Source organism: Lissotriton vulgaris, chromosome 11, assembly GCF_964263255.1.
Source record: "Lissotriton vulgaris chromosome 11, aLisVul1.2, whole genome shotgun sequence".
Taxonomy (NCBI): domain Eukaryota; kingdom Metazoa; phylum Chordata; class Amphibia; order Caudata; family Salamandridae; genus Lissotriton; species Lissotriton vulgaris.
This window is the reverse complement of record NC_141699.1, coordinates 103,742,198-103,886,376: the sequence shown is the minus strand read 5'-3', so window position 1 is coordinate 103,886,376 and position 144,179 is coordinate 103,742,198. Positions and strand designations below refer to the sequence as shown.

Genomic DNA, 144,179 nt, shown 5'->3' with positions numbered 1-144,179 from the left:
GCAGCTGTTAGGCGGTAAGGAGTTTGGGTTGAGTTTCTTCATGTCTCTTTTCCAAACTTTGGGCTTAGAGGGTTGAACTGGGTTAAATTTAACCTTTTCATTGATAAGGAAGGCGACAATATGATGATCTGACCAGTCACAAGGTTGGATTGACTCAAGTTGAATATCGTCCTCTTTGGAGATGATAAGGTCGAGGATAGAGCCTTTCTCATGGGTCGGGCTATTGCATATTTGGGTGAGATCAAGGGCGTTGAGGAAGTTTTTGAGGCTATTTACCACTGTGTCACTGCTGTCATTCCAATGGAGAAGTAGTCGCCAAGGAAAATTTGGGTGTTTTGCCGTCCTGAGTTGGTTGAGATTGTGTCCATGAGTTGTTGGGAGAAGGAGAGCTTGTCCCCAGGTGGGTGGTATATGATGTGTAGTGAGCATACCGGTTTGCTTTCGCTGATGACATCCAGACAGAGGTATTCACAGGAAGTAAAGGAGGGGGCGGACGCTTTAGTAACTGAAAGGTTGCTTCTGTAAATACAGGCAATTCCACCGCCTGTCTTTTTGGACCTGTCAAGTCTAATGATACAGTAGTCTGGGGGGACTAGGATATCCATGATAGGTGTAGAAGAATCAGACAACCATGTTTCAGTCAGAATGGCTAGATCCGGTTCCAGAGAAATGATGAGATCGGCGACCCCCGCGGAATGTCTTTGGGCTGATCTGCAATTGAGAAGTATGCATTTGAGTCTAGGGGTGCAGAGGGTGGAGGAAGGTTCTATAGTGAGGGGTACATTTGTGAGATTGTTGGGGATGGAGCCTCTGTTGTTATGCGTGTGGTGCCTGAGGGGGTTGGAGATAATCGTTGGGATGGACAGATGGTTGGTGGCTAGGCGATTTTGGGGAGCCGGGACGTACGAGTGGAGAAGGCTGTGTATGTCATGGTCTGAGACCGTATTGGTAGTGCGTCTGGGGCGATTGGTGGTATTGCGAGAGGGGATAGAGGTCCAGTGTGGGGAGTGTTGTGTGATGAGGCGAGTAGGAGGTGAGGAGGAAGTGTTGTTAGGTGTAAAGGTGGTATTTCGATTGGTGGTATTGCGATTGCGATTGGTATTGCTATTGGTGGTATTGCGAGAGGGGATAGAGGTCCAGTGTGGGGAGTGTTGTGTGGTAAGGCGAGTAGGAGGTGAGGCGGGTGTGTTGTTAGGTGTACAGGTGGTGGTGGGAGGGGGGTGTCTGGGGTGTGTGGGGTTTGTGATGAGCAACTCTTTGATGGCGTGTAGTTCTTCTTTCATTTGGAGGAGAGTGGACATAATCATGTCCAGCGCGGTGTTGAGTGCGGAGTTGGGGAAGGGTACTGGCGGTGAACAGGCGTGTAGGTTACTGGAGAAGGGGGGAGTCGGGGTGGAGAGGTGGAGCTGGTGAAGGGGTTGGAAGTGTTAGAGAGAGGATTGATGTTAGGGTTGGTGTTGGCGTTATTGGCAGGGCATCAGTGCTAAGAGGGGAGGGGTAAATGGGGGAGGTGTGGAGACTGGGGGTTGTGGGGGTGGAGGTGGATAGTTGGGAGTGAGAGTGGGGGGTGAGAGGTTGAAGGAGGGGTGAAGGCTAGGCGTGACGGGAGTGCCAAGTGTGGGGGGGGAGATAGGCGGAGAGAGAGTCATGTTGTGTGGGGTGCAGTTGGGGGAGGAGGGGTGTACTGAGAAGATTGGTGTGAGGGACGGGACGGGAATGCATAGTGTGGGGGGGGATATGGGAAGAGAGAGAGTCATGTTGTGTTGGGTGCAGTTAGGTGAGGCGGGGTGTTTTGAGAAGCTAGTTGGAGGTGTGATTGTAGGGTTATGTGGGGGAGGGGATGAGGCGGTGGCGGTGTGGGGGACGCTAGAGGAGGTGGGTTCAGCGTCTAAGATTGAAGGGTGTGAGATGTCTGTAGATGGAGGGTGATAGAGTGGAGTAATGGGGGGAGTGAGGAGGTGCGTGTTAGTATTAGGAGGTGCTGTGGAGTCCAAGATGTTGGGAGTGAAGGCGGGAGGGTGTGAGCTCTGAGATTTAGAGAGGTATTCTTTGAAGGTGGGGAGCAGGATGTCTAGTAGGTCTAGGTTTCTATCTGTGGATTGAAATAGGATGGTGCCGTTGTTGTAGATGGTGATGGTTGCTCTAGCAGGATAGCGTTGTGATGGTGTGATTGAGAGTGTTACACCATAGGCAGTTTTCCTAGTGGTCGAAACGGTGAGTAGGGTAAGGAGTGCTTTTCTCCATTGTGCTCTGCGTGTAGTGTATAGGATGATATCAGTGCTCTTCGTTCCATTGTTGAGGGAGAAGTAGGTGTCTACAAAGGGGGTTTCAGGGTGGGACTTCAAGAAGTTGTGTTTAAACTTTTTTGCATTTTTTTTTGGTGACCCCGGGGGGGTAATTTATTTTATAAATGTGTTTGCCCATGGGTTCCATGTTGGAAGTAGGAGGAGAGGTGGGTAAGGGGGTATGCGTGGATGGGTGTGGGAAAGGCGCTAAGGTGTGAGCGAGGAAGGAGTGGGTGCAAAGTAAAGGAGTGTGAGCGGAGGAGTGGTGATTTAGACTAGTCTAGTATCAGTACAGTAACAGTACTTCTGTTCTTAATCTGATGTTCACGTTTGTCATACTTTCCTTCCTTGTTCCATACCACTACTTATGACGTCCACAGTACAAACATCCCCCAAAGTTCACTCTTAGATGATCCTGATACTTCGTTCATATATGGGGCAGTATGTTTAGTATTCCCAAACTATAATAACCAGTTGTCTAAGCTGGGCTACTTTGTACACAGTCATTTTACTTGAAACTCTGTTCATTTGTTCTCGCCCAGGCAGCGCTGTTTCTTCGAGACATGCTGTATCTATGATACAGACTTGAAAAAACGCCCATCTTTTTAATTGGTTCCTGTTGTCCTTTAGAAATGCTGGCATTTCATTGGTGAATAAGCTTAGTGGTCTGTTCTTTTGGAATTTTGTATCCTCCTTTGTGGACTGGCCCTCTTACGTGTGTTCATACTGTTCCGGTTATTTATTCTTGGAGAGAACACCTTTTTTAGGTCTCGCCTATCGTTACTGCGCATATGTGCAGCTCGCTCGGCGAGATTTATTGCAGAAGAGTACTTTAACCCCTTCCATGCTCATGACGAGCCCAGCTCGTCATGAGGCACAGTGGAGCTGTGCTTGTGACGAGCTGGGCTAGTCATAACTGCCGTGGTGCGCCCACGCGCAATTGATTCCCCGCCTGTGTGGGAGAATTAATCAGTGGGCGGGGCTGTGACGAGCCCAGCTCCGTGGGAGAATTACCCCCGCGGCAAAGGGGCTAACAAAAGGGCTTTAAGCCCTGCAGCTCATTTTCATTAGCTGGCGTTACCATATATGCTAAACGGTGGCCAGCCATTGGAAAAGAGCTGTGTGTGTGTTGCCTCCTTTTGGCTTTCTGTGCCGTCCCACTTGGACTGCCTCGCCTTCTTTCCGTTCGTCGTAAACTACTTCTTATCTTTATGGGGCCATGTGTTTCAACACATGGCCCCATAAAGACAAGAGATCGAGGCTGTTTTACTGTTGTTATAAAGCAGGCCTGCCGCACATCTGAAGGTGGAATCCGTTTTTTGCACCCCAAAAAGTCTTTGATGTACCAGGATTCTGGCTGTCTCCAAGCTTTCGCGACTCCCCAAATTTACCCCGAATGGCTCTGCTTCCGGGGTGAGGGAAAATGCAAAAACCACAGGTGAATGACAGAATGCAGAACAATGTCATACATTCACCCCAGTACAGAGATCTGGGCCTAAATCCATCGTTTTTTTGCACTCCACACCACTGTGCGGGTAAGATCGGCTAACTTACGTTATATTCACACCACTTCGACTTTGATTCACTTGTCCCTTTTAACAGCCGTTTGTTACGATCGTGGGTAAATCTGTATCACCAGACACACTACGCGTTTCTTTTCATGTGCTCCTATTCACCACTTGAATATCGCTTTAAACTCGGGTCCGCTAATTACGGAGGCACACTGTTTTCACCGTTTAAGCACCTAGCATGCTTGTATTCACGTCTTAGATCTCTTATTTTTACCACATCTGTGTGAAGATACGTTATCCCACATTATCCCTTACGTCATCACTGATCTTTCAGTGATTTTCAAGCATGATATTTCACTATACTTGCATTTGAATTCCAACTCTTTTGTGGAACAGCGAGAGAACATTGTTATTTCTGCATTTTTTCTACAGATTCCCCCTGATGAAGTGCTTTGCACGAAATGTATAGGGGATTGAACTGATAATTTCGTGTGAATTTTCTATCATCCTGTACTTTTGAAGATTGAATATGTATAACGACCACACTTGTGAAGGCATTCGATCATATGATGATACAATATGATGATGATTGCGAATGAAAATAAATCAATGACAAATGAATACCTAATTTGAGACTAACATTGCCTTACCTCATTTACGTGCTTGGACGCTCCTAGTGTGCTCACGGTCTGACCTTATACTGTATAAGGCTTGCTTTCTTTATTTAGTCACTGCACTTCATGTACTAGGAGGTGACCACCTTGAGCACCTAAAATTATTTATATATATCACAAAGAAATTTTCGGAACTAATTTTGAATTACAAGAGAGTGCCGCTGTATTTTCATTCTTTCTTATGTGCACGTGTTCAGATCCCCCTGGCCCGTTAGTTTATGTCATGCCTTCCAGTGTGTGTGTATTTACACCCCTTAACTGCCACGTGCGAGTCTGTGCACGTGTGTGTGTGCCTACAGCAATCCGATGGCGTTATACTCAGCATACCCCATGGCATACAGAAAGAGAGAGAGAGAGTGTGTTTGTGTGTGTGAGTGTGACAATGTGTGTAGCAAGGTGTGCACTACCGCGAAGTGTGCACGTACAGCTCTCCCAGGGCCTCGTATTGTATTGTTTGTCTGTGTTTACAGACAAGATTGGAGCATAATGTGTGTGTTTACAGCACTGAGTGCAGCATAAAGTGTCTGAGTGTTTACAGCCCTGACTGCAGTATAGTGTGTGCGTGTGTGTTTACAGCCCTGAGTGCAGCATAGTGCGTGTGTTTACAACCCTAACTGCAATATAGTGTGTGTTTGAGTTTACAGCCCTGACTGCAGTTTAGCGTATGTATTTACAACCATACGTGTGAGTGTGTGGTCAGAGTCTCCTCCTTGTACTTTCAGCTCCCCCACGACCCTCCCCAGGTACCAGCATAACCCCGGACCCTACAGGCTGTGTTAACTGTTTGTATACAGCCCACTTCCCCCTGACAGGCCTTTCCACACGTCGATTTGCAGTCGCAAACATATCATTGAAACCATCCCCAGCGAAGGCCCTTGCAGGTTAATATAGATTTTTGCTTTTTGGGGCGAATCGTACAGTACGGACTTAAGCCCACCAACTTTAATAAGTGTGGCGCCGTCGACACCACGCTATGCATTGCATTAGGTGTTGCTTTTGGCATTGTAAATAACAATGCCTTTTAATTTTTTTAAAGGCATTGCCATTTACAATGTCAATAGCTCAAAACAATGTCATAGCAAGACCTATTGCTTGTTTTTGGTTGGGCTGCGTCTTTGCTCTTTAAGTGTTCTGTTTACTTGTGCAGTGAAACTTTAGTCGCGTCATTAGCTTGAAGTCCCTTGATCTCCACGTGTCTCCTCCTCACCCCTCCCACAACTCCGCTCCCGGCCCCCACCACCCTTCCGAGGCCACTTCTGTTTTGCTCACGACACTGCTTGCCCACCCGAGCATTGAATTCTGTTATTTTACATTTCTAGCTTTTATGTATATAAGGCACCTATCCATGCGCTCAGTGTGGTGAGGCTAAATGCCAATAAGACGCTGCACTTTAATTGTTGATAAATGCTTATTTATTCATAAACCGTACTTTCCTAAAGAGCGCCGAGCCGGCGCTGATCTCCGTATGCGTTCGCGCCTCCTAATGAGTTGCGCGCGCATATTGCCCAAAATGGCCACCCGCACGTCACGTAATGACGTGACGTGCAACAACTAGTGCCCCACTACATATCTCCCTTTTTTCAAACAATGGATGAATCACTTACAGTTCGCTGTCCATATCGTAATCTCGAAACCTAGAGGGTCTTACCACAGTCCTTCCGCTCCGGGTTACCCTGGTCGGGGTCACCGGGGCCCCCCAGCTCCGTATCTCTGTGCTCCTTCCCTCTCTCAGCGCAGCCGCGCTCTCATCAGTGCTCCTCCTTTGCATGTCCATTTCAGGTCCTTGGTCACTGTCAGCACTTCTCTCCTCCGATTGTTCACTTCTTTCGCTTCTCTCTTCTTGCAGCTCTCCTGCCTGATGTTCCAAGTCCACATTGGGTTCCTCCATGTCTTCCCATTCGGTTCCTTCTTGCTGCCATCGCGTGACTTTGTTGCATCTGGCCATGCGATCTTGGGACCACACGTTCCCATCGCTCAGCAAGGCCGCTCGGTCGTACACTTCCTTGACTTGCATGGGTTTACTATATTTACTGTCTCCTTTCTTCTGTAGTGTGGCCAATTTTACTCGTACCCACTCGCCGTTTTCCAGCTCTGTCCCCTTCTCGTTCCTGAGTTTGTTGTAGTGGGTGGCATAGATGGACTGTGCCCTTTCCAAGTTGGCTTGTACTACCTACCATCGGATAAAATTCTCTTCAAACAGAAACTGACAGCATATAAAGCACAGATCAAGTGTGCTAAAGCGAAGTATTTGGAGGAAACTTTATTGTCAGCCTCAAACAAAGCACAAGCGTTGTTTAAAATTGTCAATGAGCTGTCACGACCGGCCTGCGCTACTACCGCTATCCCAGCCTCTCAGCTATTATGTGACTCATTGGCCAAGGCCTTTGAAGATAAGATCGCGACCATTTTGAGCAACCTAAATCCTAAGACACCTGAGGTTGCTTTTCCTCCTATATTGGAGTTAGAGGCTGGGAAAGCCAGGCTGGAAAGTTTCCCTCTCCCGTCTTTTGCAGAGTTTGGTGTACTGGCGGATAGTGTATCTTCTGGGTCCCCTCTTGATGTAATCCCGCACAAACTCTGGAAAGCTTTCCGAGAAGAGTTATACCCTCCTCTCCATGCAATTTGTTGCCAATCTCTTAGCTCTACCCAGGTCCCGGACAGCTGGAAACTAGCAGTTGTTTCTCCATTATTGAAGAAAGAATCATTGGACCCCCTTTGTCCCGCTAACTACAGACCTATATCGTTACTTCCCTTTCCGATTAAGATCCTGGAAAAACTGGTCACAAGACACCTGTCCAGTTTTTGGAAGTTAATGAGTGTCTGGATGCGGCGCAGTTTGGTTTCAGACCAGCGCATGGAACCGAAACAGCATTGGTGACTGTCCTGAGCGACCTTCGTTCGCGTGCCGACTATGGACGAGCAGCCTTCCTAGTGCTGCTCGACATGTCGGCAGCGTTTGATACGGTCAGCCAGGCCATCTTGACCAGGAGATTGGAGGAGGTTGGGGTGACGGGCATCGCCCGGGATTGGCTTGTTTCATACCTGGCCAATAGACATCAGGTGGTTGCCCTGCCCCCCTATAAATCCATCGTTAAAAGGGTTGGTCAGGGAGTACCCCAGGGCTCGGCCATCAGCCCCATTCTTTTCAATCTGTACCTCCACCCCCTGATCAAGTTAATAAAAACATTTGGCATTTCAGTCACCAATTACGCTGACGACACCCAGCTTATTTTCTCCTTTGAAGGGGAGAATGCGGTGTCCCTGGAGACCTTTCATCATTGCATGGTCACCACGGCAACATGGCTGAGCAACAACTCGCTGCAATTTAACAGCACTAAGACAGAGGTGTTACACTGCTCAGCGGACCGGGTTCCTCGACCTTTGCCACAGGATTTCTGGCCCCCCTCTTTTCAGGGCACGGCGGCAGTAGCCACCTCGGTTCGGAATTTGGGAGTAACAATGGAACCGAGTCTTCAACTGGACGGTTTCATTGATAAAACAGTATCCACTTGTAATGGCCTATTGCGTTCTCTCAGGAAGATTCTTCCTCTGCTCCCTGTCAACGCCAGACCAGAAGTAGTGCGCAGCATCATTTTAAGCAGACTGGATTACTGCAACGCACTACTTCTGGGGGCACCTGTTACGGCGATTGGTAAGCTGCAAAGAGTGCAGAATTTCGCGGCCAAGCTAGCACTCTCCCGCCGCCGCTCTGATTCCTCCTCTGTAGCTCTAAGAGATTTACATTGGCTCCCTATCCCTCAACGGATCAAATTTAAGGCGCTCTGTTTGGTCTTCCGGGCTCTGCATGGCTCTGGACCGTTGCCCCTACAGGAGATGTTCACCTGGTACACCCCCGCAAGAGCTCTCCGCTCTGCTTCCGCCTATTTGGCGGTTGTCCCTAAGTTTCGGAGAAAGCGAATGGGTGGCCGTTCGTTTGGTTTCACGGCATCTAAACTGTGGAACGATCTGCCACTGTCGCTCAGATGCTTGGGAGACCTTCTTTCTTTTAAAAAACTTTTAAAAACACATTTATTCCCCAGGTCAGGATAACTACTCTCTGATCCTTCTCTTGACCGTGTTTCAGGGCCTGTTAGATCTCAGCGCCAGGATGCCCGTCGGGTGACAGCATGCGCTTTACAAGTGTGGTATACATACATACATACATACTGCGGGAGACCATTCACTAGTAATGATTTTTTCTTTCCAAACACGGTTGTCGTGCGTGAACGGTTCACGGCCTCTCAATATCTGGAATGGGCTGTATCCGGTTCCGGTGGGGGTAATTCTGTACGCCCATACCATGTTCCATATTGCCCTTTCCCTGTCTTTGTTGCTAGAGATCGCCGCTTGTACAGCTCCCATCACAACCCTATTAAATCGCTCTACTAAGCCGTTACCAGCTGGATGGTAGACCGACGTATGTTTGACTGTGATACCGTTCCTCTGCATGAATCTGTTCCATCTTTCAGATGTAAATTGGGGTCCATTATCACTCAGGATGGACTTGGGGATGCCTTCTCTTACAAATGTGTCCGACAGAAATTTCAGTATGTTTTCAGCGTCCATGGCCTCATCTACGTTTACCTCCGGCCATTTGGAGTATCTATCTATAAGGACACATACGTACTTCTGGATACCTTGGCCATCAAGGATTGGCCCCAAAATGTCTATTGACAATTCTTCCCACGGGTTCTGCGGGGGGTCGAACTTTCCCAGAGCCGGGCGCAAGGGTTTGAGTGTCTTGTCGGCTCCTTGGCACTGTGGACAATCTCTGACATGTCTCTCTGCCCGTATATCCATACCTGGCCACCAGTAGTTTTGTTTTGTTCTTAGCTTCATTTTTCCTATAACCAGGTGGCCCTCATGTAGGATGTCTAGTAGCTTGGGGATGATGCTTCTTGGTGGCACAACTTTGTCTCCTCTGTATGTGAATACTCCCTTGTCACCTAACGATAATTCTTCCCTAACTTCATAGTAGGGCTTGAGGTTTTCACTCAGTTGTCTTTTGTCTGGCCAACCCTTGACAATGTGCATCTTCACTTCCTGCATGACGCTGTCCTCTTCGTATGCCTCTGTCCACTCTTGGTAGCTGATGGCTCTTTCTTGGTCCTCCATGAGGGCTACCATCTCCTCCTTACCCGTTGGGTCTTCCTCTCCTGGCTCCATGGCTGCCGCTCTGCTCAGGTAGTCTGCTACTCTGTTCCGATTTCCTGGACTGTACTCTATGTCGTACCTGAACTCGAGTAATTTCAGAGTCATTTTGGATATTCTGGGGGTGGCGTTGGCATGTCCACTGGACGTTAGCACCTTCACCAAGGGCTTGTGATCTGTCCTTAGTTGGAATCGGGTTCCCCACAGGAATTGTCGAAATCTGGTCATGGCCCACACTACAGCCAACATTTCCTTTTCGATGACACTGTATTTTCTTTCGGTGTCGTTCAATGCACGGGAGGCAAAACTGATAGTCTCCATCTTCCCTTGCCCCCGATCTTGCATGAGCACCGCACCTAGCCCCTTGTCGCTGGCGTCGGTCGTGAGCACCGTTATGCCCTGTGGGTCATATCCTTGGAGCGGTACCGCTCCTGCGACATCTTTCTTGATTGTCTCAAATTCACTTTGAGTCTCTGGTGTCCACTGGAAGGTGGTGCTCTCCCTGGTCAGCATCCTCATATGGTGTGTTTTTGAGGCAAAGTGTACCACAAATTTTTTGTAGTACTCCGCCATGCCCAAAAATGACCTGACCTCCTCCTTGTTGGTGGGGGGTGGAGCTTCGGATATTGCCTTCACATTTTCTGCCTTAGGTGTGATTCCTTGCACCCCTATCTCGTGGCATAGGTAAGTCACCGACTCCAGGCCCAGCCGGCACTTTGTCCATTCTGCTGTGAGGCCCTTGACCTCCAGGGTTTCCAGAACTTTGCCAAGCTTCAAGTCTTGGTCCATTTTGTCACGCCCCATTACCAGGATGTCGTCCTGGAAGTATTGGACACCTTCCATGTTCCTAAACAGCTGGTGCATTAGCTTCTGGAACACTGCGGCTGCCGAGGCCAGTCCAAACGGCATGCGGCAGAACTGATAGCATCCGAATGGGGTGATGAATGACGTGAGTTTTCTGCTGTCCGGGTGTAAGACTATTTGGTGGTAGGCGGAGGTTAAGTCGATGGTGGAGTACCACTTGACTCCCCGGGTTTTCGCCAACATTTCGTCAATCCTTGGGAGAGGGAATTTCTCCACCACTATGTTCTTATTTAGTTCTCTCAGGTCAACACAGAGCCTGACCTTCCCATTTAGCTTCATGACTACCACCAATGGCGCGAGCCACTCTGCACACGTGATGGGTTCAATTATCCCTTTTTTCTCCAAGTCTTGTAGTTCCATTTGAACCGCATCTTTCACCGCTATGGGCACGTTTCTTACTTTGTGGGCGATTGGAATTGCTCCCTCTTTAAGTATTATCTTGTGTAGGAATCTCTCCAGTTTACCCACTGTGCCTCCGAACACCTTCGGGTAGTCTTCTTTCCACTTGGCCAGATTTGGCCACACTTCTGGTTCCGTGAGCAGTATCTGTTCTTTTCCTCCTGGGTCCAATTTGATTCCCAGGTCGCCCTGGTCCAGCCATCCCAAGAATGACGGTCCCTTCTCTGAGATATATAGCTTGCAGAACGCTGACCGGCCTCTGAACTCAAACTTCAAGGGTCGGAATCCCGCCATTGGAATGCAGTTGGCGTTATATGTGACTGGTCGGATGTCCAGTTTCTCTAGTTCTGGCCCCAAGTGTGGTCTGAAAGTTTCGTCCCACACCGCTCTCTGGACAATGGGGTAGGGAGAGCCAGTATCCGCTACTACACTTATGGGTATTCCGCCAAACGTCATTTCCAGAACAGGTTTGGTTGTCCTTTTTCCATCCACACACAGCACCTGGTCGTATATGCACAGAACTGTGACTACCTCTTCTTCTGCGTTTTCTTCCTGGTCTTCCTCGCCCTGGTCGATGTATTTCACCACGCTCTTGGACGATTTCTTCCGGCACACTTTCTCATAGTGGCCGATGATACCACAGTAAATGCATTTGGCCAGGAACGCTGGGCATTTCCTGTCGTGTGCCTCATGGGACCAACTTCCACATCTGTAGCACGTTTTCTTGTTGTCGTTGCTTGCTTGTTTCCCTGGGGGTCCGGTGTTGCCTTGCCATTTGTTGGGTCCCTTTGGGGTGGAACCCTTGTACTTATGGTCTCTGCGCGGTTCCTCGTTGTATACCCTGTTTACCATGGTATTAGGCGTCGTTTCTTTCTTGGTTGCGTCTGCGCACCTGCGCGCCAGTTCCGCCCTTTTGACGATGACCATTACTTCCTTGAGTGTGGTGTCCCCACTTGCCCACAACTTGTCCTGAACGTTTGTGCTGGTAGTGTGCATCACTATCTGGTCTTTAATGAACTCCTCCTCCCATGCTCCGTACCTGCACGTGGTCGCCAGCTTCTTCAGGGCCGCCACATACTCTTCTACCGACTCTCCCGACCGTTGTCTCCTCTGCTGGAAGTTGAATCTGTCGACTGACACACATACCGTGGGCCGGTAGTGTTCGTTCAGGTCATCAATGGCATGGGCATATACATCATCGTCTGTGCTTCCTCTTTGTTTGGGTACCAGGCTTTTGTATATTCTGAGTCCTTCTGGTCCCAGATTGAGTAGTAGTATGCGCTTTTTCCTTTTAGGGTTAAATTGTTCCTCACTCTCGTCTTCCAGAACCCCTATGAAATTGTCTATATATTCTCTCCAGTCTTCCCACTTCATTAGTGGTTCCCCTGGCTTAGGCAGGAATTGGACTGGCGCAATTGGGTATCCTGCTGGTGTGCTCATTTTCTCCTCCTTAACTGTGGGTGTTGTGCTTCCTTTGTTACTGGGGCTACCTGGGGTGCTGTCCGTTTCTTCTTTCTCTGGTTGCAATTGGGGACTCTCAAGAGTCAGCCCCCTCCTTTGTGGTAGCCAGCGCTAATTCTCACTTTATTGTGGTCGACTTGTTTTGGCGCGCTTTTGTTTCCTGACTCCTCTTGGGTCTTTATGCTTACTAGCCTGCTGCTTTCCCTTCAGGGTGTCTATGGGCTCTGCCGCGCTCTTTAGGGTCCAGTACCTTAATTAGAGGCTTCTGTGCGAGCTCTGTCCGCCTTGTGCTCGTCCTGGCCGCTTGTCCGTGCTGAACAGACCTCTGTCAGGGTCTGGGCTCACTGGTGTGCTGCTGTCTCCCTCAGTGTTCCCTCGTGGTGGGTCCGTTTTTTTTTTTTCTTTGGGGTGCCTGGTGGTGGCTTCCCGACCTCGTCGCCACTGTGGTGAGGCTAAATGCCAATAAGACGCTGCACTTTAATTGTTGATAAACGCTTATTTATTCATAAACCGTACTTTCCTAAAGAGCGCCGAGCCGGCGCTGATCTCCGTATGCGTTCGCGCCTCCTAATGAGTTGCGGGCGCATACTGCCCAAAATGGCCGCCCGCACGTCACGTAATGACGTGACGTGCAACAACTAGTGCGCCACTACACTCAAGAGAAATTAAACAATCAGGCTGACACCACACCCGAAAACAGATCCCTTCTCCCCAGTCAGCAGCACTAACCGCTGCGCCATATCCTTTCCTTGGCCATGTTGAGGGTGCAGTACCAAATGTGTCCAAAAGAGGTCTCAAGGGTCACCAAGCAACATCCTGTGGTATTGCACCCTCACAACAATGCTTGTTGTTTACTGCTGGGATATTTTTTTACCCAAAAAACAAATCTAACAAAAAAAAATGTTAATGGTACTGGCAGGTTTGTCTTGTGCTTTGTGACAAGAGCGTCAGACATGCATCCTATTTCTATTAGAAATATATTACAATTTTTGTAAACAAACTGTCCACGTTTAGATGCCAAGACTTTCTCTAACCCCTTCTGTTATCCAGTTGGGGCACTCTTGACGTCACTACACTGTTTACTGTCCTCCAAACAAGAGGTTAATGTGCAAGCGATTAAAGTGTTAACTTCTTCATGCAGTTTCTGTAATTGTTGTTCTTCTGCAGCAACAGGTCCATCTTCGAGATGTTATTGTCCGGTTCATCTTGATCTTCTCGGAGTCTGAAAGGCAATTGGAGGTGTTTTGCCTCGATGCCCTTTTGTAAAATGAATCACACCACAAGGTTGTATGTTAGGGAATTGTTCGCACGGTTTTCTTTCTGGGGGCTTCGCCTGGCGCCAAGGGCAGCTGAGGTGTCCTTGTTTGTTCGAAGTGCAGATTTCAACACACTAACATGTAGAAGTAAGCTGCGAATTTGTCAGTTCTTTGTTCCACATTCAATGGTTTTCACAGTGGGTAAGAGTTGCATAAAGCGTTGTAATTAGTTTCTTTTATCACCACTTCAAGAGAACACTGGGTTGAATGCCTTGCATATCGTGCAGCACTTCATTTGATTCCGAGCTGAAAAATGGCACCAAAGAATCTTAGCATTAGCACACATACTTAAAGGAGAGTGGGTGATCTACAAGGGAAAGCATTTCTATCTGCCCTGAGGCGCTGTGCTGTTGTGGTGAGAAGAGAGGGAGGGCGTGGAGACCGGTTCAAACCAAGAAAGCAAGATATCTTGCTCCAAGGCAGGATAGTCCTACATCACCAGGAAATGCTCCACCAAACATTGCTCTGAGCCGCGGTGTGTGCCAGCAACAAACGCTGCAAGGCATTTAACTCAAAAACAAAAGGACCCCCTAACAATCATGTCTTTTCATTGTTACCTATTATTATCTCTAATATTGTACTGAAATGCACTTGCAAAAACCTAAATTACTTTTCATAATTATCTGTCTTTATTTTCAAATAAATACACATGTTCAGATTTAAAACTAAGCATTGCAAAAATTACTAAACAAGCATTTGCAATGCAATAGGTCTTGCGTTACTGAAAGTTTGAGCTATTAGCGTTGCAAATGATAATGTTTGTTACAGTTTTTTGGTCAAGAAATATCCCTGCAGTAGCATAAGTAATAAAATATAATCCATGAAGCAAGAAAAGATTGCAGTACCACAGGCTGTTACTAGGAGTCCCTGTGGAGTTGTAAAGGGACCACTATTAACCCAATAAGGTACTACATCCTTGCAATTATAAAGAGAAATATTGTAGCTGAGCATGTTTCCAATTGTTTTTATTGGAAGTAAAATGTTTGTTAGCTTGAGTTTAAAAAATGCACAATTGTTTATTTTAATAGTGCTTTTTTTAAACACTAGGTAAAAGAATTCTCACTTTCAATAAAAACAAATGGAAACGTGTGCTCAGCTGCCACCTTACTCTTTTTAATTGAATTATGGGTGCAATACCTTAAATGGCTAATAGAGATCCTTTTACGCCAGGAAGAATGGAAGAATTTCAACAATTTGAGAACAGAAACATACTGATCAATACCAACCCTTTCTCATTCTCTTCCAGTTACCACCTCTCTAGATAAATATTTGGGTAGATTAATCCCCTTAGGATGTAATCTGTTTTACAAGAGCCGGTTGCTTCTTGGATGTGAAGACATTCCCCTCCGCTACATCCAAGAACACCTCAAACTCGTCCTTCCGGTCTCAGCACACTGGCAGAGTTCCTTGTACAAATAAGAAAGGCACATTCTGCATAATGTCTATAGGTTTTGCTACTAAGTTCCAAAATGTGGGTCGCGTACACTACAGCATACTTATTGGTTCAGTGAGCTGTTGCCAAACACCAATATTAATCTCAGAGAATTGATTGGAAAAAATAGGTACAACAAAACAAAATCATTGACTATCTGTCCCCAAAATCCTTCAAGTGTCTTTGTAATAGCTTTAATTACAAGTGCCCTTCAGATCACTATGATAATTTATTCAAAATAGTGGTGATGCAGCCATTAAAAATGTTCCAGCAATTGGTAAAGTAAGAAGTCCACAGGAACCAATAACCTTGCTCACTTGATATAATTATTGACATTGGGCTGCTTTTAAGATGTACCATGGCAATCCAATTGATGGAGAATCTAAAGAATAGTCTGGACTATCTAAAATAAAATCTCATTTATTTTGAACGATAGTCAGTGCAGCGCTTGCTTCCACTATACCATGTGTCTTTATAGTGCGGAGGCATCCACCACTGCTTGGCCATACCAGTACTTATTAAAGTTTTGACAGATCACTGCCCAAATCACTTCACACATCTCCCCAATTTCATGGGGTCAGTGGCTATCTCATTAAACTCGTCCTGTCAGACCAGGATCAGTCCAACATTACCACTGCATTATCAGGTGTGTGATGAGACACATGCACCATCCACCACACGCACAAAATACTGTTGTGCACAACAAGATGTTGTGATGTCTAAAAGTCAAATGCCTATGTACAATATAAGCTGCACGGCACAGAGCAGTGTCTCTCGCCTCCACAATAAATTGGATGTAGAGATGGATACTTTATCGACTGCAAACTTGCATGACGGCACAAGTCCACGGCATCACTGCAAAAAACTGAAAAAATGCCCTAGTCACCAGAAAATTGAACTATGGGAACACCATCTACACCACTAGATAACTACAAACCACCCATAATTCTGCAGCCAGAGGCATCCTCAACCTCCTGCACAGAGCTCACACCACACTTGAGGAACCTACACTGGCTCCTGATATACAAACGCACTCAATTCAGACTCACACATTCAAGGCACTACACAACTAAGGTACCACCTCCCTGAACTGTCACATCTCCTTCCACCAACTACCCAGACACCTACTCGCACAAATCCCATGCATCCACAGAACCTAATCAGGATAGGTGTTCTCTTACATCGCTCCTAAAGTGTGGATGACCCCACACGCCGCAGCAGAGCCTCCTTCTCTCTTCTTGAATTCTGCAAGAAGCAGAAGACCTGGCATTTCAATTAACCAACCATAGGAAGGGCAAAGCACACACACCTGCTCTGTGCCAGGATACCCTTGCAGGTGATGGTATGCTTTACAAATACACATAACATAGCATGTTGTCGTGCACAGTCCCTTGAGATAGTGTTCGGTAAGTGGCTCTCGGTCCTCTTTCGTACCACACTCCTCCACTGCACCTCACCCAGCTTAGGGACCCAGTTGTCTTCCTTTCATGAGTTTCCTGCTGAAAGAGCGCAATGGATTGCTGGCGCTAGGAATCTTCAAGCTTCATCACGATGCCACTGAAAATAAACAATAGCTTCAACAAGAGGTACAAAGGGTAATATTTCATGGAGCCAAAACTAACCATTGTACCAATAACATCCAGCATGCAGGGCCGGCTTTAGGGCAGTGCAACTGGTGCGGCCGCATTGGGCGCTGACCTGTGGAAAAGGCACAGACCTCAGGAGGGCACTGTGTTTAGCAATAACTTATGATTGGAGTGATGTGGGGCACTTTTGCCCGGTGGTAGTGAGAGAATCCGAGAGGCAGTCATGGGGTGTGGAGGCACCAAAAATGATTGTTGCACCGGGTACCACCAGCGCTAAAGCCAGCCCTGTCAGCAAGAACCATTGCTTAGAAACCTCCGCTTACAGCGGGCCTGACCCAGTAAGATTTCACATTCCATTGTACAGAAGTTGTACAAACCAAACAAATTCTTTCCCCCAGAAACAATTGAAAGTTCAAAAAAAGGCAACTGGGCCCTATGGTTTGTTGTCATTGAACTCTATGCTGCAATGCAGTGTACTGAATATTTGCTTTAAGTGTGATATTTTTATCCTGGAGAAATCTGTACCATTCTCGTGGTGATATTGGTATGGGGCCCTATTTGATGGTCTCAGTGAGGCAGTAGCCAACACCATTGGTGAGTTCTATGGAGTTCCTTCTGCAACTATTTGCAACATCCGCTATTTGGGATAAGAAGGAGGAAGAATTTGCTTTTAGGAGGGCTGCATTGCACCCACAGTAGTAGAGAAAACCGTGCATTTCCAGAGCTGTGTGCTAGATTGACTTAGGTTAAAGCAGACAAGCTCTCTGCAGGACATTTATTGCATTCTTGTTTGAGGTAGTCGGCTGGTTAAAGGTAGAGGTTACTCCTTTCTCTAACAGATCAAGGATATTGGAGGGCGTGGAGTCAGATGCAGTTAAGATTTCTAGATGACTTGATAAGTCTTTTTGCTAATGTTCTTGGTGCTGAGTCTGTAAGTGATGCTGAAAGGGATGTAATGTGTTAAGCAGGGCTTACAAGTACCAGAATATATAGTAAGGTTTCAAATCTCAAACCTGGGATTGTTCACCAATTGGCTGAAAACGAGAATTTGCACACTTTCAATCATCATAAAATGTGTACAATTTCAAAGTATCAACTCTCAAAATCAGCCTAGAGGAAGAACTGCATTGTGGTGATGTAAGGAGTGACTCGTTTGACAGGCAGATATTCAAAAGATGTGCTTTTTGGGGCGAGGATTTAATCTCATTTGCAGCTCAGAGGAATTACTGGTGGCTTGAAGGATCAAGATGCCTTTGTTTAGGGTTTATAAATTGATTGGGCTGCTGTTTAAAGCCAGTTTGATTGACTTTGAATGACCATTATAGTGAGCCTAATGACCATTATAGAAATGTACTCCAGGATATCCATCAATCAATCAATCAATCAAAGACATTTATAAAGCGCACTACTTACCCGTAGGGTGTCAAGGCGCTTGGGGGGGGGGGGGGGGTGGGCGTTACTGCTCGAACAGCCAGGTCTTGAGCTTCTTCCTGAAGGAGAGGTGGTCTTGGGTCAAGCGCAGGTCAGTCGGGAGGGAGTTCCAGGTCTTGGCGGCCAGGTAGGAGAAGGACCTTCCTCCTGTTGTCGCTCTTCGGATGCGGGGGACGGCGGCGAGGGCGTGGTTGGCTGAACGGAGGTGGCGTTTGGGAGCGTAGAGGTTGACTCGGTTGTTGAGGTAGCTCGGGCCTTGATCGTGTAGGGCTTTGTGTGCGTGGGTGAGGAGACGGAAGGTGATTCTTTTGTTGACGGGGAGCCAGTGCAGGTCTCTCAGATGTCCGGAGATGTGGCTGGTTCGTGGGATGTCGAGGATGAGTCTGGCTGAGGCGTTCTGGATCCGCTGGAGTCTCTTCTGGAGCTTGGCGGTGGTACTGGCGTAGAGGGCGTTGCCGTAGTCCAGTCGGCTGATGACGAGGGCCTGGGTGACGGTCTTCCTGGTCTCGGTGGGGATCCACAAGAAGATCTTCCGTAGCTTGCGTAGGATGTTGAAGCACGATGAGGAGATGGCGTTGACTTGCCTGGTCATGGAGAGGGAGGAGTCCAGGATGAAACCCAGGTTCCGTGCGTGGTCCGTCGGTTTGGGTGCGGTGCCCAGGGCGGGGGGCCACCAGGAGCAAGTGGTATTGCCCGTGTCTGAGATAAAGTCAGCAATGCCCATGTCACCAGGAAGGGAGCCAAGGTGAAGAAATGTCCTTCTCCTATGTGCAGATCGAGGTTGGAGACCCTCTGTGTGACCAGAAGGTGTGCCTCCCTAAGTCAGTGCCATTGCCCTGGTTCATTGTGCTGAGGGAGTCAAGAGGGACGACACTTACAGATTGCTCAAGACCAGGTGAGGATGTCTGACACAAGCTGTCTGATCACTGAGGAGGGCGAAACTTCATTCAGGAAAAACTGCAAGAGGATGCGGGCCCTCAGCGTCGGGAGGCTATAGCTTGTGAATGGATTGACTGCTTCCACCACGTCAAGTCCGGGCCTGCCTGGCACCTCCTTGAATTTAGCACTCAAATGCTGGTAGCATTTACTCTTGATGCAAGACACAGACTTTGTTGCATGGGGACTAGCCTGGGACGCATCCGAGAGTTCCCTTCAGTATAGAATGGAGCTTGACTAACCTACTAGACAAGAGAGAGGGACTCGGGAGTCCACCCGGGACAGCACTAGCACGCTGACCTTAAGAGGCTGTGGGAGTATTTATTGTGTGGGTTATCTTCTTTGTGCAATCACATTAAATTAATCCGTTGTTCATAAAAGCAAGTATTTAGCTGGACAATCATCTTATTGTGATTACTGAGTGTACTTTCAGTCTTGAGCCTGTGTGTACCTCACACTGACCTCCCCCTGAAGAGTCATGGATTGCTCAACCCGCGCTACCACTGAGAGACAAGTGCTGAAAAGATAGTAATTGACCCAGTTACTCAGGACCCGTAGTACGTTGGGCCCCAGGACATCAGGAGTAAATGGCCATAACCCCTACTGCTGGGCCCTGTAGCTCCTTGCTGCCCTGGGCCTTTTGAAAGAGTCAGAAATGGTCCTCTCTCAAACACAAATGCACACGTTACCTTCTCTCTTTGAAATGCTCCTTTTTTCGCAAACCCTCCCTTACACAGTGCCTTCTGTTGTTCACAACCGTTTCACAAGTGCTTTCACTTGTTGTTCACAACCTTGTCTCACAAGCACTTTCACTTGTTATTCACAACCGTTTCTCACAAGCTCTTTCACTTTTTCGCTATCTATCTTACAACATTCATGCACAACTCCAGAAGGTCTACTTTATTTGCTCTCCATCACCAGTGCACATGTTAAATTATCACTTTTGAATATTACAATGGTAAAAACAAAAGCTAATGCTCCACAATTAAGAAATATCAATTTAGAAGCCTCCCAGATGAGCAGCACTCATGGTGCTCTGCACTCGCACTTAATTGTCAACACTGGCATTTATGACAGTCTGCCACTTGGTAGAGCTATTTGTCAAATTTAGCGATGAGTACAACAGTTGCTTATTAATTCAATCTATATTATAAATGGCTAATACCTGCAGCCCAAGCCATTCTTATATGCTTTGGGGGCGGGTATGATCTGAAATGTCACACTTGTAGGAGTGTGATGGTTAGTAGTTGGGTTGGTTCTGTCATTGGCAGCTTTGCAGGGGGCAGCTGGTGGTGCAAATTGCGGTTGCTTCCTGACAAAGGCCCCTGGAACCTATTTTGTTATAAATTCAGCACGGCTCTGGAGTGAAAATCTTATATGAATTGAAGACTGAAATTAATGCAGTGATGATTTCAAGATGAAACATAGTTAGTAAGTTAAGAAAAAATAAAGAAAAATAAAGATTTTAGACCATGAACAAATTGTAGGAGTCTTTGTCCAGTCTTTGGTTTCCATTTACTGAGAAGTAGCTTTGTCTAGTAAATCGTTTTTAGGTCGAGCGTATCAATGGACCTCTTGTATACTTTAGTATACCTATATGCTTACTGAATATGTGGACACGAGTCTGACGCACGCATTTTCCGTCTCGGATTTGGCCTCGTGAGCGTGCGTTTGCTGCTGGCATGAGCTGTGAGCATGTACGGCGGCGTCAGCAGCGTCTGTTCTCGTGCTCCTGCTTTCACTTTTTCGACGCCTCTCGCAGGCACCTTCACTGACGCCGACCTCTCCCCCACAGTGCTTGTTTCTGACTCCTTCAACATTCTTCTAAATGGCCCAGTTCACATCGCATTGGCGCTGAGAAAGAGTGACGGGGCTTAATCCGATAAGAGCCGCCTCTGCCGGCACTGTGAGCCGCTGAGAGCTGCCTCTGCCACCGCCGGTGCTGTGAGCCGCTGAGAGCATTGGCGCTTAGTGAAGCAAACGCTCATGGCGACCGCATTGTACTGGTGGCGGTACCTAAAAAACGCAACACGTCTGATTCATACATACAGGAGTAAGGTCAATATAAGCTTTTTTGCCCAGTTTTTGACTGAAATGTTTATTCATTCCACCCTGCTACCGACAACACTTTTAGCCGCTTGGTCCGGGCACCCTTTAACAGACACGCACTGATTAGCAGACCTGCTAAGGCCCGATCGGCTGTGACGTCCAGGCTCCTGTCTCTGAGTAACAGGTTGTTAGAAGCAGGAGTGGTCATGAACACAGACGATAAAAACACTAGCACAGCACAGCGTTCTGTTCCTTCGCTTCTTTAACCCCTACCCACCCGTCCCTTCCCTTGCAGTCCCCTTATTACTTCAATTCGCAGAGCACCGGCACTTCTCAGAAACAAGCAGGGGCTCTAGTTTTGTCTTTCTGTCCGCAAAACAGACGCCTCCGTTCCTATTCTTTGACATAATGTAGCTCTTTTCCTTATCCCTGCGCCAGTGACCTTGTGACATTATGTAGGGTACATTAAGGAAAGGGGAGGCCACTCTGGTCTTGCATCCTCCTACCAACGGCCATTCGAGTGTGCAGCATTATTTAGATGTCTGCTTCCTCCTGTCCCGTCCCTATTTCACTATCAGTGCATCGCGTGTTCTAGAGTTGCTTCCTTTCCAGTCTGTTGTGTGTTCCCTGGTCCACAGTTGATGCATGTCCCTGTCTCCTATTTGATGTGTTGGTGTTCTCTGACACATGTTCTTGTTGCTTCTGTGTTTTTGCCTCAAATCACAATCCCCAACTTGTACTCTGTGTTCACTACCTTGGTGTTTATTTCTCCCTGACCCAGTACCTGGGTCTTTACAGTCTTTGTGTGAATATATTATCTGATGTGTCAGACCCCTGCTCATTCTCTGATGCAAAGCATGTGCCTCCCGTTCTATGATGGATGTACTCCTGGACGTTTACTTTCTGTGTGTCTGTGTATTCCCTGTACATATATCCATGTGCTTCTCCCAGTGTAGGCATATCCCCACTCCTATGTGCCATTGTCCATTTGTTCTCTGATAACGTATAAGTGTATCCCTGTGTCAGGTGCCAATGTTGTTAACTCCATGTCTGTTATCGTAGTCCCTGTGTTAGTGTACCCCCTGATCCTGATATAAGTATATTATTGCACCTCTGTTGCTGTACTGACAATGCTACTATGTGTCGGTGTCCAATGTTATGTCTTTGTCAGATTATTAGTATATTATTTGCCTCAGTGGGGCTTTATTGACAAAACGGGTGTGTGTTGGTGTCCAGTGTTGTGTGTCTCTACCCCAGTGTATGTGTCTCCCTGTCCTAAATTCAGATTATTGTAGTTTCATTGTATTTCGCTGGTTTTCCTCGTTGTAAATTACCCATCATGAATGATCCTTGTCCTGTTGTCGTTGTAGACAATGCCTCAGTGTCTGTACTGTATTCTCTTTCCTAACGTAAGCATTATTTGTTTATGTTGTTTTTTTTCTTGTCTTTCTCAGTGTATTCCATCAACCAAATCTTGCCTCCCAGCTCCACCAACATTTCGCTCAACAAATGCTATTTTCACTGTTCCAGTATTAGTGTCTGTGTGTATCCTAGTTACTATAAAATATCAGTTTTTTCATGTGAATAAGGTGTTGTTTATGTAGATAGTTGTTTCTGTTGGAACAATGAAGTTTGTGTGTGTCTACCTCCTATCCCAGGGGGTGAGGTACTTGGCTGCATTGTGGCTAAACTGTCTGCCCAGCGTACATTTCATGGTCACTCTACCACTCCCAATTACTGTAACTGATATCCATGTTTGCTCAGAAATGTGAAGTGATAATGATGTATTCCCCTCCTCTTACCACCCAACCCCGCTTCCCCTTGCAGTGTAGCTTGCTCAGTTGTTTGCTGAAGGTGTTTCTGCCAGGTTGTGAGTCTCTTACTTGAGGGCATAAGAGCGGCTGGAACATTCAAGCAAAAAAAGTAGTAGGCAAAATTCACCAATTCTACCTGCTGGATCGCAGTGTGCTGGCACTGCAATTTACCTGCAGCTCTTTAAATAAAAAAACATAAAGTGATAGAGCGCTCCAGTCCAGTCCAGTCCTGTGAAATTGTCCCAAGATTAGCATTTGCTAACATCAGATTAAGAACTTGTATTTGCAATGCAATTGGTCTCGCATTACGCAAGTTTGAGCTCTTGGGATTCTAAATGACAATACTTTTTATTTATGTTTTCGGTTTTTTAAACCTAAATAAAGGGCATTGTCGTTTACTATTGTAATGCAGTAGGGTTCACATTTGCGAGAGTTTAAAGTATTGGCATTGTAAATGACAATGTCTTTTACTTATCTGTTTTTATAACCAACACATACATAAACGGCGTTGTCATTTACAATACCAATAGCACAAACTCTTACAAATGCGAGACCTATTGCATTGCAAATGCTTGTTTAAAGCAGCAGAGGCCTAAGTAACTGTCCTCTAAACAGGCACAAAGTGCCATCCTCTTCGAAAAGGTTTTGTAGGCGCACACCAGCAGCTAATGTCCCTCATTGCAGTTCATTGTGTACCCACACATGTAGGTTCTGAACTGGACCAACCAAGCACACACCATTTTTAACAGGTCAACTGGAACCCCTGCAAAAGCTTCCCTCCCAACTAGGTCCTGCTTTCTACCAGGACTTTCCCTTATTCTCCCTTACTCTCTCTCTCTCTTCCAGATTCTGTTCTCTGACTCTCACTCTCTTTCTCTCCCTCTTTCGCCCCCTCTGTCTCGCTCCCCCTAGTTTTCAGTCTCTTCCTCCTGCGCCAAGGTATCAACTTTCTCTTTAGACCTCCTTCTGCTCCTGGCCTCTCAATTTCAGTGCCTGTTGCAAGGCCCGTCCTCTAACTATCCAGGAACTTTCCCTTCTCTCCAAATCCCTCCCTCAACAACAACCCCCCCCCCCCCCTCCCTCAACAACCCTCCCCTCACTCTTCCTAGCCCTTCCCCCTCCCCTTCTCTTTTTCTGACCCTTGTCCCCGTTTCTCTCTCTCTTCCCCGGGCTCGCCTCTCTCTAGCCCTCCCGTGCCTCCGCCCCTGCCCTCGGCTCTCACTCTCGGTTGTAGGCTCTGGACCCCCGGAGCGCCCCGCCATGGCTGCAGAGCTGGAGTCGGTGGAACGGGCCCTGGAGAAGCACCTTCCGGAGCGCGAGCTGCGGGAGGTGAAGAGAGTCCTGTATGGGACGGGGAGCAGGTGAGAGCCGGCCGCCTGGAGTGCAGTCCGGGGAGCAGGTGACAAACTTGGTTGTGGTGGGGGTCACAGCGAGCTGGGGAGGGGACTGGGGCATCTGCTCCCTATAGCTCCCATGCCCTGCTTACAACTTCAGAATTGGATAGTTATGACTTTTTATATAGCGTGAACTCGAGGCGAAGGTATTGGAGCGCTTTGCACGAGCACCAGATACGCACATATTCATTTTTATAGGCACGGTGTAAAAAGTGATTTGCCCAGAATCACAGGATGTTGAACCGACACCGAGATTCGAGCCTGGTCCCCCAATTCAAAAGTCAGCAGAGTAGGCAGCTCTGGCATTACACCACACCCGGTCCCCCAGTATTGCAACCATGACTATTTACGCACAAAGCTGTAATAGTAAAGGCACAACCAACTACACGTCCCAGAATGCAATCTGCCCATGACCACAAAGCCTGCAGTAGCTGAAGGTTTAACACATAATATGAGTCGAGGATGCTTGGCAACTATTTATACAAGAGCAACAGTTGATGGACAGAATGCAGAACAATGCCATACATTCACCCCAGTACAGAGATCTGGGCCTAAATCCATCGCTCACCATGCCATTCCAGTTTGAACCCAGCCATATGCAAATCAGTCTTGACCCTGCACAAAATGGGAACCGCCAAGCCAGGTCCTCCCTGGACTGGAAACAAGCATCCTAGCATCTGTTTCAGGTTTTCACCCCTCTTCGCCCAAGATAGTTTGATTCCAGTGGCATGGAGAGACGGGACTCACCCGTCTGGGCATACCCGTCCCACTCAGGGTGGCAAATTTAAAAACAAGCATTTACAATGCAATGGTCTCGGCATTGTTAAAGTTAGAGCTATTGGCATTGCTTCTGACATTATTTTTCTATGTTTTTGTTTTTAAAAAGAATGCGCTTGCATGTCTGATGTCTGTGCTGCTGTCTAAACATAGGAATGTGTACTGGAGGATGTACAGCGAGTATACGCTAGGTACGACTGGCTCACTTTTGTGCCATAGTGCGAAGCTGAACACAATGCAGAACATGAATTATTAAGAGGACCAAGAGGCCTTTATGTGGGATCACACCACTTCCACAAATGTATACTAGAATCATGAAATGGGTTTCCGAAGAGTGACATGGATGGTCACCTCCTCTGCTGTAAAATATAGGCATGTGCAGTGCTAAACCCCTGTCCCACTGGCTGTGTGCGCAATCAGACACACACACATTATGTGTAGAGACAGGGTAGTGCAAAATCAGAGACAAACTTGTAATGCAGGCATGGTGTAATACAGCACCTAGAGCTTGTAAGTATATCAGCAGTGTGCACCCATGTGAACCACCAACTGTATGAAACTCAGTGCTGCTCTTAGCCCGGGCAGACCCGCCTGCACACGGCAGCGCAGCCTCTGCGTGGACCGCCGAGCACTCTCGCTCGGGAGCCCTGGGGCGGAGGAAGGCGTGCTGAGGATGGCCTCGGACGAGCTCCCACGAGCGGGCACGCCCTTCTCGCGGGGCGTGGCCGGCCGGGCGTGTCCACTTATATGCATGCAGAACAACGACATCTCAAGCTTTTGGTAACCCAGGTGTTGGTCACTACTGGAAAGATGTTTTCTGTGACTCTGCTAACACCAAAACTCTCCATTGATGTGCTGGGTTGGAGAAATTTCTACAACATATCTACATCTTATATGCATGCAGAACAACGACATTTCAAGCTTTTGGTAACCCAGGTGTTGGTCACTACTGGAAAGATGTTTTCTGTGAATCTGCTAACACCAAAACTCTCCATTCATGTGCTGGGTTGGAGAAATTTCTACAACAGCGTTGTAGAATATTATCCTGCATTCAATCAGTCACAGGAGTGGACCTACCGCCGCCAGACTCTGCCAACACAGTCTACAGGGCCCCGGGTAATTTATTTATATAGCGCTTACCACCCCTGACGAGGCGTCAAAGCACTTTTTGGTGAGTAGCATGCTACTCCGGAACCCAAAAAGTATTAGTGGTGGTTTAGTATAGTTACACCTGTTTTGGAAGGCAATTTAGTATTAACCCCTTCCACGCTGATGACGAGCTGGGCTCGTCATGGCGCAGCCTCCTCGCACGCTGATGACGAGCCCAGCTCGTCACGTAACATGCGTTTTAGAAAATCTCAGCGTAGGAGCGGAATTCCGCTAGCGCGCATGAGGTTAAAGAAGCAGCTGCAAATATGTATGTTCCTGTTTTTTTTTTTATTCCTAGAGCCTGAGTGCACAGATTGGGTCTGAGCAATGCATGGTGGGTTTTCCCTCATTTGCATTGGGGCTATGACAATGCAAAAGAAGTATTGCCTTTGCTCATGAAACACATTCTGGGGCACCCACCAAAGGCTCCTGCACTGAGTACTCCCAGGAAGTGATCCAGTAAGTCCATCCTCCAGTTATCCCTTGAGAAGGTGAAAAGAGGCTCGCACAGACAGCAGTCACCCAGGAGGGTGCATTGCCTTACCTCCTCTGGAGGTAGTCATGGATTGCCATTGTAGACACACAAAATAGTGCAACAACTGTTGCACTACCTAGATCTGTTCAGCGCCCTGAAGGCTGCCCATGAGAAGGGTCCAGAATGCTCCCACCTGGGTAGATGCTTTGTAAGCTGTGGCCCAATAGTTGTGGAGGGCCAGTGGGACAGAAAGAAGTGAGTGAGCTGCTGCTAAATGTTGGCGTGGTGTGTGCAGCACATACAATTAATTACTGAGATAGTGCATTCACAGTTGAAATGTGTGGGCTTGATTGGTGCCTGCAAGCTCTGTGGGTACACACTGCTGTAAATTGTTCAGTGCCCTGTGTTTCTATCTTAATCCATCCTGTGGTGTTCTAGAATGCACTGAGTAATAATGTACTCTCTTGCAACCTCTGAAATGTTTAACCAGTTCCGTGCTCGTGTCGGCCGTTGGCCGATACGAGCACTACCTCCCTGGTGCAGTGCACGACCGTTGGCTGATGCAGCCACCCCACCGAATAGAACGCACGGACAGCGGCGGATTTTGCACTGCGGTAAACATGTTAATATGTTCCCTCATCCTTGTTTAATAAAGGTGGGCGAGCCACTGAAGCCTCGAGCCTGAGACTTAGATCTGGCTGACGTCAAGGTCCTCTTGCACCCATGAAGTGAGGACTCATGTGCCTCCTGCGTGCCACTCACGTTCTAACTTTATGAACCAAGAATTAAAGACAAAGCATTGACCTTTCATGTAAAACAGAAGAGGCAAATAGACACCCACCTAGTGGACACATTTCTCAATGTGAACCAGAAAACCTAGAATCAGTCCTGGTTTCCCAGGGTGAACAAAGTGTTTGGTCCTAGACAAATATTTTATTTCATCATGCCTGAGTTCAGGATCTGCGCTGTACAAAAACCTCTTGTATTTGATTTATTAACCTATAAACTTGCTCCATGTATTATAAGATTGTAGGTCATATATAGGTGCATGTCTCGTCAGGGGTCATAGGTGCTATAGAAATGTAATTACAATACAATGCCTGACCGCATGCTTGTCTATCATTTCACCAAATGGCATTTCCCTATGAGTTGGGAGGCCTAAAGTTTTCTAAGTTTATGTTTAAAAATAGTGATACAATCTGATGTTCTAAGGTGAAGTGCTTCCGAATGTTAAAGAAAGACACTTTTTGGGATTTTAGAAAGACTTTATCATATTTCAACGTGAAATGTGTTGCACAATTTACAAGTCAACGGCAGCAAGCATCGGGATGGGCTTTCATGGTGCTGACCCAAGCAACTGTTTTATGCGCCTGCTGTCCGTAAAGGGAATTCATATTTCCTGATATTTTTCTAGGTTACTGCTTTATAGACAACACATGGCAGAAACAGGAAGAGACAATTCTTACTCAGTGTTTCAGAGGTGTACTATCTGGAGAAAAAAGCAATAACTCTGAGAAATATTGGGAGAAATAAATTCGCTTTACACCCCGAAGGCACATAAAAGAATTGCTTAGCTCTACCCTGCGCCAGAAAAGCCCATAATGCAAAGTCCCAGGCATGTTCATGGCTCGGATCTCAGGGGCATTTAGAGTCAAGTCAGACCCCTGGCTCAACTTTTTAGAGCCAATCCGGCCCTTACCTCGCTCTGCTAATTTGCTGGCTCTCCCGCTTAGTACTTAATTTGAATCGGTGGTGCCGTTATTTTTCCTGATCATGAGTGCCCGAGAGAGCGAGAAGGGAAAACAAACAAATCGGAAAGAAGGAAAAAGAGACGGAACCCAGTCACAAGGGGAGGATAAGAAGGAAACTGCAAAGATAAGATAAAAGGACAGGGTGCGCTTGGTAGTGGATTAAAAATGTGTGAGGTGGTTTCCAGACAACGCAGTCTTGGTATTCGGCGCGCTGACGTGTAATGGCACCGGCCGCGGGATTGTAAACGGAGCTTCGGGCAGCAGCACTCACTATTTTACACATTAGGCACTTTTCCACCTGTTTTATTCATTAGTAAATCTAGCGTGTGCATTCCTCAGACAGCACCCACCTGTGGGTGACTGGAGTTTGTTTTGACTCTTGTTCTATTCACAATTGTAAAGTCATTCAGAATCACTAATGTTCTGCTGCTTCCGTCAACTGTTATTGTATCAGTCACAGCTCCCGCTTTCCGCTTTGATTTTCCACCGTGATATCTTTAGCAGGTTGTATTTGGTCGCCTGATTCATAGAGCTCTGTCCCAAGCCCAGGCAGGCTGCCATGGCGGGCGCGGGATGAGACACCGGCAGGAGAGGAATAAAACTGCGCAGCCCCGACGGGCAGCTCAGAGAGGGAGAGCGCCGCCGGCCCTGAGACACCGCCGACAGACAGCACCTACTTCCGGTTTGGCCGGCAATGCTTCCGGGTCGCCGCAGGCAGCGCGGCGGCCCGCCCTGCACGGGGAAGGGAGGCAGCTTCCCAGGAGGACAGCACCTGGCCGCGAGCGCGTTCTCGTGCGCGTGGCCTTAACAAATCGCCGCGCGTGGCCAGTGCTGTCCTCCTGGGAAGCTGAGTCGCTAACAATAAGGTCTCTGGCGAGAGCGAGCTTCGCTCGCTTCTAGCCGAGACCTAAAAAGGACCTGTTCACTCCTACTGATCACTATACATTATACTGCCACCACTGCACTCATGCTGCTTAGCTCCTGATAAAGACAAAAGCCTTTCACCACTATGAGGGCAGTACTTTAGGTGCCCCTCCTGGTTCAATGAGACTGCAATCCGTGAGTCAGGTCTATGTCATAGGCTACATGCATGATCTGTGTTTCCTATGACAACAAAAGTCAGCATTAGGGATTCAGACATCAACACAGTTGGGCACTCACAGTATGTGTGCAAGTCAGTTACCATACAGAGGCTTTTTCCATCCCAGCTACAAGAAAGAAGAAAACTTTACTGTTAGAGATGCGAAAGATACGATTTTTCTGGACCCTATTCTGGTTGTTCAGCACTGCAGGGCTAATTTCATGGAGGTTAAGTGAAAGTTGAAAGCATTGGACTTTCCCCAGGTTTGTTTTTTGAGATGCAGAGACCTCTTATCTGAGATGCTGCACTATAGGGAGCTGCAGACGCATGGCTACTTTCAGGCTCTATTGAAGAGGACTCTGGTGGGAGTCTTATAATATGGCTTTATAAATCCTTATTGGACACGAGTGGTGTGTCCCAACTGCAGCTAAAGGACAAAAGGGAAACAGACTTAGTCGAACCAATCTGTGAGAAGGGCTTGAAGAAAATCTTAGAGAACCCAAAGAAAGTCTCTTGGAACGCTAAACTTCAGCAAATCCAATATTATTAATCACTCAGAGCTTACCTTTCCCGGCACACTTTTAGTAAATTACAGGTATACTGACTGATTAATTGCTCTGCTGCCTTGTAGACGCAGGGAGTTTCCTCCACATGACCTGGGACTGCCCTTTTATCACACAGTTCAAGAACAGGGTTGGGTAATACATTGAGAAGATGGCAGAGAGGAGGCACTATATGATGCTTGATGCCTGTATTCAGTGTCTGCCCTCACTCCACCCCCAAATCGGGCAAGTCAGGGACAAGATCTACAGATTTAATGCTAATTGTAGGTAAAATATCCACAACGATGCAATTGAAATCCACTATTAGTCCGCATATTAGACAATGGAAGTCATCAGAAGTGAAATGTCGGATAGTAAAAGTACAGAGCCACACAGAGAAGAGGCCAGGGGCCTACAAAAACACCTTATCACGAGAGAATGAGGGGAATTGTCCCTGTCCTTCTACCAAAAAATAAAAGATGATGGAAAACACCCATAGAGTGGGTGTAGATATTTGTATTACTTCTATTTTAATTTCCATGAGGGATGTGCGGAAGTATATCCCAGGTTTCATATCATGCGCCTGAGCCATCCCTTGATCTTTGTTCCTGCTGATGGGACACCTTACCTATGCACAACTTCATTAACATCACAAGGCTAGTATGTAATAACTTGATTAGGATGGTTGTTGTGATCTTGTGAACAGATGAACTCAGCTCATTTACTCTGTTACGGCTCTTTGGATAAGCCATGCTGTATGTATTGCTGTTATTGCACTTCAATTATGTATTTTGTATTACAAAGAAATGCAAATATAAAATGGTTTCTAAAATGTCAGTTGATGGTTCGATTTCTGAAGTGAGGCCACACTTTGCTCTTATACTGCAAATATAAGAAATTGTCTTCTCCCTGTCTTCCACATTATAATCAGAGCCACACAAGAGTGAACCTCGCCCAAGAGACAGGGAATTTCAGTTTTCTCATACCTACAAAAGTGAATCCTAGAAGAAACGCACACAAATAGGAAACTAGGCGGGCATGAAAGGAGTTAGACACAAACATATGAAAAAGCACACATATAAACACATAATTCAGCATGAGCACAAACAGGCACTCTGGATACAAGCATGCATACAAACACACCCATTAGGGGGGACTCAAAATATACTCAGGACGGAGCACTGCAAAGGGTACAGCCGCCCGGCGGGCTCTCCAAAGGATTCCCAGAGTGGTAATTGTGAGTGAAAAGGCGTCATTGTCCCTTTAAGAGCCGGGCCTGAAAGGAATGCACTAGTTCAAGTGGCCCAAATTAATTTGATCGCGACATTATGATGCACTTGGAAAAGATGAAAGCCGAGGCAGGCCGTCTCCTCCAAGATCTCTCTAATTATAGATAATATATCCTATTTCAAAGCAATTAGCCCAATCAGGCGGAGCGAGGCACTTTGCTGCCAGGGAGTAACAATGCCTCACGGTTATTTAAGCTTCAAGATGTCAGGCAGACTCTGGGCTGCGCCCAAGAAGGACTTGGCTGGCCTGGGAAGAGCCCGGCGCTGGCAGTGCCACCCCTCGCAGACAGCGCTGCAGACGGACGAGAGCGCCTCAGAAACCCACTTGTCAGGATTCAAGGGGGGTAAACCAGGATGAACATTCATCACATACCGCAGGGCGTATCGTCCCAAGTTTACAGCTTGCTGTACTCGCTGGCTCTCCCGTCTCATGAAGACTTATCCCTGCAGTCTGTCATTAGCTCTATTGTTGGCGATGACAACGTTTATAAGCCCAGGCAGGCTGCCATGGCGGGCGCGGGATGAGACACCGGCAGGAGAGGAATAAAACTGCGCAGCCCCGACGGGCAGCTCAGAGAGGGAAAGCGCCGCCGGCCCCGAGACACCGCCGACAGACAGCACCTACTTCCGGTTTGGCCGGCAATGCTTCCGGGTCGCCGCAGGCAGCGCGGCGGCCCGCCCTGCATGGGGAAGGGAGGCAGCTTCCCAGGAGGACAGCACCTGGCCGCGAGCGCGTTCTCGTGCGCGTGGCCTTAACAAATCGCCGCGCGCGGCCAGTGCTGTCCTCCTGGGAGGCTGAGTCGCTAACAATAAGGTCTCTGGCGAGAGCGAGCTTCGCTCGCTTCTAGCCGAGACCTAACAACAGTTGATGGGCAGAATGCAGCACAAGGTCATACATTCCCCCCAGTACAGAGATCTGGGCCTAAATCCATCGTTTTTTTTGCTCACCATCCCATTCCAGTTTGAACCCAGCCATATGCAAATCAGTCTTCACCCTGTGCCTCATGGGAACAGTCCAGCCCGAACTGCCAAGCCAAATCTTCCTGGTCATTTACCAAATACGCCACATCCTCTTGTCCCTCTCTCTACTGCTTAAAGACCGCACCCAGTCTATATTCATTTTCATCTGTCATGACAACACACCTAATATATGTGTTGAATATTTCCAAATTATCACTTTATAAGTTGCGACTTGCATAAATGCTTCCTTATTCATTCATTCCCATCTGGACCTCTCGTTCTTCTTGAGCCGCACATGCATAGTGTTGTCTTTTTATTAAAGTGGGATACAAATGAGCACAGAATTTGACAAATGCCCAAAATGGTCCTTGTTCTAGAGACAGACTCATCCTTTTCTGCTGTAAGCACTCTTACTTTGCTCTCCACCCTCTTTCCTGACCAAAGATGTCCCAGATAATCAACACTTTCTACGGATATCAGGCATGTCTCGCTTTTTAGTGTCCTTCTATAGGCCTTCAGGATGCTCAGCACTAATATTAACAATGTGTTTTGTTACTACATACTTGCCCTAGACATAGGACTATTGCCTGGGACATTAGATACCCGCCCCATGGTTACTAGAGAGTGCAAGTCTCCTTGAAAGACTGCAGACCCTGATGATAGTCTGAACAGCAATCTTCCAAATTGATGACCTCCCTCTGGACTCTCAAAGGAAGTGAGGTGATATAATTATTTGCAGAGCAATATTTTATGGTACGCCGAGGACATGTCTAAAGGCAGGACATACGGAAGCACCCTTCAGCTGGCACTTGCATCTCAAATATATATTAGACATTGGGAGGTGATTCAACTAGATGCTGGAATCAAGGTTATGCAAACACATACGTATCCTCATCATACCATTTGGTATGCATGCCAAGGTTACCCGTGCCAACTTAATTCCCCCAACAGTACCTTGCTTAGGCAACTTAGAAAGTTCTTCTCTAAGTTACCTTCTTTATCCCACAGACTCCCAGGCTCATTGTGTACAAAGGACGTGACACTTTTTTTTGCATTTTATCCTTTGACAAAAACTTTGTTTTGGTTTTCTTGAGAAACTTCAGTGAATCTTCCCACCTGGCTTTGCATACCTTCTTGCCTCCTTGATGCACAGAACTTGGTCAGGCTGATTTGGGTCTAATATGAGGTTTATTGCTTTTGCTCTCCCCTGACCATGAGAAACATCCCATTACTCTCAACTCTTTTCAGCCCTAAATTACAATAAAGAGCACAATTGACCTCCCTAATTCTCACCTCTTTGCTTCTCATTTTCTTCATTGCTGTTCCTTAAAACATTTCCACCTCTCTTTCCGCTAACAGCGTCTTTGTACACAAGAGTAAAGGGACCGTTCCTGTTGCACTTTTTTTTGTAGATGATTTTTATTGATTTTAACAAGAAAACATCATTGACATTTGCATGAGAAGTCAATCCAACACTGACATTGCTAAATAACAATAATCGGAGTGGCATGGCGGGTTGCAGGGAAGAAAGACTCAGCTAGGATACATTAAAGTCCACCTTGTTGGTCAGTTCGCCGCTTCACTTTGCAGTGCAGTTCAAATATAGTTTGTCAAATGAAATCAGAATAACCAAGGGGAAACCACCATTGCCGTTCCTGTTGCACTTGATAAAAAGCTGGGCAATTCTGCACATTCCTCCCTGAAACTTACTTCTGTCCTTAATCTGATGTTCACTTTTGTCATACTGTGCTTCCTTGTTCCATACCACTACTTATGACGTCCACAGTACAAACATCCCCCAAAGTTCACTCTTTTGTTTTGTCTTTTTTTTTTTGTCCTCATAACCACCATATAGACAAGTATTTGCAATGCAATAGGTCTCGCCCTTGTGAGAGTTTGAGCTATTGGCATTGTAAATGACAATGCCTTTTATTTATGTTTTGAAAACCAAAACATAAATAAAAGGTATTGTTATTTAGATAGTCAATAGCTCAAAGTTGCGTAAATGTGAGACCAATTGCATTGCAAATGCTTTTTTTCTGCAAATGGTGCGTAATTATGTGGATTGTAATGGTATTGTTTGGGGGAAATTTTCATACTGTGAAATTCCAGAAATTATGCAAATGAGGCCAGCCTGGTTCAAATTTCACCCAAGGAGCCTAGACAAGTGCTGGTTGAGGGACCATATAATCTGTGGGCATGTATGGAGTGCCAGGTAATGCCGTCGTTTTGCCAACTAAACTTCATTTAACGTGTATAGTTTCCAACAAACACACATAATGAAGAATACATTTTTTATTCAGGTTAAGTTTGAATCGAACTTACCTCATTCAATGCAGCGGTATTCCCTGTAGTGGTAATATTAATGTAGTGTCAACTATGTAGCGCTGCATGGATGTGGGAGCTTCTCAATAGTAATGGCACAACACCAAAGTGACAAGAAGTGCTGCTGTTTTTACTAAGCTCTGTACAAGAACAGTCAGACTCAATGCAACTAGTTTGCCATCTTCTCTCTGAGACTAGAGCCTCAGAGAGGAAATGGCAAAGGGTGTGCAGCTGTCTAAAGTGACATGTACTGTCGCGATTAAAGCCTGTAAGGAGGGCCTGTCCCCGAACCAGAGCGGGCAGACACCAGGCTGACTCTCCCGCGCGGAGCCTCTCGCCCACTCTCTCGGCTTCTCGCACTTTGAGGAGAGGCACAGAGGCTGCTATTTGTAAATTATTTTGAATTGTCATATTAAACAGCCAGGGTGCCATAATAGGAGAGCTGGTGCTGTTGTGAGACCTGACACAGCCGTCATCCATGGATCAGCACACAGAATAATGAAAAGCAAGGTGGGCTCGCGCAGCCTGCAGCGGCGGGGTGATGGAGGGAACCAAGTCCTGCAGTTTTGAAGTCGGCAGCTCTGCACATTAGCCTGCGTCTCTTTTACGATGCTGCGTGTCCTGGTGCTGCAAGTCAGGATTTAGTGTGCACTGGCCGAGCTTTGAGCGATATAGAAGACGTAGAGATGTTGGCTAAAAGTATGCAGTGCACAGAATTGTCCACAAGTCATAAGCATTACGAGTTGCAGTGGGAGGTTTTTGTGATAAGTCTCTACTGAAAATGCAAGATGCGCTCTAAGTGAAACAAGCGGGGGTAGTGGTTAAATGCTACATATTTTTCCAGGATTTTTCTATTTACTCAACAATCTCCTGTGTGACAGAAATGCTCCAGAAAATAAAAAAATAGACAACTATTGAAGGCTAACATCTTCACTTTTAATAAAGAAAACGGGATAGTACATTATTATATGGCAAGATCAGACTCTAGCACCATGCACAAATCTTCACTTCTCCCCCCATATGAGCAAAAACCTCACACATTCAACAAATTAAACAAGAATGAATGCAGTGTGGGGAAAGTGATCTGAAACGCATGCAAGCACTATGAAAGATGCAGCAGGGAGAGGGGAGTACGTGGGTGCATCAAATAGTAGCTCAATTACATCGGGAGCACCGGACTGGCACGGATTAAACTTGAATTCACCTGTGTTTAGTCCCTGTTGCACAGCCAGTGTCGGTAGTGACGTTTCAACTGCACTGGCCACTTATATAGCCAATAAAGAAGAGTGACGTGAAGACAACAAATAGTAAGACACAGTCGGGCTCCAAGCCCTTACTGAATACCGCAGAGTCTTACAGCGAGGCGCTAGCGCATGCATCCGCAGACTCGACCCTAAACATTATTATTTTCTTCAGTCTTCAAAGTCTGATAGGGAAAACTTTTTTTGTTTTACTTTACTACTTACGGCAAGATACTTTTAACTTGGGATATAGATTTCACCAACATGTAGGAAACCCAAGTTTGGCAAACGCTCCCAACAGAAGTTGCTTATTAAAGAAGAGTGGGAGATACAAAGACAAGTGAAGACTTGCTCTCTTAAACACACCTTTTGTCCACACAGAAAACGGACGTCTGACCTGCCATGGAACTGGATTGGAAAGGCTGGACTCCCTTTTAGTTCAAGAAAAGTTTTATTAAAGTACTTTCAGACAAAATGAACACAAAAAAACAGTAAAAAACAAAAAAAAATGTTACATAAGATCAAGCACTAATACAGCAAAACCATAAAATTTGGTAGAAGTCAAAAAGATTAAAAAAACAGACCTTTTGTCCCTTGCTGTTGTCCTAGTGCCTGGAGGACTTTCTACCTAGCGCCTGGGAGCGCTTCCGCTGGAATCCTGAAGAACCCTGTGCTGCTGTGGCTCTAGCGCCTGGAAGCGCTGTATCTCGCCCCTAGCGCTTGAGAGCGCTCTCTTTTCCCCTGATCCGATGGCGACTGGGGTGACGCGTTGTTTCCCTGCTAGCGTCGAAGGAGCGCTTCATGTACGCCGCCGGTGCCCACCCGGCCGTACCTAGCTACCCCGTTGTGCCGTGCCCCGAGGATGCCCCCCCTCATTTGCCGAGAGAACAATCACCGCCGCAGCCCGGAGGAAAACACCGGAAGCAGATGTCCGGCCCGCCGCCTGGTTGTGGGCGGGGCCGGGAAGAGGTGTGTCCGCTCCCACTGTCTTGCGGAAGCTTTGCCTGTTGTCCTCCGGTCTCCCGAGTCGTGAGGGAGACCGGAGATGCTGTGCCAGCCATGGCGGGGGCCCCCGCTGGAGAAGGAGAGACCGGACAGCCGCCGAGCGCCAGCCGACCCGGTGAGTCCTGAATAGAGAGGAGGGGCGTCGGGGCACATTGCCGGTGCCCGCCCCTCCCCTCCAGGCCGAGACTTTTTGTGCCATGAGGTCCATGAGGCCTCAACGAAGATCGAGTCCCCCGAGCGGGACTCCGCCCATGCCCTGCCGCCGCGGCCCCGAGAGGTCCGGGAGACCCCCAACAAAAACCGAGTCCCCCGAGAGGGACTCCTCCCATGCCCTGCTGTTGCCCTGAGCCCGAGAGGCTCCAACCAAAAACCGAGTCCCCCGAGAGGGACTCCGCCCATGTCCTGCTGCTGCCCTGGGCCCCGAGGCTCCAGAAGCGGAGGGAAATAAACGGGAAAGACACTAACGCGGCATGGATGCGAGGCACTGCAGCCAGTTTCACTTTCATTCATTGAACAGCGCGCACCAGGCAGGGGATGTGCACGGCGCCGGCTGGGCGTGCGCGCCCACGAGGTCCAATCTCCGGCAGGAGAAGCTTGTGACAGTCTGCTGTCCACATTCCCCCAAAAGTGATTACATAAGTTGTCTCGCCCTAGACAGCAAAAGCTTCGCTTTTGCTTTCGTCTAGGCGAGACCTAAAAAGTACCAAAGGAATTCAAAGTTTACTCTTAGATGATCCCGATACTTCGTTCATATATGGGGCAGTATGTTTAGTACTCCCAAGCTATTTTAACCAGTTGTCTAAGCTGGGCTACTTTGTACACAGTCATTTTACTTGAAACTCTGTTCATTAGGTCTCGCCTAGGCAGCACTGTCTCTTCGAGACATGCTGTATCTATGATACGGACTTGAAAAAACGCCCATCTTTTTCATTGGTTCCTGTTGTTGCCCTTTAGAAATGCTGGCATTTCATTGGCGAATAAGCTTAGTAGTCTGTTCTTTTGGAATTTTGTATCCTCCTTTATGGACTGGCCCTCTTACGTGTGTTCATACTGTTCAGGTTATTTATTCTTAGAGAGAACACCTTTTTTAGGTCTCGCCTAGCGTTGCTGCGCTCGCTCGGCGAGATTGATTGCAGAAGAGTACTTTAACCCCTTCCATGCTCATGACCAGCCCAGCTCGTCATGAGGCACAGTGGAGCTGTGCTCGTGACGAGCTGGGCTCGTCATAACTGCCACGGTGCGCCCACGTGCGATTGATTCCCCACCTGTGCGGGAGAATTAATCAGTGGGCGGGGCTGTGATGAGCTGGGCTCGTCACGATCACTGCGGTGCTGCAGCACTCCCTCCACACCCCCTCCCCCCCCCCCCCGCACCGTGGGAGAATTACCCCCGCGGCGAAGGGGCTAACAAAAGGGCTTTAAGCCCCGCCGCTCATTTCCATTAGCTGGCGTTACCATATATGCTAAACGGTGGCCAGCCATTGGAAAAGAGCTGTGCGTGTGTTGCCTCCTCTTTATGGGGCCATGTGTTTCAACACATGGCCCCATAAAGACAAGAGATCGAGGCTTGTTTTACTGTCGTTATAAAGCAGGCCTGCTGCACATTTGAAGGTGAATAAAGCGAAGGGGTCCCAGTAATAAGGAGACATTAACCAAAGAAATAAAGATGAGTCAAATCAACAAAACTTCAGTCCACATTGTTTAATTCACAATGGGATGTTATAGTAAATATGCATAATTTACACAATAATCAATCATTGGTTAATTACAGTGCCCCAAAGGGTAGAAGCGGGGAGGGTAATGTGATAGTGATGGGAGTTGGTGAAGAAAAGAAAGAAGATTCTTAAGTGACGGTAAAATCAGCAATTGAGACTTGTTTCACACAGTTACAAACTCTGTACCAAAAACAGGACCGACAGGTTCATGTATATTATTTTTAGACGTAAATCATACTCCAAATGTTCAATGAATGAAACCAATGGGGTGTGGAGTTGACAGTGAAAGGCAATCAGATGTCGACGTTTCGACCCTCGTACGCGCAGATATTATTATAATCTTGCTGTGGGGTCTTCATCAGGACTGGAGTGTGGGGGACACGTAACCTATTTGGTACATAAATGAATATATTTTAAAACACGGGAAACTATATCCCTACTTTTATTTGGAAAAAACATTGCACATCACCCACATCATGGGATTGACTCGGGTTAAACATAGTATCCCGCCGGATTTGCTGGGACATTAGGCAAGAAAATGCACCTACTTGAGTGCAGCGCGAAGCGCACATGTTACATGTAGTTAAGTGGCGTTAAAACATCCCAAATATTCAGTGTAAAAATTGAGAACAAATGGTCAAGAGCAGTTGAGGATAGGCTAGATCAGCGGGGGTGGACAGTCTGAGGAGTCAGTGAAAACTACTGCTGGTTATAAGGTAATCACCTGAGCAAGAAGGTGACATACTTCTTGCTAGTTGCATGCATTAATACTAGTTGGTGCTGATATTGAACTGGCTGACAGGTAAAACTTACCACAAACGTGGTATAAACAGGACCCGGTTGTACGTGGGTTCGAAGTCAATTACAAGGAAAGATCTGTAAGATTGGAATGTAAAAATTCAAAACGGTATGTACTTTGAAAAGGGGTGGAAGCAGTAATTGTATTAACTAGTACAGCGGTGAGAGACTCACCATGATGTAACCCAAACGCTGTTCATAGTGATTCCACGAATCCAGGGGGGTCCCTTGTACCATCGATAATATATAATCTAATAAATACAGGGCGAAAACGCTAATTAAAGGACCATAGAGACATTGGAGATGATTAAAATAATTATGGCCCAAGGAACGGGATAAGGACTCACCAGAACGCCGTAGCCAGGACACGTCCGGCAGAGATCGTGTTCATTGGCAGTCGGGCGGCGGTGCTTCAAGAGCTGCGTCTAAACAGCGGGGCAGGAAGAAACTACGTCAGCAATCGAGCATTTTGACAAGTCGCTCAGAGCATTGAGACAACCTCCTCAGTCTAGAACCGCTTACCGGTCACGGAGCTAATCCGGCTCTGGTCTCTTCTCGCAGTCGCAATGGCGACGCGGAGTTCCGGGTTTGGAATATCACCCTGGTAACCGGGTCACGTGGTGATTACTAACTCGGCTAAACACAGTGAAAAGACTAACTGGGATTAATAGTTCACGTGGAACCTAGCAACTACAATCCTGCCTGCATTTAAATTTCAATGAGTAATCGTATTTAATGATAAATCGAAGAGTTACTTGGGGAGCAGCGAAAGCCAAATGTCCTGCACGTCATTGTAAAAGAATATACTAGACCTACTAGGTTGCGGTGAGGCCGATATTTCAAAGGGTCGTGTTTACAATTAGAATGCATGACTTTGCCGCCTCAATGAAATCATTAGTCTGGCATATAGGCCGCATTGTGATGAAACAATTTTTTGATAACATCAATAAATGACTTAATGACAATATTAGTACAGTATCTATTGGATGGATTAGAACCCATAATAGTTATAGAATGACATATTAAACATGCAGTGGCGTACCTCTCACACGAGGGTAAAGACCACATAACAATTCACTGTACCTATTTTGTGACCAATAGGTAAATGAGGTTAAATGACATAAATAGCCAAGCAGTGGCGTACCTCTCCCACGAGGGTAAAGGCCACATTACAAATAGACTACACCTATTATAGGCCTGTGACTGATAGGTAGTACATGCATTTGGGCCATCATATCAAATATGAACAGGAAATTGTCATGACTTATAGAGTAATGGCAGGAAATTGTCATGACTTATAAAGTAATGGCGTACCTCATATATGAGGGTGAAGGCCATAGTACTTTAAATAAGACAGTATTCAAGACAGGGTGGCTAATTGGGAGAAAGAGCTGTCCTGTTCATTAAGCCCAGATTCAATTGAGTCAAAAGTGAACATCCATTTGAGCTCACGGGTATTAAGGATGTTAGAGATGCTCCCACCCCGGGGTCCGAGTATGGCTTTCTCTATGATTACCCATTTTAAACTCTCAGGAGTATGTCCTGAGGTTGAGAAGTGGTCAACGAGAGGTGCGCCTTGTACTTGACATCGGATTCGACTCATGTGTTGGAGTATCCTCACTTTTGCTTTTTGCTGAGTCTGGCCGATGTATATCAGTTGACATGGACATAGAATGGCATAGATAATGTTAACAGAGTTGCAGTTGGTATGTGTCTTAAGCGGAATTTTGTGATGACGGTATGCAAACTCTTTTGTCTGGATCGTGCTTTCGCATGCTTTGCAGCTGCCACATCTGGAATGGCCCACAATCGGAGGTAGATTCCACAAAGTGGTGATTGTAGGATCCTCTGGTGTTTGGAGGAAGGAACGCACCACATGATCTTTGACACTTCTTGCTTTTTTGAAAGCATGTAATGGCGGGTTGGTTTGTAGGATTGTCATCGGAGATAAGTGGCCAGTGATGGTTAATTATGCGCTTTATTTGGTTACTTTTCGTGTTAAAGGTGGTCACACAGACAATTCTTTGTTCGGATTGATCTTGTTCAGTCTTGGGAACAAGTAGCTCTTCTCGAGGGTAGAACCACGCCCTCTTCCTTGCTCGCTTAATCAGTTGTTTGGGATATCCTCTGCTTAACAGCCTTTGTTTAAGTTCTTCTGACTCAGTAAAATAGTGGTCTTTATTTGAGCAGTTGCGGCGTATGCGCAGGAATTGCCCGAAGGGCAGGTTATCACGTAACGCTCGGGGGTGGTGACTGTCGTAGTGCAGGAGTGAATTTCTTTCGGCAGGTTTCCGGTAAAGAGTAGTTAGTAATTGACCTGAGTTCTCATAGATCGTAAGGTCCAAGAAATTAATCTGATGGTTGTCTGATTGGATCGTGAACTTGATGAATTGGGACTGCTCATTCAACCATCCAAAAAATACCATTAGTTCTTGAAAACCACCGTCCCATATCAGTAGGATGTCGTCTATATAGCGCATCCACAAACTAAGGTGGTCTCTAAATGGATTGATCTGACTAAGCACAGTGTCTTGCTCAAAAGCTGCCATATACAGGATGGCTACATCAGGGGCAAAAGGAGCCCCCATTGCAACTCCTGACGTTTGGATGTAGAATTTTTCTTTGAAAATGAAAAAGTTCTTGGTCATGGCTATACGGAGTAATGCAACAATAAATTCCGTAGGTACTTGGACTGGAGCAGGTCGCTGGTTCAGGCAACGGGTAATAACCATAAGTGCTTCCTGTTGAGGAATGCACGTATACAATGATACGACATCACACGTGGCTAACAGTTGGTGATCTGCGTCAAATGCTAATCCTTCTACAGTATTTATGGTATGCATGGTATCACGCAAATAGGCTGGAGTAGCCTCTGCAATCGGTTTTATGAAGAAATCAATATATTTGCCCAGGGGCTCGAGGATGGAGCCGCACCCGGAAACAATGGGACGGCCAGGGGGGTTCGTCATTGATTTGTGAATCTTTGGTATGGTATATATAGTTGCCAAGCGTGGATGTGGTTTATTCAAGAAATTAAACTCTAATTCCGATAGGAACCCTTGATCGCGACTAGCTTGGGTTATTTCAAGAATTTCCCGTGCAATTGCTTGTGTGGCATCCGATCTTAGTAGTTGGTAGCTGGTACCATCATTTAGCTGACGAAGAATTTCCGATTCATAAGAGGTGACATCCTGCACCACAATGGCACCACCCTTGTCAGCCGGCTTGATAACAAGTTGGGCATTTTGAGCCAAAGTTTGAAGGGCCAATTTTTCATTTTTGCTGGTATTAAATCTGGTGTAGCATTTCGTTCCCAGGAGTTGTAATATATCTCTTAGCACAACCGATTCAAATGCCAGAATCTTATGCGACATTACACTGTTGAATGGAACAAATGTGGAGGGAGGTCTCAGTCCAGTAACAGTTGATTGGATATTTGGTGCGGAGTTGCGGAAGAAATACTTTAACCTTATTTTGCGAAAAAATCGGTACAGTTCAGTGCGAATGATGAAGGAGTCAGGGTGGTTAGTAGGGACATATGATAAGCCTTTTGCCAGAATTTTGATTTCATCGTTGTTCAAAGTGTGTTTAGATATATTTACAACAGGACTATCAGCCAGAGGGGGAGTGCCTCCCAATAGTCTTAACCGAGGATGGCTTTCGGAATTCATGTCAGTCTGTAAATTTGCAAAACCTGTTACCATCTGTAGGTTTTGTTGCGGGTAACACGTTCCCCGTGTTGAGGTTCTGGCTGGAAATGTACCTGCTTTTGTGGTTGGCCACGACCTCCATTCCATGAGTTTGTGTTTGGTTGAGATCCACGCTGTTGGCCGCGTTGCCAGGTGTTGCCTCTGCTGCGAGGTGGGCGCCATGACCCCTGGCGTTGCCCTAAAAAAGGGTTGTATTGAAACTGCTGGTTATAACCAAAGTCGGGATAGTTCTGTTGGTAACTGGGACCTGGTTGGTCTTGCTCACCCTCTGAGCTGTAGGAGGAGTCTGAGAAAGTGTAGTAATTACGTCTGCCTCTAGAAGTTCCCCGGCCTCGGTTGGTAAATCTGCCTTGATTGTCTTGTCGGAAGTAGTCCTCTTGAAGATATGGATAAGTTTTCTTCTTATCATACAATCTAATGTCACAAGCCAGTTTCTCAAGTTTACGATTTTGGGTTGTCAGGTCGAAGTCCTTGAGTGTGGCTTCTAGGTTGGTGATGGTTTCTTTGGCACTAGCAAAGTTTGCATCAGCCGATATTTCTGCCTTCAAGGTTTTAATTTCAGCAGTGATTACTTGAATTTGTTCAGCAGCTGTTTCCACGCCAAGGACCATCCAATGACGGCTGCAGTTATTCGCCACGTGGCTGAATCCCTCTCTAAATTTTGGTACCTCCACGAAGATAGCTGGTTCGATCTTAATTTGCAATCTGATAGGAATGATATTTTCTTTGAGGTATTTCGTGAGGAGATGGCCGTGCCACCGAGTGCGGATCAGCTTTTTCTCCAACCGCTCAAGACGGGAGATCTTGTCCTTGAGTGAAAAGTCAATGGTTGGGATATCAGAGGAAATAAATACGTTATTAGGATCCTCTAGTAATTTGTCAATGTAATCCTCAGAGTAGGATAGTAGTTCAGCCATGATGTGCACAGGTCAAATGAATTGAACATGGAAAAGAACCTCGCAGAACATCGTCTGCTCGAAGTAGAATATTGATAGGGGGGTTGACCCAGTTAAAGTTACGGGGACCTGGGTTAGTAAGCGAATAAAGCGAAGGGGTCCCAGTAATAAGGAGACATTAACCAAAGAAATAAAGATGAGTCAAATCAACAAAACTTCAGTCCACATTGTTTAATTCACAATGGGATGTTATAGTAAATATGCATAATTTACACAATAATCAATCATTGGTTAATTACAGTGCCCCAAAGGGTAGAAGCGGGGAGGGTAATGTGATAGTGATGGGAGTTGGTGAAGAAAAGAAAGAAGATTCTTAAGTGACGGTAAAATCAGCAATTGAGACTTGTTTCACACAGTTACAAACTCTGTACCAAAAACAGGACCGACAGGTTCATGTATATTATTTTTAGACGTAAATCATACTCCAGATGTTCAATGAATGAAACCAATGGGGTGTGGAGTTGACAGTGAAAGGCAATCAGATGTCGACGTTTCGACCCTCGTACGCGCAGATATTATTATAATCTTGCTGTGGGGTCTTCATCAGGACTGGAGTGTGGGGGACACGTAACCTATTTGGTACATAAATGAATATATTTTAAAACACGGGAAACTATATCCCTACTTTTATTTGGAAAAAACATTGCACATCACCCACATCATGGGATTGACTCGGGTTAAACATAGTATCCCGCCGGATTTGCTGGGACATTAGGCAAGAAAATGCACCTACTTGAGTGCAGCGCGAAGCGCACATGTTACATGTAGTTAAGTGGCGTTAAAACATCCCAAATATTCAGTGTAAAAATTGAGAACAAATGGTCAAGAGCAGTTGAGGATAGGCTAGATCAGCGGGGGTGGACAGTCTGAGGAGTCAGTGAAAACTACTGCTGGTTATAAGGTAATCACCTGAGCAAGGAGGTGACATACTGCTTGCTAGTTGCATGCATTAATACTAGTTGGTGCTGATATTGAACTGGCTGACAGGTAAAACTTACCACAAACGTGGTATAAACAGGACCCGGTTGTACGTGGGTTCGAAGTCAATTACAAGGAAAGATCTGTAAGATTGGAATGTAAAAATTCAAAACGGTATGTACTTTGAAAAGGGGTGGAAGCAGTAATTGTATTAACTAGTACAGCGGTGAGAGACTCACCATGATGTAACCCAAACGCTGTTCATGGTGATTCCACGAATCCAGGGGGGTCCCTTGTACCATCGATAATATATAATCTAATAAATACAGGGCGAAAACGCTAATTAAAGGACCATAGAGACATTGGAGATTTTAGCTTTATTTGCTTGGTCCCTTGATCTCCATGTGTCTCCTCCTCACCCGTCCCACAACTCTGCTCCCGGCCCCCACCACCCTTCCGAGGCCACTGCTGTTTTGCTCATGACACTGCTTGCCCACCTGAGCAATGAATTCTGTTATTTTACATTTCTAGCGTTTATGTATATAAGGCACCTATCCATGCGCTCAGGAGAAATTAAACAATCAGGCTGACAACAGACCTGAAAACAGATCCCCTGCTCCCCAGTCGGCAGCTCTCACCGCTGCGCCATATCCTTTCCTTGGCCATGTTGCAAAGTGCAGTACCATATGTGTCCAAAAGAGGTCCCAAGGGTCACCAAGCAACATCCTGTGGTATTGCACCCTCACAGCAATGCTTGTTGTTTACTGCTGGGATATTTTTTTACCCAAAAAACAAATCTAACAAAACAAATTTTTTAAATGGTACTGGCAGGTTTGTCTTGTGCTTTGTAACTAGAGCGTCAGGCATGCATCCTATTTCTATTAGAAATATATTACATTTTTTGTAAACAAACTGTCCACGTTTAGATGCCAAGACCTTCTCTAACCCACTTCTGTTATCGAGTTGGGGCACTCTTGACGTCACTACACTTTTTACTGTCCACCAAACAAGAGGTTAATGTGCAAGCGATTAAAGTGTTAACTTCTTCATGCAGTTTCTGTAATTGTTGTTCTTCTGCAGCAACAGGTCCATCTTCGAGATGTTATTGTCCGGTTCATCTTGATCTTTTCGGAGTCTGAAAGGCAATTGGAGGTGTTTTGCCTCGATGCCCTTTTGTAAAATGAATCACACCACAAAGGTTGTATGTTAGGGAATTGTTTGCACGGTTTTCTTTCTGGGGGCTTCGCCTGGCGCCAAGGGCAGCTGAGGTGTCCTTGGGGCATATTATCAAGGGGGTTTATCTTCACTTTTTTGGCTTTAAAAACCAAGAAAGCGGAGATAAAATTATCTCCCTATTACCTAGCTGTCGCTAACACCAGTTAGCGAAAGCTAGTAGGAGATAGCTACCATCTTTGGCCTCACTTTGCATGTCAGTGATATTTATCACTAATGACATGCAAAGAGGGCGTGCAAAGATGTTAGCGACTGGAAACAGTCGCTAACATCGCTATCTCCTATTACCAACTTTTGGAGGCGAATATCTCCAAAAGCTAACGCCTGCCCTGAGCAGTTCTTAGCCATGTTATCCAATGGGGGTGGTTAACATGGCTAAGAGCATTAGCTCGGTAATGCATGAATATCGCTGACTTTTCAGCGATATTCATGCATTGCGGCCGTTTTTAATCGCATTTGCGATAAACCTTGGTAATACCAAGGTTTATCTGCAATAAAAATCGCCGCAGCTCAGCGGTAAATTTTTGTCTCTAACCAAGCAATAGCGATAATTATCGCTATTGCTTGGTAATATGCCCTCTTATTTGTTCGAAGTGCAGATTTCAAAACACTAACTTGTAGAAGTATGCTGCGAATTCGTCTGTTCTTTGTTCCACATTCAATGGTTTTTACAGTGGGTAAGAGTTACATAAAGCGTTGTAATTAGTTTATTTTATCACCACTTCAAGAGAACACTGGGTTGAATGCCTTGCATATCTTGCAGCACTTCATTTGATCCCGAGCTGAAAAATAGCACCAATAAATCTTAGCATTAGCACACATACTTAAAGGAGAGTGGGTGATCTACAAGGGAAAGCATTTCTATCTGCCCTGAGGCGCTGTGCTGTTGTGGTGAGGAGAGAGGGAGGGCGTGGAGACCGGTTCAAACCAAGAGAGCAAGATATCTTGCTCCAAGGCAGGATAGTCCTACATCACCAGGAAATGCTGCACCAAACATTGCTCTGAGCCACGGTGTGTGCCAGCAACGAACGCTGCAAGGCATTTAACTCAAAAACAAAAGGACCCCCTAACAATCATGTCTTTTCATTGCTACCTATTATTATCTCTAATATTGTACTGAAATGCACTTGCAAAAACCTAAATTACTTTTCACAATTATCTGTTTTTATTTTCAAATAAATGTACATGTTCAGATTTAAAACTAAGCATTGCAAAAATTACTAAACAAGCATTTGCAATACAATAGGTCTTGCATTACTGAAAGTTTGAGCTATTAGCGTTGCAAATGATAATGTTTGTTACAGTTTTTATGTCAAGAAATATCCCTGCAGTAGCATAAGTAATAAAATATAATCCATGAAGCAAGAAAAGATTGCAGTACCACAGGCTGTTACTAGGAGTCCCAGTGGACTTGTAAAGGGACCACTATTAACCCAATAAGGTACTACATCCTTGCAATTATAAAGAGAAATATTGTAGCTGAGCATGTTTCCAATTGTTTTTATTGGAAGTAAAATGTTTGTTAGCTTGAGTTTTAAAAATGCACAATTGTTTATTTTAATAGTGCTTTTTTTAAACACTAGGTAAAAGAATTCTCACTTTCAATAAAAACAAATGGAAACGTATGCTCAGCTGCCACCTTACTCTTTTTTTTTTTCACAACCAATTTTATTGAGCAAAAAGAGTATCAAGAATGTGGCATCTTTACACACCAAGAACACCACAACAGTATCAATGCAGTGGTGATATACATAGTATTCACAAAGCAAGTGTCAATGAAGCTCAGCTTTAAAAATGCCCTAACAACCCATCCCAACCCCAACTACACCCCCACCCGTACCCACCATCCCCCCCCCCACCACACATGTACAGAAGCAACACAAAGACGATTCACATAGAGGAAGCAGGCATAGTGCAACCAGGGTCGTGCCATTCGGGCCAGAAGAGTCACTGCGATCAAATGTCCTCCTCCTGCTCCGCCGGGGGTTCCAAGGACAGGCCACGGTAGTCGGCCCACCGCCTCCAGATCTTGAAGTGTTTGCGTGGGCAGCCCCGCGCCTCAAAGACCGGTTTCTCAAGACCCATAAAGTAGTCCAGCCCAGCCTTCCACGCAGACCGGGGGGGGCCCTCACAGATTTCCAGGCCCGAGCCAAGTCGCGCTTAGCAACCACCAGGCCCAGGAGCAATAGGTGCCGCTTGTATATGTTGCCCCCAACCCCTTCCATGATGTGCAGCAGGCCTAGCCGGTGGGTTCGAGGAAGATCCCAGCCCAGGACCTCAGCCAGGCAACTCCACACGCCCCTCCAGAATCCAGCCAGGCGACTACACGACCACACCGTATGTAACAGGGAGCCAGGCACTTCCCCACAGCGCAGGCACTCCGAAGACGCAATCAACCCAGCCTTCCACAGGCGTTCACGTGTATAGTAGGCACGATGCAGGTATTTGAATTGTATCAGGCGGAGCCGAACCGCGATAGCGGTGCCACGCGGGGACTCCAGCGCCTCCCTCCACACCCAAATATTTCAGGCCGTCCGTCGCCACGCGCAGGTCGGCGGCCCAAGGGTCGGCAACCACCCCGCCACGCAGAACCCACAGGGTCGACTTAGACAGGTTAAGGCGGAGCCCTGAGACTTTGCCAAACCCCCGCATGATCTCCAAAACTCGAGGGCCCGAGCGCCGCAGGTCGGTAAGGAACAGGAGGACGTCGTCTGCGTAAAGTGCAATCCTATCCGTTAGGGTATCGTTCCAGACAAAGCCACGCAGATGGGCATCCGTTCGTATCCGCGACGCCAGGGGCTCCATGGCCAGGGCAAACAGATAGGGGGACAGCGGACAGCCCTGCCGAGTACCACGACCGATTTGGAAGCGTCCTGAGACCGCACCGGCTACCCGGACCGACGCTGTAACATTAGTATACAGGAGACGGACATAGGACAGGAAGACAGGCCCTAGATTGAGGCGGGCCAACAAGGTGAACAAATACGCCCAACTCACCGAGTCAAAGGCCCGGTCCATGTCCGCGAGGAGGAGTGCGGCCTGTTCATCCCTAGCACCCATGGCGTCGATCGCTGCCTGCGCCCGCCGGATATTATGCCGGGTGGCCCTGCGCGGCATGAACCCGGCCTGGTCAGGGTGAACCAGGTCGGCGATGTGGGGTAGAAGGCGATTCGCCAGGGCTTTCGCCAAGATCTTGGCCTCGATGTTGAGGAGGGAGATTGGCCTGTAAGAGTCGTGTCGGTCCGGCGCCCTGCCAGGCTTCAAAAAGACCACAATCTCAGCGTGACGCCAGTCCGGTGGCAGTTCGCCTCTAGACCGCGCTGCCTCCAGGGCGTTGCGAAAGTGGGGTCCCAGCTGGACATGGAACTTTTTATAAAATTCGGCAGGATAACCGCTCGGGCCGGGCGCCTTCCCGGTGTTCAACTGGCCAAGGGCCTCCCCAAGTTCCTCGGACGTTAGCGGGGCCTCCAGGGCCGTTCTAGTCTCCTCCGGAACTGCCTGCGGGAGTAGGTCGTCCAAGTATGAGGCAATCTCGCCCTCCACCAATGGGTCACGAGGAGCGTATTGTGCCTCGTAGTAGCGGGCAAAGCTAGCCGCCAACCGATCCGGGTCGGTCATAACTGAGCCATCCTCCGCCGTAAGGCCGGGTAGCTCGAGGGGTTGGAAAGTCGCCTGGCAAAGCCTATGCAGCATGGTGCAGGACTTATCGCCCCACTGATACACCCTGCTACGCGTGGCGAGCCACGCCTGCCGGGCCTCCTCATAGAGGACCGAGGAATATGTCTGCTGGGCCTGCAGGAGCTGTCGCACGACGCCCTCGTCACCCCCGAGTCGACCACGCTGCTCCAGTTCCTCCACGCGGGCCGCGGCAGTCACAATGGCCTCCCGCCGCTCCCGCCGAGCGGCCGCACACCAGGCTATATCAATGCCCCGGATCGTGGGCTTCAGCGCCTCCCACACAACAATGGCATCGACACCCCCCACCAAGGTCTCGCGCCAGAAGTGGTCGATCTCTTCGCGTATGTGCGCCACATACTCCGGCCGCTGCAACTGCCAGGCGGACATACGCCAGCGAAAGGGTTGTCGTTTAGATGGGAGGGTCACGGTGGCCAGGACAGGGGAATGATCCGAGAGGCCCCTGGGGAGTATCGCGGCGTCCCTGACGCGGTTCAGACAGGCACCCGGTACAAACAAATAATCGATTCTCGAGAATGACCCATGCACCGCCGATACATACGTGAAGGCCTGCACTGCGGGATGAAAATGCCGCCACACATCGATCCAACCCAGACTACGCACAGTCGCACACAACCGGGTGGGGGCAGCCGCGGGGGGGGGGGGTCAGACACCACACGCGCTCGCCTCAGGCGGTCCAGGCCCACATCCATGACTTCATTCCAATCACCCCCCACCATAGTCAGGACCTCGGGGATTTCGTCCCACAGCGCAAACAGCCGCTCAGACAGTGCCCATTGCAGGGGGGGAGGGGCGTAAACACTTCCAAAGACCACCGGCTCGGAGCCCAGTAGGCCCTTAACAAAGACAAACCTTCCCTAAGGGTCAATCCATTGCTTCTCATGAACATAGGCCACCCTACGATGTATCAAAATGGCCACCCCCCGTGATCCCCTCGTGAAGCCAGCATGATAGACCTGGTGATAACCGAACCTCTGGAGGCTAAGGGCCTTGGAGCCCAGCATGTGAGTTTCCTGAAGCAGGAGTACTCCACCATCTCCCTCTTCCCCCACCGCAGCACAGCCCCACGCTTGATCTTATCCAGGATACCCCGCACATTCCATGTCACCACCCGCAGGGTCTTCGAAGGAGACACGTGCGCAGCATCAGCCATTGTCAATATACAGTCCAAAATCTGGCCCTCCCTCCCACCCAGGTGCAACCCGCAAATCGACAAGAATCACAGCCTCTGACATGTGTGGACCCACCCCCCCAACCCGCAAACTCAGCGCCCCCTTCCCAACCCAGAACCCCCCCAACAAGTGCAACACCAGAACACCCCCCCAAGTCCCACACCCACCACCCCAATACCTCAGAGAACATTGAAGTATCTGTCGCGGCATGGAGAGACCCGGGCCCAAAACAGAGGGCCCAGGGCCCGCCATACCAATGGATCCCCACAACCCCACAATGACACACACACACCACCCCCCCAACAACACTCACATCTGTGAGGGTCTGAGGCCCACATACGGTACCCTCCGAGCCCCACTGCGTCCCCATGACAATAACTGAAGTCTTCACATGGGAACCGGCTGGCACATCAAGGACAAAATGAAACAGTCTCACCAGCCAAAGCAGAGCAATTCAGTATGCAGCATACAAAATGCGTGTAGGCCCAGCAATGTTCAGGTGCCCGCATCGGAGTGTTCCGAGTCCCTGGCACCACCCGATTGCGATGCACAGGCGGAAGCCGATCTTTTCTTGGAGCGAGACCTCCGATGGCGGCCCTTCTTGGGCGGGCGATCCGTCCGCTCCGGCGACGATCCCTGAGACCTGCCCGGGTCCAGCCCCGGCTGGGCATGGGGCCGGAGTCGCACCGCCTCATCGGTCCAGCGGAACACCTCCTCCGGCGAATCGAAGAAATGGGTCCGAGACTGATATATAACTCGCAGGCGAGCCGGATACAGGAGCGAGTATTGGAGCTTGAGGCCCCGAAGCTTAGCCTTAGCGTCCATGAAGGATTGCCTCTGCTGCTGCACCATTTTCGTGTAGTCCGGGAAAATCATGATGGTATGATTCTCGAAGGTGAGGGAGCCCTTGTTCCTCGCCTCCCGCAGGATAACATCCCGGTCATGGTAGTTCAGTAGGCGAGCGATAACTGGCCGTGGGCGCTCACCCTCCGGTGGCCACTGGGTCAGAGCCCTGTGGGCCCTCTCAATCACGAAGCACGTAGACAGTGCCCCCTCAGGGAGCCAGCTCTCCAGCCACCCGGTCAGGAACCGCTCCATGTTGTCCTTCTCGCACCGTTCTGGAAAGCCAATGAAGCGGAGGTTGTTGCGCCGGGCGCGCCCTTCTGCATCCTCCACGCGGGCCGCCAGTGTCTTCTGGATGCTCTCCACCTCCGCTAGTCGCTTCTTCAGGCCACTAATGTCCGCCTCAGTCTCCGTGATACGGGTCTCGGCCCCAGCGATCCGCTCCACCGCGTTGCGAAGGTCCTGGCGCAGGAGCGTGACATCCGCCCCAACCGCTCCAATCTTGGCATCGAGCATGTCTCGGGATTGGGTGATGGCCGCCAGGATAGCTGCATTGTCCGGCCCGGGGCCGCCGCTGCCACCGGCCGCCCCGGCGCCACCACTCGGCCCGGTGAATTTATCGATGGGGCCATGTTTAGGCGGGCCACCTCCTCTGTCCCTGGTCATGGCAAGCGCTGGGCAAGGCGGACACCACCTCCGAACCTTCGGGCACTGTCACCAATCCTGAGCGGGGCGGCCCAGATGAGGCCCCAGGGAGGGATGCGGGCCGGCCGCCGTGATCGGATGTCGCGAAAATCGAGGTCCCGGCGTCACCCCGGTAGGACAGGCCGCACCCACGCTCGTCCCCACAAGCAGCCGTCCAGGATAGAACAGGAAGAATCTGCGGGTCCGCAGTCTGTGGGCAGCCGTATCCAGCGGGCCGAGCCAGGAGAGGCGGATCAGATGCCCTACCGGCCACTAGTCCATCCCCGGCCGCCTCGGGGCACAAGGAACCCTGTCTCCAGACTGTCGCGGGGCCACGCCTCACCTCCCCCGCTCGTTGGTCGTTCAGGGGGTGAGCCGATGGGTAGGAGCTGTTGGCACCGGCCCGATCTCCAGGCGATCGCGGTCAAAGAGATGAGCCAAGGGCGGCGTAGCGGATGCCACCCGCACCCGCCAGGTCGCAGCTGCCACCCGGCATCACGAAACTCGAGGTCCCCGGTCTCCGGCCGGCCACCAGGCCGCACTCCGCCGCCGCCTCCCTTCGATCACAGGAAGGGAGGAATTGCAGGATCAACACACCAAAGTAGACAGGAGGCTCCACTAGATCGAAAGCATTCACTGGGCACCGACAGTGGGCTCGGGGGTCAGGATAAATGATCAAATTAAGTCCGGGCCGGCGGGAGCTCTACAAGGCTGCGACCGCCATCTTCGCCCGCCAAGCCACGCCCCCCCCCTTACTCTTTTTAATTGAATTATGGGTGCAATACCTTAAATGGCTAATAGAGATCCTTTAACGCCAGGAAGAATGGAAGAATTTCAACAATTTGAGAACAGAAACATACTGATCAATACCAACCCTTTCTCATTCTCTTCCAGTTACCACCTGTCTAGATAAATATTTGCGTAGATTAATCCCCTTAGGATGTAATCTGTTTTACATCGGGGGTGAAGTAACATCGAAAATGGTTTGAGGCCTAACTCAGACTGGAAGCCGGGGTCTCGATTGCTGGTCTACCCGGGTCTACCCGGGTCCAAAGTGAACAACAACGGACTGAGGAGAGTGGTTGGGTCCGTTCCTTGGAACTTTTGAAAATTTCTCTGGACTATTTCGCAACCATCTGCTGCCTGGTGCTGTACCTGAGGTGAGGTGACGGGTGGCGCGTGGTGCTGCGTCGCGGGGGGCCCCGGCCCGGAGGCCCGGCACTAGCACCGCTGGTGCCCCGGGGTGGGGGGTCCCGCCGCACGTTGCTGCGTACTGCTGGCCCGTCCCTCACGGCTAGATTCTGCTCCGGCGTATCCTGCCCCGGAGGAGGTGCCTCTCCGTGGGGATCGTTATGCCTGCGGACGTGTTGAACTTGGCGGAACGGGCTCAATGTGGCCCTTCCTTGCGGATGGTAATGGCGGAACTTGCGGCGCTTCGCGTGACGATGAGGGCCCAGGTCAACCGTTTGCTGTCGGCAGCAGATGGGATCATAGGACCGGGAGCAAGCCCTGATTTGATTTTTGAGACCCGGCAGCCGACTTGCCTCCTGTTGGGCACCCTAGTGGCGCGTCAGGACCCGGTGCTGGAAGCTGTGCCTGCCCCCGAAGAAATGGAACTCATCGTGTGTGCTGAGATTGATGACTCTCTTAAGTTCTCGGAAACATCGGTCCTGCAGTTATCGGAACATTTCACTGCTTCCCCCATCCTGGACACTGTTGGCCTACACTACAATCTGTATCGGAACGAGTCGCACCCCCTCCCCAATCGGTCTCCCAACATGGCGGATGTAACGATGCTTGGCGTCTGGGACGGGGAGGGACATCGTTTGTGCAAGCTGTGTGCGTTTGGATCTGCTATTCCTCTCCCATTTGCTGGCCCAAGCTTTGGCTGCTACTGTGTGACTCTTGACTTTCCGGAGATGGGGCTTTACTTATCCAAGGGACTCAGCAACTTTGATAGACGGGGACAAGGCTGAAAATGTGGGTTGAATTGTTTACGATGGATCTATTGGTAACGGGACTGCTTCATTAACAGACGGATTCCGGGGCGGGGGGTTTGTGGTTCCCCACGGGGTATTTTCGTAGGGTGGTCAACTTTATTCGTGCTGGCTTAGGGGGGCCCCCTTTGTTAGGGCGGGGGGGGGGGGGAGAGACCGGGAGCGCAGAGACTATCGCCCTCCTCCGCTTCCCCGTTGGATGGGGTTTCCTTTCTTTCTTCTTTTTCTCTGTTTCTTCTAAATTTCGGGTTTGGTTCTCAGGCGACAGGCACACTGCTGGGGGGGCCGTAGTCATATGCAGGGGTGCAGGGGGGGGGTTGGGGGAGGGGATTTTTCGTTTTTATTTTGTTTCTATGGCCTTTGTTCTCTTTTCTTATGTTTCTTTGTCTTTTTCTTTTTCTGGGTCAGTGCAGTGGGTTTCCTTTGGTATCAATCACTGCTTTTTCATCTGTCTCAATTTTCGTGGTGTTCTCTGGGTCTTAGGGCAGGTGACTAGCAGGCGCGAATTGACCGCAATATTCCTTCATATCCTGAACCATTTGTTTCAGCGCCATTGATTTGACCGATTGCAGTTTACTGTTGGCACGTTTACTATTCTGCCTGCCATTTTTCGCTGCTGGGAAATTGTTCGGCACCTGATCCTTCCATCATATATTATAAAATGAAAACCTTTTATACCCTGTTTTTCTAATTGTGCTGTTCAGTGACCAAGAGTACGTTAGCATGGTGATTCTGCTCCCCGAGGTGCTGCATGTGATTTAAAATTTGTTCTCTGCCAATCTAACTGCTTAGCGGCCAGCCCCGGGGGTTGTAGGCCCATACTTGTATTTGGTTGAAATGTTACCTCAAACCCGTCCTTCCGGTCTCAGCACACTGGCAGAGTTCCTTGTACAAATAAGAAAGGCACATTCCACATAATGTCTATAGGTTTTGCTACTAAGTTCCAAAATGTGGGTGGCGTACACTACAGCATACTTATTGGTTCAGTGAGCTGTTGCCAAACACCAATATCAATCTCAGAGAATTGATTAGGAAAAATAGGTACGACAAAACAAAATCATTGACTATCTGTCCCCAACATCCTTCAAGTGTCTCTGTAATAGCTTTAATTATAAGTGCCCTACAGATCACTATGGTAATTTATTCAAATTAGTGGTGACGCAGCCATCAAAGATGTTCCAGTGATTGATCAAAGTAAGCAGTCCACAGGAACCAATAACCTTGCTCACTTTATATAATTATTGACATTGGGCTGCTTTTAAGATGTACCATGGCAATTCAATTGATGGAGAATCTAAAGAATAGACTGGACTATCTAAAATAAAATCTCATTGATTTTGAACGATAGTCAGTGCAGTGCTTGCTTCCACCATACCATGTGTCTTTATAGTGCGGAGGCATCCACCACTGCTTGGCCATACCAGTACTTATTAAAGTTTTGACAGATCACTGCCCACATCACTTCACACATCTCCCCAATTTCATGGGGTCAGTGGCTATCTCATTAAACTCATCCTGTCAGACCAGGATCAGTCCAACATGGCCACTGCATTACCAGGTGTGTGATGAAACACAGGCAACATCCACCACACACAAAAAATGCTGTTGTGCACAACAAGATGTTGTGATGTCTAAAAGTCAAATGCCTATGTACAATATAAGCTGCACGGCACAGAGCAGTGTCTCTCGCCTCCACAATAAATTGGATGTAGAGATGGATACTTTATCGACTGCAAACTTGCATGAAGGCACAAGTCCACGGCATCACTGCAAAAAACTGAAAAAATGTCACTCATGCCCTAGTCACCAGCAAATTGAACTATGGGAACACCATCTACGTTATGTTATGTTATGTTATGTTATTTATTCTTTTATATAGCGCTCGGCTACTCAAAAAGAGTGTCCCGGCGCTTTATTGGAGAAAGGAAAAACTGCGACAGAATAACAGAACACCAGATAAAAGAATAAACGGAGTGCCAGACACAAACACACAGTAAACAGGCTACTGAGTAAACAGCCAAGTTTTAAGGCCTTTTCTAAAAGCCAGCAGGCTAGTGGCTCCCCGCAGAGCAAGCGGCAAAGAGTTCCACAACTGTGGTGCCAGCAATCCAAAAGAGCGGCCTCCGAGGCGCGCTTTCTTTACACGTGGAACAACTGCCAAGTACAGGGATTCCGACCTCAGAGACCTGGTCGGTTGATAAAAGACCAGTCTCTTTTGGAGGTACTTAGCTCCCCCCTTGTGAAGAGCTTTATAGGCCAGAGTCAGAGCCTTAAAGGCGATCCGCTTGCGGATGGGAAGCCCGTGCAAAGTTTTCAACAGGCCCGAGGCACTGGAACGCCTATTAAGACCATAAATTGCCCTTGCAGCGGCGTTCTGCACCACTTGAAGCCGCTGCAGCAAGTACTCTGGGAGACCCAGGTAAAGAATGTTGGAATAATCCAACCTGGACCCAATCAGAGCCTGGACTGTCAGTGTCCTGTGCTCCTCGGAAAGCAGGGGAAGAAACCTCCGCAACATCCTAAGGATGCCGAAGCAAGTGCCCGACACCCCCAGGATCTGGGATTTCAAGGTTAGCCTATTATCCATCTTGACCCCCAGATTCTTGGCAACCTGGGAGGAACAAGACGGAGGGAACATATTCATTGGCCACCAGGCCTGCCAATCTGGCTCTGTGTCACACCCAAAGAAAAGTACCTCGGACTTATCGGAACTGCACTTGAGGCTGTTCAGATGGAACCATTGAAAAACAGCCCCAAGGCAATCCCGAATACTCTCCCCATCAAAGTCACCTCCTCTCTTACAAGAGAAGAGGAGCTGGGTGTCATCCGCGTAGGATACGATCTGGGCGCCATGCGACTCCACCAACGCCGCCAACGGGGTCATAATGATGTTGAAGAGGGTCGGGCTCAAAATAGAGCCCTGTGGGACCCCGACTCCCAGAGGCGGCATCACGGCGGAATCAGGCGGAGCCCAGATCGTTTGCCGGCGGCCGGCTAGAAAGGAGGAAAACCAGTCGAACACCGTCCCCCGTAGACCTATCTCAGAGAGTCTGGCGAGAAGGCCATCATGGGGAACGGTGTCGAACGCCGCCGACAAATCTAACATCACCAGCATGACTTTGCCCCCAGAGTCCAGAACCCCTTTAATGGTTTCTGAGACCTCAAGGAGCGCAGTCTCTGTGCTAAGATGGGGACGAAAGCCCGATTGGGTGGCATGCAGGATCTCGTTGGTTTCAAGAAAATTGGAAAGCACACCTTGAACGTGTTTTTCCAAAATCTTCGTGAGAGCCGGCAACAGAGAGATGGGCCTATAATTAACTGGGGCCTTCGGATCTAGGCCTGGCTTTTTGAGCAAGGGAATCACCATCGCCTGTTTCCAAGCTTGTGGGACCACTCCATGACTCAGCGAAAGATTTAACAGCGGGTTAGCCAGTGGGTTAATCACCTCCGCAACTTTCGCTAGAAATTTAGCAGGGCATGGGTCAAGGGGTGAACCCGATTTTAAATTGCCCATTAGAGCTAAGGAGTCAGGAGCAGAAATCGGTGGAAACACACTCAGCGTCACACCTGGCCAGGCCTGCGGCGATATGGTGATGTCAGGTTCAGTCTGGACCGTGGACACTGGTGCCAGGAATGAATCCTGAATGCGTTGGATCTTGCTCGTAAAGAAATCAGCAAGGTCCGTAGCCCAGGTACCTAATGGCTTTTCGTCCGAGGTGTTAGACCATGGGGAAGTGAATTCTCTCACAATGGAGAAAATCTCCATGCAGGAGTTAGAAGCAGCTTCTATTCTCCTGGCTAGATATGCTTTTTTTTCCAAGCGAATGTCCCGGTGATAAGCCTTAACCACCGTTTTGTAGGTCAGCTTGGCAACAGTATCATATTGTGCCCGCCAGGCTCTTTCGGCTACCTTGCACTGCTGCCGCGTAGCCGACAGTGCAGCGGTGAACCAAGGCGCAGAGACCCGTTTCGGTGTCAGGCGAGATGTCAATTCCGGGGCAAGATCATTTAGCCTGTCAAAAAGCCAGTCCTGCAGGGTCTGCAGATCCCTGTCCAGATCGCCGGAGAGGGGGCAAGGGTGGACCACTGCTGCCTGAGCCAGCATCTCTGGGGTTACTCTGTGATATGCCCTATGGACACGACCCTGTTGCTGTGCCAGGATAGGCACTGGTTTGACTATGCCCTTGATCACAAATTTGGCAAGAGAGTGGTCTGACCATAAGACAGGAGTAATCTCTATGTCCTCAAGAGGGGAGGACGAGAATACCTGGTCAAGAGTGTGCCCCTTCTCGTGCGTAGGCTCCTGTAAATAAGGGATCAGCCCCAGCGGGGTCAGCGCCTCAGAAAGTTTAATGGCAGCAGGGTCGGACGGATCGTCCATCCGAAAGTTGAAGTCCCCTGCCACGATACAATGTTCAGCTTTCAGGGCCAGCCCCACCAGCACCGAATCCAGATCTTCAAAGAAAGTGCCGGGTGCACCAGGTGGCCTATACACGAGTAGTCCCTTGAAGGATTGATGTGGCGATAGAGTAATAGAAAAGGCTTGGGTCTCCGAGCCTCGGATGTCCATTACTGGCAGGATCGCACACGGGGTACCTTTCCTGACCACCAGTGCCACTCCACCGCCCCTTCCCTTGGCTCTATCCTTCCTGAAGATGTTATAGTCAGGCGGGATTGCCATAGCGACATCAGGGTTAGAAGAATCACCCCACCACGTCTCAGTGAGCATGAGACAAAGTGGCTTCTCTATATCTAGGAGCTCAAAAATGTCTTGCGCATGTTTACATGCTGACCTGGTGTTTAATAGCATGCAACCGAAGCCCACACTAAGGGTGTTATTGCTCGGCCGTGGAAAGAGCGAGCGGGTCGGGCGCCAGCCGCAGCCCGGGCAACAGGATTTCCCATGATGACGTCCGGGAAAGACAGTGCGACAGCCTGAGCCCTGAGGGTTGAAAGAACGAAGTTCAAGAGGGGAATAAAGCAGAACAGGGGTCCCGGGGGGACACATCCCTGGTGGTAGAGTCCCGCCCGCCGCTCCGCCCGCCTCCGGGACGCTGACGGGCACAGACGGGCAGGACTCTGGCTTGACTCCGGCGAGAGTCCGGCGCTACCGCTGCGCGTCACCGCTGCGCGCAGGAGGCGAGCATTAAGTAGGGCTCACCTGTGTTCCAAGTGAGCGCTAGAGCGCTCAAACAAGTGGCACACTCGCTACACACCACCCCCAAGATGGCGCCCGGCGCCAAACACGAATGCAGAAGGAAAAATGAGACAGATCCGCGAAAAGCGCGGTGGGGGGCCCAATTTAAGGTGCAAGTAAGAGGGCACACAAAGATTGCTTTAAAAACGGGGGAAATGCAAATTAGAACAACAAAAATACAAAAGCGGTATTTTTAAAATGTCAGCAGCGCTGAGGATTACAATTCAGCAGCATAGCGCGCGTGCGTGCTACTACCTTCTCCAAGGCCGAGCTACTGCCTAGCTCACCTTAAGTAGGGCTCACCTGTGTTCCAAGTGAGCGCTAGAGCGCTCAAACAAGTGGCACACTCGCTACACACCACCCCCAAGATGGCGCCCGGCGCCAAACACGAATGCAGAAGGAAAAATTAGACAGATCCGCGAAAAGCGCGGTGGGGGGCCCAATTTAAGGTGCAAGTAAGAGGGCACACAAAGATTGCTTTAAAAACGGGGGAAATGCAAATTAGAACAACAAAAATACAAAAGCGGTATTTTTAAAATGTCAGCAGCGCTGAGGATTACAATTCAGCAGCATAGCGCGCGTGCGTGCTACTACCTTCTCCAAGGCCGAGCTACTGCCTAGCTCACCTTAAGTAGGGCTCACCTGTGTTCCAAGTGAGCGCTAGAGCGCTCAAACAAGTGGCACACTTGCTACACACCACCCCCAAGATGGCGCCCGGCGCCAAACACGAAGGCAGAAGGAAAAATGAGACAGATCCGCGAAAAGCCCGGTGGGGGGCCCAATTTAAGGTGCAAGTAAGAGGGCACACAAAGATTGCTTTAAAAACGGGGGAAATGCAAATTAAAACAACAAAAATACAAAAGCGGTATTTTTAAAATGTCAGCAGCGCTGAGGATTACAATTCAGCAGCATAGCGCGCGTGCGTGCTACTACCTTCTCTAAGGCCGAGCTACTGCCTAGCTCACCTTAAGTAGGGCTCACCTGTGTTCCAAGTGAGCGCTAGAGCGCTCAAACAAGTGGCACACTCGCTACACACCACCCCCAAGATGGCGCCCGGCGCCAAACACGAAGGCAGAAGGAAAAATGAGACAGATCCGCGAAAAGCGCGGTGGGGGGCCCAATTTAAGGTGCAAGTAAGAGGGCACACAAAGATTGCTTTAAAAACGGGGGAAATGCAAATTAAAACAACAAAAATACAAAAGCGGTATTTTTAAAATGTCAGCAGCGCTGAGGATTACAATTCAGCAGCATAGCGCGCGTGCGTGCTACTACCTTCTCCAAGGCCGAGCTACTGCCTAGCTCACCTTAAGTAGGGCTCACCTGTGTTTCAAGTGAGCGCTAGAGCGCTCAAACAAGTGGCACACTCGCTACACACCACCCCCAAGATGGCGCCCGGCGCCAAACACGAATGCAGAAGGAAAAATTAGACAGATCCGCGAAAAGCGCGGTGGGGGGCCCAATTTAAGGTGCAAGTAAGAGGGCACACAAAGATTGCTTTAAAAACGGGGGAAATGCAAATTAGAACAACAAAAATACAAAAGCGGTATTTTTAAAATGTCAGCAGCGCTGAGGATTACAATTCAGCAGCATAGCGCGCGTGCGTGCTACTACCTTCTCCAAGGCCGAGCTACTGCCTAGCTCACCTTAAGTAGGGCTCACCTGTGTTCCAAGTGAGCGCTAGAGCGCTCAAACAAGTGGCACACTCGCTACACACCACCCCCAAGATGGCGCCCGGCGCCAAACACGAAGGCAGAAGGAACAATGAGACAGATCCGCGAAAAGCGCGGTGGGGGGCCCAATTTAAGGTGCAAGTAAGAGGGCACACAAAGATTGCTTTAAAAACGGGGGAAATGCAAATTAGAACAACAAAAATACAAAAGCGGTATTTTTAAAATGTCAGCAGCGCTGAGGATTACAATTCAGCAGCATAGCGCGCGTGCGTGCTACTACCTTCTACCTACTACACCACTAGATAACTACAAACCACCCATAATTCTGCAGCCAGAGTCATCCTCAACCTCCTGCACAGAGCTCACACCACACTTGAGGAACCTACACTGGCTCCTGATATACAAACGCACTCAATTCAGACTCACACATTCAAGGCACTACACAACTAAGGTACCACCTCCCTGAACTGTCACATCTCCTTCCACCAACCACCCAGACACCTACTCGCACAAATCCCACGCATCCACAGAACCTAATCAGGACAGGTGTTCTCTTACATCGCTCCTAAAGTGTGGACGACCTCACAAGCCGCAGGAGAGCCTCCTCCTCTCTTCTTGAATTCCGCAAGAAGCAGAAGACCTGGCTTTTCAATTAACCAACCATAGGAAGGGCTTGGCACGCACACCTGCTCTGCGCCAGGATACCCTTGCAGGTGATGGTGTGCTTTACAAATACACATAACATAGCATGTTATCGTGCACTGTCCCTTGAGATAGTTTTTGGTAAGTGGCTCTCGGTCCTCTTTCGTACCACACTCCTCCACAGCACCTCGCCCAGCTTAGGAACCCAGTTGTCTTTTCATGAGTTTCCTGCTGAAAGAGCGCAATGGCTTGCTGGGGCTAGGAATCAAGCTTCATCCCGATGCCACTGAAAATAAACAATAGCTCCAACGAGAGGTACAAAGGGTGATATTTCATGGAGCCAAAACTAACCATTGTACCAATAACATCCAGCATGCAGGGCCGGCTTTAGGGCAGTGCAACTGGTGCGGCCGCATTGGGCGCTGACCTGTGGAAAAGGCGCAGACCTCAGGAGGGCACTGTGTTTAGCAATAACTTATGATTGGAGAGATGTGGGGCACTTTTGCCCGGTGGTAGTGAGAGAATCCGAGAGGCAGTCATGGGGTGTGGCGGCACCAAAAATGATTGTTGCACCGGGTGCCACCAGCGATAAAGCCAGCCCTGCCAGCGAGAACCATTGCTTAGAAACCTCCGCTTACAGCGGGCCTGACCCAGTAAGATTTCACATTCCATTGTACAGAAGTTGTACAAACCAAACAAATTCTTTCCCCCAGAACCATTCAAATTCCAAAAAAGGCAACTGGGCCCTGTGGTTTGTTGTCATTGAACTCTATGCCGCATTGTAGTGTACTGAATATTTGCTTTAAGTGTGATATTTTTATCCTGGAGAAAGCTGTGCCATTCTCGTGGTGATATTGGTATGGGGCCCTATTTGATGGTCTCCGTGAGGCAGTAGCCAACACGATTGGTGAGTTCTATGGGGTTCCTTCTGCAAATATTTGCAACATTCGCTATTTGGGATAAGAAGGAGGAAGAATTTGCTTTAAGGCGTGCTGCATTGCACCCACAGTAGTAGGGAAAACCGTGCATTTCCAGAGCTGTGTGCTAAATTTACTTAGGTTAAAGCAGACAAGCTCTCTGCAGGACATTTGGTGCATTCTTGTTTGAGGTAGTCGGCTGGTTAAAGGTAGAGGTTACTCCTTTCTCTAACAGATCCAGGATATTGGCGGGCGTGGAGTCGGATGCAGTTAAGATTTATAGATCACTTGATAAGTCTTTTTGCTAATGTTCTTGGTGCTGAGTCTGTAAGTGATGCTGAAAGGGATGTAATGTGTTAAGCAGGGCTTAAAAGTACCAGAATATATAGTAAGGTTTCAAATCTCAAACCTGTGATTGTTCACCAATTGGCTGAAAACGAGAATTTGCACACCTTCAATCATCATAAAATGTGTACAATTTCAAAGTATCAACGCTCAAAATCAGCCTAGAGGAAGGACTGCATTGTGGTGATGTAAGGAGTGACTCGTTTGACAGGCAGATATTCAAAAGCCGTGCATTATGGGGCGAGAATCTAATCTCATTTGCAGCTCAGAGGAATGACTGGTGGCTTGAAGGATCAAGATGCCTTCCTTTAGGGTTTGAAAATTGATTGGGCTGCTGTTTAAAGCCGGTTAGATAGACTTTGAATGACCATTATAGTGAGCCTAATGACCATTATAGAAATGTACTCAAGGATATCCATGCGGCGATGAGGCTGACCGTTCATGATACGGTAACCCTTGCCTCCCTGCTGCTGTAGGAAGTAAGTGCAGTAGATCATCTGATGTCAGTCACCATAGCACCATCCCTATTTAGCCTAAACCTTGCTAGTGCCCGCCAGTCACTTTATGCCAAAGGTTGAGAACCATCGCTCAACCAATGGCAAGGAGTTAGGCCTACAAGAGGCCAACATGCAGTCTGCTGAGCCGTGCCTTTTTGTTCTGATGTCAGAAGGAGGACAGGCGTTCCTTTGCACTATCCGAATGTGCACCTACCCTAACCCAAAATTTGTGGAGAAACCAAATTCTCCTTGATACTGAAGAGGACTGTCACCCTCACACCAGAGAAGTCTGCCGTGGGAGTCCAGGGCCAGCTGGAGCTGCTGAGGTATAACTAGCTGCTCTTATCCCGAGGCATCATCTTACTGGCACAGATGGACATTGAGAAGGCATGAGGTAGGGCCAAGTTTCCTAAATTTGAGAAGCTGATAGTGGACTTTGTATGGCTTAGGAAAAGGCTATTGATGAGGGATGGGGTTTGCTGCCGGAATGTCATGAAGATCTGGGTTACATGGTGGACCCCGTACGGTTTAGAGTAGGGTGCAATGGCCAACACGCCCTAGTTCGACGATTGAGGCCGATGTCTGAGGCCACCATCAAAGTCAATGGGGTAACCCAAACAAAAAGTCCAAGGACATGGGTGTCAATATGATACAAAAAACAATGGTCCTAGACCAATATGTCAACAATTAGGAATAATAATTCATTTCTTAGTAGCTAAACATTCAGAGTGTACAGAAACTTAGCTTGTGGTTCCAAAAAAACAATTGTTATTTGGTAATATAGTATTATAAGATGTGCAACAACCAATTATTTCAAAAATAACAATATGGGTTTATTTGGTTTGTAAAAAACTCAATTTTGAAAACTGATAGATTCTGAAAAAGGGGTTGCTCCCACAGGGGAACGTGCAGGAAGGGTGCTCAAGAGTGTAAAGAGTTGAAAGAGGAAGAATTCCCAAGACGGTTCAAGGGGTATATATTTACAAAACTCTACGTAGGACTGATAACAGATAAACAGTCTTCATAACCTGTGGCAAGAAGTTTGGATTGGCCTGTTTGTATTTAGAGTTATAAGATTTGCTTAAGTGCGAATTCTGTTTGGAAATTGTTTTATTGCCCTTTCAGGGATCTGACCTCCAGCTAGCAGCTACTCCCAATCTGGAGAGGTCCTGACGGATGAATTCCTCCTCTTTCATTCTCATCTTTCCTCCTTGTGTTGCCTTAAATCAGGATGTCCCAGAAGCATACCCCAACCATTGCAAACTCATAGACATGCCCAACAAACTACCTGAAGTCCACAAAATAAAGCATTGTTAAAACAGAAGAGTCTCATCCATTTAAATCTGAGGGCCGCTAATACTCTGGTTGGTCTTACATCATACACAAGGAGATAATGGATTGAGTGTCGAAACTTTTAAGAAACTCACCCTCAGTCACAGATCTGGGTTGAATCCATCACCATTCTTTAGCTCACTTCGCCACCTAAGTTCAGACTTACCTATATGCAAATCAGTCTTGACCCTGTGCCTCATGGGAACAGTTTAGCCCAAACCGCCAAGCCAGATCTTCCCTGAACCAGAAACAAGCATCCTGGGACCAGTTTCTGGGTAACACCCTTCATCAGCCAGGCTAGCTTGAATCCAGTTCCAAAGTGAGCAATGGACTCTCGTCTGGACATACCCTGCCAATTTAGGGCAAACAAAGCAAACACAAGGAGATGATGGATGGAGCGCTAAAACTTGAGGCACAGGGTCGAGACTGATTTGCATATGGCTTGGTCTCCTTGTGTTTGCTTTGGTCTTACAGCATCCCTGGCCATCTTAAACTCATGTGCTTGCTTTTCACGTCTCTTGCATGGTGTTTGCAAGAGATGCCTGTAAAGACTGTTGTAAACAGGTGTCCGATAATAGGTAATTGTCCCACTTTTGAAATAAAATCATAATAAACAACGTTTACTTTAACCTTTAAAGTAATGATCGGTTTTGACGAGAAAAAGGGACTCTCAATTGTTTGGCTCCAAGTAAATATGTGTTAGGTAGAAGGACATTGTAGGAAGCTGACTCTTCATATGGTGTACCAAAAAGAGTTATGCCATGCAAAGAGTCGGGGTATGTCCTTAAGAGTGGACAGGAGCTTGCTCTAGCAATCCCAAGGTCTCTTCTAGGGATTAGTGCGGTCGAGCAGCCTTAGGCTTATCATAGAGGAGTGTTAGAGATCTACAAAATACACACATAGTCATCAAATGATGCACACGACTCAATAAGGAGATCCACACCAATTTATTAAAATAACACATCTTTATATATATATTTAGGCACCTGAATCAATAAAATCAGGTAAGTACGTTTAGAGAAAGAAATGCTTTAGATTTTCAAAAGACGACAGTTATGTAATTTGGTTCTTGGTATAGCGCACAACTCGGTGCTGTGACAGGCAGGTAGATGAAGCAAACAGAAGCAATATTAGAATAACCAGGTTTGGGGTTTTTTCTTGAAACTGGTCTGGCTGGTACATGCATGGATGAGCAGGTGGGAGTCTGTTCCAGTGGTACGGGCTGAGGTAAGAGAAGGCTCGGTCATCATGTTTAGCTGTGGGGATGCGTCTGGACAAAGAAGTTGATTACATAATGAGTTTATCCTGTAAATATTTTGGACCTGAGCCTGACAAAGATTTGTAGTTCAGGCAGAGCAGTTTGAACAGAGCTCTCTTTCGACTGGGCAGCCAATGTAGAGCTCTAAGTGTATGGGCTGACCGTGTCTGTGGTGGCAAGTTGTTGATCATGCGAGCAGCGTTGCTTTGCACAACCTGCATTATAGATAGAAAGGATTAGTTTGAGGCAAGGGTTAGGACATTGCCATAATCAAGGCAGCTGATGATTAAGGCCTGGGTGAGTGTCTTCCCTGAGCTCAAAGGAAGCCACCAGAAGATTTTCTTGAGGGGCGCATTGTACCAAAGTAGGTACCTCATATGGAGGTGATAGATAGTTTATCATTTAAGAGTAAAGCCAGGTTCCTGGCAGTTCTCCTGGGCACCGGGATGGGGCCAAGTTCTGCCTTTTTCAGAAGCTGGAATGTTATCCCTTGGGAGGAAAAACATATACAGCATACAGGTAGAGTACAGCGACTTATGAGACCCATCTCCTGGACTTAAGGTGAGAATAGGCAAAGTCCTAGGCAGCACCAGCAGGTCACCTCCAGCGGCACTAGGGCGGCCGGGTGCTGTGGTGCAATACAACATCGGGTACCCACTATTAATCTATGGGGATCGGTCTTCGCGAAAAGAGGCTGTAGGTTTCGACTGGAATGCCAGTCGGGCAGAACCAACAGGGGCTCAGGCTTCACGATGCTCTGGGACATGGGGATACCTTTGGTCCTTTTCTCCATGGCAATTCCTGGTTCTTGGGTGAAGTGCCAGCAGGTCTCCCAGGTTTGGGAGACACCACAGCTGCAGGACAAGTTATTTTTTGGTGCAATTGTCGAAGTCAGTAGACATGCCAGCATGGTTGGCGCCAAGTCAGTTGCTGGTTCTTCTGTTCTTGCGACTCTTCACGTCCCTCTTCTTCTTTCAGGTCGGCAGAAGCTGATTTCTGGTGGCAGGGTCTCCCCTAAATATTACATTTAAGGGTGGTTGGGGAGTGTAGGTTATTAGCTAATGGGCTACTTACCTCTGGGGCCACTATACCCCCATATGACCTCTTCCGGTTGAAAGTGGACATAACCCTGTCCCAGACTTTCTAAGTTTGCCATCACAAAGATGGTAGACTCTGTAAAAAGTTGTATCCAAATCAGGTAGCCCACCTTTGGGGTGGTACTAGCCTGAGGGTGGGCACTCCTACCTGACTACTAATTTCCCTGTTTGTCAAGGTGCCAAATGTGCCCTGTACAAAGGGGGGGTCGGCATCCTTTCCTGTGAGGCTAGCCAAATTTGCATACCAAAGGCGATGGGCTCTATGAAGCTCCCTGCCTTGAAATGCTAATTCACAGGTCAGCCTGTGGGAGGGGGTGTAAACACCCTCTGCTCGAGCAGGATTTGCACTTAGTAGGACAGGACCAAAGTCCCTCACCTGTGGAGGTCGGAAACTCTTGCCTGGCGGCAAGCTGGTTAAAACCAGGCAGTCAGTACACTAGTAGTAGGTTATTTTTTTTGGGGGGGGGGGGACCTCTAAGTGCGCTCTGGGTGCATTTATTAATAAATCCATCACTGGAATCAGTGTGGGTTTATTAATATGAAATGTTTAATACCAAACACCCCTGTTTTCAGTGAAGCCATCATGTATCTGGAGAACTCGTTTTCACCAGTGTCCAGCACATGTTTTAAAATGGCTTCACTGGTCACTTGTACTGGCAGTAATGGAACTAACCAGCACAGGGGCATATCTGCTCATGCTGTAGGGGCGACTTACAAATATTACATATAGTGTTGGTGGACGTAGCACACAGTGATGTGTGACATGTCCTGTTTTTACTTTTATCTGCACCAAAATACGCAGCCTGCAGGGGCAGTCTATATGTGTTGGGTGAGGGGTTCCTCAGGGTGGCACATTACATGCTGCAACCCATAGGGACCCTCTTTAGTCTCCTTGCCATCGGTACCAGGGGTACCATTTACTAGAGTCTTACAGAGGGTGCTATGGGTATTGCCGATTAGGGTACAATTGCACAGTATTGGGAAAGAGATCTGTCACTCGGGACCTGGTGAGCAGGGACCAGTGCACTTCCATTCAACATCACTTTAAATACCAGGCAAAAGATGGGGGTGAACATGTCAATGAGGAATGTCTTTCCTACAGACATTCCTCATTGTCCATCATTAGCCGTGATGTAAAAACATGCACACAGAGAGGCAGGATTCTTGGGTTGTATAAAAAGGTTAATTGCAAAATGCTATTTCTCTGCTATCTTCCCCTTTGCTTATTTATTACTATAGTAGGTGAATTTTATAAGGGTAGTGGCTGTCTTAGAAAGTGGTATGTTTCTGACCTTAGTGCCGCTGCGTTCTGCCCTCTGAGTACACCCTTGCTAGTGTACTTGTCCTGTAGCCACATGCTCTGTGCTGACTCACTGTTCTCCACCATTGCAGGAAGCTTGATTTGCCCCAAGATGCGGTGGAGGCAGCGTCTAAGCTCGGTTTTGAGTTGCAGGGTCACCAGTTGGAGGCGGCTCCGGAGCAACTGCGAAAACCTCGCCTTGTGAGGGTGGGACTGATCCAGAACAAGATCGTCCAGCCAACCAGCAAGCCTGTAGGAGAGCAGGTAGGGTTTGAATGGCCTACGGTGCTATTAATGAGGTGAAGTACTACTGAGCACATTTCACACATGCATGGGGAGTCGAAGGACCCTGTGCCCTAGTGGGCTCCATTAGGTTGCAAGACACAACCCCTGTGGTAGGGAAACTCCCCAATAGCAGATGATGCTCTCCTAATTAAGGCCACAGGAAGCAACAGGAAGCCATGTAGCTGGACAACATTGCACTTTATAAAGGCACATAATATACTGAAGCGTGTACGGTCAATAAAATAATTGGTGTATGGGAAAATGCATACAATGTGGTAGCAACTCCAGGAGACTGGAGACGATTAGAACAAAGCAACAAGCCTTCTCCATGTATGTGCTTAAGATCTGGAACAACATCCCTGTATCAGTCATGGCTGCCTTAACCCTGCTGCAGTTTAGGAAAGTGCTGAAGACCCTGGTCTTTAAAGAAAGATACATAATAAGGCAGTCACAGTCCACTTTCATTCTTGGAAACCAGCTTCCTCTCCAGTGACTGTTGTGACTGTATCTTTGCACCTGTATGACACCGCTGCCTTTCGTATAGGTTTGTGCTAAACAAACACCGCAGATCTACATAGAGTGGGTGCCCATAGATAAAGTTCTGTGGTCGCGGCACCTGGGAGCACCGAATAGCCATGTGGGAATCAAGACTACAAAGTTTTGTTTTCAGGAGTTTCCTAATGCACTTATGATTGGATCTCAGGGACGGCTTGTGGGCCTGCCACAGTCTTAGAACTTGTGTTCCCATGGTTCTGACGTCATGTTTCATCTTCTTGGCCGAATGTTGCTAGACCCGATGAAGGGGGGTTTCTGGCTGCGCAACTCTCTTCACGAGTTACGCAGAAATTGCCAACTGGTATGCTAAAACGTACGTAGCTTGGGAACTGGTCATTTTATTTGGTGGTCATTTTATTTGTTAAATCGCCCACATTACAAATTTTATCACCATTTATTTTTAATTTAATGCAATTTCAGTGGCGGCTCCTCACCAATGGCGGAAAAGCGTCTCCCCCTGCCTGGCTCAGAGCCAGCAAATGTAAAATAAAACTAGGTTCTTGCATCGTTTTATTTTGCCTTTGTCGGCTCTTAGCCATCGGTGTTGGGAGGGGTGGGGCCGAGGCATGGGAGGGGGGAGGAGGAGTGCTACATGCACTCCACTCCCTAAGTGCTAGTGTGTTTGGCCTCCCATCTCAGGCCGACCGAAACTGACATGCACACTTAGATTTTCTCCAGCCCAGCTGCATTGAGCAGCTGGGCTGGAGAAACCCCCACAGACTCCCTGGTCTGAGTAGGGCGTCTTTCCTGCCCGTTCAGACCAATCCCCACGCTGCCCTGCAGCACAGGGATTGGATCGAAGTCTGTCCCAGGGGCTGTTGGGACCAGGAAGAGGAGAGGCGGCGAATGCGACAGGATGCTGAAGGCAGCCGGCGGAAAAAGGTAAGTTTTATTTTTAATATTGTATTTGTAACCCCCTGGCGTGACGCCACCCTTTGTTTATGGTGGCCACCGCTGTACAATTTGCAAAGCCCTCTGTAAACCCTCTCCCCGCCCTGTGTAAGCAACTTTAAATTTGGAGGCACGCGGAGCGTGACTGCTCTGTGATAGGCATTGTCCCATCCCTACCAGCCACTCAAGGATGCCGGGGACGCATGTTGAGAAATCAACTTCTTTGTCCTTGGGAACATCTTTCATTGCCTTTGCATTTGCATTCGCTTTATGCAAAGAGAACTCTAGGAATTGAAAGAGAATCCTTTTATATTGATATTGGTATTGAAAAACACACATCTCAATGACTTACAGACACTAGGAAAAGAGGAAAAAGAGCCTTGGATACCATTGGAAGCACAAAACGGAAAACAAACTGTGAAATGTAAATTATAAAATGGAAATTGACCTGGAACCTCTCTTTAAAAGGGCAACCCCATTCTTTGCTCTTGTACGGTGTCTTTGTACTATGATTACTTTAATTGTATTCACTCTCTGCATTACAGCCTATGTACTACAAATATGGATAGCTGATGTGTTAATCAGTTCATCAGCATCCAAGGTTATAGGAGCCAACAGGGCAGAAAGAAGGTGTAAAGTGGGTTGTCCAAACCTTGCACGTTTTTGCCAAGCTTGAGTTCAGCAGTATGAAATTCCCAGAAGTGGCTATCCTAGAGAGGGAGGGGTAATTTAAAAGAAGGACCTTCATTTAGCATTTTCTGTAAGCATATGCTTAGAATGAAACGCTGCTTTAATATGTACAGCACCTTTGCATTTCATTTCTAGCCAAAGTTTTTTTTTATAACGCAGACTTATTTTAGTATGCTTTTACTAATGTTTTTAGCAACATGTGATACTTAGTTTTAAATATTTTTATTGTTTAGTAATTAGTACTATCGTTCATTTGTTAGTGGAGTGGGTGTTGTGTTTCGGTTTAGATGTCCGTATATAGGTTTTACCGATACATGTCCTTATATAGGCTCAATTCGCATTACCCTTATATAGGCATAAGATCCCAGCCCTTATTTAGGCATTAGCCGTGCTCTCCAAATATGGTATGGTCACCTACATCCGTCCACCCCAACATCACAACGAGTTCTTAGAAACCAGACCCGTAAGCCATAGGGACTTTCCCTAGCCTATGACTATTAAGTTCTCCAAGAACTCATCTATTATGCATGAACCGGTATTCCTTAAGTTGTCATTCATGACATCTTCCTCTGCCCAACTTTACGTCAATGCAAACATTCCTAAGCACCTCCCGGTATAAATATACCTTCCCTTGCCACGGCACAGCACGGCTGCAAGACGCGATACTGCTCGCCACGGCAAGTAAGTAGGAGACCGCATCCTGGCGTGATGCATTGACCAGATGCTGTCATCCCTGCTCGCAGAGAATCCAGCTTCCAGTGTTCTGACTCCCTTCGCGGGGTGATAGTTTAAGACCCGGAAAGAGATTCCCAAATCTCTCATTCTAAGGTATGGAACTGACAAGAACCTAGAGGGACTCTTGGCATATCAAACTTAGCATAACTAAACTATAACTTACCATACTATAGAATACAGTACCTACTTCTTACCTTGTACTACACTTACGTTAAGTGCAATGGGGTAGAACTAGTTAGAAGCATCAGACGTGTATCCACATTTTAGCCTGTGTTATTTATGTATACAATTATGTTTCATAGCTAAAAGACAATGCTATTGCATTATTATTTCTTTCTACTGCTTACGCTGTACGTAATATATCTTGCATACTGTCTTACGATTGAAACAGCTTATATCTCTTACGCGAGAAACAAGACTGTTCAATAAATCCTTTTATTGAAACGCCCGCCTATCTCTTTCTGTGTAACTCTGAAGAAACTAAGCATGCATGATTAGCTGAGTGAAACTGTTATCTATTGTTTCCACAATTCTTAGACATGTTCCGATTCTAAAGCGAAACAAAGTTGTCATGTTTATGCAGTTGCCAGAAACTACTCCCTTCTTGTTTCACAAGGAGTTTCTAGTGGCATCTGAGTTAGCTGGCAAACAAAGTAATTAAGTTTAATATACTCGATAGGGGCATACTGACCTCAGTCCTATGCCAAAACTATAGTGTATATTATTCCAATGCGCAGAGCCTATTAGGGAAATGGGAACTAAACTACATGTCTCTACTCTGTGTTTTGAGACAAAGGAATTTGGTAGTTCTGTTTATGGTGCTTTCTTTGATGTACTCACAATGTGTTTTTTGTGTCTGTCTCGTCCTCCCCCATAGGTAGCGGCACTGCACAAGCGCATCGGAGACATGGTAGAGGTGGCCAGCCTGTGTGGAGTGAACATTGTGTGCTTTCAGGAGGCTTGGAGTAAGTATTTTCCACTATCCAGAAAGGAAGTGGGAGAATGGGGTCTTGGCAGATAGGCTTCTCTTTACCCTATAAAGTGGTGGCCCATGCAAAAATGTTGTTTCAGTATTTTTTAAACACTATTCTGGATTGAAATGGACCACACAAAAGAGGCATTGAGAGGTGAGTGCTGGAGGTGCTGGACTTTTTTTTATCTCTGAAATGTGGCTTGCTGCAGAAAGTCATTTTATCTTCTTGTTAATAGATTCTAAAGCATGTCAACAAAATAAAGTAGTGTGCAAACCAAGCAGTCAAGCGCAGTGGTGTGGTTATGAATATATGGTCCAATGGTCTTGTACCTGAAATCCTTGCCCGTTGTAGTTGTAGCACCTGTTATGTGCCCCAGGATTTACTACTGGCACACCCGGCTACAAGGCTTGAGACCCCTGCAACACAACTCTCAACTGTTGTAGCAATGCTTAGTATTCTCTAACTGTGAGTAAATCACCTCTTATATTATTTTGTCCACCGTTTTTGTAGGTCACACTTAATTTTGTATTGAATAAACAATTCGATATTTTATTTATTTATTAATTAATGTATTTGGAGTTTTCTATAGCGCTGGTCAGACCAGAGGGTATCGGAGCGCTTTACAATCGAGCTGGAGGGAACGGGTGCATAACAGTATATCAAGAAAGAGAGATTCATACAAGTTCAAGGATTAACATTATTAGTTGGCGCCTGAGGGGCGAGTTTGAGGTAGTGGGTTAGAGGTAGTCATAGTTGCAGGGTGAGCTGCTGAGGTAGAGTTCGGGAATGCACGGTTGAGGTAGAGAATTTTGAGGCGTCTCTTGAAATCTTGAAATGAAGCCGTAGTCCTGATGTCAACTGGGATGGAGTTCCAGATTTTTGGGGAGTTGCCGGCAAACGAGCGCGTTGCAGTTTTTTGTTTCCGGGTTTTCATGGGGATGAGTAGTAGGGTGTTCGAGCTTCTGAGGTTTCTGGACTGGCCCGCTTTCCTGAGCTTGGAGGCTAGGTATTCCGGTTTCCCTGTGTGCAAGGCTTTGTGTGTAAGACAAGCCGTTCTGAAGCTGGCGCGCATTTCCATTGGGAGCCATTTTAAGTCTTTGAGTGCTGGGGATATGTGGTCGAATTTCTTTGCCCCTGAGACCATTCTGGCGGCTGCATTGAGGGTTGTTTTCATTGGCGCTAGGTGTGATAGGGCTGTGCCTGCTAAGGTTGCGATCCCATAGTCCAGTCTGGATAGCACCAAAGATTGGGTGGCTATTTGGAGATCCCTCTGCGGGATGTGAGGTTTGATTTTGTTGAGGAGTTTCAGACTGAGGAAGGCGCTCTTTGCGGAGTTCTTGATGTGGTTCGTCATTGAAAGTTTATGGTCAAGGGTGATTCCGAGAGACTTTACTGAGTTAGTCAGAGTGAGATTCCCACTGAGAGCGTCAATAGCTTTCATCCATTCTGTGATTTGGGGGTTGTCGTCCTTTTTGGAGATGAGGAGGAGTTCTGTTTTTCCTTGATTGAGTTTGAGATGGTTTTTCCCAAGCTAGGCTTGGATTTCTTTGAGCGTGTTATTGAGCTTTAGAATGTCGTTGAAGGAGGTGGTTTCTATGTAGATCTGTGTGTCATCTGCATAAAGATGGAAGGGATGTTTGCTTTCTTCAGTATGATGGTGAGGGGTACCATGTATATGTTGAACAGTTGCGGGGAGAGAACGGATCCTTGGGGAACCCCTCTGGTGACGGGGAGGGGGTCGGATGTGAAGGATTTTATTTTGACTCTTTGGAAGCGGTTCTGAAGGAAGGAGTCAAACCATTGCAGGACCACATCGTTTGCACCTACTCTTTCCTTGAGGGACTTGATGAGGAGCTTGTGGTCACCCGTGTCGAATGCCGCTGACAGGTCGAGGAGAATGAGTAGGCAGCACTGGTCCGCGTCAAGGGAGTTGCTTATGTCGTCTACTATGTTCAGGATTGCGGTTTCAGTACTATATCCTTTTCTGAAGCCTGATTGATTATGGTCAAGGAGGTTGATGTTATCAAGCTGGTTGTTGAGTTGGCGTAGTACACATTTTTCTAGGATTTTGGCTAGAAAAGGCAGACTTGAGACTGGTCTGAAGTTGTTGAGGTCGTTGGGGTCTAAGCCTGGTTTCTTCAGGAGGGGAGTCACCTGGCCGACTTTGAGGCAGTCTGGGATGGTGCCAGTCTTTAGGGAGCTGTTGATGATTTCACACCAGAGTGGCGCGAGAGTGCGTTTGAGGTCTTTGGCCATTTGGGAGGGGATGGGATTGAGGTTGTGGGAGGAGGGTTTGGAGGATGAGATTAGATTGAGGATCTCGGCTTCATGGACAAGGTCGAAGGAAGACAAGGTGTTAGCGGTGGGGTCAGTGGAGGTGGTTTCTGTAGTTGTTGGAATGATGCTTGTAGACAAGGGAGGGCTGGTGTCTAGTGATAGTTCGATCCTGGCTATTTTATCGTTGAAGAAGGTGACGAAGTTGTCACATAGGGTTTTGGAGGACTGTACAAGGGCAATTGTTGGCTTGGATGTTTGTTTTTTGATGATGTCAAAGAGTTCTCTGGGTCTATTTTTGGCCTTGTCCAGCGCATTGCAGAAGAAGTTTGTTTTTTCGCTGTTGATATGGTTTTTGTACCTTCTTCGAACTTCCCTAAGTTCCCTGCGATGGATGGTGGAGGGGTTCTTTCTCCAGTGTCGCTCTGTGGCTCTGAGCAGCCTCCTCTCCTTGTTGATGTCCTTGTTAAACCAAGTTCTTGATGGAATGTTCCTTTGTTTTTTTCGTTTAAGGGGTGCCAGTTGGTTTAGGATGTTGGACGTGGTCGTGTTGTAATGTGAATTGAGTTCGGTAGCTGATAGTCCTTCTGTGGAAATTGGTAGGGCGGAGGCTATTCTTTCTTCTAGTTCCGAGGTGTTCATTTGTGATAGGTTTCTGGACCATGTGGGGGGGGGGTTTCGGTGGGGGGACAAGACTGGATCCCTTGGGAAAGTTGAAATAGGATTAGGTGGTGGTCCGACCAGTCTACCGGGAGGATGTGAACGATGGAGATTGCATCATGGCGGGCGATGATGGCGTCTAGGATTGCCCCTTTGTAGTGGGTCTCTTCTGTGCAGTGTTGGGAGAGGTTGTTGGAGTGCAGAAGATCGTTTAGGGATTTAATAGTGGCATTGTTCTCATTGTTCCAGTGTAGATTAAGATCCCCCAGAATGAGGGTGTTGGACTCTTTGAGAGAACAGTTGGCGATTAGGTTTGAAAGTTGCTCCGTGAATGTGGCGTTGTTACCTGGGGGATGATATAGTAGGTGGCATTGCGTTAAATGGTTGTCGCTGGTTTTGATGTTAGTTGTCAGGCATTCAAAGGAGTTGTAGACAAAAGCGTTAGTTTCAGCCACCGAGAGGTCGTTCTTGTGGATGATTGCCACGCCTCCGCCTTTTTTATGGTTCTTTCTATCTTTGTTGATGATGAAGTAGCCTGGTGGGACATGCATATCTAGGGTAGGTGGTGAAGAATCATTGAGCCATGTCTCCGTGATGAATGCTATGTCTGTGTTGTGGTTGAGGATGGTCTCTGCTAGCTCTGTAGAGTGTTTGGCGGCCGATCTGCAGTTTATGAGCAGGCAGTTGGTCCCGGGGGGGTCTTTTTTTGTAGGTTCGGTGGGAATGGTGATGAGGGAGATCGGGGGTCTAGGGAGTCTGCGTGGGGGGTTATCGTTTCTAAGACTGGTAATTACCTGAATAGAGGACTGGGTGGGTCGGATGGTGAGGTTGGTGTAAGAGGCAGCCGTTTCGAGCGTGGGCCGGGTAGGGATGTTGGTGTAAGAGGCAGCCGTTTCGAGCGCCTCTTCCCAGGTCATGGCTTTCTCCGCTCTGTTTGGTCTCCCGGCCACGGGCAGGGTGGGAGGTTGTGTGTTGGGGTGGAGCTGTGGGTTAGTTTGGTTGGGGGGGGTAAAGGTGTGAAAGTTGCCTCCACAACTTTGAAATAGCCAATTGATTTTTCTCAGCTGGATTGGCCTTACCGGCCATGTAAGTCTGTAATTTATTCCTACTTTAGAAAACAGTGCTCTTAAATCACCCCTCCATATTCTAAGCCATTTTCCCAATTATTTATTGTATTCTGAACCCTCCTCACATGCATAAATTTCCTCTTCCTTCCTGATGATAGCCCCCCGAATAATACTCCTGGGCTGAAACCTCCTCTTCATACAGGAGGCATTTTTTGGCTATGACCCCTGATTTTTTTTTGCCACTTTCATAATTGTGTTTTAGGGTTTACTTTATTCCTCCAAAAGAGCTTGTCCTCACACTATGAAAATTGTGTGTCCCATATCTGTTATCAATACGAACAACGGAGTTCTTTTTGCAACCATTGCCTAAATATATTTTTTAAAAACTGCAGTAAGAACTTGGGCGATACAGTTGGCAGCACAGCTGCAGATGTGCCTCGGTCGCCTACGCAAGCACCACAGACTGGGGTGCCTGGACAACTTGGACCTGAAGAGCAGCTGGTACCATTTAAGAAACTCTTGGAACCTTTTCTCTTCTAAGATAGGCATCTAAGTGTTCAAGAGCCCTATAAGAGGTAAGAAATGACCAGATGACGGTGACACTGCTGTACTGAATTGGGTGCAGTACCCATGGCCCTTGCACAGTTCTGAAAATCCTGCCCTGGTGAGAAGGTGTCAGTAACCATGGAGGATGCACAGGTCTGTCCCCTCTAACCCCAGCCCCACAAGCACGGTGCTGAACCCATGACCCATGCACTGGAGCCATACCAGTAACTGGGCCCTCATAAATGGTTACTTTGTCACTGGGGCCCCTTATGCTAAATGTGCTAAACGTTCATCCTAAATGGATACCGGCTGACTTATCTATCGCAATATAGAGAAAAGCACACAGTTCGGGTGAATGCATCACGTGGAGAAGTGTGGCTCACCTATTAGAGCGGCAGACTCTGCGGTCTGGCCCGGGACCAGGGTTCAATTCCCGACGCGGCAGGGTCGTGGACCAGGGTCAAAACGGACTCGATAATTCTCGCCTCGGTGCCTACTCTAACCAGGGAACACTCGGCACCTCTGGGCATTAAGCTTGCCTCATCTCTACAACGGCCCCCCACAGACGCCGGAGATGCTTGGTTTCACCCTGGAGATACCCAGAAAGGGACCATCTCACAGGGAAAACCAGGACGGGTTCCCCAGCGGTCTTCAGCGCCAGGATACTCCATGGAGTCGCAGTGCGCTTTACAACTACACCCACATTTACATGTACATTTATGTTGTTACATAGAATCGCATAATTATAGGCAGGTGTGTTTATTTTTACCCAAGTCGTTCCATCATCAAACAGCATCTTTAATTATATTTTGCAAACACCACATAAACAAATGTATGTCAGAGAGATCAAGATGGAAATGCTTGATAATCTTCCATGGTGCACATCAAACATGATTGGAACATATTTCCTCCTACATATTGAGTGTAATTTCAGCGCATTTGACAGCACACAGTAAATGTGGACATGCTTCAAAACCAGTGTGTTTTTTTTAGATTCCCAGCCTTCTTCCGGGCTGAGCCCTGGCCTTCTGAGCAGCACCAGAAGACGTCAACTGTAAATTCACGTAGAATGGAAACACAACCTTTGTTAACACTCATAATACCCTACATTATATCTACACAAGACTGAATCACTGTTCACATAATCTGTCTTGTTTTTTTTCTTTGGTGCAATAATGTCCTTATTACTGGGCACTACAATGGCCATATTATGGGGTGCAATAATGCTGATATGTTTCTAGTACACTATTTCCATAACTAATTTTTTTATTGGAAATGTAATCATTGTACACAATTTTGATGTGCATTACTGTTCAAAGCCATCCACACTAAGGGGAATTAATTCTCTACGCTGAATGTGTTCACAACTTTTGATTTCCGTTGTCCCTCTGTCGTGTTGAGTAGTATGTCGCCTGGATCAGTACTCTGATGGGGATGTATGATGGAACCAGGCATGCCTTCACAGTGCAGTCAGTACCCTAACTGTGACGTTACCAGGGGGCGTTCAAGGACTTATTTTAGGGGGGCGCTGGACTTTGAAATAGTACAAATTACTATTCCAACTCTAGTCTGTGTATCAGTAGGGAAGGTGTTGGATTTAAAATCCAGCACCTATCCAACAATGCGCCCCCTAATGCAAGTCGTAAAGCGACTTGCGTTGTAAAGGAACGCGCAGTAACGTATCCGTCATGGCGGTAACTGCTTGGTAAAGGCCGGTCGTGGTTCTGCCTGCGGGGTGAAGGATGCCCCCCTCTGACTGGCATTATTTCTCTTAGCATGTTATTCTGATGGGTTTCGTTTCTTTTATGTATTTTGTTTCTTCGAAGGATAAAGTGAGGAACATTATATCTTCAGGCACAGTATTCCAAGGAGCATCATTTCACGTGTGACAGTACTGTACAGGACGTTCATCTCTGTAGGACAGGATCCAGACGGGTGACCGCATTCATAGTACCCTTTGTAGAAACCATATTTGAAAGACCGTTTTTGTAGCACCTCGCTCTGTCATTTTACACTCTGTGCTCTTATAGCAGTCACTTTAGCACTCGTATAACCAACCTATCATTTCCAGGCGCTGCTTCACATAGTTGTAGTACGCATGCCACATAACAGAAATACTGTGGATTGCGTAAACACGCGCCACTCATGACCTTAAAGTCTACCCCTTTGCCAGTGGACACAGTTCTCAGCACAACCTAAGTTCACAAGTCAAGTCAAGTCAAAACCACTTTATTCGATTAGTTAAAATCATAAAAGTATTCTAGACATTTATAAAACTGTTAAAACATTTTTAAAAAATCAATTAATACAGTATTAAACATGGCAATAGTTAAAACCCAGTTTAAAAGGGTAATTACACAATTTCATTTCCGTTTGAGCCCAACAGTCCATTAATCAAGTACATAATACAGAAATGTTACAAAGTGTAAGCGCTACACAAGTCCATGGACAGTCTTGTGATTGGATGCGGCCTTCAATTTGGTAAATAATGCACACGCCTCTTAGTAAAATGACCCTGGAAGTGCCAGTTCCTGCAGTGCACGTGCACTCATCTGCCTCGGTTACACGCTGGTGAACAGCTGGCAGCTGACCCTCCATCACATTCTCCCTTCCATTGCTCCATTCAGTGTTGACCATAGATGAAGCTGAACTCCGATTTCGCCATTTGTATGTAAACGTCAAGATCAGTGTTGGTTCTTTTATACATTGGTTAACTGGTTAGTGATTTCTTGTGTTTATTTTATTTTTTCAGCTATGCCCTTTGCCTTCTGTACAAGAGAAAAACTCCCCTGGACGGAATTCGCTGAGTCAGCCGAGCAAGGTCCTACGACGGCCTTCTGCCAGAAGGTACGGTATCCAGCTAGGCGCTTGTGGTGGGATGAGGCGGACGCCAGCCCATCTTTCCAGTGTAGTTCTGATGGACATGTTTGGTCGCGCAGAATGCTCGAACTGTACTTTGTATGGCACAGGGTTTCTGATGGGACAAGTCTGTCACAATAGAATTCTGATAGGAATATTCCTCCATGTTGTAGTTTTACTTAGTAAAATTAGTGAGGCATTTGTTTGCACAGGGGCTTTAGAGGGTCCTCCTTGGCATAGGAATTCCGAGGTGACAGTTTTGCGGCACATGCATTCCATGGGTGTATTCTTTGATGTACAAATCTTCATGTGTACGTTCACCTGCCCCAGAAACCAAGCGGGCATATTCAGTGGTAGAAGAATCCCTATGGGCATGTGTATTGGCACCAGATGCCCGATGAGCACAGAATTACGCTGGGCTTCTGGTGGTCTGCTTCTATAACTCAACAGGACAAGTGGGCATATTCAGTGGCACTGATGGTGAAAGTCATGTTGGTGGCCCTCTTCCAGGGCACGCGAGTCCTAACAAGTATTTATTTTAGACCCTGAATTCTGAGGGCCATATTCAGTGGAACAGGAACTCCATAGGCTACATTTGCACAGGGTTCTCAATGGGTACCTCCAGCAGCAGGGTGGTTTTAGTAATGATCTGTGTTGGTATAGTTGTTTCATCAGCCTCATTCGGTAGTTATATGGGTTCTAATGGAAATGATCATTGGCACCGGAAGTCTTATTGACCAGAAGGTACATTTAACTGCAAAAAAGATAGAAACCAATCATGCATATTGATGATGCCTCTTTCATTTGAAGCGGCGGACAATACTCACCTGATGCAGAAGTCCTGCAAGGAAGCTCCAGTGATGAGGTCAGTGGCGTAGAAAAGCGGGTGCAGTGGGTACGGGCCGCCCAGGGTGTCATCACTGAGGGGGTGACAAAATGGAAAAAATGTATTTTAAACACATATGTTTGCCATTTTGTGAAGGAGGGGGTGACCGGAAATTTTCCGCACCGGGGACCACCTGACCTTGTACGCCACTGGATGAGGTTAAGAAACGGAGCAGAGTAACGGAGTTGTATTATTTCAGGGTTGATCTAACTTTAATTAAAAAGCAGTAAGTGGAGAGTGAGTGAGTGAACACACTTGCATTGCACACTAAGGACCCTCTACTACAAGGTGGTTCCTAAACACTTAACATGGTCATAGGCCTCCCTCTACTAAAAGTATTTACTCACAGAAGTAATCGTGGCAATAGAGGCTCTGAGTTGAGCAGTATAAAAAACTAGAGAGATAACGTGCCTGTAGGCTGTTTTCCAATATCAAAGTGTGGGTGAACTGATTTTCTCCATTCCTGCAAAATCAAGAACATTAGCTTCATGTGACATTTGTGGGAAATTCTGCATTTATGTTGAGGGGTTGACATTTGTGATGTGTACAATGAATAATCCGCCTGCAAACAATATCTAATTGTTTAATTACTGTGTAATTCTGTCAATTACTGGCTGATAATAGACTTTAGACTAAGTGAGAAGTTCCTTATTTGTTAACTTAACACAATTTTACCAGCCAGCAAAATGATTTTGCTTGACATATTTTTATACCAAAACATCTTGTTTCCTCCTGCTTCTGGGAATTTTAGTTACTTGCTTCCTTAGAGATTCCACCGGTATTGTGAGATTTCTGAAGTTGGAAAAATAACTCCTGAATTTCATCAAATTCAACTTACCCAACAACACACACCCTTAGTTGAATTTGGGAATAAAGTAAAATATTCCTATTTTGCTTGTTCATTAATTTGGTTTGTGTGGTTGTAAGAACCTCATACTGGTCAAATTGGATTCCCTTGTGGAAGATTTCATGACACCAACTGCGGTAAAAAGCACAACCCAAGGCTTGACGGAGAATCCTCACTTACTCCAGGATACCAGTACCTGTCCACCACCCCCTGCCTACATCACTAAAACTGTCCTTAATGCTAGAGATCTTGCAAAATGTTTATCATCTAGAATAATGGTCGATGTTAATGAGCAGCTGTTAATGAGGGACTTTGTCTCCCCAGTTGGCAAGGCAGTACAATATGGTGGTGGTGTCCCCCATCCTGGAGAGGGACGAGGCACATGGGGACACTCTTTGGAACACAGCCGTGGTCATCTCTAACTCTGGTGCCATCCTCGGAAAGACCAGGAAGAACCACATACCTCGGGTGGGAGACTTCAATGAGGTAAGAGTGAGGTAAGGCTGGCTGCTGGTGTGGGATTTAATGTGTTAATTGCTTGGTGCGTGTTCACCGAAGGGTTGAAAGGGCACCAACATTAGAGAGAAAGGAAGTGGTGCTAACATAGGATGCAGATTGGAAGGGTTTGTGAGCTGTTGGATGTAGGAGTTATTGCTCATTCTAAGAGTATTTGTTTTCTTCAAGGGTATGTTGAGTATGTGCGGTTGATTGGAAGTGCCTGGTTGGTCGGAACTGATTTGTTGATTGGCAGGTGGTAGTTGGTTGGCATGTGGAGGTATACGAAGGTGTATCGGTTACTTGGAAGGTTAAACTTGTTTTAAAGGGGTTGGTTGTCTAATAAATGATCTTAAATTGGAAAGGATTGGAATTAGTTAGTTGCAAGGGGTTTAAAGAATTGGTTTGAAGTGGGTGAAAGTTGTGATGGTTGGTTTTGATATGCTGGGAGGTGTTGAAAGGTATCCTGGTTATTTGAAATATTTTGTATTTGTAGAAGAGGAAGTGTTAATTGGAAGTGGTATTTGAGATAAATAGTTTTTTTTAGAAGTAATTAATGTTTTGAAAGTGTCTTGGCGCTTTAGAGTAAAAGCGTTTACTTGAACAGTGTCTGATCAGAAAATCCAATGTAAAGAAACCCATGCTATTTTTCTTGTACTCATTGGGAGCAAGGCATTGCGAAAGAGTTTAACATTATTGAGGCTACCAGCGGTTCATTGGCTGATTGTAAGATGCTTATGTATTTAGTACTTCTCCGCACCGCCATCCCTACCTAATTTGCGGGCATTAAGTACATGTTGCTTACAGATAAGCTCATTGGAAGGATTTTAGATGTTGCTTGATTGAAAGCCATTGGGGATATTTTGATAGTGTAAAGAGTTTATTAGCTGTTCCTTTTTCGAAGGAATGTGCTGAGTTGGTGGTGGTAAATTCAGTAGTGAATACTAGTTAACAGACTCTTCTAAATAGCCAATACCTTTTAATCAAGCACTTTTCAAAGTTACCCAAGGGCAGCTCCCCAGTTAAGGCGGAGGAGCCTTGCCCCACTGCTCTGTGAGCAGGTGAAAAATAAATAAGAAAATGATTATAACTAGGGGGCCAGGGGACGGAATAGAAAGAAAAACACTTAACTGTGTGCCACCGCCTCTCGGTCCTCTTCGCCCACTTCCAGGACTCCAGGGCAGGAGGCAGGAACAGGAAACACCCAGGCTTCCAGACTCCCTCAGCCAAACACAACGCTGCTGATAGAAACGTCATGATTTGTCGGCACTCCGAGAGCGAGTGGGAGCCTGGGCATGTTCTCAGTGGTGTCGTTTTTTTGGGGTGGCAGCCTCCCCCTGCTCGTACCTGCCGTTCTCGACCCCTGCTCTTCAATTGCCTGCCAATGGTCAGCAAATCGAAAAAAACTTGCCAGTACTCCCCTCCCATCCATCCCCATGCTCTTTGTTTCGACCGCAGCGAGCGGCAAACACTGGTACAGCCACGGGCGACCAAATTGTTTGCTACACCACTGCATGTTCTCCAGCCCGGCTTTAATACAGCCAGAGTGGAGAACATGCAAAGTGCACATGACTGTTTTACCGGTCCGAGACGGCCAGCCAAACATTAACATGCACTTAGGAGAGTGCCACCACTCCTCCCCCTTGTTCCTCTGACACAGGCCAGCCCGCCCGCCCCATATCAGTTGAACAAGGGCACAAAAATTAAAATAATAACAAAGCATTATTATCATTTTATGTTTCCTTTTTATGTTTCCTTTTTCAACGGCCCCTCGCGGCAGGATGCCTGGCTTTCACCTTGTGGATACCCTGCCGGGATATCTCACAGGGGAATACCAGGACGGGTTCCCTAAGCAAGCGCCGGGAAACCCACTGCGGGTAGCTGTGCTCTATATAAGCTCAAATACATTTACATTTACATTTACCTGCTCATAGTGCAGTGGGGCGATGCTCCTCCCCCTTAGCGGAGCAGCCACTCCTAGGTAACTTTGAAAACTGCTTGATTAGAAGGTACTGGCCAGTTAGCAGAGTCTGTTAGTTGGACAATATTTGCAATGAGCTCTTTGGGCACTACTTGGTTTAATGATCTTGTTATTTTGAGGGTACAGGTTAGGGGTTTTTCACAATGCTAAACAAAACCTTTCCATTTTAAACCTTAGTCAGTGTGGGGAGCACAGGGTGACCATTTTGTGTGCAGCTATTTGGGTGTTTTCTCCTGTGAAGCACCTGCAACACTTTGGGGAAAGTGAACGTATCAATTTTATTTTTAGTCTACCTATTACATGGAAGGAAATACTGGGCACAGAGTATTCCAGACGGCATTTGGAAAGATTGCTGTGAACATCTGCTACGGAAGGCATCACCCTCTCAACTGGTTCATGTACTCCGCCAATGGAGCTGAGATCATCTTCAATCCATCCGCAACCATTGGGGAGCTGAGGTCAGTGCTCTCACAGTGTGGCCGGACATTTTTTAGATATACTCGATAATCGATGCATAACGTAATACAAAACAAGCTGGTTACACATGCTGAAATGTCTTACAGTGAATCACTTTGGCCAATTGAAGCAAGAAATGCTGCCATTGCGAACCACTGCTTCACTTGTGCCATCAACAGAGTGGGAACGGTAAGTTGCATGTCTCCTATTACACTACCTCTCCTGGGTCATCATCAACGAAGTGGGTACGGTAAGCTTGCTATTGTATTATTATACTGCCTCACCTGGGCCATAATCAACATAGTGCGAAGGGTAAGCTTGCAGGTCTACTATTTCACTGCCGCACCAGGGTATTCATCAACGAAGTGGGTTTGGTAAGTTTGCAGGCCCACTATTACACTGACTCTCCTGGGCCATCATCAACAGAGTGGGATTGTTAAACATTTAGGTCATCTATTACACTGCTTCACCTGGTCCATGATCAGCTGAGTGGCCGCATTAAGCTTGCAGTCTTATTTCGACCTCTTCTCTTGTGCTGGCAATAATGTTACCATTGCACATTGGCAGCCATGGCATGAGCCATTCTTGATTATTATTATTATTATTTTGAAGCTTGTAAAGTGCACGGCTACCCTCAAATGGAGTGTCCCGGCAATACGGACGAAGAGCAACAGGAGAGGTCAGGCGCGGCTAGAGGTTGGAAAACAGCCAGGTTTTCAATTTGCTTCGAAACAGTGATTCTGATGTAATCAGCCGAAGGCCGAGTGGGAGGCTTATAATGTGTATCGTCAAGTTACTTGCCTACGCATAGTATATTACCTCAAGTTTGACCCTGCTGGCAGTAGGGGTGTACAGGATGGACGCGGACATAAACATTAGGGAGCGGTTGGGTTCTTGTGTAACCAGGGTAAATCTTGACTTGCAGGCCCAGGTTTGCATTTCGTAAGTCGAACCGACAAATCCCAGAATGCTAAATGCAGGTCTTTCTGAAAGGTTCAATGGCCTGTTTTTAGGGCTCGCCTGCTGTGCGCATGTGCACAGCTGGCGAAGCTCTATTATGGCTTATCGAGAATTTAACTACTGGCGATTCCTTTGAGTGCATGTGCTTTTTAGGTCATTGCGCAAGCGCAAGCCCTAAAAAGCGCGTGCACAATGCCACCAGCCGCCTGCCTGCCTGCCTCGCATTACCACATCAAAGGCAGCCCGGCCCCCCTCCCACAAGCTTATCAGCGTGTGCTCTGCCTCAGGCCGGCATTTCCCCTCCCCATATTATTCACTACACGGCCTGCTGCTCCCCGTCTCTTCACCCTTCCTCCCTTGTAATAATTACAGTCATCGAAGGATCAGTTCGTGTGGTGTTGATCAGCTCTATCGACCCCTTTGGAGCAGAGGGGATGTTCAATGGCAACAAATTGGTCTGCTGACATTCGCTTTTGTTTATTTGGCACAAATGTCTTCGATTTGGGAAAACCGTAGGGCTACTTGTGCAGATTGGATGCCTAGATGTTTATCTACATGTGCCAAGGGGCGTGATCCCTTGCCTGTAGCCGGGTTTTAAATCTAGCAGGGTTGATCGAGATGCCTACTTTGCTAGTTGAGTATTTTGTATAGTGGATGATTTTGTAAGTGCCAGAGGTGTTTTAGGGGTCTCCATGTTGCCGGTATCTGCATTAACGTTTTTTTCCACTAGATGGGGTTCTTTCAATGCCAGAAGGGGCTCCCTCCTCTTACGGTTTGTTGACTGTAAACTTAGTGGCTGGTATATTTAGAATATTTGCTCATGCTGTGTAGTTGAAACTCATTCAATGAGCTGTTGATTCTGAGCTTTTCAGAGCCTTTTGCGCTGTTTCTTTATGGTAGCATTTTTCCAGTGAGATGAGAGGTAACTGGCCCAGCGCTATGTGTGCCCATCCTGAGAGGAGACTGAACACGTGCGTTGCTCTGGTGGCAAGCGTTATTTGATGCATCGGTTTGTTGCTTCTGTTAGACTTAGAAGCTCTGTCCATAGCGTTTTGAGCAATTGATTCATGTGTTGCTGAAAGTATTGATTTAATTGGAGCTTTATTTCTGTCAGCACTGATGCTAAGTTGGCAGGGAGGCACACAAGTTTGTCTATCACCGGGCCACATGTGCAAACGGAGGCGAGTTGGACTGTTTCAGATTGTGATCAAGTTTAGGGCACCTCGTTTGGAGCTGATTTTGAGCCGTGACATAGATTGCTATGATGTTAACAAGGTCCACTCGTGGATCAAGTTTGTTACACCGGTATGTTTGTGCATTGTCTTCTGCTTGGAACGAGTGTAGCAAAACATCCCAAGTGTCCCTTGACCCCTCTTTTTGTCGTGTTGACGCGCTTCGGGAGTCATCAAGATTAATACTGAGCTGGTCCATAATGGGGAGAGGAGAAGTGCAGGGTCCACTGGGAGACTATTTGCACCGAACACTGCCAGGCTCAATGCGGGAGTGACTTTTAATGACAGGACTGGAGATCTTTATGGGTGGGAGACTTGCTCATTTGCTGGATGAGAGCTGCTGTTGTTTTATTAGGTGACTGATCGATAAACCAGGACAATTTTGCAGGGAAAGATCAGTTGTTTTCCTCGATGTCAAGGTGAGAGTTCACGGGCTCTATTGCTGGTGCTGTTTGTGTAGGAACATCATGCAATACATGCAAGTGAGGGTGACGTCATAGCAGAAATGCATAAGCTGGCGTAAATGTCAGAAGAAGGCCAAAGGTGATCTGTGTTAATACAAACTGTGAGTACAGGAATTGTGCAATGCAGTGGAATGGCAGCGTGTGATGAGTAGTTTTTAGGTCTGGCGTAAGTCAAAATCTTTTGATTGCACTGATATTTTAATGTGCCTACTTATACGCATTTCAGCATGCACTCTTCAATTGGTTCGTTATTGTCTCATACCTCCTACCCTGTACATTATACTGTATAAAGCATGGGGCTTCGGTCTGCCCACTTATGTTACTGGCTAACTTCATTGTGAAAAACTTCATTTCAGTTTTTCGTAATCAGCACATCTGCATAGAAAGTAGCTCCCTTGTGTGCCAAGCTCCAAAAATACTTTGCTTTTGACCATTGTTTAATGTTTTAGATTCATGACGGACAGGAAGCTTACCCAGCAGTAAAGTTTTGCAAAAACCATAAAAACATACACTGGAAGAGCCAAAAGCCTGTCACACCTTCTGACTTTGCTAAGGTTTGTTTGGACTACACTTCAGACTGACTTTAGTTTGCCACTTCCTTTATAGCATGATTATAGGGTGACACACAGCCAGCTGGTTATTTGAGAAAATAAGACATTTAGAGAAGAAATGCTGTACAATATTAACATTATACTGTACATAAGATGAGCTAGATTCAGTTATGAATATAAATGATTGTATTTGTAAATAAATATATATATGTATGTTTATGTATAATATCTATATATAGTGCATGTTATTTTTCAGTGCTGTATAACTTCCATCACTCTACCGCCCTCACTCTACCACTCTACTGCCCTCATGCCCTCACTCTACCGTCCTCACTCTACCGCCCTCACACCCTAACTCTACCGCCCTCAATATACCACTCTACTGCCCTCAGGCCCTCACTCTACCGCCCTCACACTACCACTCTACCGCCCTCACTCTACCGCCCTCACTCTACTGCCCTCACTCTACTGCCCTCATGCCCACACACTACCACCCTCACTCTACCGCCCTCATTCTACCACTCTAATGCCCTCACTCTACTACCCTCATGCCCTCACTCTACCACCCTCACTCTACCACTCTACCATCTTCACTCTACCACTCTACCGCCCTCACACCCTCACTCTACCACCCTCAATATACTCCTCTGCTGCCCTCAGGCCCTAACTCTACCGCCCTCACACTACCACTCTACCACCCTCACTCTACAGCCCTCACTCTACCACCCTCACTCTACCACTCTACCGCCCTCACTCTACCGCTCTACCGCCCTCACCCTACCACTCTACCGCCCTCACACCCTCACTCTACCACCCTCAATATACTCCTCTGCTGCCCTCAGGCCCTAACTCTACCGCCCTCACACTACCACTCTACCACCCTCACTCTACAGCCCTCACTCTACCACCCTCACTCTACCACTCTACCGCCCTCACTCTACCGCTCTACCGCCCTCACCCTACCACTCTACCGCCCTCACCCTACCGCCCTCACTTTACCACTCTACCGCCTTCACTCTACCGCCCTCACTCTGCCGCCCTCACTCTACCACTCTGCCGCCCTCACTCTACCACTCTGCCGCCCTCACTCTACCACTCTACTGCCCTCACTCTACCACTCTACTGCCCTCACTCTACCACTCTACCGCCCTCATGCCCTCACTCTACCGTCCTCACTCTACCGCCCTCACACCCTCACTCTACCACCCTCAATATACCACTCTACTGCCCTCAGGCCCTCACTCTACCGCCCTCACACTACCACTCTACCACCCTCAGTCTACCGCCCTCACTCTACCACTCTACTGCTCTCACTCTACCGCCCTCACACTATCACTCTACTGCCCTCACTCTACTGCCCTCACTCTACCACCTTCACTCTACCACTCTACCGCCCTCACGCTTTCACTCTACCGCCCTCACTCTACCACTCTACCTGCGTCACTCTACCACTCTACCGCCCGCACTCTACCACTCTACCGCCCTCACTCTACCGCCCTCACTCTACCACTCTACCTGCGTCACTCTACCACTCTACCTGCGTCACTCTACCACTCTACCGCCCTCACTCTACCACTCTACCGCCCTCACTCTACCACTCTACCGCCCTCACTCTACCACTCTACCGCCCTCACTCTACCACTCTACCGCCCTCACTCTACCGCTCTCCCGCCCTCATGCCCTCACTCTACCGTCCTCACTCTACCACTCTACCGCCCTCACACCCTCACTCTACCGCCCTCAAAATACCACTCTACTGACCTCAGGCCCTCACTCTACCGCCCTCACACCCTCACTCTACCACCCTCAATATACCACTCTACTGCCATCACGCCCTCACTCTACCACCCTCACACTACCACTCTACCGCCCTCACTCTACCGCCCTCACTCTACCGCCTCTACTGCCCTCACTCTACCACCCACACGCCCTCACTCTACTGCCTTCACTCTACCGCCCTCACTCTACCGCCCTCACTCTACCGCCCTCACTCTACCGCCCTCACTCTACCGCCCTCACTCTACCGCCCTCACTCTACCGCCCTCACCCACTCTACCGCCCTCACCCACTCTACCGCCCTCACTCACTCTACCGCCCTCACTCACTCTACCGCCCTCACTCACTCTACCGCCCTCACTCACTCTACCGCCCTCACTCACTCTACCGCCCTCACTCACTCTACCGCCCTCACTCACTCTATCGCCCTCACTCACTCTATCGCCCTCACTCACTCTATCGCCCTCACTCACTCTATCGCCCTCACTCACTCTATCGCCCTCCCTCTATCTAATGCCCTCCGTCCCTCTATCACCCTCCCTCCCTCTATCTATCGCCCTCCCTCTATTCCACCCACCTCATTCTCTAACTCCCTGTTCTCTTCTCTTCTCCCGTGCTGAGCTGCTGCTCTCCTCCACCCTGCCTCCTTCTCTAACTCCGTTATCTTCTCTTCTCCTGTGCTGATCTGCTGCTCTTCCACCCCGCCTCCTTCTTTAACTCAGTTTTCTTCTCCTGTGCAAATCTGCTGTTCTCTTCCACCTCCTCTTTCTATAACTCCCTGTTCTCTTCTCCTGTGCTGATCTGCTGCTCTCTTCCACCCGCCTCCTTCTTTAACTCCCTGTTCTGTTCTGATGTGCTGTTATGCTGCTCTCTTCCACCTCTCCACCACAGCACCACTCCGCACCACCCCAGTATCACTCAGCACCACCCCAGTATCACTCAGCACCACCCTAGTAGCACTCAGCACCACCACAGCACCACTACAGCACCACTCAGCACCACCACAGCATCACTCAGCGCAACCACAGCATCACTCAGCGCAACCACAGCATCACTCAGCGCAACCACAGCATCACTCAGCGCAACCACAGCATCACTCAGCGCAACCACAGCATCACTCAGCGCAACCACAGCATCACTCAGCGCAACCACAGCATCACTCAGCGCCACCACAGCATCACTCAGCGCCACCACAGCATCACTCAGCGCCACCACAGCATCACTCAGCGCCACCACAGCATCACTCAGCGCCACCACAGCATCACCACAGCATCACTCAGCACCACCACAGCATCACCACAGCATCACTCAGCAGCACCACCACAGCACCACCTAGCAACACCACAGCATCACTCAGTGCAACCACAGCATCACTCAGCGCAACCACAGCATCACTGGTTCAAATATGTTCTTTCAATGTTTCAAGCTGTTTCAAGTTTTCACGCTTTATTACAAATCACAAAAAGATGTTAATATTTCACTTCTGTTCTTGGATTTTCTTCACAATAAAAAACACTGAACATAATCTTCACAAAAGTTATTTACAAAAGTTTAAGCTATTGCCATTACAAATTAAATAAATGATTTAAGTATTAATTATTTAAAAAAATTAAAAGCCATAGTTATTTGTAATATCAATACATCTAAGTCACGTAAATACAAAACATGTTGCATTACAAATGCTATAGGTGTCACATTTGCGAAAGTTATAACTATTGGCATTGTAAATGACAAAGCTATTAATTTAGCTATTTTAAAAAATAACACATAAATAAAAAAATGTCATTTATAAGACCAATAGCTCAAACTTTCCTAATGCGAGCCCTATTGCATTTCCAATGCTTGTTTAGCTTGGTCATTGCACACTTTCATCTATTTCCAGCCGGGCAGGGGTCTAGAATGCAGGGACAGTGCTCATCATACCAGCTACAACTAACTTTGACAGTTTTCTCGTTTGTTTTTCTGCAGGAGCATTTTGAAAATGAATTCACATCTGGGGATGGCAAAGCAGGTACACTAACCTTACACTCCGAACTTAGACACCTTCTTACCCTTCAAATTGGAATTTATTCCGTAACCTTGCTTTGGACTCCTACTATTTTGCGGTAAATGCAGTCCTATAAGGCAGATTTCATCTAACCATTGGTTGGGAATCTACCAAGTGAGATGGAGCGAACTGTCCTACGCATGTTTTGTGGCTGGTGTACAGCTGCTGCCTTTGCTGTACCTTTTCTGTATATGCCAGGCAATCTGGTACTGCTGCCACCTATGTGTGGGGGAAGCTTGCACTGCTGCTTGTACTGTGTATCCCCTACGCTTGCACTCCTGCTACCTGTGCTGCATCAGCTATATGTGTGAGGAATGTGCCGCTGACGTGTTAGAGCGGCTCACACTGCTGTTTGTGCTGTATAACATGTGAGATTGCAGCCCTGCTACCTGTACTGTGACAACCTGAGCAATTCAAACTAGGGATGTGTAGGAAAGCATTCTTTTTCTTACATAATTTTGCAAATTACAGCATGACATTAGGCCTTTAGGTTTGTAGACCTCACACTGAATGAACATATGTTGCATAAACTAAGACTCTGGCTCAGCTCTACAGGGTTCACTCGTGTCACCCAAGGGTGACACGAGTGAACTTTGTTCAACGCGTCAGAGATTGTGAATTACATGTTATTGTGACCCCACATAACCCCACCCAATACATAGTTAAAGTGGCTTTTGGGTTACTAACAGTCCCTAAACCGGGATTCAGGGATGCAGTGGCATTTTGAGAAGTCTCATTTCTGTCTTTACAATATCTCACAGACAAACTGTACTAAGAAAAAGATACTTTAAATAAAAAGTATTTAATTAAACAGCCTCATCATGGTGATTAGTACATCTAAAATAACGATACAGAATATTATTAAAACAGCACAAATGCATATTGCAAACAACGAGAATAAAATGAAGATTTTTACCTTTGTTAAAATTTTATTTAGCAACCTAACATCCCAAAACCTACATCTGTGCGCTACACTGAGAAAGCATGGAATACTGTAACTTGCATTTCGAGTTTCTTAGGGAGAATCAACGCATAGCATACCTGTTTACAGCAAAACGCTGTAGTTACCAGCAGTTGGGAGCAAGTGTTTCCTTGATAAGGAAAACACATCAGCTTTAGTTTCCATCCTCCCAGACCTGGCTCTGTATCTTCTTTTCTGTGTAGAAGCGGTAGCATCACTACAGTCTGAAGATCTTCTGGCAGTATCTTGCACAATAATCCGGGACCTCTCCTTCCAAATGGTCAATTGGGGAACCTTTTATACTATATCTTATCTGAGATTTTAATGTCTGTCATAACCTTAGGAATATTTGACTTGACCTGTGTGGATTAATATGCTAGCCTAATACCCATTTTTATAAACAAATAAGGTAAAAACACATCAATTCAGAGTACACTGTTCATGCTGTTGTTATTATCTGTCCTTGAAATAGAGAAAACAAGGCACATGTCCCAGACTGATGTCGCTTCAGGTGTTCTAACAAGATCATTGTCTGCGCATTAAGTGTCTTATCGATGTCATTGTCTGAATGACTTGACACTTCCACAGGTTATTGGAAAGATAAGGACAGACGACATCTGCGCCAAAGGCAGACATGTCAATGATTCTGCAAAAATAGAGAAAATTGAGTCTCGGCCTGCTCCAGATGGAGTCTGGCCTTCTGGAATTTACATCACTTTTTTCTATCAAGTTATCTCTTTGCTTTCAAAAAATTCCCAATATACTGGCAGGAGGCTGATTTGGGTAGAAAATGTCTCTCAGCAAGACCATTTCTGCGCAAACAAGCCTCTGCTGGCCAATGAAAAATTCAGCATATTTTCCTTGGTGCTAATTAAAATTTGGCTCAGGCCTTGTTGAAATAATTCATAATTACTTCCTACAATGTATAGCCCCATTTGATGTCTATGCACTGGTTTAGAATGCTACCAAGTCTTACATTAAAAAAATGACAAATCAATTTGGGTATTCCTTCACAATCCCCATAATATTAAAAAAGGTATCCACAAAATTCAAAATCCACTCAGTTTTTTTAAAAGTATATTGCCCTTTTTTCCAAAAGTTAATTAATCTGAAATCTATGATCCTTTTAAGTTTCCGTAGTTAGAGATGTGCAAGAACCACATTTATGCCCATGCTTTGCCAGCACGTTTTATGAGATCACTTTGCTTAACATTTCCTTGTGAACAGCGTTTTGCAAAAGACTGAAATATTACATATTGTGTTGTACTATAGTGCTTCATTTCCCGAGCTACTCAATGAATTGTTAAAATATCTTGTGATTGGACTTCTCACTCTCTGTAAGGCTGCCAGCTTGTATAGGATAGGCTTTGTGAGCCTAGATAAAATACTTTGGCATGCCTGTGAGGTTCAGCAGAATAGTGCAAGAGTGATAAATCCACAATTAAATATTCAGATGTTTACCTTTGATTGTCTTTTTAAGCCCACCATGACTTTGGCCACTTCTACGGCTCCAGTTACGTGTCAGCACCTGATGGCAGCAGGACCCCAGGCCTTTCCCGCACCAGCGATGGACTTTTGGTGACCGAGCTGGACTTGAACCTTTGTCGGCAAGTCAGTGACAAGTGGAACTTCAAGGTATGTTTGCATTATCATTCATTCATTCTCTTTATTTCATGGCATCTTGAGACCGCTTCAGGACATTACCAGTTATAAATCCTGAAACAAAACTACACACAGGCGATAACAATTCTAAGTGCATAATTTACAATCAAAGTCCACCCAGGATGAGGAAACATCTGTTATTTTGTTTCTTCCAGTCACTCCGGAAGTGCTCTCTTACACGTTGAGCCCCAAGTTGGGCGGATATCTTCATTTGCGGGAACTGCCTACCACTCCCCTTTGTAAAGTTCTCTTCAGTCGACCACTCTTGAGTGTTTGTCCTCCTTCATATCTTTGACATGCATGATTGGTAAACGCATTGATGCAGTGCTTTGTTTGTTTTGCCGAATAGACTGGTGAGCAGGAGAGTCAATTAGACTTTTTGTGTGTTTCAGCAATTTTGGAGCTGCATGTCCACACAAGCACAGCCTTGCCCCCCCCCCCTCTCCCAGATGTGCCAGTGGGAAGGGAGATAGAAATAGGTAGCCCATGCCCTTCGATATCAGTTTACCCGGCCAGCTCTACCCCTTTCCTGTCTGTTACCAGCACCTCCTGTGATATGGCTCTCCAGACAGAGCCATCAACATCCACCCTAAACTGGTATAATGAGGGATAGAAGAGCAGGAAGCATATACGTTAGGGCTCCAACAGCACAAAGAAGAATTCTCCATGGTTAGGGATGACGTCCAACTGTCTCCAACTTAACGCCAAAAAAACGGAGGTGATGGTCTTTGGGAAGCGGACTGACCTATGGGGAGATGCTTGGTGGCCCCCTGAATTGGGGCCGACCCCCACTCCGGTTGCGGAGATCAAAAATCTTGGTGTTTGGCTGGACCCTTCCCTCAACTTTGTTGGCCACCCCAAAAGGACGGCGGCGTGCTGCTTTGGCATCTTGCCCAATCTGCGACCTGCCCTTAAATATTTTGATGCCGCAACTCGTCAACTGGTGGTACAAGCAACAGTTTTGGCTCGACTGGACTATGCCAGCTCCCTTTTTATAGGGTTAAACCAGGCCGAGCTAACCCGACTTCAAAGAGTGCAGAACGCAGCGGCCAGAGCAATCGTAGGTCTCCCTAGGTTCTGCTCGGCCGGTCCAACTGTGCGTGCCTTGCATTGGTTACCCGTAAGGCAGCTTATCCACTTTAAAGTACTGTGCATTGCTTTCAAGATTCTGAAGGGCCTATCGCCTCCCTTACTGCGCCAACTCTTGTCCCCTTATATCCCGGGCCACACTTTGCGGTCGCTGGACCAAGAATTAGCGGTAGCCCCTCGGTTCAAACTCACTCGGGCGGGGGGTCGCTCTTTTAGGGTGCGGGCAGCCGCACTTTGGAACGCTCTCCCCTTGAAACTCCGGACCCTTGGCGACTTGCTTTCTTTCCGCAAGGCCGCTAAAACTCATCTATTTTCTGAGCTATGTTAAAACCTCAATTCCCCCATTTTTAATAATATTTTCTGTTTTCCTGTTGTGTTGTGTTCGCCACCTTGTCGGTGCGCCGGGACGCTCCTTCGCTGGAGCAGCCGTGCGCAATACAAATAGCACTAACATAACATAACATAACATCTGGTTATTCAGTAGGTAGAGCCACCCTGATTGATCAAACCGGTCTACCACGAGAGGATAAGTATTCAGACATTACTTTGTTCAGTGTTGCTACTGGTCACCTAAGAAGTCGTGTGCACCAGCAGCAAGAGAGAAGACCACTGAAGGGTCTGGAGTGAGACTTTGCTCGGGTAGCCGTTCTCCCTCCGGACTTGGTCTAAGGTGGGAAGCCTGCAGAGAGTGTCCTTGCAGCTGGACTGGCCCAGCAGGAGAAGAGACCTGATCTGCAGAAGAGAAACAAAGCTCAGCTGACTGGAAGGACTTGTGTTGGGGACATTTTGAGGCACTGAGAATGCCCAAGAGCCATAATGTCATCCAAGCCAGCTGCACAGGACAAGCACAACATGCCTTCGTTGAGGAACTACGCCTTCACCTTCATCAAGAAGAGAGCACCTGCATCATCCTCAATCCTAGATGTGATGTGCACTTGCCTTCTTTGTCACCGTCTCCGGTTTGGAGAAATCTGAACTTCAACCCCAGGAATGGGGTCCAATCTCACCTACTGGAAGAGACCACCTTGATATCAAAACCTTTTGTAATTATCCATCTAGCTGCCACGGTTTCAGGGGACATTGCTGATGAATCTCCGGTGAAGTAGCCCCTGGAACCTGCACTAACTGTTGTGGGTGTCACTGTTCTCATGGGTGCCTTCACCACTGGAAAATCCTGACTACAGCCAGCAGTTTCTGAGCTACTACTCTCTACCTCTTCACCATCACTAAAGTGGACACCGAATGCGGACTGGAACCTAGGCAGCCACTGCCCACCAGTGTCCATGCTGGCAAATGGACTCTGAACTCCAGTGACTTCACTATATCCCCTCACTGGATGCCAATGATCGGTTACTGTTTAGAAAATTAAATAATATTAGTGAACTAAAAAAGTATATATACATAAAAACCTAAATTGAAATTATTTTAAAGTTTTGTAAATTTGAAGGAATTTGAAATTGGAGGATAAAAATTAAGTTGGTATCCTTAGCTTTATTTGCGGGAGCAGCATAGATACAGCAAACCAACTCTAATCTGAACAAATGGTGGCCTCATCTGGTATGTGCAGACAAGAAGGCAGGTATGTATTAGGAGCAAAAAAGACAAAGTGATATGCTAGAACCTCATAATAGCTTAGCTTTAGAAATAAAACCAAGTTTTGAAAAGCAAACTTTCCTTTAAAATTAAAATTTAGATTTTTTTTATATTTTTGTCTGAATGAAATACACATCATTAATTATGTTATTTGATTGGTGTATACTTCTTCCTGTATCATGTGGTTCAAATCCTGGAAATTGTTTAGGCTGGGTCTGTGGCTTCTAGTAGTGATGAGGGGGACCTCAAAAGTCAATATATTAAAAAACCCTGGTTTTGGTAACTGTTTTTAGGTCTCGCCTAGAGATGCGCAGCTCGCTCTGCGAGATTTATTGCTAAGGAGTACTTTTGGAAAAGGGCTTTAAGCCCCTTCCCTCATTTCCATTGGCTGGCGTCACCGTTTATGCTAAACGGTGGCCTGCCATTGGAAATGAGCTATCTATGTTGCTGCCCTTTGTCTTATTGGGCCGGCCCTCCCGGACTGGCTTGCCTGCATTACGCTGTTGTGACGAAGTTTCTTATCAGAAGCTTTGTCACGCTGCGTTGCACGCGCCAGTCCGGGCTTGTTTAAAGCGCTATACATTTTCCGCGAAGATTGCTCTTCCTTCCCTCTCCCTCGCGATGTAAACAGAACTCAACCCTGTTGCCTTCAATGCAGGCAGCGCAGTCCGGGCTGGAGTTCCCCTCCCACAGTGATGTCAGGCCCTGCCCTCCCCCCTGGATCCTCATCAGCGCTACAGATCCTGGAGCCCGTAGCACTCACTTCTGACCCAGTACTTTACAAACAATGAAACTGTCCCGTTACTGTTCTTCCTCCTGATAGTGGTTCAACAGGGCTCGAGTCGGGGTACCACGCGGGTGGACGGCATCCCCCCACTTATTTTACAGGGGGGACACCATCCCCCCTGCCAAACAGTTGGACTTAACTCTTAGGCCTCTCTGGGACGGGGAGCTCGGCACCTTTCGTGACGTCACTTCCTGTTGTGACGTCCCCCCACTTCTTTTTTTACGACTTGTGCCCTGTCTCTAGCCCAAATCTGCGGGGGGAGAGCGAGCCCGTGGCTGCGAGGGATGGGGAGACAGTCTTCTCCTTCGGGTGAGTGGACCTTGGCTTTTTGCGGCTCGTGTTCTGCCAGAAGCAGGGATACTCTTAGAGTGAAGAAATTTTAATGGGACTGTGCGGCTGGGGTGCTGCCGTTTATTGTAATTTCAAATGAAAGGCCGCTGTACTGCTTGTGCCAGTGCACGGCCATGAACTTCATGTTCACAAGTAAGACTGTCACTGGCAGCTAAAAGTACAACCATTTACAGCTAACCAATGACACTCAGACTAAGGGTTCTACAGATAAAATTACAGCGTAACACATCTACATTGGCCTGCACGTCTGGAAACGAGATCACACGTTAGCACATAGTGTGAGCCGACCAGAGAGGTTAGTTGTCTTCTAGAAGTTTGACCCAGAGTGCATTGTGAAGGTTCAGTCCATCGCTGCCTGGCACTTCCAGCTACCTCAAACATCAGTCTCTTATTAATGTAGCGCAGGTACATCATACACAGTGGTACACGCTACCTCACTAACGAGATGGACAGTTACACAAGACACGTCATATACGTCACGCAGGTGATCTACGCAAGAGCAGCTAGGAGCGAGCATCAGGCAGTGACGCAAGAACGCGCCTTAGTGGCAAAGCAGCAGTCCTGTCTTCCCGCGTCTGGCCATAGGGCATCGAGTGTTAGGATGCGTTTCCTTAATACAATTAATAGTTGAACAGATGAGCATATTAATTCGATAAGAAGGTCAGCTTTACACCCCCTATATAACTAATGCACACTCTACCGTGTACAGCAGGCACTCCCTTTCCCGCGCTCTGGTTGTATAACGTTGCAAGGACTTCAACCCAATTGAAGCAGAAGTATTAATTTCTTATTAAAGGCTGCATCCTGCATTGCTCTGGCTGGTGCGGCACGTGCTGTTGCCTCGCTGGGGGTGTGAAGAGCGCAGGGTTTAGAGGTTATTCGTGTTTGTTCCCCTTAGTTTACACAAGTTTCATGAGAGAGGTAGGAAAAAGCAGTAACATTTCACTATGTAATGATGTGGGTATGTTGCGGTTTGCGCGGTAACAAGTGAACGTGTTGGTGAGATGCAAAGTGAAGGATGCTAAATGCTAGTGCCAGATAAGGTAGTATTGCGAGAGAGCGGCTTCTGTTGTCAGACACAGGCACATAGAGTGAGTGGGCGCATTTAATTTGCTTGCAGTGCCCAAAGGGGTCTATCCCAAAAAGGAGACCAGAGTGAAAACAAAGAACAGGGTTGCCCTCCACTCATAAATCATCAAAAACCACAAAACCCTGTGTTATGGGCGTAAATTATGTCAGTATGCCTTGCAACAGATAAGTCTCATATCAGTGATCACTGTTGCACTCCCCTATCCACTATCGTTTTATCAGGGGTATCTTACTGCAATACGTCCGATTTTAATCACTTTTTTGTCACGAGCAGAGTTACCGTTTCTGCTACTGCACACTTTTCACTTCTTGGTTGGTTTTTGTTTGGACACATTCTTGTTTCTTTCTTTTTTCGAACTGAATGACGACCAGTGATGAGAAAAGGGGCCCAGTCTGGTGAGCACTCGCCAGTTACCCCGAGGGTGGTGTTCCCGTGAGATGTCATTCTTTTCGCCACACATTTTTTGCAAAAATTCTTTTTGAACATTTCCAATTTCTTTTGGTGGATGCACTGTGTGGATTAAGGTTTCAGACATCCTGTTTTGCTCTGTGACAGTCAAGAGACGTTGGCCAATATATTTTTTTAAAACATTTTTTAAGGTATAGGACGTATTGCAGTAAGATACCCCTGAAAAAACTATAGTGGATAGGGGAGTGCAACAGTGATCACTGATATGAGACTTATCTGTTGCAACGTATATTGACATAATTTACGCCCATAAGACAGGGTTTTATGGTTTTTGTTGAGTGCCCAAAGGGGTGCCTGGTGCTACAGATTAAATGTTTGTTAAGGGTACAGAGTTTCCAAAAGTTAGAAAGGCTTTATAAGTAGTACTCAGCTGGGATGTCTCTGGGTTACTAAGCTCTTAGCTGTTAGAGTTAATGTAACAAGTGATGTCCGATTTGGGAGTTAATGCACAGCAGTTTAGCTGCACTTCAGGCAAAAGTCATAATGTACAGCGGGAAGCCAAGGTGACAGAGGTTTGAGCTGATAATGTATCACTGGTGTCAGCAGCCTTAACTGTATTACGCTGTGTGGTATTCCAGGTGGCAGCTGTGTTCGCTGCATTACACAGTGAGGTATCCCAGGTGGCAGCGGTGTTAGCTGTATTAGACAGTGGGGTAACCCAAAGGGCAGCAGTGTTACCTGTATTACACAGTGCGTTATCCCAGGAGCTGCAGTGTTTGACACCCTGTATATACTGCCCTCTTCCAGGGCCTAAAAAACGGGTTGCATCTTCATCTTGGTAGTACAGAAGATCCTACAAACTAGCGGTCACACAAGTATAACAGTGGGGTCAATAAGAATACAAAAAGGCTATTCACAGTTGGGGATTTTAAAAGCATCTTCAAATTAAACACAATCTCTACGCTTTCAGCACTTGATGGGTACATCTTTGATTGTCCCCATGAATACAGAATGACAATGAGAAGCTGAGAAATATATTTTTTAACGTTAACATTGCTACTAAGTGGCTCTTGTTTAATGTGACATCTTCATTCAGCCCCGGGTTTCTGCAACATATGCTTTTTAGGTCGAGCCTAGCGGCAGCGCGCATGCACTGCTCGCTCTGCGAGGCATGCAGTAGTAGAGCATGCTTTGTTAGCCTCGCCCACTCTCCTCCCATGTTTTTCATTGGCTGGTGTCATTGCCCTTGGTAAATGCTGGCTTCCGATTCATTATGAGGCTTGTTAGTCCCTCCTTGTTACCGCCTTGTCGCCATTTGTTACTGCCCATAACGACTGGACCTTTTACTTCGCACATTACACTGTGGGCTTTATCTATTTTGTTTATGGGGACAATAGCGGATACCTTTTTTTTTTGTATTTGTATCCTGAGCACGGCACCTGCTTTAGGGACACCACGCTCAGTTATTTATTTGTTTATATGTAACTTTCATGTTGAGGGCGGTTTCCACTTCTGGGACCCCGAGCTCTGTTTATTTTTTATTTTTTTAAATTTCATGGTGAGAGCTGTGCCTGCTTCAGAGACACCGCGTTTCTGATTTTCTTTTTTTTACTTTAAAACTGAGCACGTCGCCACCGCTTCAAGGACACCGTGCTCAGTGTTAAAGTAAAAAAGAAAGAAACCGAGCGTTGTGTCCTTGAAGCGGCACTGCAGTTCAGTTTTATACTTAAGCGCGCATTTACAATGCAAAAGGTCTCGCATTTACGCAAATTTAAGCTATTGGCACTGTAAATGATAATGCCTTTTATTTATGTTTTAAAAAACAAAAATAATAGGCATTGTCATTTACAATGCCAATAGCTGGAAATCATGTAAATGTGAGACCTATTGCATTGGAAATGCTTGTTATTTCAGTGATGGAGATTTTTTTAATAGTATTTTTATTGATTTGAAAATCAGGGCAAAATTACATTAATCAAAGATTCATTACTGGCTGTAATCACATCAGATCAATAAGACTACGCTACATCTTGTCATACCCACAGATTATACAAACAAACCCATATACATGACCCCCTACCGCAACCCCCCACGACAGTACGGCCCCCCTACGGAGAAACACCCTTTGTGTCAATTTCTGGTGGGTCACAGATGTATCCCCTAAATTTGTTCCAGGACCCCTGTACCTTTTCCCAATTTCGAGGACATCCACGATAGATAAAAAACGCTTTTTCTGCTACCTTCGCCTCGTCCATATCCCTGCACTATTTTTGGAGCGTAGGCAGCACTTCTGACCCCCACAAGATAGCAATATTGTGTTTCGCCATCGTCATACCAAGCATAGCCCAATCTTGTTCTTGGTGATTGAGGTCATTCGGCTCCCACACATTCAACAGGCAACGCCTCGGCTCTGGTAAGAGCGAGATTTCTATTGTCTGGGAGATAGTGCGCATTACCTTGGCCCAGTATGCCGCAATGTGTGAACAGTCCCAGATAGTGTGATAAAATGTACCCTCCTCCCCACATTTGCGCAGGCAGTATCTGTGTTGGGCTGTCCCGATTACATAGAATGTTGTTCTAGTGTGGTACGTGCGGTGCAGCACTTTGAGTTGGACCAGCCGGAAACTAGAGGGTATAGCCGTCTCAAGGGGTGAGGACAGGGCTTCCTGCCATTCTGACTCATCAAAGTCGCCCACATCCGGGGACCAGATCTGTGTCAGGTTGGATGTCGGGTCTGGCAAATTGTTGACAAGTTTACGGTATGTCAACAATGTCGCCATGCTCGTCATGCTCTATCCTTCAATGGGGTGGCCTCATGTAGGGAAGTGCCCAGTGGTACGGTTGTCTGAATCGCGTATCGGATTTGGAAGTATCTAAACTTCTCAGTCTGCGCCGTACCGTATTGGGCTTGCAAGTGTACAAACTCAACCACAGCCCCCACTACAGAAAGACCAATATTGTCCCAGTTTTGGAACCCTTTAGTCCTGCAAAGGCAGCCCAGCCTTTGTGAGTCCCACAGTGGTGTCATTTGTGTGATAGTTCCTACGCATTTTAATCGGGCCTGCGCTTGGTACCATATATGAATTGTATGTGCCGTAGGGCCAATCCGTCCTGGGGGCTTACGCTTTCTTTATAGGTTCCCCATCAGTCCCCTCCCTTCTAGGTTCTGCCTGTCTGCTTGGTACGCCGGTTCATTCTGTGGGGCATAAAACCAATAGTTAGTGATGGAGATTTTTGTCTGGTATTTGTAGCTGTACTTTTCTTGTGTTTTAAGGAGAAGTCCTAGCCTATTTTAGTGGTGACACCTTTAACTCATTAGCATCCTTGGGTGCCACAGGCGATCTGAGGCATGTAGAGTCTGGGTGCTAGTATCCATACTTGTGTCCCAAAATCAACACCCCATTTTGTCTTAAGGACCCGAAATGCCTTAGAAAAGATAAGAGGCGATCCAAAGACCCACCCCTCGCCATAGGAGAACATTAGCTCCAGAGCCCCATGTTGGGTATATTTTTGGTGTGCAGGCAATGCAAATAATCATCCTATCATTTATCTAGCCATCAAATTCCTTTCCTTCATGAAATTTAACAGCGGACTGGACATTCAGGATATTAACTGTTATCCAAAGTTTAGACTTGTTTTGAGCTTAGCGCCACATCGCTTCCAGGAGTAAGCCTTGATTGTTGAACCTCACTACCCTGAGAGAGTTACTTGCTAAGAGAGTTCTTGCTCATTCAGTTTGAGTGCAATGGTAATGTGGCACCAAGAAACCAGGGGTACACAACAGTTGCACCCCGGTTACCTTTGGCTGACTTGGGGCCCGAGAAGAGGATACACTTTGTGCTCATGAGAATCTTTACGTTTTTGGACACAAGGGAACCCAGTAGGGGACCTTCGGACCGTGGGTTACTTAACTTGTTTTAAAGAACAGGGGTCCTAAGGATTCATAATATGACAAGAAGATAACAATATAGACTACAATCAGTGCTATATTTTTGAAAAAACGCCCAGCCGGACGTAAGTTTATTCATAGGATAATGTAGAGTCGTGTTGGCCCAAGGAGAGGCCAAGGTTAGTAGCAAGATAGGGTACAGTCCTGTACCTATCCCGAAAAGTTTAGAAGAGATAAACCAGGAAGAGGGAGATAGAACAAGGAAGAAGTTTTTCAGGCAAGCGAAAAGTTTTTGAGCCAGAAGGTGACTTGTAGTTACAGTAAATGCAGTTACAACAAATTCACCCTGCAGTGTCAACAATTTCAAACATACATATTAAGTCATATGCTACACTGCATATTGCGTCGACGTTGTGGCCAGCAATTGATGTTGCGAACCGGGTGGAAATACCTTCCCTCCGGTGAGAAGAATTATCCCAACCCAAGGCGACTGCTATTAGTAGCGCCAGGCTTTCTTAATTTGCTGCAGGCACTAACTGTAAAATTGTCCTGATGATGATCCCATTGTATTATGAGCCCTTAGGGATCGAAACGTCGACGCAATATGCAGTGTAGCATATGACTTAATATGTATGTTTGAAATTGTTGACACTGCAGGGTGAATTTGTTGTAACTGCATTTACTGTAACTACAAGTCACCTTCTGGCTCAAAAACTTTTCGCTTGCCTGAAAAACTTCTTCCTTGTTCTATCTCCCTCTTCCTGGTTTATCTCTTCTAAACTTTTCGGGATAGGTACAGGACTGTACCCTATCTTGCTACTAACCTTGGCCTCTCCTTGGGCCAACACGACTCTACATTATCCTATGAATAAACTTACGTCCGGCTGGGCGTTTTTTCAAAAATATAGCACTGATTGTAGTCTATATTGTTATCTTCTTGTCATATTATGAATCCTTAGGACCCCTGTTCTTTAAAACATGAGAATCTTTAAGCTGATTTATTACTTTTTCATTCATACAGCTGTTCAGTTGGTAAAGTAGTATTGAAAAAGTTCCCAAAGAGGCTCCTCGTGATGCTAGCATGGAATTTCCCTCTGGATTTGACGTTCTTAACGCCTGCCGTCATGAAGCCCATGCATATCTACTTACTAACCATATACCTTGTTTACATCATCTCAGGTTGCAAGCACAGTAGCATGGAAATCTTGTGTGTCGAACAATTGTTCCTTGTGTTTTTAAAGTACGAGGTTAGCCTGCAGGCAGCACTTGGATTCCATCCACTTCAAAAGCTTCATCAGCTGCTTTTCTAACCCCCTTCTTATCATTTAGAGAAGTACAAGGCATGTTATTGACTTGAACACAGCAGTGATCTGAGTTTCTGTGTGTTGAGGATAATGGACTTCCAGTTGGACTATCAGATGTTTGAGGTGTTTGCTGGTCCTCAGAAAGAGAACACTGGGCATCTTGAGGTACATCATTGGGTACATCAAGACTTATTATGAGTTGAAAGACAGAGTTGTATATTCAACCAAGGGGTGCACAGCCACTTAGACTCTTCAGATGGGCATACCGTTCCTAGACATCTGTCCCCTTTCATGGTCACTTTGCAAAACATTGCTGTCTGGGTTTCATGACACAACAGTAGACCCAAAGTGGTCAAACAGCACTGCCGCACTTCCTGGATTTGGTTAGCAGCATTATTTCTTCTTCTGGCCATATTTGGGGCGGATTGCAACTGCTTTGGGAATCTTTTAGAAGGTGATGAATGTACAAGGACGAATCTATGAGAAGAAAGAGATACCTCTTCTGGTTACGGCCTTTCTGATGGCTAACACCCTATCACCCCTCCTACCTGGAGGTGGCTCCTGCCGAAAGCTTACATTTAAAAGATTTAACAATTTCATAGTTCTCTCACTGGTGCAGCGAATTTGGATTGCAAGGAAGGCAAAGGAAACTGATAGCTTCACATGTATTTGGCAAGGAAATGTTGTCCGTCACCATTAGCTATACGTTCTGATTGCAAAGTTGCGGGAACGGCTCAGGCACCCTCACTGTTGCTATACAATTGTTTCCTAAATACCAGTCTGTTCCTGAAACTTCCTACTTCAGACGTATCTACTGCAATAGAGTTTTCCCCAAGGGAAGTAACTCACTCCTGTTAGTTCACTCCCAGTTATACTTTCAACAAACTCTACAATCTTAATATCACCATCAGACATCTCTGGAGGGTTGTTTGAGTAAAAAGAATTTTGGATCTACTCGTGGTCGCAATTTCTCTCCTTGCATTCCTCTCCTACAAGCGTCAGAAAATAGATCCAAACTGCCCTCTCCCTCAATGTCAGGGATCCCTCTGTTTCTACTAATTATTCTGGCACAATTGTCTTTTTTTGGTTATGTGCTGATGATTTCTTTGTCGGCCAAAAAATGGGAAGCAAATAAAAAAAAAATCAGTGATATAGTCAGTAAATTTAACTTAGGGTGTGGCAAATATGGCTTTGTGTGTAACAATTACACACAGCAATCATTGCACAGGATGTAACAAGACTACCTAAAGGGTCTTCTGCAGCAGTTGCCCGGGTATTTTCATCACTGCATTGTCGTGTACAGCAGTCTAGTGTTTGGGGATAGACTCGTGGGAGGAGCAGGAAAGGGAGGAGCAGGAAACCGGGAATGGGAAGTTAGTTATGAGCAGGACACGAACGAATAAAGACGTGTTTAATCCTACTCTCTGGCTCCTGTGGTAATTAAGGGGAAGGCACGACAATGGCGACGAGGGTGGGATAGGTATTGAAGCCCACATTGCCTAAGACCCCTGCCGTCCGTGAACGGCCAGGAAAACAAAGAGCCTGCAGCCTGTGTCGGCGCAGCGTGTGAGGAGCACGAAAACGGAATGCTCCACACGCCGTGCCTGAATGCTGCCCCCAGAATCCAATGGCTGGTAACTAAAAAGAAAGGAGCTGCCTGCACTGTTTGAGGGGCACCGGAGTGTCCCTAGTTCGGGAGAAACAGCCAGCGAACACGGTGAGCCTGCAGCCTGTGTCGGCGTAGCATGCGGGGGCTCGATACCAGGATCACCTCTCGCAGCGCGCGCGTATGCTGCCCAAAGCGCGAGGATCAGCGCTGTTTCAAAGAAACTGTGCCCGCCCTGCCAAACGGTGTTTTTCACACTGCAGGAGTTGACATTAAGAAAACCGGCGCGAATCAGCACCACAGCCGAGGAGAACGCGTGAGGACAGCCAGCCATGAGCAGCAACAAGAGGGTGAGTCCTCACACGCCTGAATGTCTGTGCAAAATACATTAACGGCTGCCCAATGCTCAAGGGAGTAAAGCAAATGAAATTTTGAGAATGAAGCTTTGATTATGAAAGAAACTATTTATGTCCCAAACGGCGGCCATATTAGAGTCAGGCGCCACCCATAGGACTCCATAAGAGTTTTGGTGTCGGCCATCTTTAAGTCAGGCAAGCGGAGCTTGGGAAATGAGCACTGAAAAGAAACTTGGAAACAAGCATTGACACACAGGATATACAAGCAATGATAAATGCAATAAATAATGAGGTGAACAAACAACAAGCACGAGTACAAACAACAAGCACAAGTCAATACAAGAGGCTGAACAAGCAAACGAACACATGCAAAGTATGCAAGCGGAGCTTGGGAAATGAGCACTGAAAAGAAACGTGGAAACAAGCATTGACACACAAGATATACAAGCACTGATAAATGCAATAAATAATAAGGTGAACAAACAACAAGCACGAGTACAAACAACAAGCACAAGTCAACACCAGAGGCTGAACAAGCAAACGAACACATGCAAAGTATGATGAATCGAAGCGACTTTAGCGACAAGCGCAAGTCAAGGCAACGGTAAACACAGCAAGCACAAACCTCGAATACAACAAACACAAGCAAATACGGACCCCGAACAGAACAAGCACGAGCAGAGGCAAACACCAAAGTAAATCTCAGAACCACGTGAAGACAAATAACTAAAGGTAGAAGAAGCAAAAGCGGAAACCTGCAGAGCCACGAGTCACGCATAGTGGAGCTGAAGGGTGACCATCTGACCTCAGGAGATCCAAGCCTAACTCCCTGAAACATACCAAGCCAGTCGCGCCAGGGGTTAGCCGGCAGATTACATACAATAGTCACTCGAGCGCAGCGAGTTTACCAACACCAAAGGAAACGACCACACAAAGACTAGCGGCCGAAGGGGGGGGATCAGCAAAGAAAGCAGGAAGAAAAGGGAACAGTCCTGTGACATTGTTATACATTTCACCATCATGTCGGTGAGAGAAAAAACACATACATCCAAACCCTGCATTGAAATACCACCCCCAGTGACGCAAATCAACAATCCGAGTCTGGGTCACCAATGGAACAGGTGGCTGAGATCATTGGATGACTTCTTTGAAACAACCGGCGAGCGAAGGGATGGAAAACGTCTACTGTTGCTACTTCAGCTTATAGGTCAGGAAGGCCGACGCCTAATCAGAACATTTTCAGCAAAAGACACAGGGACATATGGGAAACTCAAAGAGACGCTACGCGCTGATTTCAACACAAAGGACGACGTGGATCGTGAACGCATCGCTTTCAACGCGGCCCGGCAGGAAGCCGGAGAATCATTACCAAACTTCATAACTAGGCTACAAAGCCTAGTGCACCACTGCCATTTCAATACATTTACAGACAAGGAAGCAGTTCGACTCCGGGTGATTGAAGGCTGCTCAAAACCTGAAACAAAACGCAAGATCCTTCAAGGGCAGTTCTCGCTAAAAGAAATCATCAGGAGGGCTGATGTTGGAGAGCGGGTTAAAGCAAGACAATCGGCAAAAGAATTGCACCCGAATGCAAGTCATGAAGATAAAAGAATGGAGACGCCTATCATGTCTCTAGAGAAAGCCCAAGAAACAAACAAAACCAGAAAGAGGGAGAGCGAAGACAGAATAGAGACAAGACAACAGAAGAAACCAAGTGACGTGAAACACCCTGAGTTAACCATACGAAAGGCAGTGAAGGATGGTTACGACAGTCTCACTGATACGTCTTCATTGAATCATTCAACAGACACCACAAACGATTCGGATGAAGCCTCAAGTGGGACAGACCACACAAAAGAGACCGATGACAGTCTGCTCAATGGATATGTGGAAAGGACCAAACACAAACGAGTGGACAAGTCACGCCAACTCTGGACACCGGCATACGAGCGCACTCGAGCAACCCACTGCCCATCAAATGCTATAGACACTCCTAAAGAAGCACCAAGCAGGAAGACACGTCACACAAGTGTCACTGCCGTTAGTACACATAACAAACGAGAAGAAGAAACAAATCACATGAGGCGTGGTAAGCCACTCAGACACCGGAAAGGGACTAGCATGTGCACTAAAGACATCCACGACAATGAGAAAACTGGGGACAGACAATCAATGTCATGTGAGAGAGACGGTGACCAAATACTCCACGACCAAACCAAAGGAATAAATGCGTGGCTAGCAAATAACCCATTCACAGCAACAACACAAAAGACACCTCAAAATTTACACTCACAAATATATCTTACAGATGACTTTGACTCCAGGAGCATGTCTTCACAGACCACCAGCTCAAGAAATGTATCAGTCAAAACACTCTCAAAGAAACGTTCTCAGAGGAAACCAGCAAAAGGCTCCTCCAATTCAGAAAACGTGTCTGTACGGTCATCTTGATCAACTGAGTCAAGGTCTTTACAACACTCATGGCACCAATCACCAAAATATACAATAAAATCGGAGAACATTCTCCCTGTCCAGAGCAACGAAACATTTGATCACCCCACAATACAACACGTCATGTCAGTCACGGATATCTCAAGATGTAAAGAACATGCCGGCACCCCTGAAGGGGTCCGCGAGGCTGACTCAACGCGCTGGCAGAAGGAAACCAGATATACGGGACAGCACCCATCGGGTGAGAAAGAACTACCCTGCCACTCAACAAGGAGGGCAAAATGGGTGGATAAGAAAGAAGCATACACCTGCCCGGATGATCAAAGAGTCCACCAGTCCCGAATGCGAGTGGGAGTGGGAGAGACAAACAGGGTCAACCAATGAGTCCCGAGACCAAACCGGGTCACCTATGTCAGACAGTGCCCTGCTGACTGGTATGCACAACTCGGAACAAGAGGACAGTGCTGCCCCCGACTGGAAGAGACAGAAGGAAGTAAGATCTCGTACAGATGCTCGGAAGAGAACCAGAACACCGTCCGCTCCTGAAGGAGATCGAGCATCAGTCGAACGAGAACTACCAAGAAAGACAGAGTGCCGCTATCGAGCTGAGCCACTAACTGTCATCTCACACAAAGCAGCCACGATCGCGTCAGAATCCGTAAATGAGTGGATAACCCGGAAGACGATTGAAACCCGCAACAAATCTGAGAACCAGAAGATCACACACAATACCTCGTACTTTCAAAGGCACACTCCTGCAGTCAAGGATATTCTTGTTGAGGCAGCCGACAGCAGCTCGAGCAAAGCAGTGCCCCCAATAGACTATACCTTGCCAGCGCCTGAGAAGCTGACTGAGTCTAAGCCTGGAACGGCAATGTGTCTATGACCCATACGGACTCCCGCAGACCTGTGTGGACTGTCAAGAAACTACGAACATGTTGAAGATGACTATTTTGTTAAGAAAGGGGGAGATGTCATGTCGTGTACAGCAGTCTAGTGTTTGGGGATAGACTCGTGGGAGGAGCAGGAAAGGGAGGAGCAGGAAACCGGGAATGGGAAGTTAGTTATGAGCAGGACACGAACGAATAAAGACGTGTTAAATCCTACTCTCTGGCTCCTGTGGTAATTAAGGGGAAGGCACGACATGCATGTGCTTTTTTTTGGACATAAATTCTTAGATGGCTACAACTCAAATATTTTTATGTTTTTATCAAATCTCAATCTTGTCACTGGAATGTATACAATTCTTGGGGAACGATGGAAGCACCTGACTTAGTTGTAAACGTTATTGAGATGGGTAGAACTTCAAAAAAGAAAAGCAAGGAGGTGGTGGGGCAGGGGTTAGGAATTTGCTATAATGAATGGCGTGGTTGAAAGGGGGTGAGATAGGAATGCGGGTAGGTATCGTTGGGTCTCTAAAGGCAGGTGTGAGGCCAGAGATGATATGTAGGGTACGAATGACCAAGAATGGTGTGGGCAGGTCTCCAGCAAGTATTTCTTAAATTTAGTGGGTTTCAGAGTGTTCCTCAGACGTAGGCTAGTCACTAAAACTACAAAGCGTAGTATATTGCAAATCACAATAAAGGAAAACTGTTCTAATCGGTGCCACAGTAGGAGAAGTGGCTGCAGATGACACACAGGAGCAAAAATATTAACACATTTCCACAGGAAAGGATAGATGTTTAAAAATTGGAGGAGGGATTCACATTGCTATGGCAGAGGTATTCAGTACTGTTGTCCTGGATTTAAAAAGGTTTAACCAACTGGTTAGTTTGCAGCTAACAAATGATTGACTGACTCAAACAGAGTTACAAGGAAGCAGTACTAAAGCCGATGGTGTCAAGGAGGCTACTTCCCAAAGGCCAAAGGGATATATGGTAGTCTCTTGGAGCCAACAGGCAATGGACCTCCTTAGAACATAAAGAAGACTAGTGAGACATAAGAAAGGAAAGACTCAAGGATATAATGGGGGATATTTAGGGTTGGCGGCCAGGGCTCCAGCAGGTTCAAGGAGCGGATAGATTTGTGGTGGTGGGTAGGAGTCCAGTGTTTGTTCGACTAGAACGGAAGATATTTAGTTGGGTGTTAGAAGGAGGCAGGTGATCTAAACCCAAGTGTCAGGAACTTCTTTGACTCTCCCTTTGCAGATGACAGGAAGATACGATCTCTACGCACGGGAACTTGCTGAAATCATCCAGCCGGACTTCAAACCGAACATCATTCAAGAGTAGCGATGCGGCCCAGGCTACATGGGTTCCTTCTGTTCCGACAGAGATTGCTGGGAGCGAAGCCATCACCCAAGAACCCCGCTTGTCTTTACGCTGTTTCTGGAAGCCACATTGCTCCATGTTGATTTCAGAAACGTTTTGACTGACTGAGTTGCTCACTTATAGTACAGCCCTAATGCCAGAGGATATGTGCAATTGTATCTAAAATGTTGTCAAAATTATTTTTAAATAAGTGGTATCCTACCCCAGTGTTGACCTAATTTTATATGTAGTTGTTGGCAGTTATGAAGGCTCCTACATTTAAACTGTGCTTTACAATTTTTGAAAAAATCATGGCTAGTGACTTAATTCGTAGTTGTTTTAGTTCAAGAAAATGCAATTACGTTTTAAAATGTAAATAAATAGAAAGCACTTTAAATATTAAAGTAAAAGTGATTGGTACATCACAGTTTGACTACTAAGGTTCTGGTATGATTACATTTGAGAAACATTTTGTGTAAGTAGGTAGGCCATGGATAAATGAATTCGGCCCATGCGCCTACATGAAGCTATTGAAGAGGTCTGTTGCACTGTAGAACAGAACAACAAAAATATGATTAAGTTAATTATTTAATTTAATTTGTGCAATAAAATTGTTTTCATGAATAAATGTACATAGCTGATCTTTCCAAGTTTACTCTGTTCCAGGCACTTGGATGTGCACAATGCACCTTTTCATAAGAACAGGTTTTCACTTTCCTGATGTGCAGGATTGTAGTATAGACACATGTCCAGAAAAAGGCTGACATGACCCTCACAATTTTAACTGGGAATAGCCAGTCTCATTAGTGACACTTCAGATAATTATAATTATTATTAATGGTGATACATTCCTGGAAAAATACATCTCAGGTGAATAATAAACTCTAATGTGTGAATTACATTTGTTATTGTGTTTAGAACAGTGTTTCTTAAATGATGCATTAATGTGCTGTATGTGTATTTATTACACATTTTAGAAAAATGCTATTTAACAACAGTATTTTGAGGTATCTCAATTCTAAGATGTCTTGATTTTCTTTGCCTGTTGTTGTGCCTTTCTAGCAACATGATTGAATGTAATGATGAATTCACCTATGCGGAGGAGTTATTGGGGAGTGGACTCTGTAGCAATGCGTCAATTTGTTACTGGCTACAAAGGAGAAACCTTGATTGACACCTGTTGAGCTAAACCATTTTCCAGCTCCTTAAGGAATTAAGCCTTATTCTTACTAAGGATTGGATGTTGTGGGTGTAAAATGTGGGAAATGGTGTTTGAAAATCCTCAGGCTTTGCAAATTGTATGTAAGAATATATATATATATATATCTTATAGGCAGGTAAGGGAAACCCTGCACCTTTTGAGGTATGCGTACACTCGCGCATGTGGGACACCATTTTTATCACGTGTCCTAACGCAGGGTAATAAAATATGTGGTATTGTAAATCGAATTTCTGTATATTCGAGGCTTACAATTGAAAATCAATGTGCACGAAAACACATGTTGAAAATAAATCTCTCAAAATCACCTAGCATTGTAAGTAATCTGGAGGGCAACACATTACCGGAAATGGCTAGTTTTCAGAAGTGTATAATTTTGTGGGTCCATCAATTCGTTTTATCCTTCTTTCCCTAACAAATTACACATAGGTAGAAGTTGAAAATATCGGCAATATTGACCATCACTTCAAAAATTATAAAAATTGTGCTTGATAGATATATATTATTCAACAATCTGCCCCAGCATTGAAAGAACACTCAACAGCACCCCGCAGGCGTCTTCTAGCCTAACTGCAGCTTGCCTCTCATGTGCCATATGAGATCCTCATGTCGACGCGTATCAAGGCTTCAACGCCTCTTTTTCATGGGCTTTAGTGAAAACAGGCATTCAAAATCCACTTCTTTAACCAACGCTAATATCTATATTAGAATATATTTTTTCCTATTTCCACTCGTTGATTTAGCATAAGCTGAACAAAGGGCAAATTTAGCTCAGTACAACTGATGGCATTTTTTAAAAATGCACACTTTCTTGCGAAGCCCTTTATCCTATTTTTAAAGAACATAATTCTTCCATATTTTGCCTACCCTTCCAGGGAAATCATGGAGCCTGGGTACCCCTATGATCTCCAACACCTGCAAAAATGCACACTACACTTCATTAGCTGTTGAAGAAATCTTGTTTATGGAGGTTTAAATGTGCACTGCCCTAAATGTCAAAAGATCTTAACGCTGTGGAGAAACGGTCAGGCCTTTTAGAGACCAGCGTGAAGATCTGAATATCTGTGTTCATTCAGAACAGAGGCCAGGCCTGTGATTTCAAGAGTGTTTTGTTTGCACTACTAGATGGATCCTTCATGGTTTCTGCCATTGATGGGCCCTTAAGCTAGGTGGTCCAGTTTGGTGGCAGGCCCGATGCTCATGTCCTTCGTGTAGGAGGCGATTTGTGAGATAACAATGATATTAATTAAAAGCCTCCACCAACCTATCCTGGAAGGGAGCACTGGTCTATCGCCCACCGGATAAAAAGAAAGATTTCAATGCGAAGCTCATGGAAAGGCTAGCACCACACATCATAGAAGCGGATACTTTTCTGCTCCTGGGGGATTTCGATTATCATATTGATAATCAAGCTGACCCGGATTCCATTCGTCTCTTAGCAGACATGGAATCACTGGGTCTCCCATGAAATGGTATCAGGTCCCACACACTTAGCTGGGCACACTCTTGACCTAACATTTACAGATGCTACCAACCTAGTAGTGGACACTCCAGTCGCACAGGCGTGGACCGACCACTTCTCTATAAATTTCCTCCTAGACGTACAGAAACCTAAGTGTGCCCCTCATCAGGCCATGAAACTTACGAGACCCTGGAGAAAGTCCCCCCCCCCCCCCCACACCTTTCTCCCTGCCTTTACTCCTTCTATCATATCGGACTATGAAGACACCAATTTTGCACTAAAACCCTTTGAAGACTCGTTTATAAAGGTCTTAGACACCATTGCTATCAAAAATTAAAAGGAAAAACCATCTGCCCCCTGGTACTTTGGATTTCTAAAAATGGAGAAGTCAGCAGTTAGGAAATTGGAACGTAAATGGAGAAAATCTAAAGCAGAGGAGGGGAGACTCGACTACAAAATAGCCCTAAGGAAATATCTAAAATATTGTAATATTGCTAGAAGAACTCACATAGGCGAGAGAATCAACTCTGCAAAAAACTCTTCCAAAGATCTCTTTAAAATCCTTGAGGAACTCACAAATCCTAGCAGCTGCAATCCCATAATACCCATATCCCAACCACATTGCGATAATCTCGCTTAGCACTTTGAACAAAAAATTGACAATATCTACATTCTCTTGCAAACAGCACAATACCTATTACTCTGGAATCTCAGGAAGTCAAGATTAATTCTCAAGTTTCCATCCTTGAATTTTTAAATCCTGTTACAGTTGATCAAACACTGGCCCGACTAAACTCTATAAAACCACTTCCCCATCGGACACATTCCCCCCCCCCCACTTTGATGTGATTGCCACCCTGACCCCTATTCTGCTTACCTCAATCACAGACTTATGTAATCTCTGTCTACAGTCAGCCACTATTCCACATAAATGGAAGATAGCATGCATTAAACCCCTACTTGAAAAACCTAAGGCAAACCCTTTGGATATGTTAAACTATAGACCCATATCCCTACTCCCCTTTATAGCAAAATTTTTTAAGTCTCTAATGAATCATCAACTAGTGTCCTACCTCGAAACCAACCGCCTGCTGGATCCCTCGCAATCAGGCTTCCGTGCATTTCATAGCACAGAATCAGCATTAATAAAGGTCACTTATTTCATCAAACTCGCCTTAGAGCAGGGAACCTCAGCTATGCTGGTTCTCCTGGACCCATCAGCGGCATTTGATGCCATCTCCCATTTAATCCAAGTGCAAAGACTAGGGGAGATTTGTATCACTGGTAAAGCCTTGAAATGGAAGAACATTCTGTCTGAGCACACCCATTCCGTTTAGTTGGGCAACCTCTCATCAAAACTCATGGTCTTGGACAAAGGGGTGCCCCAGGGTTCGAGCCTGAGACCCACTCTTTTCAATGTTTGTGACTCCCCTGGCAAAACTCATAAGGTTATGTGACTTTGAAAACCATCTCCTATTTCGACGAAACGCAATTGGTCAATACTATGGATCCTTACTTGACTCTTAAAAAAATTAAATTCAAGGATTGTATGTTAAAAATGGTCTTGTGGATGACGTAAACTTTCTGCAGCTTAACACGAATAAAATCGAGATCCTTTTATTTGGAAAAATCCACTCAGTCTGGTCGGCATACTGGTGTCCATCAGAGCTGGGTAAACCACTTACTCCAAAAAAGCATGTAAAGAACCTAAGAGTCCTCTTAGATGATAATCTCTCAATGAGTGAGCATGTTAAAAGCATCTCCGTAACCTGTTTTGGCTCATACGCATGCTTAACCCCTTGCCTGCTGATGACGAGCCCAGCTCGTCATGAGGCACAGTGGAGCTGTGCTCATGTTGAGCTGGGCTCGTCATAACGGCCACGCCACTCCTCGTGCGGTGAATTCCACACCTGTGCGGACGTTCTACAGGAGTGGGTGGAGTCATTACGAGCCCAGCTCGGCATGAGCACAGCTGCACTCTGCCTCATGACGAGCTGGGCTCGTCATGAGCACCGCGGCGCGCGGACCCCCCCCTCCCCACACAGGAGAGTAATTACCCCCGCGGTTAAGGGGTTAAAAAGTGTTTCAGTGGTTCCCACTACAAGCAAGGAAAACTCTAGTTCAACCTCTGATAGTAAGTCGTATTGACTTCGGAAATCCCCTATTGGTAGGAATAAATAAAAGCCTCTTTGCTAGGCTTCTGGTGGTCCCTACGTGGTGAATGACCCGTCAAGCATTACTAGATGCTACCTTTTAAACTACTGTGGGGGAACACATTAACTATTATTTGTCAAAAAAATGAAGCCACCTCTATGGACCCTGCAAATAAATGGGATTGCTTTAAAGTAATCATCTCAGGCATGTGTTTAAAAACTAAATATGGATTTGAGATGACTCTAAATTGGGAAATTCTAGAGTTTGAATATAAGATAAAATGGTTAGAGATACAATCTATTGCAGACACCCATTGTACATAGGCTCTGACAGATTCATGACAACACTACCACAGTCTAAGAGATTGTCAGGGATCCACTATAAGGAGTATGGAGCCAGGCAACATGAAGATAGGGACATTGCCGGGCAATTACTAGCACGGCTATTGAGGCCCGACCATGAGAGGATACCCTTTTGCGCATTGAGAACTGCTACAGGGGAAATAATTCACTCCCAACCAGACATTAATTTGTATTTACATGCTTTTATGAGGCAGCATATGCAGCCCCAAGCATGGGGAATACTCTTAATGTACAAGAATGTCTAGGAGTGATATCCATTACATGCGTAAATCAGGAGGAAAGAATGATACTAGATGCCTGTTAACCGTACAGGAAGTTAGTGCTACCATTGATGAGTTGGCCATGGGAAAGACACCCGGGACCGATGGTTTCCCCTTGAATTTTATGTTGGCCCCAATTTTGCCATTCTGTATGTTGACTTTGAGAAGAAATGCAACTATGATATTAACACCAATCTTTTCTATAGCTTCATTCGTCTATGGAAACGATACATAGACAACATCTTTGTCACATGGACTGGTGATCAGACCATGCTTTCTGAGTTTTGAATCAGCTAAACTGATCATCCACTGACTTGAAGTTCACCTCTCATTTCAGTAAAGGCTCAATTGATTTGATCTTACAATTGCAGTATATGAAGTTGCGCTTGCAATTAGTCTGTATCACAACTGCTTGCAACACATTGTTACAGTACTGTATCTTCCATCTAAAGGCCTCAAAAGATTGCTTCCTCTTTGGCTAATTTATGCGCACTTGCCGCAATTGTAAATTTAAATAGGACTACTTTCACGAGGCCCATCTTTTGGCTTAAAAACGTAAGACTAGGGGCTACCCTTTCAGAGTCCTAAGGCGTTCTCTCAAATGGGCATAGTATTGCCCCAGGCCAATTTCTCTTGGCCCCCAGAGAGAAGAAAAATATGGACAGATCAGTGTGTGTCATTACCTTCTGTACACAAAGTAATTCCATCACAAAAATTGTTAGAAAATATTGCCCATTAATTCAATCCATTGGCTTCTCAAACCACTCTTTTACTTTAGGAAAGGTAAAAACCTTAGCTACTAATTGGTCCATTCAAACACTACAAGAACACCTTCTGATGCAGCTTCCTTATGGGGTCAGAATAGGATTGTGGTACACTTAAAGTGTGGTAATTGTCATGTGTGAATCAACATACAATACCAAGAAGTTTATCCATGGTGAACCTACCTATACCTTGAAGGTGTACACTAACTGCAAAACCCACAATGTGCCCCTGTATTCTAATCTTTGTGAAATAAACTACGCAGAAAATCAAAATTGCTACTTTCCCAACACAAAAGCAAGAAACAACGTACAGTGATGTCAGCGCCACTGGTGGCACATCTTGATGCACCCCCTTACAGAAAATTACATCAGATGGCAAGTCATCGAGCAGCTGAAAAGACCACTGCGTGTGATACGCCGGCTATTCTCAATAGAACTGAGTGTCTCTGGATCCCACAATGTGACTGTATCACAAATGGACTCACTTCAGTAGAGGAATGTAAATCAGTAATTATAATATGTTATTTCCCTTTTGAATATAGCTGTCCCTTGATGTGCCTTTTCATGTACTTTAAATAACTTGTTCATAGAACCATTTTTCCATCCCCTTTTCCCTCCCCTCCGTGTACCCCTTTACCTCTTTCTCCTCTCCCGCATCCCCATCCCCTTTTTTGTTGTTGGGTCATTTTCAAGTTCTTCTCAAGTCACCCCCTTCCAAAATTCATTTTTCCTATTGATTTTCGCAGCAGGTTAGTTTCAGAACCAGTTTGTCACAGGCCCAAGTAAGGCAAGCCTGTGTTCCAGATTTGAGTTAGTGCAATTTCTAGTTCTTTTTCCGGCGAAGAATCACTATATTTATTTATTTATTTGAGTTGTATATAGCGCTGGCTAGACCCGAAGGTTTAAAAGCGCTTTACATAAGGATCCACAAAATTACATCATACACATATATAAACACACACATACATATATATATAAACAAATCTATTCACATATATACAGACATATATGTACAGATTGTAAAATGCTACTTATGACCATTTTTGAGACTGTGAAAGACCATGACTCAATAGGGGAGAGGCCCAGGGTGCCTAAATTGTCAATGATCTACTTTGCCATCTTTATTAGTGGGAAATAGGTCCATACGTTAGGAAAGTGACCCTTTTTTGTCATGGTCACCCCCACTTTTTGCCACCAGTACTGATGTTTTTCGACCGATGTGCACTGGGACCCTGCTAACCAAGGCACAGTGCCAGTGTTCTTTCCCTAAAAACAAGGAAAAATAGTTTTAACACAATTGGCATGCACTATAGCACCCCTCTAAGTCCCTAGTAATTGGCACCCCTAATAACTAGGTTGTGGGTACTAAAGAGGATACCTAAGGGCTGCAGCATGTATTATGCCACCCTAAAGGACCCCCATACAACTTGCATGCATACTGCGCGCCATGGTGCAAACCATGAGTGATTGCATGGCAGATAAGGATAAATCTCTAAACCAGAAGATTGGAAGGAAGAAATAAGCACTTTCCAACAGATCCTGGCATTTTGCTCCTGAATTTTTCATTTTTGTTTGACTATATATTCCTCCCCCACCTTTTTTATTCTTTTGCAAATTTAGATTGATTTTTTCAAGTGCTGTAAGTAAATATATATACTGGTTTTCAACTAAAACCCTTTTTTAATGCGATTTAATTTAAGTCTGGCTACCATCCTTTCCCTTTTTTCCAGAAGTCATGTCCATGCTTGTTTAATTATTCCTATCCTGGTGATGACCGTTCATTATCCTGGGTCAAAACGCTGTGACCCTTTCGACAATTAGAATGGAGTTATACCTTTGCAAATTAAATCATCGCATCTATTGAAAAGACTAAAGATATAGGTTCGAGGCATATGAGCTGTAGATCGTATACTTTGTCATAGATCGCCATCTGGTGTTGGGCTCGGATGTTTACACTTTGTTTTTGTCTTGGAAGAAGTCTTTGTAGTCACAAGGTAGGTGACTCCTCCTTAGAACGACAGTTCGCATGGGCATCAACTCCATCTCCAGATTGTTTTTCTCCGCCATCGGGTTCGGATGAGATTTGCTGTGCTCCGGGTCAATATCGGTTTCAAATCTCCCTTCGACACGCAATTCCTCTCAACTCGATGGTATTGCCTCGATCGCGTTTCCCTTTTGACGCTCATCTTTAAAACAAGTTCATCAACCTTCGATGTGGGCTGTTGGGCCTATCCGTGCCGACCATGCCTGCAGTCAATGGAAAGGACTCCTTTCAAAAAATGCCCTGGGTGTGGTGCTAAGTTCCTACACACAGACTTGCACGAGGTTTGTAAGCTCTGACTCTCCCTGGAGCACGAAGACAAGAACTGCAATCCTGTGCATCATTCAGGTCGAAGAATACCATCCCTTACCGTCAAGCTCGATGTCACAAAATATATTGTGGAAGCAGCTCGATTCCAGACATCTTCAGAGCAGATTCCAATGTCCAGCGGGAGCAACAAGGTGATGAAAATGACATCTCCAAAGCAGACGACTCCGACATCGAAGAGGAGACACTCACCCCGGCTCAGTGGTACGTGAGTACCAAAACCCCTCTCCTAAAAACCAAACCATCGTATTGTGTGTTTTGCTGTTCACCCTATGTGGGAAGGGTATGCCCAGATGTGGGTCCTGTGCTCTCTACGCCACTGGAGTCAAGCTATCCTGGCTGAAGACGGCTGATAGCCAGAAACCGGTCCTAGGATGCTTGATTCCGGTCCAGGGAAGACATGGCTTGGCAGTTCAGTCTGGACTGTTCCCATGAGGCACAGGGTCAAGACTGATTTGCATATGGCCATGTCTGAGATGGGGTGGCTTGGTGAGCAAAATAACGATGGATTAAACCCAGATCTGTGACTAGGGGGTGAATGTTTTGCCATTGTGCAACATTCCGTCCATCATATTGTGTGTTTTGCTGTTCACCCTATGTGGGAAGGGTATGCCCTGACGTGGTTCCCGTGCTCACTACGCCACTGGAGTCAAGCTATCCTGGCTGAAGACGACTGATGGCCAGAAACCGGTCCTAGGATGCTTGATTCCGGCCCAGGGAAGACATGGCTTGGCAGTTCGGTCTGGACTGTTCCCATGAGGCACAGGGTCAAGACTGATTTGCATATGGCCATGCCTGAACTGGGGTGGCTTGGTGAGCAAAATAACGATGGATTAAACCCAGATCTGTGACTGGGGGTGAATGTTTTGCCATTGTGCAACATTCCGTCCATCATATTGTGTGTTTTGCTATTTACCTTAATCTCCCGCCAGACTGCATGATCATCATTAAAGCGACTAGACGTCCTACCACTAGAGCTTGCTATGCCGCAAAGTGGAAAAGATTTGTAATTTACTGTACAAATAACATAATCAACCCACTAAATGCTTCTACTCAAAACATCATCTGTTACCTTTTGCATCTACAACAATGTAACCTAGGATATACATCTAGTTGATTACATCTCGCTGCAATAGCAGCTTATCTCCAAAACCGACAACAATTGTCTTTGTTTTAGGGTACCAGCTATCAATTTATGTCATTTATGGAAGGACTTAAAAGAATAATGCCACCTAGAGTTCCACCCTCTCCAGTATGGACCTAAATGTGGTACTTGCCAGACTCATGGGTCCCCCATTTGAACCTATGCATAAATGTGAATTACAATTTCCCACCTGGAAAGTAACTTTCCTAGTTGCGATCACCTCTCTCAGAAGAGTCAATGAACTCCAGGCATTAACCATACAAAAACCATTTCTCCAAATCCATCATAACAAAGTGGTTCTTAGGACTAACCCAAAATTCCTACCTAAAGTTGTCTCTGCTTTTCACCTTAACCAGTCTGAGGAACTCCCAGTGTCTTTCCCACTACCAGACTCGGTAGCAGAACGAGCTCTTCACACGCTAGACGTAAAAAGAGCAATACTTTACTACGTTGAAGAAACAAAATCCTTTAGAAAGACTTTTTGTGGCTTTCTCCCCACCTCATAAAGGCAATCCTATCTCAAAAGCAGGAATTGCAATGTGGATTGTTAAATGCATCCAAATATGCAATGCTAAAGCCAAATGCACCTTAACCGTTCCCCCTAGGGCTCACTCCACACGAAAACTAGGGGCATCTATGGCATTCGTAGGGAACAGTCCCCTAGAGCAGTGGTTCCCAAACTTTTGACTCCTGAGGACCCCCATTGCGTCACCAATGGAAGCCGGGGACCCCCAAGCAATTTGTATGATTTAAATTTCAAACATTAAAACAGTAATTCGAAAAAAAAATAAACACATGGACACATAAACGAAAATACTCAAATTACTAAGGATTTTAAGGGCATATTTACAAGCCCCTATCGCCATGGGAACGTCACTTGTTATGACGATCGCATGCCGATGGGGGCTTCACCTTATTTATAAGGCAGAGTTCAGCCACTTAACATGGCTTACCACTGCTTTGTAAATCAGGCCCCCTTTCACGCAATGCTTAGCGTGAAAGGGGTGGGCAGTGGGAGTTGCGGTGGGCGTTCCACCGCAACACCCGTTGATTTTGACGCGCCCCTTATTTATAATGGCAGCGTAAATAGGAGGCAGCGCCAAAATTAGGACCAGGGAAAACCAGGTCTCAACTTGACTAAACAAGGGGAAATGCTTTACTTCTCCTCGTTTTTGCTTTTTCAATGTGTGCTGCCTTGTGCAGCACACATGGAAAAAGCAAAACGCGTTCGATTGTTTATGTCCAGGAAGTCGACCCTTCCTGCACATAAACAATCTTTTTAAAAAATGACATTTTGTAACTTACATATGTGTGTGCTTTAAGCAGCACACATAGAAGTCACAAAACTGCATTTCAAGATTGTTTATGTGCAGGATGGGGGACCTTCCTGTACATAAACAATCTTCCCCTGAACGCAGACACTCTTGCACCATGGTGCAAGGGTGCCTGCGTTGCTGCTACACTGCTAAGTGTAGCTAGCTCCAGCATGGGAGGAAACGCAGGGCTGTACCATATTCTTGTAAATATGGTGCAGTACTGCGTTTCTGAAGTGGCGGAGCGTGTCGTTAAGCCACGTCTGTTTTAAATATCCCCTTTAGTATTTTATATTGAAAGAATTTGCACACAAAAAATATTTAATGGGAAGGTTGGTGCTGCATCTCTGTGACTAATTTTAAAATGGTTGGTTTTATTTCACAGTACGAGGCTCCTGCTCCTGCTAGGGCCAGACTGGAAACTCAAAGCAGTCCTGGCAAATGTTTTCAGATCAGTCCCCATACGGTGCACACCAAGTGCAGTGATTGAGCCTGACTACTACAAAGGGGGCTTTGGAAGGCTCTCCCCCTAAGAAATTTAGGATACAATGGTGCAGTCTAAAAAACATTTATCATTATATATTGAATTGAATTGTATTAGCTTTTAACGAATAGTAAATTAAGTCCTTACTATGCACCAGGATACGACAATCTTTGTTGGGGTTCTTCAGTGGTTCCCTTATTATCACCCTCCAACAGTGCCTCTCATCTCTCCATAGCCTCGGTTATCACATGTATTTAATTTGTTTTATAGCATCTCTCGTACCATTGTTGGATGACAGAGCACTTTACATCACACACATATAGAGACAACGAATCATACGTGTAAATCAGTGTAAACAAAATGTTACATAAGCCAAAGGGGACTACAAGGTGTAGGATTCACATGTCATTCACACAGGTAGGCATTTCTAAAGAGTGCTTGGTCTGGAGAAGCATAAACTTGGGATTCAGAACATAGCACAGTGGTTAGCATTGATTTTAACAATAAAAATGTATTTCCAGCCAAATACACCTTTTAGCAGCATCAGGATAATGAAAGACTGGGAAAAAAACATAAGGTACTAACTTGGACCATGCAGTTTGCAAGCAGCTCTTTGATGAAAGTTTACAGGTCACTGAGCTAGATTACGGTTGTCACGTATGAACTGCATAGTAACAATAGAATCTGTGTGACAAAAGCAGTAACCCACTCACCTATGCACATAAAATACAGTTTTTTTAAATGCATGGTGCACATTCTTTGCATTTGGCGTATTAACCCTCTGTGCTACATTAGATAACTCAAAGCTGTCACTGGACAAAACTCTCATCTCTCTCCAGCAGGGACATTAATCACTGGTATTATCTTGACACGTTTATTGTTGCTTGAAAACTGCTAATTATAGAAGGAACTTTGCAGTGCTTTTAAAACTGCTGCCTGCGGACCCCCTGGGAATGTGTCACAGACCCCTGGGGGTCCACAGACCACAGTTTGGGAAACACTGCCCTAGAGGACATCTGCAAAGCACCAACTAGGTCTACACACACACACTTTCACAAAACACTATTGTGTAGATGTGCAAACAAAACAGCAAGCTAGTGTGGGCCAGGCTGTATTAAGAACACTTTTTCAAACTACTGCAACAGATACAGGTAGCCACCGCTAAGGAGGTAACTGCTGTATAGTCTATGCACAAGTATACGATTAACAGCTTATTTGCCTCAAACGGAAAATGTTACTTACCAGTATGCATCTGTTCTTGGCATGTAAAGCTGTAGATTCGTATACGCCCACCCACCTCTTCAGATACCTCTATGTGTTCCAGTACTATATTACTTAGATACATCACACATGGACATCCTTTTCAATTTCTTACTAACTCCATCATAACACTCAATGGCAAAACAATCTGGAGTTGGAGTTGATGCCCATGCGTACTGTCGTCCTAAGGAGGAGTCACCTACTTTGTGACTACAAAGACTTCTTCCAAGATAAAAACAAAGTGCAAATATCTGAGTCCAACACCAGATGTCTATCTATGCACAAGTATACAAATCTACAGCTCTACATGCCAAGAACAGGTGCATACTGGTAAGTAGTGGTAAGTAGTATTTTCCTTCATTGTCACTTTCTTGTTTAACACTGTATTGTACAACCTATATTCACTGTGTGATCACTTGAGCACTTATTCATTGTAATTTTATATTCCTTACATTTGTTGTAGTAATGTGAATATAACATGCTCCGTTGGAAATTAGTAAGTGTATCCATTGTCCTGTTTATGTAAAGATGTTGATTGCTTGAGCTCACTGTCATTGATTGAAACTCTTACTATCCATATTCCTGCATTTCCTGTTATGTATCTGTAGTGTACCACAGTTATTAGAGAAGGGTCTTTAAAGACCTTAATAGACTACTGGCTAGACTAAAATTTGGCAATGCCAGGAAACGAGTATCTATGTGAAAACTATGAATCCACTGAAACGGTGTGACCTCAGTGCACCAGATTTTCAGGTGTATTACTTGGCATCCCTGTGAGACCCTCATGGGTGAGTAGTCGTGCTTTACAAACCATGATTGTTTGATCGCAGTTTTCATGGCTCCGGTACAGATATGGTGGAGGATGAGATCAAGGAGACCCTCGAGGATAATTATCGAGAGGGCACTATTTGGTAATTGCTATTCCAGGTCCTGTCCCCAAGCATTCAAAAACTGCAAGATATTATTGCAGTTACATTTAAAGAAACTAAAGGTGCACGTTATATATTCCATAGCTTCCCATGTGGGGTCTCCCAAAGTTTAGAGAGGTGGCTTTGGTATATGACAAAAGGCCTTGGGTGGAAGCTGGATTCACATCAGCGGGGTATTTATATCCGGTGGGGTAAGTTTCAAGCACTCGGCTCTGTGAGGGAGGATTATGGTTTGTCTCCTGGGCAATTGTGGATCTATGATGCTTAATCACAAGCACTGACATGGCGTGAAGTAGATACCAAACCACTTCAGTTTGTATTACTTGCTTGTTAAGAGGCAGAGACTGTGCTGCACTTGGAGATTGCCCCAGGATTCTACCCAGACGGATCTGTACTGAAGGCTAGATGGGAGCGTCAATTGGGCAAAAAGCTCAGTGATAGAGAATGGGAGCAAGTACTGGAAACTGCTAAAAGAGTGTGTACAAATCCCAGATGCAAATTTACCCAGTTTAATTATTTGCATCAGACATATCTGCCCATGCTCGATTAGCGTGTATGTGCCTCTCATGCATCTGCTCTGTGTGGTTCTCCGCAAACAGGATGATACAACGTCTTTGGAAAGATATAGTCTCACTGAACCAAGAAGTGGCTGAAAGGAGGTTCAATCTTGACCCAGAGATTTGTCTGTTGAGATGTATGTGTGGGACTAAATGTTCAAACCACCAAATCAAAGTAGAGAGCGAGGACTAGAAAAGCTAGTCCGTACCCCCAGGATTATATGTAATGATCAAATAGGACTAGCTATGCTTACAGTGGGGGAGAGGGGGACTCAAAGAAGTACGCTAGCTGGCAAACCTGTTAGTTTGTTCATGAAGCCCTCACCCACCAACCTGGTTGGTGGCATGCTTCATCATCGGGCCCACCACAGTGACACCGAATGTGTTCCGGGCGTGCTTCGACGCCAGATTACTGCGGAGCTGGTATATTCGCTGAGTGTGCAGTGTAGTGAGTGAGAAAGTGAAGTTAAAAGCTATACAGTAGGTCCCAGTACCCGAGGGTAAATAAATAAGTTTAATAACTGAGCCTCTGTTAGCAATAAAAAAGGCAGTTAGACGCAGTGGAGTGCGAATTAAGACCTACTGCGTCTTGTGTGGTCTACATGTTTCAGCCAGGCCTTATTAAATTTAAAACTGGCTTTCCTCAGGACCAAGTGAGTATGTGTATAAGATGCAAAAAAAAACTAAATTATAGTGTTTGTGTAGTTGATTTATGTGTCGCACTCTCTAAGTTGCGATTTCATGTAAGAGGGGGATTCCCTCTAGTTTTGCTACATATAACAAGGACAGAGACAAACGTACAAAGGAGAGTCATTTTAGTATTGTCAGAAAATAATCACATTTTGTAGCCGACTTGTAAGGTGAGTGAACGACCTATATGCGGCTACGGTGTGGTCATGTTTGACCTACATGGGTTTTAATAGGAACCGATTGTTGTGGTGAGCTAAAACAGCAGATATTAGCATTTGTGAGGTACAGGTAAGTAAAGGTTGGTATCCTCACGCAGGCTGTTTGCTGTCAAAAGCTACCTTGGGTCACCTGGCAGAGAAAGAGACCCTAAGACAAGGATAGTGAAACTAATGGTTTACATCCAACCTGTAGGGAGAGAAAGGTTGCTTACCCCAGTTGTAGCGGAAGTGTTGAGTTACTCACGGTATTCCCGGTCTAGATCCTCCTTGGACCTATCGTCCTTCTGCAGTGCCCGGAACGAGTGAGTGAGGACCTTGAGATCGGGTTTAAGTAGCCCCGGTCATTGGTTCCACCTGGGATAAGTGGAAATAGAGGGAGGGATGCGCTCACACTGACTGCACTGTCATTGTTTGTTATGCGCATGCGCTCGAGAGCGTTTTGCACGCATGCGCGCATTAGGCTAGCAGTTGGTTTCAAGGGGCGCATGTGCGCGCAATTAGCGTGTTTGTGGTTGCACGTTGTGGGCACGTGCGGTGGTTTTGAAGATATGGCGCTGTGTGAGCGCCTAAGTACGAGAGCACCGATTTTTTTTTTATTTTTATGGCTGGGAGTATCAGAGGGGAACTCTGTTTTTTGACTGAGAGACAGAGGGTATAGGAGACCAATAGTTTTTCACAGGTTAATGGAGTTCCACGGGATGGAATCGTTCAGACCCCTTGTATGGGTGTACAGGCGGTATATCCATCGCTATTCTTTCTGGAGGAGGAATTTGTTGTTATTTTCTGTGGGGTCAAATTGTTCAATGACTGTCCATGTGAAGTCATTTGGGGTATGGTTGTGGGTTAAGAAATGATCCGTCAGTTTACTGATATTTTTGCCGCATCGGATGGTACTTCTGTGTTCTGTCATTCTTGTCCTGACTTTCCTAGAGGTCATCCCGATGTAGCGGAGTCCACATCTACAGGTTATCAGGTATATTAGGTTTGAGGAGTTACAGTTGGTGAACTCTCGTTGTGTCCAGGTTTTCCCTGTTTCTAGATTGAGGGTTTTTGATGCTGATGTCAAATGGCATACGCTGCAGTTATTGCATGGCTGGTGGCCTGTGAGCTTGGGAAGGCCCCAGGCGTTGAGGATTGTGCTGCTGGGCGGGAAGGAAGTGGGTCTTGGTCTTGTATGGACCAGTTGGTCTTTGAGGTTCTTCGCTCTCTTGTAGGCGAAGCGGGGTTTTTCCCAGTTTCTTGTACCTGAGTTAATAATCTTCCAGTTTTTGTTGATGATGTTGGAAACCTGGTTCGATGCCGTGTTGTATGTTGTCACACAAGTAAGTCTGGGTTCCTCAGGGGCCCTGACAGTTGTTTCCAGTAGCGCCTCCCTATTTTGGTTTCGAGCCCTCTTGCAGGTGGTTTTTATAATTCTGGCAGGGTATCCTCTGTCCTCCAGTTTGTGGACTAGGGCTGTAGCTTGTTGTTTGTAGTCCTGAATGTGACTGCAGTTGCGTCTGAGACGTTGAAATTGCCCGTAGGGAAGGTTTTCCCTTAGGGGTCTGGGGTGGAAACTCTCAAATCTGAGGAGAGAGTTCCTTGCAGTTGGTTTGTAGAAAGTTGTGGTGATTAGTCCGTTTTGGTTTGCTTTTATGTTGAGGTCTAGAAAGGCCAGTTCGGTTGGGCTGCTGGTGCTAGTGAAACGTAGGTAGTTGTCCCGACTATTGATCCAGAGGAGGAAGTTGTTTAGAACTTCCTGGTTGCCCTCCCATATGACGAAAATATCATCAATCGAAATCATATTCGAAATAGTTGTCTTTTAGCGCGAGGGTGGGGCAGTCCATAATGAAGCTTCTTGGGGTATGGTATTCAAATTCGAAAAAGACCTGAAAAAATTCAGCTACTTAAAAACTTATCCATACGCAGCTGATGATTACACTGCCCCAAGCAAAAACAACTCCGACAGCTCTGGGGACAACAGCTCCATCTCTAGCAATTCCAGTACAGGATCTAACAAATCCAGAGGCAGAGGAAGACGGGGACAACATTGGCTACAGCCCTGGCAGGGACTCCCACAAACCACAACTTTGGACCGCCCCCTTTTGGACCTATGCAACCCCAATACTTTGGTTACCCTCCCATCTATGCCCCAGGACACATGCCCTTCTACCAAGGCATCCAAAACCAGAGATATCCTTTTTTATCACAGGGCCGAAGACCACGCAGCAAGAGACGGAACACCGCACAAGTCCACTGGGAACCGGAAGAGGAACCAGTGAGCTCCAACACCAGGAACAAGTCCCGAGAACAAGCAGGACCGAGCAAGTGACACCTTCCAGAACCTCTACGCCCTTGGTATTTAATATCTCAAGCACACAGCTGACCGATGAAGAAACAGAAGTCCTGAATAAAGGCCTTTCCTTCGTCCCCACATCCAGGCTTGACACTTTCAAACTACACGTAGAACTTGCCGAGTTCTTCCAAAAATTGAAGCTCAAAGCCTTTTTTGAGAAAAAAGAAAATACACCCAGCCCTGAAGATGAGGTCCCTAATGAGACAGGCCTCAGGCAAAAATCCTACTTCATCCCACCACCTGTCAGCATCCCTGTGGAAATCGCAACCTTCGAGCAGGCAGTCTACACAGAGGTGGAAAAACTGCAACATAAGAACACATTTAATAACCTGTCTCACCAAGCACGTGAGACGATTAAACGCCTACAGAATGACCAATCTCTCATCATCAAGCCAGCAGACAAGGGTGGAGGCATTGTCCTCATGGACAAAACAGACTACGATAAGGAATGCCGTAGACTGTTGAGCGACACCAGGAATTACAAGTGTCTTAAAAAAGACCCTACAGAAGATCTACGCAACACCATCAACACCCTGGTAAAAAATGCGAGTGATGCGGAGCACATCTCAAAGCAAGAGGCCGACTATCTTTGCACAAAAAATGCAAAAGTCCCGTACTTCTACACAGTCCCAAAAGTTCACAAAGGAGTCACCCCCCCACCAGGAAGACCCATTGTGTCTGGGATCCAATCCCTCCTGGAACCACTGCCACGATTTTGTGACTTCTTTCTCAACCCCTTTGTCCAAAAAACACCATTCTATATAAAGGATACCAAACACCTCCTCAATGCCATCAAAGACACCAGCTTTAACCCAACTACCCAACTTCTGGTAGGACTCCATATTGAGAGTCTATACACCAGCCTACCTCAAGACGCAACATTACAAGTACTGCATGATGTCCTCATGGAAAACACCTGGGACTACCATACCCCAAGAAGCTTCATTATGGACAGCGCCACCCTCGCGCTAAAAGACAACTATTTCGAATATGATGGCAAATTCTACCTACAAAGCAATGGAACTTCAATGGGCAGTGTTTTCGCCCCGAGTGTGGCGGGCCTTTGTCGCGCTCCCCCTAAGGAAACACAGGAGCCACGAAGGTATTGTGAACACGTCTTTATTGCTCAGTGTCCACCTTCTAACTAACTTGTTCCCCTTACTTCCTTTCCTCCCCACGCCCCTTCCTCTACTGCCTGTCCTGTTGCAGACAGGGGTCAGGCAGTCACGTTACGAAATCTCCCCCTTTTGTATAAAGTCTTACAGTGCCTTAGATCACTTCAATGAGGCGCTCCGGCCGTCTGGTTTGCCGTCTGGGCCGGTCAGCTTGCTCTGGTGTCCTGACCCGGTGCTGCGTGGGATGATCTCGTCTCGTCAGACTGTGATGACTGTTATCACTGCTCCTGCTCTGACTTCCTGAGTCAGTGGAAGAATCCCAGGATTGACTTCCATGGCGTCCTTGAGGGTTGCACTTCTTGAAGTGCGAAATATTACGGGTGATTCGCTTGTGGTCACCTTCTGCCGTGATCATAGTTCCTGAAGTTCGTCGTCCACCGCTTGTTGCAGATGAAACGGTACCTTCCTGTGGTGTTGTGCCACTGGCGGCACGCGCTCATCAATGTGCAGTTTAACCTTGAAGTGATTTAATTTGCCTAATCCTTTGAAGAGATTTGGGAATTTTGCAACGATGTCCGGGGCATCTTCCATCATGTAGAGAAGTTCCACGAGCCTCAGTCTTTCAGCTGTCGGCAGGCTGAGCAGGCAGTCAGCCACATCCGGGCCCTCAACAACATGAATGTATGCTGGGATCTGTCGGTCTTTCTATGATAGAGTTGTGCTGAAACGACCCAGGCACGGTAGTGGCTTCCTGGACATCCACGTGAGTATTCAAACTGCTGCTGGTTCCAGCTTGGGACGTGGCTTCATGCTCTGGTATTCTAGAGCACAGATGTAATTTAATGAGGCTCCTGAGTCCAGGACGAACTTCGCCGGGTGATCCCCTATTCGGATGTCCAGCTTCGGGTATCTCTTCAAGCGGTCCGGATCTGAGACCATGCAGATGTACTCGTCTGTCTTGTGATACCGGTGTGCGTGATGGTGACTCGCTGGATGTTGACTTTCGTGATCTATGTGATCGATACGAACTTATAGATCGGACACTTGACCGGGAAGAGCTGGAAGAGTGTCTTTCTCGCCCCGTTACTGCTCGGGCGTGATGTTGTGTGGACGATCGGTGCTTTGGTGATCTTCGTCTTGAGCGTTGGTTTTGACAGACCGTCTCGAAATGATTTTCCCTGCCACAGCGATGGCACCGTTGTCCGATGGCTGGGCATTGTCCTGAGTGTGGATATTCTTGGCCACACCTGTAGCATGCGGGTGTCGTTCTGTTGGACTTAATGTGTCGCGATTCACGCGATTCATAGCGTGAAGTTGGCATCCGGGAGGACGTAGAATGTGATGACTTGCTTGATTTGTGGCGATCTGTCTGATGTTTCTTCTCCTTGTGCGCTTGCAATCGGAAAGCTTGCTCTTTCCTACCAGTCTTGTTGACTTCCATTTTCTTTGCGTGATCCTCCGCCTGGTCGTTCACGCGTGTCATTTCTTCGATTTCTTCAAGGGTGTAATGTTTCTTCAACAGCCGCCTACGTAGCGATTCAGAGTGACACCCTTCAATTATGCGGAGCCTTAGTGCGTCCTCGGTGTTGAAGTCGTCAAAATCGCAGTGGCGGGCAAGCCGTCTGATTCGCACGATGAAGTCGCACATGCGCTCATCTTTTTCCTGGGTGGCTAGGTTGAAGGTGTAGCGCTCGTAGTCCAAATTATATTTGTGTAGGAATCTTCGGTCAAGGGCACCCTTGACATCATCATATGGGGCGGTGGTCGCGTTGGGCAGTTCCTTGATGATCTGCGCGATATCCTTTCCCACTAAGTTTTGTAGAGCTATCAGCTTCTGTTTGGGGTCTTGTACTTGTGACCCAGTCATGTAGTCCTCAAAGTCTTCGGACCAGCTTTTCCACTTGGGTCCCATGCTGCTGCCTGACGTTAGTTCCAGGGATTCTGGTGGTCTCAAGTATGGCACTCCCATGACTGTGGGGTGTGTTGGGACTACCACTGGTGGGTTGCCTGGGGCTGCTTGCGCTGCTGGTGCTCCTCCTGACCCACTGGATGAACTAGTGACTGACATTTTTAGTTTATTCTTGGCTTTTGCAGCGTTTGAGTGAGATCTGTATCTTTTATTCAAGGGCGCCTGACCTCAAAGTGGCCGACACAAATTTTTCAATGACTTTCAATGGGGCTTGTAGGTTGTGCCTGACCTCAAAATGGCCGCCGCCCGGGACACGTGGCTTCAGTTATAGCCTGTATTCTTGCAGTCCCTAATGCTTTTTGCAGTGTCTAGCAATGTTTTTGTGCAGCTACTGAGTCAGCAAACTGATTCTTTGCTTCCTGTGACTCACCCTCTCACTTCTGATCATTGGGGGCGATCGTCGGGTGCTCCTCGATTTTCGCGCCGTTTTCGCGCTGATTTTCCTTTCTCGGCCGCGCTTCTGGCCGTCTGTGGCGTTGCACGCCGGTGTGGTTCCCTTTCAGGGCAGGCAGCTTGGACTCGCCGGGTGCCGCTTTGGCAGCAATCAACAGGGCAGCGTGTGAGCGCTTCGTGTCCTTCTCACTCCACACGCGTCGCCCCGACGCAGGCTGCAGGCTCTCCGTTTTCGGCCGCTCATAAGCGGCAGGGGTCTCGAGCGGTGTAGGGGTTTAGGAAGATTCCTCCCTCGTCGCCAGTGTCGCGCTCCCCCATAGGAAACACAGGAGCCACTAAGGTATTGTAAACACGTCTTTATTGCTCAGTGTCCACCTTCTAACTAAATTGTTCCCCTTACTTCCTTTCCTCCCCACGCCCCTTCCTCTAGTGCCTGTCCTGTCGCAGACAGGGGTCAGGCAGTCACGTTACGACAGCCTTTATGTCGCCCATTTGGAAAAAGCCCACATAGAGTCCCCGACCAACCCGTTCTCAACAAACATAAAAACATGGCGACGCTACATTGATGATATTTTCGTCATATGGGAGGGCAACCAGGAAGTTCTAAACAACTTCCTCCTCTGGATCAATAGTCGGGACAACTACCTACGTTTCACTGGCACCAGCAGCCCAACCGAACTGGCCTTTCTAGACCTCAACATAAAAGTAAACCAAAACGGACTAATCACCACAACTTTCTACAAACCAACTGCAAGGAACTCTCTCCTCAGATTTGAGAGTTTCCACCCCAGACCCCTAAGGGAAAACCTTCCCTACGGGCAATTTCTACGTCTCAGACGCAACTGCAGTCACATTCAGGACTACAAACAACAAGCTACAGCCCTAGTCCACAAACTGGAGGACAGAGGATACCCTGCCAGAATTATAAAAACCACCTGCAAGAGGGCTCGGAACCAAAATAGGGAGGCGCTACTGGAAACAACCGTCAGGGCCCCTGAGGAACCCAGACTTACTTGTGTGACAACATACAACACGGCATCGAACCAGGTTTCCAACATCATCAACAAAAACTGGAAGATTATTAACTCAGGTACAAGAAACTGGGAAAAACCCCGCTTCGCCTACAAGAGAGCGAAGAACCTCAAAGACCAACTGGTCCATACAAGACCAAGACCCACTTCCTCCCACCCCAGCAGCACAATCCTCAACGCCTGGGGCCTTCCCAAGCTCACAGGCCACCAGCCATGCAATAACTGCAGCGAATGCCATTTGACATCAGCATCAAAAACCCTCAATCTAGAAACAGGGAAAACCTGGACACAACAACAGTTCACCAACTGTAACTCCTCAAACCTAATATACCTGATAACCTGTGGATGTGGACTCGGCTACATCGGGATGACCCCTAGGAAAGTCAGGACAAGAATGACAGAACACAGAAGTACCATCCGATGCTGCAAAAATATCAGTAAACCGACGGATCATTTCTTAACCCACAACCATACCCCAAATGACTTCACATGGACAGTCATTGAACAATTTGACCCCACAGAAAATAACGACAAATTCCTCCTCCAGAAAGAACAGCGATGGATATACCGCCTGTCCACCCATACAAGGGGTCTGAACGATTTCATCCCGTGGAACTCCATTAACCTGTGAAAAACTTTTGGTCTCCTATACCCTCTGTCTCTCAGTCAAAAAACAAAGTTCCCCTCTGATACTCCCAGCCATAAAAATAAAAAGAAATCAGTGCTCTCGTACTTAGGCGCTTACACAGCGCCATATCTTCAGAACCACCGCACGTGCCCACAACGTGCAACCGCACACGCGCTAATCGCGCGCACATGCGCCCCTTGAAACCAACTGCTAGCCTAATGCGCGCATGGGTGCAGAACGCTCTCGAGCGCATGCGCATAACAAACAATGACAGTGCAGTCAGCGCGAGCGCATCCCTCCCTCTATTTCCACTTATCCCAGGTGGAACCAATGACCGGGGATACTTAAACCCGATCTCAAGGTCCTGACTCACTCGTTCCGGGCACCGCAGAAGGACGATAGGTCCAAGGAGGATCTAGACCGGGAATACCGTGAGTAACTCAACACTACCGCTACAACTGGGGTAAGCAACCTTTCTCTCCCTACAGGTTGGATGTAAACCATTAGTTTCACTATCCTTGTCTTAGGGTCTCTTTCTCTGCCAGGTGACCCAAGGAAGCTTTTGACAGCAAACAGCCTGCGTGAGGATACCAACCTTTACTTACCTGTACCTCACAAATGCTAATATCCGCTGTTTTAGCTCACCACAACAATCGGTTCCTATTAAAACCCATGTAGGTCAAACATGACCACACCGTAGCCGCATATAGGTCGTTCACTCACCTTACAAGTCGGCTACAAAATGTGATTATTTTCTGACAATACTAAAATGACTCTCCTTTGTACGTTTGTCTCTGTCCTTGTTATATGTAGCAAAACTAGAGGGAATCCCCCTCTTACATGTAATCGCACCTTAGAGAGTGCGACACATAAATCAACTACACAAACACTATAATTTAGTTTTTTTTGCACCTTATACACATACTCACTTGGTCCTGAGGAAAGCCAGTTTCAAATTTAATAAGGCCTGGCTGAAACATGTAGACCACACAAGACGCAGGAGGTCTTAATTCACACTCCACCGCGTCTAACTGCCTTTTTTATTGCTAACAGAGGCCCAGTTATTAAACTTATTTATTTACCCTCGGGTACTGGGACCTACTGTATAGCTTTTAACTTCACTTTCTCACTCACTACACTGCACACTCAGCGAATATACCAGCTCCGCAGTAATCTGGCGTCGAAGCACACCCGGGACACATTCAGTGTCACTGTGGTGGGCCCGATGATGAAGCATGCCACCAACCAGGTTGGTGGGTGAGGGCTTCATGAACAAACTAACAGGTTTGCCAGCTAGCAAATGTTCAAAGCCATCATACAGATTCATCAGTCTGGCTATGGCGATACCCGAAATAAATGTTGCCAGTGGGTGGAAAGCCAACAGGACACTACATTTTTGAAAATAATTCACAAATGTGGAAAAATTGAGTATGGCAGAGGCCATGGCTCCGAAAACACAACGGCACAGATGTGGCAGGACTAGGGGTTTAACTGACTGTGAACTCAGACAATAGATGTCCTTGTAGACTCTCTGGAGGCCTGAAATATTGACATTTGGAATGTGAGACGGCTGGGAGGCGATGCATCCACAGGAGTATTTTTGAGATGGAGGAAGAAGGTGAGATGGGTTTAGATGGGCCTAGTGGAAAGCAATTGAGTGACTGTTCAGTAAAAGACTTTCCTTGATTTTATAGTCCCTATGTATGCATAAAGGAAGTCACCTTCAGGCCTATATTATACTGCACTGATTATTGTGTGCAATGGTGGCTGATCAGGGGTGAGGCGTTGCTTTAATTTGTTGCTGTTTGCAACTGTAATGTGTTCTGACTTCCTGTACTGCTTATGTTTTTACAGTTAGGAATGATTTAAATGCAATTCTCCTGTTTTGTTTGGCTCAACCTGGGCCCAAGAGCCCTAGGTGTTCTGCACGGTTATATCTGTAAAACCTAATAATGTACTATATGTGAAAATAATAGTCAATAAATAACTGTCTAACCAGGTCAAAGTATTTTAATGAAGACGCACAGTTAAATACCTACATAAAATCAAATGGCACTTCAAAGTGAGTAATCTCTGTGTGAGGGAAAGAGCTGGTGTTGACTTAGTTTGGTCCCAAACCCTTTTAGGCATGCCATATTGTACTATCGCAGGCGGTGTGGATGAGGGTAAATGACCCACAGGTAAATAGGTTGTTATGTATGTCTCTCACAGAGAACCTCAATTGTAAACACCGGATCCTATATCTGATTATTTACTGCTATGACCTAAGCAACAGTGAGCAACAAAAGATGGTACACACGATTCCTACATCAAAAAGGGATTCCAGGCCTCTCTGAGAGCTTTCATCTTTGGTGGGGGGCTCAGGGCACTGCTCCAAGAGGGGATAGTGAGGGTGTGTTGGGTGGCATTAGGACAGTTATTGTTTTTGCGTTTGGAACAGGGAAGGGAAGCCATGTTATGTAAGGCTTCGCATTAGTCCCCTTCATAGCTTTTGAAAGCAAGGCCAGATCGTTTTGGGACCCATTAACAATATAAAAGGATACATGGGTAAAAAGTGGATGTAAATGTAAATGTAAATGTATTGGCATTTATATAGCGCACTACTTACCCGTAGGGTCCCAAGGCGCTTCGACCGCTGCGAAACCCTTCCTGGCTTCCCTGAGAGATGGTCCCTTAATGGGTATCTCCAGGGTGAGACCAGGCATTCCCGGCGGTCTGGTGGGGCCGTTAGTGAAGATGAGGCAAGCTAATGCCCAGAGTTGCCGAGTGTGATCGCTGATCAGAGTGGGCACCGAGGCGAGAGAATTATCGAGTCCGCTGACCCTGGTCCAGAAACCTGCCGCGCCGGGAATCGAACCCTGGTCCCGGGCCGTCCTCTGCTCTCGGGTCTGCCGCCTCTAACCAGTGAGCCACACTACTTCACATGATAACTGGGATGTTTTTCACCTTAGTGTTTTTGTAAGATTCTCATGCAGCTGAAAGATGACACAAAGCGCAGGTATGGCGAAGAGCTTCAAGTTTATTCCAAGGAAAGAAAGGACTATTCAAAGCCACAGCCTGTCTGGGTAACAGCTCCAGAGCCACTTCTTTCCAAGACCCGCGAGGAAGCTCCCTGATAACCATTGGTTGAACTCTCAGAATCTTGGATTCGTCACTCGTAGCACAGACCATGCAGTCCCTTATGATCCTTTCAACCTGTATATCCATTTCAGGACACCAGAAGGAGGACCAGAGCCTTTCATTGGTCCTAGACATACCAGAGTGAGACTCATGAGCCAAATCTACCAATTCCTTGCGAAGCTCAAGCGGAGGTATTAACCTGTCCCACGTACAAGCATCTCATCACACAATGCCAATTCATCTTTGACCCCCCAGAACTTGGAAGCCTCCTCAGATGCCTGGTTTTTCGTGTGCAACCCATGGCGGATGAGACCCATTACTTCTGACAACACAGGATTCGAGGATAACTTGAGGCACCACTGACATTTATCAATGATTCCTTCACCCACCGCACACACATGAACATCATTTTCACACCAATCTTCATCCATGCTATCATCAAGACGTCCATCAACAACCAATCTCGAAAGCATATCAGCAAAACTTCTCCACACCAGGGATGTATCTGATCTCAAAGTCATATTCTTGAAGAGCTATGACCCATTTGCTAATCCTACTGCAGACTTGGTCCATCCCTTTTTCGAGACAATTTCATACAGGGGCTTGTGATCAGTCTTAACCAAGAATTTTGTACCCCACAGAAACAGTTTTCTGATGGTCCAAAACACCGTGAGAGCTTCATGCTCAATCACGGAGTAACACGACTCAGGGTCCTTAAGCCCTCGCGACATGAACGTGATTGTTTCCATGCCCTTCTCACCTTCATGCTGGAGTACAGCACCCAACCCCTTAAGGCTGGCATCAGTGGTAACAATGGGAGTATAACTCCTGAGATTAGAGGCATCACTGATTCTCCTCTTAAGAGAAACAAATTCACGATTGCAATCATCAGTCCACTTAAACTCAATACCTTTCTTTAAGAGCCCCCTCATAGTGGTGCAATGCTCTGCAAAACCCTCAACAAACTTATTGAAATATTTAATCAAACTGAAAAACTTCATAAGTTCTTCTGTACAACCTGGAGCTGGCATATGAGAGATAGTGTCTACTAGATCAGCTTTAGGTGCAATACCTTTTCCTGAGATTGTGTGCCCTAAGTAGTGAATGGAAGAAGTTGCAAACTGACACTTCTCCAAATTTATGGTGAAATTAGCTGCTTCAAGTCTACCCAAGACAACATCAAGACGATTCTCATGTTCCTCATGATCTTTACCTAACACAAGAATGTCATCTTGGTAGACGCAGACACCTTTGCATTCTTTGAGAACCCTCTCCATTGTACACTAAAAAATGGACGCCACTGACACCAGGCCAAACAGCATCCGAGCAAACCTAAAAGTCCCAAACGGGGTAATGAAGGAGGTAGGATCCCTTGAAGTTTCTGCTAGCTTAATCTGGTGATAAGCGGATGCTAAATTGATGGTACTGAAGACTTTGGCACCTCCCAACAAGGCTAGCAATTCTGGAATGTTAGGCAGTGGATATCTGTCCACCACCAGGCATTTGTTAAGCTGACTCAAGTCCACACACAAGCGGAATAACCCATTGGCCTTGCGTGCAGCCACAACCGGAGCAAGCCAATCGGTACCAGTAACCTCCTCAATTATTCTCCCTTCTTTGAGCATCTCTAATTACCTTTTCATCTCTTCTCTCCCAGCGAAAGGTACGCTTCTAACCTTACAGCTAGGAGGTTGTGAATTGGGGCATAAAGCAATGTCCAATTTGAAAATCCTTAAGACAACCAAGTCCCTCTCTAAAAACTTTGGGACATTTTCTTCTAATGCGGGTTTCAACATTGGCATCAGAATTCACATGAATAGCTTGAACATCCTATTTAAGAATGATGGGAGGAACTACTTGGGTCCAGCATGACTCCTAGATCTCCCTGGTGAAACCAGCTAATGATGCTGTCACCTTTTTGAGAAACGTAAACTTTACCGGAAACATACCACTCCCTGTACTCAATGAGTCTCAAAAAGTAACCACAAAGTGGTCTGGGCTCACGACCATAGGCCAAAGGGCGTATGTCCGGCTTTAGAAGGGAAATCTTGTTGGCAAGTTTAGTTTTACAGACGTTTTGGAGACTATGGTGATTTTAGTCCCCGAATCAAAAAGAACTTTGGCAGATTCACCTTCCACCTGAATTGTGTCAACAGGACAAGATTTTTGTTCCAAACAAGAAACAATTTGTACAATTTGCCCACATACAAAGAATTCCTCAAGAACATCAGTTTCTATACACTTAACATTGGATGCAGACAACTTGCTCTTACAGACGACAGAAAGGTGACCCTTTTTCTTGCATTTGGAACAGATCACATTCAAAGCAGGAACTTTTTTATCATTGGCAAAATGTCCAACTTTGTCGCACCTGAAACATTTAGAAACAAACGGCTTGTTTTTAGACTTAACTGCGTTATCACTTTTTGAGACCGTCTTGGCTTCTTCCTTGATAACTTGAACAGAAACCTGCTTGTCTTTCTTGAACGTATCAACACACTTTAAAGAATGTTTGATCTTTTTCGCCACTTGTAACACTTCATCTAAAGAAGGTTTTGCTCTCAGCCAGAGTTCCTCGCAAACCTTTTCAAAACTGCATCCCAACATAAATTGGTCCCTGATTCTCTCATCAAGCAATTCACCAAATTTGCAGGAAGAGGCAAGTTTCCTAAGTTGGGTGACATACACCTCGAGCGATTCACCATCATTTTGTAATCTCTTGACAAATTGGTACTTTTCTAGTCGAGTGCTTACTTTAGGCAAATAGTGATTGTCAAGCTTTTTCATGCAGATCTCAAATTCATTGAGGTCCCTGCTTTCTGCATCACTAAGCTCGGGAAGGTGATCGAAAACATCTTGCCCTTCCGAGCCAAGGCAATGCAAAAGGAGAGATGTTCTGCACTCAGCACTGAGGCTTACGCCGCAAACCTTGGCATAGCGCTCAAAAACCTTTTTCCACTTCTGCCATTTAATTCCAGGTTCACCAGGTGACATCAAAAAGAAGGGAGGAGCTGTTAGATTTTGCATGACTGCCAACAACGAAAATAATTCTAGTTTGAATGAACATTGATCAGAGTGCAATGCATGAAAAAAATGCCATAGATACTCAACATTACAACTACCATCAGGTGCACACATAATAAAGATGAGAAAGAGTTATTTAATTCAAGTATGTGCGTGTGTCACAGATGGCAGCCAACGTGTGCGTGTCAGAAAACGGCACACAACAATGTTATCCAAGAAAACTGCGAAACTAGTTAAAGGCGCCCAAAGTGTGCGTGTCACAGACGAATCTCACTTGCAGCAAATGTGTGTCTATCACAGAAAAGCATTAGAATGATGCAGGAATGTGAGTGTGTCACAGATGTGGCACATGAGTGAAACTTACTATAAGCAGGCAGCCAATGTGTGTGTGTCACAGAAGTGGCATGCAGTGATATCCCTCAAGATGAAAACTCAGAAAGTGTGTGTTCGTACACAGCCGATCCGCAGTAGAAGAATGAAACTAGGAAGTAAGTAAAAAAGATGGCGGCATGTTACGTGAAGTGCGGGATGCCAAAAGTCAAGCCCAAACATGGGCGCTGCGTACTGACATGAGAGACAGCGTAGTGAAGATCCAGCGAAGGAACACTGTAGAAAGAACACAAGGAGAGAATGGATGATTTCACAAGGTTCGTGGGAGAGGTAAGAATAGCGGTTGAGAGGCTTTTGAACGACAACAACCGCTGTGACAAGGGCAGTCTCCACACCCCTTAACAAAATGTGCTGAATAAGCTGGGTGATGGATATTAACGGCCTCAACTGTTGTGGCAGGTGCAGCGACCACACCCCTTAATAAAATGTTCTGGGTAAGCTGGGTGATGGGTATTAATGGCCTTGAGACCCACAGAAAACAGAACTCAGTCTCAAGTAAAACGGGGCAAGGTAGAATGTACTCCCAAGATATCACGAACAGTTTGTTGTAATCCCACAATGTGTGCGACTCCTTACAGCTCTCACACAGCACAGTGTACGCCAAAGGTAAAGGCCGGAACAAGGTGAAAATAGGGACGAGCCCGCATCGACTCTCAATCACAGGGGAGTAAAGGTGATAAACGCGGCAATAGCTCTCAGTCCCCAAAAAGAAGTAGTTCAGAGTACAGTACCTTGAAGATGGTATAGGGAGATTTAAAGTTGATGAAAAAGTTGAGGTTGTTAGGTCCTCCTTCACTCCAGCTGCTGACTGAGCCAGTGTAAGATTCTCATGCAGCTGAAAGATGACACAAGACGCAGCTATGGTTAAGAGCTTCAAGTTTATTACAAGGAAAGGAAGGCATTTGAACAAAGACATTCTAAAACCTAGGAAACTCAGTACAGAACATAACCATGGTCATGGAACCATAGGTAGCCATAGCACCATGACATCAGGGACTAGCAAGTCTCCGATGCCACAGTTTTTAAACACATCATAGACCACTCAAGCTTCACTCTTGTCCATTTCACGTCACTCGGAAGAGAACTCTTTGGTGAAAAACATCCCCGGTATTCACTGTTAACCATCTCTAATTCTATATGTAATTTTCCGTCACTTCAATGGGCCAGTTGTTAATGTCCCTTACACCAAAGTATAGGTCTGAACTGTTTATCCGGTAAGACGTGTAATTGAGCCATTTGCAATGTCTCTATTTTGCACTTACTTTTAAAGTAGTCCGGTGTGGGCCGTGCCCACTTTTTCTGCTCGGTTGGCCCTGATCCTGCTGGTGTCCATCTGCACACAAGCCACAGAGAGAGGCTGTGTTGAATCTGCCCTCAGAGACATAGGCATACCTGTTAAGTGGGGGCACGAGGAACAGACAAAAGAAGACCAGGTTGGACAAATGACAGGAGTACAATACAAAACAAAATGAACTACAATTCCCGTATGTGCACACCTGAGTCTCGTGCCTCCTGTTTGTCCTTGTGTAATGTTTACCTAAGAATGCTGTTTGCATTAGCATTACTGAGTGTTCTGGGTTTCAGTGTGCACGGAGCTCCAAGGCGCCGCCGATCTCTGTGCCTGGCTCCTGCTCATTTTGTGACTAAAGCATTTCTTCTTTTCCATCCTCTTTCTCTTGAGAGCATTATTAACCTTTCACATTTTTGCAGAGAAAATGTCCTAAGAAATGTCCAAATAATGCTCCTCCTTGGAAAGCAATGTATGTCTTTTATTTGGGTGTTCACCTTTACCTGTCATTCAGTCTCTTGAGAGTCTACCAATCCACATCTTTGGCTGACGTTGTGACTACATATATCACTTTACATGCAGAACAGTACTTTGGCAAACCTTGGATGGCATGCTTCGGAATTCTAATATTACCCAAATCACCCGGAACAAGGGTGTCATTATTTTCTTTGAATCGTGCAACGATTTACTCTGAAACCGTTTGGACAAAACATTGCTCCTGGCTTTATCACACATATTTGGAACATTTACTTAGATCTGAAATGTGTAAGACACTTAGGGGCATATTTACAATTACTGGCGCATCCCAGCAAATTAGCAGGGATGCGCCAGTAATTGTGCGCCATGCCTCCGCCACCCATGATGCGCCACATTTACAATGCGGCGCACCATGGGGCAAAAACGGCACAGATGCGTCACGCATCTGTGCCGTAAAGGTATCGCATTGCTGGATTTGCGTCGCATGCGCGACGCAGCTCCAGCAATGCTCAGGGCGGGCCCATTCTACTAATGCTGCATCAAGCCTTACGCCTGCTTCAAGCAGGCGCAGGGTTTTGACGTAGCATTGGCCTAAAAGTGACTGAGTGAAATCTTGTAGATTTCACTCAGCCACTTTTAGGAGGCGTTCCTGCGCCGGAAGGCCCCCCCCCTGCACCAGAACGCCTCCTTAAGGTGCAGGGCTTTACAACGTGACGCATCTCCCAGATGCGTCACGTTGTAAATAGCCTGCACAATGGCGCATCTTTTGCGCCGCCGCTGCATCACAAAAGTGACGCAAAGGCGGTGCAAAAGAGGCACAAGGGGCTTGTAAATCTGACCCAATGGATAGAAAACAGAGCTGGGTACACTTTTTTAACATTCCAAGGGGTGAAAAACCTGTATGTAGTTGAGCGTGATAATTTGCCCACATTTTCTCGTGTAGAACGTTTCGCAATGGCTATTTGCGCTCCTTCCACAAAACCCTCATTAGCCCGCTCAACAAGACATTGCTATTAAGTGAATCAAAGGGCTTATGCACCATACTAGCTCCTAGATTGGATTCCGCCATCAAAAGGGAATTAAACTGTACTCTATTGTCTGTAGTAATGAATAAAGGAAAGCATTCCCTGTAAAAGCATTCCTTAAAAAAAGACAAGGCAACCTTTGAGTTGGATTTCAAAGTTCCATTCTGCACATCTGGAGAAGTAATCTATCGAAAGAAATGTACTTTTCACAAGAAGAGGATAACAAATAGAATGGACCCAAAACCATGGTAAGATGCTGCCAAGGCTCTTTAGGAAACTTGTTGCCTGTTTCTCCTAAT

The 144,179-nt window shown here is 46.5% G+C and overlaps 1 protein-coding gene across 2 annotated transcripts; it reads left to right on the top strand.

Annotated features, from left to right (window-relative positions):
• Positions 1–24,070: 24,070 nt before the first annotated feature.
• Positions 24,071–112,802, top strand: UPB1 (beta-ureidopropionase 1). Of its 2 annotated transcripts, XM_086942796.1 has the most exons (11): positions 24,071–24,270; positions 68,967–69,138; positions 72,908–72,995; positions 80,304–80,398; positions 82,468–82,629; positions 84,908–85,077; positions 85,183–85,264; positions 88,181–88,285; positions 92,027–92,069; positions 94,547–94,701; positions 111,800–112,802. In XM_086942796.1, the coding sequence occupies exons 1-11, from the start codon at positions 24,170–24,172 to the stop codon at positions 111,881–111,883; spliced, it is 1,257 nt and encodes a 418-aa protein (XP_086798922.1). In that variant the 5' UTR covers positions 24,071–24,169; the 3' UTR covers positions 111,884–112,802. The 2 variants fall into 2 exon arrangements, with proteins under 2 accessions (XP_086798922.1, XP_086798923.1); XM_086942797.1 differs by lacking the exon at positions 88,181–88,285 and having other exon boundaries at positions 24,074–24,270.
• Positions 112,803–144,179: the final 31,377 nt, after the last annotated feature.

Bases quoted from the DNA above. Each gene is read 5' to 3' on its own strand.
- UPB1 (XM_086942796.1), top strand. From the start codon at position 24,170: ATGGCTGCAGAGCTGGAGTCGGTGGAACGGGCCCTGGAGAAGCACCTT. The intron at 82,630-84,907 runs GTAAGAGTGAGG...TTTTATTTTTAG, and splicing joins GGGTGGGAGACTTCAATGAG to TCTACCTATTACATGGAAGG. The intron at 88,286-92,026 runs GTTTGTTTGGAC...GTTTTTCTGCAG, and splicing joins CACCTTCTGACTTTGCTAAG to GAGCATTTTGAAAATGAATT.